At 40.8% G+C, this 144,179-nt stretch overlaps 2 protein-coding genes across 4 annotated transcripts in view; both read left to right on the forward strand.

Annotated features, from left to right (window-relative positions):
• The first annotated feature begins 27,322 nt into the window (after positions 1–27,322).
• Gucy1a1 (guanylate cyclase 1 soluble subunit alpha 1) lies at positions 27,323–87,923 on the forward strand. 3 transcript variants are annotated; one of them, XM_004655884.2, is made up of 9 exons: positions 27,323–27,589; positions 60,177–60,536; positions 65,591–65,652; positions 68,819–68,877; positions 70,107–70,816; positions 73,025–73,510; positions 77,674–77,817; positions 82,074–82,228; positions 86,513–87,923. In XM_004655884.2, the coding sequence occupies exons 2-9, from the start codon at positions 60,282–60,284 to the stop codon at positions 86,715–86,717; spliced, it is 2,076 nt and encodes a 691-aa protein (XP_004655941.2). In that variant the 5' UTR covers positions 27,323–27,589; positions 60,177–60,281; the 3' UTR covers positions 86,718–87,923. The 3 variants fall into 3 exon arrangements, with proteins under 3 accessions (XP_004655941.2, XP_044987503.1, XP_044987504.1); XM_045131568.1 differs by lacking the exon at positions 27,323–27,589 and adding an exon at positions 27,890–28,036; XM_045131569.1 differs by lacking the exon at positions 27,323–27,589 and adding an exon at positions 28,509–28,636.
• A 33,312-nt stretch (positions 87,924–121,235) lies between these two features.
• Gucy1b1 (guanylate cyclase 1 soluble subunit beta 1) overlaps positions 121,236–144,179 on the forward strand; it is a 50,162-nt gene continuing 27,218 nt past the window's right edge. Inside the window, exons 1-4 of the mRNA XM_045131439.1 lie at positions 121,236–121,353; positions 121,893–121,966; positions 136,716–136,816; positions 138,176–138,294. Coding sequence (XP_044987374.1) covers positions 121,351–121,353; positions 121,893–121,966; positions 136,716–136,816; positions 138,176–138,294 — 297 coding nt within the window. The 5' untranslated portion in view covers positions 121,236–121,350. The remainder of the gene's footprint in view (positions 121,354–121,892; positions 121,967–136,715; positions 136,817–138,175; positions 138,295–144,179) is intronic.

Consider the following 144,179-nt stretch of genomic DNA (forward strand, 5'->3'; position numbering starts at 1 on the left):
TTAATTGCTAAGTGTTTATTTATTTATTTTTGTTTTTTTGATGTAGGGTCTCACTCTGGCCCAGGCTGACTCTGAATTCACTCTGTAATCTCAGGCTGGCCTCGGACTTTTGACAATGCTTCTGCCTCTGCCCCCTGAGTGCTGGGACTGAAGCCATGTGCCACCACACCCAGGCTTTCTAAGTGTTTTTTGTTTTTTTTTTTTAATTATCAGTCCACTCATTTTACATACATTGTTAATCTGGGAAGGTAAGAGTAAGTTGCTTTTCAAAACTCATGGAAACTGTGTTCCCACTTCTGTGACTACAACTTATATATTTCATGTTTCTGCTCATCTTTCAGTGTTGCCTGTGTAAAGCTATAACAAACTGGATGTTTGTTATGCACTAATGTGGAAAATGATCATTATTCATCTAGAATACATCCCTTTACTCTCAGTGAAAGACGTTTTCCCCTTTTGATATGCTTTTAGACTCTTCCAAATGAAACTTCCTTAATTGCCTTGTAAAGTTGCGCTACCCAGCCGTGGAGATCACACAGATGTGTGTAGGGAAACAGCTAATGCAGATGTCCGATGTCGCTCTGAGAGAAGTGTCTTAATGACTACGAGAGAGAGAAGATTTTCTACAGAAAACAAGTTTCCAGGAAGCAGATGTTTCTTTTTGAAATGTTCCATTTGTTGGGCCAAAATTTATATCTGTAACGTTTTCAAGTAAAACTTTCAACCAACTAACTTTAGGCATCTTCATTCACCAGGAGAGGCCTGGCAGTGAATGGTCTCTGTGTTTAAGACCATGGTGGGTTGACATTGTACAGTGAACACACGTGCTGACTGGGGCTCTCCAGCCACTTTACTGGCATGCACAGAGCTGATGAGACAGCATGGATTAAGTTGTTAGCCTTAATGGGAAAAAAGTGCTAATATTTCATTCTATATAACGTGATGGTGTCTGATCTCAAATATAAAGTTTCTGCAGATAACCATTTGAGAAGACTAACACTGAAAGTGGGTTTATGTTCTTTAGCATACCATATGCCTCTCTGTAGAGAATTCACATTTAAAACTTGCCTTGAACTTCGGATGGTGATGCATGCCTTTAATCTAAGCGCTGGGGAGGCCAAGGTAGGAGAACCACTGTTGTGAGCTGGAGGACAGCCTGAGACTACATAGTGAAATCTAGGTCATCTTGGGCTAGAGTGAGAAAACAAGACCAACCAAAAAACACCCCCCCCCCCGCCGCAAAAAAAAAAAAAATTACCTAGTATGCTCTAGATAGCAAAATATTTTATGACTCCTTACAGAGGGACTGCTATGCAAACAGTGTCATTATTTAAGAGGCCATTAAAATTTGCTTAAGCAGAATTTATATATTTATTTAATTCTTTCTTCCTCCTTCTTTCTTTTTATTTGGTTTTTGTGTTTTGATTCTTCCATTGTCAAAGTTGGTCAAACAATCTGGCCTCTAGGGCAGCAGTTGAGTAGGGAGAACTGAAGAAAACTTCATGGTAGAAACTTTCATGACCCCCCAGAAAGCCTCCAACTCATGGGTTCGCTCTATATTTAGTAGCTGCACATTTCCCACAATAATTGAAATTTTGTGTGTCACAGTGTTGCGGCTCTGATGGACACCAGTGAACACATGAGTCCCATTTCCTATCTGTCTTGGGAAAAATGTATGTCTCGCCCCTTAGGACTAGCAGTCAAAGAGTTGATGGGTTCCAAATGAATTCTATAATATGCTATTAAGAATGCATTATAGGGCTGGAGAGATGGCTTAGTGGTTAAGCGCTTGCCTGTGAAACCTAAGGACTCTGGTTGAAAGGTCGATTTCCTAAGACCCATGTTAGCCACATGCACATGGGCGCATGCGTCTGGAGTTCGTTTGCAGTAGCTGGAAGCTCTGGCATGCCCATTCTCTCTCTCTCTCTCTGTCTCTCTCTCTCTTACTCTTAAATAAATAAATAAAAATGAACCAAAAACTATTTTTAAAAAAGAATGCAATATATAACCATAAATCTGGTGAAATGCAAGCACAGGGTAGCTATTCAAGCAAACAACCATTTGAGATCTAACGAAAAGTCTTAGTACATTTGCCTGGTAAAGATGAATTCACCATAAACAATAATTTGATTTCTTCTCAAATAAAACATCAAAAAGTAGTGTTTTCTTTGATAGCATACACACTAAAATTTTGTGCCCCCATTCTCTCCATCTGCCTCTCTCTCTCAAATAAATAAATTAATTAATGATAAAATTAACCTCCTGAATTGGCTCAGAGCTATCTGGAGTCTAATACTGATAAATCAGCAAGCAATGAACTACAATGAACATGTCATGTGATGCCTGGCATGATCTTCAGAGCCTCCGTGTGCAACTATGAGGCCACACTGTATGACATGTAAGTGTCATGTGTGACCGACACATCTGGGCTTGAGTAGTGTGCGGCCATGCTCAGAAACTCCCAGAGCTGCTAAATGGTGCCCTATTGACATATTAATTGATAGTTTTATCACTGAAAGAGTTTCTATGATCGTATGATTTTTTCACTCATATCTAACTTGATCCAAAATAAAATATTCATAAGTGTTAACAAAATATTTACCATGCCTAAGGTCTGCCTCATTCAAGGTGGTTGTACAAAGGGAGAGAGAAGGTCTAAATACTGTCGTATCAAGATTAGTGTTGAGATGTGTTTGAAATGTTACCTGTTTTCATAAAATACTCAAGCACATGATCTGCTTGGAAAAATAGGATTTGTCTCTCATTTGTACCAGCTGTTTTATTTTGTTTTTATTTATTTGCAAGTAAAGAGATAGAAAGAAAAGAGACAGATGGAGATAATGGGTATGCCAGGGCCTCCAGCCATTGTAAACAAATTCCGGATGCATGTACAGCTTTGTGCATCTGGCTTTAGGTGGGTACCAGGGAATTAAACCTGGGTCTCTAGGCTTTGCAGGCAAGTGCCTTAACCGGTGAGCCCTATTTCCAGCCCCCTGTACTCGTCTTTGAGGAAGAACATTTTCACTCTGGAGAGTAGATTCTACATTCAAGTACATATCAGCTAATCAGCATCCAGAAGTTTCTGTGAGAAAGGAACAACAACAACAAAAATACTGTGATACCCTGAGTCATAGGTGGCTGGCATGGTGATATGGCATTAACAGATGTCTTTGGCCTGATGACGTCCCCCGATAGCCACCTTTCACCGGCTCTTTCATGGTGTCACACGCGCTGTCTGGGCCACTTACCATGAACGAAGCCTAAAAGGGAGTGAATTCAGTATCAACATTCTGAATCTTGAGTGATCACATGAATTCTCTTTGCTTGTCCACTTAATAAAATGCTTAATGATTGCCAATAACTATGATATGGTCCTTATTCACAAATTGTTCAAGGAGTGAAGGCAGGTGTAAACAGAGATATAGAAGATATATCAAGGTTGTAGGATCCAGAATGTGTAGCATAATCCAGTCTTCCTGGGAGTATGGACATGGATAGGAGCACCTTTGCCCACGATGGGAAGTTGGAAAGAAGACTGGAGAACCTCAGCCTCACTCTTGCTCTCCCGAATCCCTGGAGATTTGGAAGAAGACCTCTCCATGAAGATCTGATAGGAGCTGGGCTGGGATTAGCCACCCCACTGCCTCCTATTGGGTTCCAGAGGTGTGGACAGGATAGAAGGGACTCTGTAATACTGTGCTTCTAATGGAAAACCATCATGCACTGGGCAAGGCTGCCCTCTTCCCTTGACAAGACCACGGTGTCTGTGCCTCATTCCCTTTTGGGTCCTCAGCACACTGTGCCATGTCACATATGGCTCCCTACAACCTTACTCCACCTGGGACCTTCCCTGAGCCCATCACCACCTCTTGCCTGCGTATATAATATTTGCTTTGGTATCTGTGTCTGAATTTCTTCTCCTGGAATATGCCACCACTTTAAGCCATATATTTAGCTATCTTCCTCCTAACTAACCTTGATTAATAAATTAAATACAAACTATTCAGATCCCTATTGCATTTCCTCCACCTGTCAAAGAAAGCATACTGTATTTTCTCAATATATATATATATATATATATATATATATATATATATATATATATATGCTGAGCAAATAAGTAAGTGTGCCCTTGTATTCACTGCAGCAAGAATTTCAAAATAGGAAGAGACTATTTGTTAGTTGTATTCTCTTCGTTCTCCTTGTGGTGATCCTGTGCACTGGTTGGGAATGCCTTTTTAATAGATACTTTAAAATATTTTAAATTATCTTAAGTTTATGTATATACCCTGCATGAAAGTATCTTTTGTTGTCATTTATCTTTGTGTGTGTGTGTGTGTGTGTGTGTGTGTGTGTGTGCCAGTGCATATATTTTACCCTAGAAGATAATTTTCTCAGTTAATGAACCAGTAGTGACTCTTCGCTCTCTAAGCAAAGTGCGCACACTGTTGGCATGCCCTTAGTTACACTAATGTCCTTCCTCAAGTTGGTGATCCCACTGCAACGTCCTTCTACCTGGCCCTCAGGCCACCCGGGCACCTCTTGGTTGTGAAAATCTTCTCTGGCTTTTGCTCACCTTCCCATTCTTTTTGTTTTGTTTTTGTTTTTCGAGGTAGGGTCTCACTCTAGCCCAGGCTGACCTGGAATTCACTATGCAGTCTCAGGGTGGCCTCGAATTCACGGCCATCCTCCTACCTCTGCCTCCCGAGTACTGGGATTAAAGGCGTGCGCCACCATGCCCGGCTCAGGCTCACCTTCCCATTCTTGAGGAGTCCTGGTGCATTGTTGACTGTCCCCCAATTTGAGTGTATGGGTGCACCTTGGCCTCCTGCCACTGCAAACGAACTCCAGATGTATATATCACTTTGCACATCTAATGGGGAATTGGACTTGGGCCATCAGATTTTATAAGTAAGCCCCTTTAACGACTGAGCCATCTCTTCAACCTAAAAGTTGTTGTTATTATGAAAGTCAGTATTGCATAAATTCTTCTCTAAAGTTGATATGATACTGAGCTACTGGTATGTTTTGTTAATGTGTATTCATTCCAGATTTTACTTAATAAGAGAAAATACATGGACAATGTACCTGTGAAGTTTTCTTTGACATACCACCTTGTTATTCTACTTTGGCAATGCACTCCACTTCTGAATTCCAAACGCAATCCATACCAACCATGTTAGACCTGCCACCTTGCACTTTAGCTCTGCAATCTCAAACACCCCAGGACAGATGATCTTTACTTCTTTTTTTTTTTTATGTGAGAGTGTCAGACACAGAGAAAGAGACAGAGTGAGAGAGACAGAGAGAGAGAGAGAATGGGCACGCCAGGGCCTCCAGCCACTGCAAACGAACTCCAGACGCGTGCGCCCCCTTGTGCATCTGGCTAATGTGGGTCCTGGGGAATCGAGCCTTGAACCAGGGTCCTTCGCTTTCACAGGCAAGCACTTAACTGCCAAGCGATCTCTCCAGCCCTGATCTTTACTTCTTGAGCACAAGACTTAAGGGACAGAAACTTTTTTAACCGACACTTTTTCATCTTTTCTGTTCTTTTGATTTATCTAACTTGGCAGATAGAAAATTTTTCTTCTGAGAAAGGAAAGACCTCTGAACCATGGGGCCTTGTAATGTGGGGCAGAGGGAATTTCTGTTATAAACAGAGGAAGTCAAGATGTTTCCTTTTTCCTAACTTCCAAGAAAATTATTACAGCTAGTATCTACTCCCACCTAGTAATAAAAGTAATTTAATACAAATAAAAAAAAATTCTCACAAGTTGGGACATTATGAACAAAGTCACAAAGTCACCGCCTCTTCCCCATAACTGATGGCCACCCCTACAATATACAACCCACAATCCCCAGCGAGGAGGGTCCTTTCGGAGGGGGAGGACAAGGAGGAGGTTAACGATGTTAACAACATGGCTGTTTACACAGTGAATATGTACATAACTAAAATTCTCATCACAGAAATTTGTTTCATTAGCCTCGAGATGTGGATGTTAAGAACAATCCTCATGAAATTGATATCATATGCTCTCATGCTTAATGGGGGCAAGAGCATTATTTTTTTCTGTTTTTCAAGGTAGGATCTCACTTTTTAGCTCAGGCTGACCTGGAATTCACTATGTAGTCTCAGGGTGGCCTTGAACTCATGGTGTTCCTCCAACCTCTACCTCCCAAGTGCTGGGATTAAAGGCTTGTGCCACCACACCAGGCTCTGGCAAGAGCATTTGAATTGTTACAGAGTCGACATTATTTCTGATATAAGAGTATGGTTACGGTTTTTAGAAGGGTACACTCATGTTTTGCAATGAACACTGGACAGTGAGTATTCACAAATGGACCAGAAAGAATTAAAGCCAAGCACTTTCATAGAATTTATAACTATATATGATTGAGTTTTCATATAAAATTTGTAGTCCCATAGCAAACATGTTTGATAGTGCAAGGGCCTGTTAAAAGTAATTGTCACTTTATAAATTTCCATAATTTATACATAGTTAATTTTGTGTGATATGAAAGTTTAAGCACATTGGTGTTATATGCTGATATTTAAAACTATGTTCAAAGTACATCCATGTTCAAACTGTTTTATTTTTTTCCTTAAAAAACACTTCTGTATACATTGAAGAAAAACATTCTAATCTTTGGCACTGATGATGGTGAATGTATTATAAACAAGACTTCTGCTTTCAGCTTTGATGTGTGCAGAGATCATGAAATTAGTCATTCCCATCATTTTATAGAAAGAAAATCTAAAAACTGGCATTTAATAACATTTTTACACCAATAAGACCTGGAGTCACATAGCAACCCCAATCATGGAATCACAACAGGTAGGGGACCCTGACATCCACAGCTAGGATCTACTAACGAGCCACAGAACCCACGTGACACAGACCCTCTTAAGAATATTTTGGTGGTAATTTTGTTGAACTCAGGATGCTGAGTGTGCAGGGGGTGATAATGAGAGGCTGTTAGTGACCAGTTTTATAAAGATGACCACACTTAAGTAATTTTGCCTTCAAGAGTGTCACCAGTGATCTCAGCACACCTGCACCCACAAGGGAGGTGAAGACATCAACCCTCTCAGAAGCTCTCTGTGAAGCTGCCAGGCCAGCTGACCCTGGTAAGTGCAGTACTGGACAATAACAGGCCCTGTGTCAAACCAGGGTTCCAGGTTATCTTTCCAACCACAGCAGTTGCCCACGGCAATTCCCATACAAATAAGTAAGACAGGAATATATCTGAATGTGGAGGTTGCTATTCAGTTGAGTTACACTATTCAAACACCTTACACATATTTCTCAGAAGTTGCATCACAAATGTCATTACAATAAAATATCACCCATTGATGAAATAGTATCTCAAATATGTTATATTAAAAAGCCCAGTGAAACATGATCTACTTTCAATATTTTTTTGGAAAGATAAAACACTAATAGTATGTGTTGGACAGTCTTGAACCCTTGACTTGAATTTCTAGAGAGCAATTTTTAGGGTTTACAATTTCAGGCAAGCAAATAATTAACTCCGAAGGTTACAAAAACTTCAAGTGCTTAATAATTTAATTATTCCTACTTCAAAAACCTATCATTTCCCTCTCAACAGTATCATTGAAAACAGACAGGGCATGCTCTGATGTTGTTTTGCTAAACAAAAGGTCAACTAAAGAATTCTTTGAAAGGACCACCTAGTTCAATGCCTACAACATCCAAATTCTAAGAGCAAAGTTTTCAGAAAAGGTCATAATGCTAGTGAGACATATATGCTAGGTAATGTTGCTACACATATAGACCTCTTTATTTAAAATCTCAGTCAAGCCGGGAGGGGTGGTGCACACCTTTAATCCCAGCACTTAAGAGGCAGAGGTTGGTGGATCACTATGAATTCGAGGCCATCAGGAGACTACATAGTGAATTCCAGGTCAGCCTGGACTAGAGTGAGACCCTACCTCAGAAAGCAAAACAAAACTAAAAATCAGTCAAAGTTAAATATGTGAGATATGAAGTCCATTGCTTCTAAAAACAAAATGATTTCCATACATGAAGAGCTTATTTTGAGATGGTCTATGTAAGACCTGTTTTGATCTCATGATATATGTAATTTATATAGATATGTCTTTGTTACTATATTTGGAGACACAATCTCACTATGTTGCCCAGGTTGGCCTCCAAATCAAACTCTTCCTACTTTACCTTCTGACTTCTAAGGTCACAGACATGTGCCGCCAAGCCAGGCTCAGAATGCCAATTCTGACATAAAAATATCTATAAACTCTTAGGTGATTTGTCACAGGTCCATTTGCAACCCTCCCAATAGCACATATGAATGTTTGAACTGACTGACAGTGTTGACTACAAGGGAAAACAAATAGGGTGGCTATCAATGTACTAGCCACTTGCTTTGAGCTCTAGTGGCCCGAACTTCCTGTGCAGACACTCTGGGGGGGGGGGGGTGTCAAAAATAAACAAAATGGGTGACCAGACCCTAGGGGTATGTTTCATCTGGGGCTGTGGTGGGAGAAGGTGTCTGTGGTCATCCCAGCTGGAAACCTGCAGTGCTGCATAGCGGCATCTTCTTTCCAAAGGGCACATCCCTTCCAGGTGGCAGGTCACTTTTAGGTGGCTGGTCACTCCCAGATTACCCCTCATTTCAATGCCTAGGACATTTTTCACACTATCCCCTGAATCTCTAGGACAGCCTCTCTCCATTCGTGTTCATGTGAGGTTTAAGCTCCATTACGGATGATTTCAGTACTGTCTTTGCTCCATCAATTCATGTACTAATTTTCTGGAAAATTCCTCACAGACATACCCCAGATATAATGTTTTACGAGATATATGGGCAACATTTATCCTAGTCATATTGATGCATAAAATAAACCAGCATACACTTATTGAAAGCTGATAAATTTATTTAAAATGGTAATACTCTGTAAGATGAACATTACTAGAAGACACTGACCTATTCAGGAAAAAAGATGAACTGAGTTAATAGGAAAAGACATAATATAGATTTTATTTCTGTTTTCTGTATAGAGCACAAAATGTCAGGATGATTTTTATAAAACCACAAATGCTAGAAATGACGGAATGGTTAAAATGTTTACAATTAGGATATAGTCCTAAAACTCTTCAACAAAATTTCTTACAAGATGAAGTTTCTATAGAAACTATGCAATCATTTCCCACTGTTCTGTGCTGTGTTGAATTTTGATTCTTCCAAAATATATCTTCTTGGAAGCTCAAAATGTGACCGTATTTGGACAAGGATCAAGGATCTCTGCAAGAGGGCAGGGACAGTTGGCCATGCATTCTCTGTGGCTTATAGAGACCAAATTTATCCTTCTTTATAAAGAATAAAAATAATTTAGAAATCCATGTCATGTCTTATATTTTTATTTCTGACTTGTGTTACAAACATCTAAAGAAAACATATCATCAAATATTAAGAGGTTCTTGATATTTGTTGAATTATTAAATATTAAAATGTAATTTCAGGTTTTGGACACAGTTGTATTTTTGTTGTTTTTAATTAGTTTTGTACTCAGTGAATACAGTCAAATTGTTACCATTGTTAGCTTCCTCCCTGCCCTCCCCTCCCTGCGGGGACCCTCCTCATTGGGGAATATGGGTCCTGTGTTTTGGAGTTTGCCATCAGTTATGCGTAGCAGGCAACGTCTCTGTGTATCATGAACCAACGTGTGGCTCTGACTTTCTTTCTGCCCCTTCTTCCGCAAGTTTCCCTGAGCCATGTTGGGTTCATTATAGGTCTGCTTCAGTGATGATGTCTTGGGAACCTCTATGACTCTGGATATCTGGTTTGAGTTGAGTGTTCTCTGTGTTGATCTCCTTCACCTTTGTGCTGGTACCAGGTTCTTCACGAAAGCAGCACTTTTGCTTATTTCCTCAATTACTCTTAGTTTCAATGGGGGCCCTTCTGAGGTATGATGGGCTGGTTGTCTCCTTAGGATCTGTGCCTATTTGACAAAGAGAAGCACATTCTCCAATGGAGAGTAAAGTTAGCACCAGATAAATGGGATAACCATTGTTTTTTAGAGAGAATTTAATAGGTGTAGGCCCTCTTATAGCCCATGATTGGTGGGAACTTGATAACGGAGAGCGGGTTCATTTTTGGATATGATTCTGACTTGTTTCCCATCTCCAGCTATGGGTTCCAATCCACTGAGCAGACTAGTTAGCCAAATCAAGAGCAATTGGTTTCCCACCATGGCTGTGTGCCACTATTGCACTTGTGTGGGCATCACATCAAGTTTTTTGCTGTTAAATATCTTAGACCACTAGTTGCTTGGACAGATACTGGTCATTTTCCCCCAGTTGCTCAAATAATACCTTCTGGCACTAGAGAGATAACTGTCTGGGGACTGACTCTCTTCCATATTCCTGCCATGTCACTCCATGCTACATGCCAACAGCATATGGTGTCTTCAGCAGTAGGGTCTTACCACTAACCTGTGGTGGGTCATCAACTGCTCTGACAGAAGTCTGTCTTCTTTTGGGAAACCTTGTAGGTCTCTCTGATCAACAGCTCATTGTAGATGATAGCCACATGCTGGTTCTGGAAGTTACAGGTCACCACCCACAAAGAGAAGGAAGAAAAGGATAAGTGATATAAAAGAAATAGAGAGAAGTGGGAGAAGAGGGAGAGAGAAACAGAAACAGAAAATTAAGGTCAGTCTTCATTGTTCCCTCTCCAAGGCCTTGTGATTCGAGTGTTCCCTCGAAGGGCCTTTCACCCACTCAGTCTGTCTTTTAAGATTTAGAATTGTATGGTATCATTGCTGTTTGGGTCCAGTTTTGTGACCCTCACCCTTAGCCCCTTCTCTCCCCACCCACCCTATTTTACAGTCCTTGAGATGCTTGTTGGTTATGTTGGCATCTTGGGTACATCAAGGTTAGGTGCTGTAGATGAGTGAGACTATGCGGCAATTATCTTTCTGTGATTGGGTGAGTTTACTGAGCATGATCTGTTCCACATTAGACCATTTTTCTTCAACTTTCACTGTGTTGTTTTCCCTTACTGCTGTGTATAATTCCGTTGTGTAGCTATACCACATCTTAGTTATCCATTCATCTAATGATGGACATCTGGGTTGATTCCAGCTCTTAGCTATTGTGAATTGAGCTGCTATAAACATGGCTGATCAAATGTCTTTGAACTGTGGCATGGAGCTTTTAGAATAAACGCCCAGTAAGGGAATAAGTGGGTCTGTTGGTAACTCTATAGTCAACTTTTTTAGGAGTTTCTATATTGCTTTCCAAAGTGCTTGTACCATCTCACATTCCCAGCAACAGTGGAGTTGTTGTTTTTGATAAGTCTCTTTCCTTTTCATTTTGCTTCTACTTGGTCCAATTACTTGGTTCCATTCTCAATGGCTTTTAAAGAAGCTTTTGTTTATTGTCTGTGTTTTCTTTGTTGGTGTTATGAGACAGTTTAATTTTACACTAAAAACTTTATTTTTTTGGTCTTAAACTATATCTTTTGACTTTAACCCACTATAAAGTATGTTGGCATTCTGAAATTTGGAGATGTAAGCCTCAGAAAATTTTGGCAAATATAATCCTGTCCTATATGCTTTAGACATTGCATTGCCCTCACCAGCCCATCTATTTGATACATACTGATATTGGGAACCCAATTCTATACTAGCTCCTGTAGGAGTTCAAAAATATTTCAACTGATCCAGACTTCAATTTCCTAGTCAATAACTTTGTCAGAGCAATTTATATTTTTGTTAATAAAATTCCTAGGCAGGCTTAAATTCTCAGTTCAAATATTTAAACTCATCAAAATTACTCATTACCCTCCATGTTTTCATAAAGAACAAAATGATCATAGGTCTGCTATATAACTTGCATTACTCTACTGTGATTATTTTCCACTTTACCTTTCTTCTTTTAGAATGTAAACTCTTAGACAACTGTGTCTAGGTTATGTATTTGTTTCTTTTAATGAACCCTAAGGAAAAAATAATAAAAAATCATTGAAGGTAAAATTAATAACATAATTCCCCTCATGAAAATATAGGACAAGTATTTAGATATATAAAATTAATGAATGAACAGGAAATATATTTGAACAAAATAATGTTCTGAACATTCTTGATTCCTACACTTACCTCATCCACCTAACCACACAATAAAAATAATTTGTAATAGAGCACTCTTTTCTCTCAGTTTCACCATCACCTTTCTTAAGTCATTCATTCTCTAACCTAATCTTTTTAAATTTCTTTCTTTCATTTTTTGTTGCTGTTGTTGTTGTTGTTGTTGTCTGTTTTGATGTAGGGTCTCACTGTAGCCCAGGCTGACCTGGAATTCACTATGTAGTCTCAGGGTGGCCTCGAACTCATGGTGATCCTCCTACCTCTGCCTCCCGAGTGCTGTGATTAGAGGTGTGAGCCACCATGCCTGGCTCTCCAACCTACTCTTATTCTCATACTATCTCCTCATTCTCTACATTTATGGTAAATTAGCTCAAGCCTAGTGAATTTATATATACCTTCATTATTTGCAATAATTGACTTCTCCAGCCTTGTTATTTTATCTGATTATCTATACTCAGCTTAGAGCCATTCCTGTCTCTGTCTATACTACTTTTAGTGATGTAAACAGAAGGCATGGATATGAAGGCTCCCAGAATCCATTCCCTAATAAAGACTTGGATTTAAATTCTGAATTCACATGAGATTTGGTTGTCAGAGCATAGAGGGAAGAAGCACCATTCTCTCTGGTGACAGCAGTGACCTGCAGAGACAAAGGGACTATCTCTAACCCATCCTGTAGTCTCATGCAATCAATGTTATTTTCCTCTCATTTGTACATTCCTCCTCCAGGATTTTCAATAGTTTGTTAACACCCCATTCTGTTTGGAATCTATAAAGTAAAATGTTTCTGAAGAAAAAAAGCAATCTGATGAGTGGTTATAACAAAATTTAAATAGCTTATAACTCAGAGACAAACAAATAACAAGACACAGTTGGCTGAACAGCTGAAGTTCCCTCCACTCCCCCCCATTTTTTGCCAGACTTCCACAGTCATCCCTACTCACACACATGTTATTATTTGACATTGCATGTGTTGTATTTTTATTTTTGTTGTTATTGTTGTCTATCATGTCATACTGGAATTATCATGCCCATAATGACAGGGACCCTTTTCCAATCATTCTTCTTTCTAGACCAGTACCTGGGATACAATTGTTACTCATTTTTTTAAAAGTGAGTAATTAAGCCGGGCGTGGTGGTGCACGCCTTTAATCCCAGCACTCGGGAGGCAGAGGTAGGAGGATCGCCAAGAGTTCAAGGCCATCCTGAGACTACATAGTGAATTCCAGGTCAGCCTGAGCCAGAGTGAGACCCTACCTCAAAAAAAAAAAAAAATAAAATAAAATAAAATAAAAATAAAAAATAAAAGTGAGTAATTAATTAACAAGCCATAGAGAGTTATTTTCCTTCTCTTTGTCAGTGAATAAATGAGAAAAGAAAGGTCCTGAACATGGAAAAGAAAAACAAAACAGACCATGCATGCTGTCATTCTAAATGTACTCAATTTACTTCATGAGACCTTCAGCCCTGTCCATTGTCCAATGAGTTCCCCATGATGTAAATCCTCCTGGCTGAATTGAAGGGACCATCAGCCCCAAAATGAGAAAACTGAGTAATACTTTCTGTCATTACATTCTTTTTAAATATCCTCACATCTTGAGCTCCTTTTTAAAGAATATATGTATATACATATTTACTTATTTGGAGAGAGAAAGGCAGATAGAAAGAGAGAGAATGGGGACGCCAATGCCTCTAGCCACTACAAACAAACTTCAGAGGCATGTGGCAACCTTGTGCATTTGGCTTATGTGGGCACTGGGGAATTGAAACTGGATCCTTAGGCTTCATGGGCAGGCACCTTAACCAGTAAGCCCTCTGTAGTTCCTTTTAAACTTAATGTAATCTCAATACTGAGATGCATAATTTTGATATCTCAGGTAAATTTTCTCAACATGCCAAGATTTTACATGATTGAAATTGTGCCCTTGAAGTAAGTATTGGGACACTTGTTCCTCCCTGTGCCTCTTTCTAACCTCACGTGCTCTACGTGCAGACAAAACAGTCAAGTGACCATGGATTGAAACCCCAGAAGCTGAAGGACAAAAGTGCTGATCTAAGTGGGTTAGTCATTTTTTTTTTTTTTTTGTCATTTTTACAAAATGCCAGTGACAACAACATAAAGGAGAAAGGATTTAGCTTGGCTTTTGGTTTCAGTCCAAGGTCAGCTGGTTCTATTTCTTAGAACCTGGAGTGAAGCCACATAGCACGGCAGTAAGACATAGTGGAGTGGAAGAGGGTGCTTGCCTCATTGTTGCTGGGAAGCAGAGGGAGAGGGAGAGAGAGCTTGAGAGCTGGGGCCAGGAGAAGATACACTCTTCACAGGTGTGTCCTCAGTGACCTACTTCTGCCAACTAGACCCTGACTTCTGCAGTCCCTTAAGCTATGAAAGCACCCCTGTGCTCACCTATCTATGAGGTCAATGTTGTCATGGACCAATCAGTCACATCTTAAAAGGGCAATACCAGTGGACCAATCCTTCCACATACGACCCTTTCTGTGTGAATACTGGGAGGGGGGGCGTGCATCTCATCTCCACAGCCTAGTGTTCTGTTCAGGAACTCGTCAGTGCAATTCTGACCAGCAAGTAATTTCAATTTTGTGGACCTTGGAGCTCTGCTCTTTAATGGATTTAGCACTGTTTTCTACCATGTGTGGCATGCTTCTTTCCCTTGTGGACCTAATGACCTTCTTATTACAAGTTTCTTTTCCTGGGCTCCATCAGCAGAGACTATTTGGGGCTTATCTCTAAATTCCCTCATGAGGATTAGTGTTTGCTTGGGCTCTGCTCCTGAGATGTTCTCAACTTAAAAATAAGGGATCTGTCTGGAGGCTTTCAATCTACAGAATTAGCATTCATTTCCAATCCCAACTGATAGACATACAGACCTGTGATTAGAAACTCTCAAGACTGCATTGTTTTCTCCCCTCCACCATTGTCCCTTCTGAGAAATCCACTCATAGATAAGGTATTCTGTGCAAAAATCCTTTCCCCACCACCCCATCCCACAAGGTTTCTACTAATGCCCTGTTCTTTCCATACAGAAGTGCCTACTTTTATCTTCTGTCTCTCCTGGCCAATACCTAGGCCTTAGCCAAGCACACATTCATGCACGCAAACACATTGGCTTGAAAGAAATGGCCACTAAGAATGCTTGCTCAACAATAGCGCCCTCTTTATTCACTGATCCTAGTTTTAACAAGCTGCGTTTAATAGACACTCAGCCAAGTTATGCCTTCACAGCATGTGTAAATTTTCACCTGAGCTTCTTAGGTATTTAGTTCTGGAAGGTTTATCTACACATAGTGCTGTGAAGTAGAAACCCACTGCATTCACTTTAAAATCAGACCAAAATAGACTACTCTAAGAAGCAATAAAGGAAGAGATTTGGTAAGACACTATTTCCCTTAGGTAATATTTTCAACTGTTTAAACAAAGTATTTCATAAATATGAGAGTAGCAGCCATAAATGTCATTTTCACAAAATGAGATTTCAACAAGTCTGCCTCTGCACAATTTGCCTTTTCTTTATGTCAAAACAATTCCCTTTCCTTTGAAGCTTGAATCACTTTTATTTTTTTTTTTTAATTGTGGCTCAGGATGTGCCTTTTGGCCCTCTCTGAAGAGAATATCACTTGAAGTCGATGAATCTTCTTGGATCCTTCTGCAGTTCTGAGATCTATGTTCTTCTTTCTCCCCGAGGAAGAAGTCTGTGTGGAGTATGCTTAGCAGTGGAGATAAAGAAAGCACCCTGACTCCTGAGGGCAAGGATGGAGCAAAGGCACTATCAACATCCACACAGAGATGCTTACGAAAATTCCTCATCAGCTCCTTGCTACAAGACATCCCCAGCAGGTGAATACCTTGCAGATGAACACTGAACTGGAGAATTGAATGAATGTGTTGTTTTCCTCACTGCTGCATTTTACAGCTTCACCAGTATTATGTAAGTATGAATAGGTATAAATAGTTAGAAAATAGTTTTCCCCACTTCAACATTAAAACAGGAGAAGACCATTTACTGCCTGATACTTGCTTTCATCTTTTTCAAATCATACTTTGGGGCTGGCAAGATTGCTTAGTGGTTAAGGCATTTGCCTACAAAGCTGAAGAACTCAAGTTTGAAACTCCAGGTGCCCACAATACAGACGCAGAGTGACACAAGCGCACAAAGTCACACATGACCACGAGGAGGCACACATGTCTGGAGTTTGCTCGCAGTGGCTGAAGGCCCTTCTCTTTCCCTTTCTCTGACTTTCTCTCTCACTCAAAAAAAATAATAATTTAAAAAATTCATCTTTGGTCTGGAGGGATGGCTTAGCAGTTAAAGCATTTGTCTGCAAAGCCGAAGGACTGTGGTTGGATTCCCCAAGTTCCATGTAAGCCAGATGCACAAGTGGGCACATGTGTCTGGAGTTCATTTGCAGGGGCTCAAGGCCCTGGTCCACCCATTCTCTCTCTTTATTTCTCTCTCTCTCCTTCTTTCTCTGTCAAATAAATAAATAATATTTTTTTAAAAAAAAAATCATCCTTTGAAAGTACAAACTAGCCTTTCCACATAGATGGCTCTCTCTGCCAGGAAGTACAGATCCTGTTACTCTGGAATATTTATTAAAGTTTAAGAAATGGGAATATAGCTCAGTTATGAAGCATTTACCTAGAGAAATATACAAGACTTTCAGTTCAATGCTCAGAAACTAAAATCTCGCTCTTTCTCCATACACACACACACACACACACACACACATATACACACACACACTGTGTGTGTGTATGTCTGTGTGTGTGTATGTGTGTGTGTGTGTGTGTATGTGTATGTATATGTATGTTTTGGAAAGAGAGAGTTGCTCAGAGGCCTCCTGTGAGGGACTTGTTAGATTAGATAACGGAGGTGGTGAGGTATGCCTTGGATGTGGACAGCACCGTCTCCATTGGCAGGGGATCATCAGCCAAATGCTGAGAGGAGAGCAGACATTCCTGGATCTCTGCTGCCTGACTTCAGATGCCAGGCCACCAGCTGCCTCAAGCTCCTGCCCCTATACCCATGCCTTGCCCAGCTTGATGGACTGTAACCTCGACTGTAAACAGAAATAAATAAACCCTTTCTGCCTTAAATTGCTTCTTATCATGTATTTAGACACAACCATAAGAAATGTAAATAATACAACTTCTGTCTTCCTTCCTTCCCTCCTTTCCTCTTCCTCTCTATCCATCCCTCTATTCTTTCCTTCCTTCCTTCCTCCTTTCCACTAAATGAACACACACTGTCTGTGTTATACAATTTTCCATAACTATAATTAGCAGTAAGTTGATATGACCAACTTATAAAAGAGAAAAGGGGGGCTGGAGAGATGGCTTACTGTTAAGGTATTTGCCTGCGAAGTCTAAGGACCCAGGTTCAATTCCCCAGTACTCAAATAAGCCAGATATTCAAGTTGGCTCATGCATCTGGAGTTCATTTGCAGTGGCTGGAGGGCCAGGCGTGCCTATTCATTCCTTCTCTTTCTCTGTTTGTCTATCTATCTATCTATCTATCTATCTATCTATCTATCTATCTATCCATCCATCCATCCATCCATCCATCCATCCATCCATCCATCTATATATTATCTATGTATGTATCTATTTATTTATCTATCTTTCTTTCCTTCTATCTCTCTATCTCTTTCTTGCTCACAAATAAATAATTAAAATAAAATAGATCTGGGCTGGAGAGATGGCTTAGCGGTTAAGCGCTCGCCTGTGAAGCCTAAGGACCCCGGTTCGAGGCTCGGTTCCCCAGGTCCCATGTTAGCCAGATGCACAAGGGGGCGCACGCGTCTGGAGTTCGTTTGCAGAGGCTGGAAGCCCTGGCGCACCCATTCTCTCTCTCTCTCCTTCTATCTGTCTTTCTCTCTGTCTCTGTCGCTCTCAAATAAACAAATAAAATATTTTAAAAAATAAAATAAAATAAAATAAATCTGTTTATAAAAGAGAAACAGTTTCCATTGGCTCAGCTTTGGGGGTTGCTCATGCTGGTTTTCCAGTTCAACATCACTGGAGCACAGGACAGAGAACAACTGGCTACGTCATAACCAGTATGTCAAAGTGAGAGAGGCAGCGACTCATTTTCCAAATTGTCCCCTTTATGGGCACACTCCCTGTGGCCTGAAGATTTCCAACTAGGGTCCACCTCTTGTAGATTTCACCACCTCCCAACAGTGTCACACTGGGGCCCAAGTCTTTACATGTGGAACTTTACACATGGAACACATGTAGATTATCCAGAGAGAAACAATACCCTGGGTCAGTTAACCATTCCATTAGCCAACTGAGTTATTGGAACTTACCTTCTACATCAATCACTTGATAAGTTATAACTAATGTCATGCAATGAAATCAAGAAAACAGAAACAGGTGGATGTGCTGGAGTTGAAACTCCTTGCCGATGTGTAATACCATGACTTTTCATGGTGTATGGCTGGCCTCCTCAAGAAACAGTTTTCCCACCTTGAAAGCTATAGTGCTTCTGGATGGGATCCTCCATCATCAGATGGTCTGCAGATGCTTGTTAAGATGAAGATTTCTGGAGTCCATCAGTTATGTAAGAAGACAATTTAGCAGGGCCTGGCCTGGAGAACTTTATTCTGAAAGAAAAAAAAAAAAATCACAGACACTTTTCAGCATGACAAACCTGATTAATCTCCCGGGGCTATGAGCCAAGTCTCAAGAATTTGAGGCTTCATTTTACTATGGGCTTTGCTGTAGGATTTGGGGAAACATAATCTCCCCATATGTCGATTTGTTCAGACATTACATCATAATAACACTTATACCAGAAGGAGTTTAGGACAAATAAATATTGTAATATGTGAAAAAGGCTTAAGGAGTGCCTAGCCCTGTTAACAGCCTACAATATTAGTTACAATGATTCTCTCCCAACAATTAAGATGTTAGAACCACAACAAAGAACACCCTGGTCTATCTTTTTGCTGATCTCTTTGCTGGAAGTTGGCACTTTTTTTTTTTTTTTATTTAGAAAATAGAAAATTCAGAGACTGCGAATGAAGCTAGGTGGTCAAATACTTGTCTAGCATGCACAGGCTCTACGGTTAATCTCCAACATCACAACAAATGAATACAGTAAGATAAGGCACATAAGGAAAAACAAGATGGAGGGATGGAAAGAAAGAAGGTGTGAGGAATAGAGAAAGAAATGGGAAGGGGAAGGAAAGAATACTGTAAATTCCAAACTTCATAAACTCTGTTTTAAAGTGGCTAGTCATATAATTCTGTAGATCCTAGACATAAAATTATACAACTAGGGCAAAGGGATCAAAGCTAGAAAAGAAAGAATGTTGTTGAAAAATAGAATAAAAAGAAATAATGTTGAACTAATTTAAATTAAGGACCAATTATACCTTCCCATGGAATTAAAAAAGGAGACATGTTCTTATTTTTCTTAACTGTTATTTTAAAACAGTCAACTTTTACTTGAAAAAGATATCTTATATTGAAATATTCTGAGTAATGTAAGTTTCCAAATTTTGATTATATAGTCTCAACACGTTCTTCCTCCACTATATGTCAGTGTGTTCACTCTGTGTGGTGGCTTGTGTGTAAACTGCATGATAGCCTCAGCTATTTTTTATTAAGCTTCCTATTGAGTCATCAGCAGGCATAAGCCTGGTGGAGGAGGTACATCTCTGGGCAGATCTTGAGTCCAGACCTAGGCAGGTGTGACAAGCTAGTTCTTACTTGTTGGTACTGGCCATTGCTTCTCTGCCGTGGGTGGGTGATGAAGTGAGCTCACTTCTTCATCCATGATAAAACTTCCCCTGGAATCTAAGTCTGAAATAAATCCTTTCTTTCCATAAGATGCTTCTGGGCAGGTGTTTTTCCAGCAACGAGAAAAAATCAGTGCTGAGAAGTGAGATCCTTTCTGGAATGAGTCTGGCTATAGGGCTCTTGGTCCTTTGGAATAGTTTGCTTGTGCGAAGAATTTGAAAGGATTTGGTACTTTGTACTTGAGAAGGCTTTGATGAGTTTCCCTCAGGGCAGTCTTCCTATTGTCCCAGTACAGAGAAGTTGGCTCATTTGTAGTAGAGATAAATTCTTTAACAATTTAAGCTGCAGTGGCTGTAGTTTCTGGGACTGGGTCTTCAAATTTGCTTACTTTACTTTCTGTGTCAAATCACATTTTCATATCATTCAGTATAGGTCTGTGTCAAAGCAGTAGAGAGAACCCAAACCATACAATGTATGTTTTCGGTCTTAAAATTTCTCCCCAAAACACATTAGCCCATTACTTTAAAACATTTTTAAATAATATTATTTATTTATTTGAGAGTGTATATGGGTGTGCCAGGGTCTTTTGTCATTGCAAAAGAATTCCAGATGTGTGCACCACATTGTGAATTTGGCTTTATGTGGTACTGGGGGATTAAATTTAGGCTGGCAGGTTTTGCAAGCTAATTTCTTTAGCTGCAGAGCTATTTTCCCATCTTGCCCATTATTTTTGAGGTCCATTTCACTGACGTGTGCAGGACATGGGTAGAATGACTCTGGATACTCCATCAGACTATCACACAAACTGCCTCCTGCCCAGTTCCCAAAAAAGTCCTTTTTATCCCCTTTAAAACTTTGTGCTGAGGCTCCAACATTTCTTTTGGCTATCTGATCTTCCAAACCCTCACCAGAATGGTCCACCCATCTCTGCTTATGGAATTATAATACTCCCTTAACCAAAATTCCAAACCATTTCCTATTCATTCAGAAAACCCACTACAATATGTTAGAAACCATATGGTCCGGCTTATCATACCAACAGTACCATGTCTAGGTACCAATTTTCTGTCTAGGTTACTTTATTGTTGCTGGGACAAAAGAAAAAAAATACTGATGAGAAGAAGGTTAGGGAAGGAAAAGATTTTGTTTCTGGTTTACAGTTTTGGGGGATGTTCCATCATGGTTGAGTAAAGCATGGTAGCAAGAGGAATCCAGACTCATATCTTCAGATCAGCAGGGAAGAAGAGAGAGAGAGAGGGAACCATACCCAGGGTTAAACTATGAAACCTCTATGCCCTACCCTAATGGTGTACTTCTTTCAACAAGGCTCTACCTGCTAAAGATGTCCCCAAGCTTCCTGAAGAGGGCCATTAACTGGGGATTAAGTATTCAAAGTAATCAGCCCATGGGAGATGTATTATATTCAAACTACCATGTTCCACCTCCCACCCTTATAGATTCATGACCACCTCATGACACAAAATGCACTCAGTCCAGCTTTACAGGTCCCCACAGTCTCTGCCAGGCCAAACACTGTTCAAAAGCCCAGTTTTCAGTCTCATCTTACACTCAAGGACAAATCTTAACTGTGATCCCCTGTAAAGTCAAAGGGAAATTTGCATATTTCCAACACAGAAAGACATGGAATAAATATTCCTATTCTGATGGGGGCATAGCAAGAAAGACTGAATCAATATAAGATGCAAACACAGTAGGAGAAATACTGAGTTCTGCAGCTCCATGTTTGGGATCTGGGACTGAAGATGAAATAATGTGCACTCCAAAAAGCTTAGGTAGCTCTACCCTTCGAGCTCTGCAGCCTGTAATATACATATCCTTTCTCATGGGCCACAGCAACTCTGATCATATAGCTCTCCTGGGCTTTGGTATCTCCAACATTCTGGGTTTTCCACTGGAACTTGGGGTTTCTCTTCACAGTTTTATGCAGTGGCCTCTTAGGGTTTCTTGCAGGGAGTCTGTCCCTGTCATACGTTGCCTGGCCAATGTGGCTATCTGGGACAGCAGTGCTACATTCCATGAACCCCTCAACTTCGTGCTTCGCCATGTCTCCAAAACCAGTGCTGCGTGGACGACGCTGCAAAGTTCTGTAGTCTGGCCTTGGACCTCTGTCTGCTGATTATGGGGGCCAGGGGGCTCCCTTCAGGCCTTTCCCTTTCAAACGAACTTGTATTTTCACAAGCTGAAAGCTTCAGTGGCTGGTTATTTTGTTTTGTTTTGTTTTGTTTTTCTCAGTTCATCTTTCCTATTGTTGCAGTGGAAAGAAATAAGCTTCTCTTTAATGATATTAATTTCTTTAAGGATTACACCCTGGGGCTGGAGAGATGGTTTAGTGGTTAAGGTGTTTTCCTACAAAACTAAAGAATCTGGGTTTCATTCCCCAGGACCCACATAACCCAGATGCACAACAGGGAGCATGCATCTGGAGCTTTTTTGCAGTGGTTGGAAGTCCTACCACGCCCATTCTCTTTCTCCCTCTATCTACCCCTTTATCTCTCTCTCTCTCTCTCAAATAAATAAATAAAGATAAAGTTTTTTTGTTGTTGTTTTTTGTTGTTGTTTTTGTTTTTAAGAGTTACACCCTGATTAGCTCTTATCTACTTGAGTGGAACACTGAACTTTCTCAAATTTCTTTCCTTTCCAAACCATTATTTTAAAAATATTTTTCTATTCTGTGCATGGCTCTCTTTCATTGTAGGTCTTAATATAAGCAGTCTTTAAGAATAATACCTCAACCACTGGAGATATTACTCAATAGTTAAAGCACTTGCCCGTGAAGCCTAACACCTGGGTTTGATTGCCCAGGCCCCACATAAAGCCAGATGCACAACATGGCATACTGCGTCTGGAGTTTGTTTTCCGTGGCTAGAGGCCCTGTGTGCCCATTCTCTCTCTCTCTCTCACACACACACATAAATAAACAAAATATTTTTTTTTAAAATGCTTCACACTGTCATTTTGTTTTTAAATTTCCTCTGCCAAATAAATTATTTTAGTACCTTGCATTTAACCTCTCTTAAAGTATAATGCAGCCAGTTTCTTTGTCATCATTTCACATGAACTGCCTCTAGCCAGATTTCTGATAGAGACCTTGTTGCTCTGTGTAGTTTGAATATGGTATTGTAATGGTATGGCCCCATAGACTAAGGTGTATTTTTAAAATTGAGCTTGCAACTTTGGCCCCTGGTAGGAACATTTCTGCTATTAGAGGTCGGGGGTGGCGGGGGAGTTGTTACTGCAGGTGGATCTGATTCAAGCCCAAAGGTATGAAAAGAGCTGTCTGAGCTCCAGGCTTGTGTTTGCTGTTCATGGTTATTTGCTTGTGGCCATTATTTCTCTCTATTTGGATGAATAGAATTTAGCAGTTTCTTCTGCCATGGATGGACCCTGTGCTGGATATCAGCTTAAAACGAACCCATTCCTCCCATAGATGGTGTCTGGTTAAATATTTATCCCAGCAACGTGGAGCTGACTCTGACAGCCTCTGAACCTCATGAGCTGAGCCTCCACCGCTCCTGTTTCTCTTAGCAAGCTGCTCTTCCACATCAGCACATTAAGCCATGCAGAATGAAGCTTTGAGGGCCAATCTCAGAATCGTAAGGCTTCTTCAGGTCAAAGCTCCAGACTTTTCTATCTTCCTTTCACAAACCAGTTCTAAAGGGTTAAGAAGCCCATGTTCAGATCTACCATACCAATGATGTAACTCCTCGGTACCAATTTTCTGTGTCAGTTACTTTCACATTGCTGTGAGCAAATACCCATCAGCTTCAAAAGGAAAGGGTTTGTTTTCAGCTTACAGTTCCAGGAGGAAGTGTCATGTTGGGAAATGGTAGATAAGTAATAGCAGAATCAGGGGTTTGCAATCAGAAATAAAAGAGTGAAAAGGAAGTGGCCTCAGGCCCAAAACCTCAAGTCTGGCCAACAGCAACCCATTTTCTCCATCTACGTTCACCCTGTAAAAGTTTCACTACCTTTTCGAGCAGTTCTACCAGATTGGGATCATGTGTTTAAACACATAAGCCTATGGGGTGTTTAGGGAGATGGGATTTTATATTTAAACCACAGCACTCTTCCATCTGTGTCCTTATTCTCTCTGTCTCTTTCTTTGGCTTTTTGAGGTAGAGTCTTGCTCTAGTCCAGGCTGATGCAGCCTCATGGTGATCTTGAACTCCTACTTTTGCCTCCGGAATGCTGGGATTAAAGGTGTGAGCCACCACGCCTGGCAATTCTCCTTTTTGACAGGTTCTGAGAATGACCATGTGAGCATATTTAAAGAGCTACCATCCATCCACTACCCCACGTATCCCTAAGAAGCACCATACTTTTGACAAAATATACAAGAGAAAATTTTTGTCACCACCAGAATCAATTTCAAGTTCCAAATTCTTCATGAATATTTATGCCAAGAAAAGAAGTCTATAAACCTCAACTTCATATGCTCTACATTTTGTAAGTTTCACATTCCCAAAATACATTTGGAGGACTAGCATGGGCTTAATTCTTTCCAGTTACAGTGTAAAATTTGTTTAAATAGGTATAGTAAAGTGAATTAATTAAAAGTAATGTTATAAAATACTGAGGATCGAATAATAAAGAGGTAGAGTGTATTCTTACCTCATTTGGGTTTGATGAGTTATCTTGACGTGATCACTCAGTGGTTTGCTTACTAAAAATGATTCTTTCTTCTCTAATATTTATGGATATAAAAATAATCATATTCAATTCTTTATTTTATTTGAGTAGATATAATGATAACAAAGAAAACTAAAAAAAGAGTATTTCTAAAAAGTATCTTGGACTTAATATTCACACATCTCATTTTTTTGTTGTTGTTTTTTAAACTTTAACATGCTTGAATTTATTTAGACCAGTGTGACCCAAACTTTGACCTGTACAGGCATTACCTAAGGATTTAATGAAATGAATGTTTTGGTCCAGTTGGTTGGAGGTGGGGCCTGAGGTTCCTAAAAGACGATACTTATGTTGCTGTCACCGCAGCAGAAACCACACCTTGGATAACAGATTTGGACCCAACACTCTTTGTCATCATCATTTTATGGGAAAGGGTAAAAATGATGAACATTTTAATATTTTGGTACTATGTTCAATTGTAGGAAAATATTTTGAGAAGAAATACAAACCTCTTGGACTTTTTTTATTCCAGTGGAAATTTGGTTGTGGTGGGTTGCTTTACACTGAATATCCATCCTTGTTAGCATTTTTATTAAGCTGTCACAGTAACTTTCCTATTTCCAACAACACAGAGACCAGGGGCTTTAACGTATGTGGTATCCTATCCATAAGAGATAATGGCCCTGGAAGATGTTGGGAATTTCAGGTACCTCTTATCCACTCAACAGTCAATTAATTGAATCCATATCGTAAGCCCAAGTGTACTGCTAAGCACTTAGTCTGTGGAGATTATTTTTTGTACTCTCAAGACCTTTTAGTTCTCACAGTACTTACAAAGGGATTTAGCGTGATATGAAATTTGACGATGAGAAACCTACGTGGTGAAGCGAGAAGACGTGTTTGAGAACAAAAGGAGTATTGACAGGAGTAACGTCAACATGGGGAGATAGCACCTTACATGAAGGACCACTTCACAGCCGAAAACAGGGGAACCAGGGCATTGGACTCAACCGATCACCACCAAACCTCCCTATATTTTCCTTCATGGACCTTTAACTCCTAAGCAGTGATGTCAGCTCCTGATGTCTGGATATCAACACCACACCTTGCTTGTGCTGCTGGTGGTGGCATTTATCCGGGTGGGCTTGGCAAAGAGGGGCAGCTGCTTCTGCCATTACGGAACTTGCCTTGGATCTGCAAGTCTGAAATAACTGCCATTCTTCCCATCACCTGTGTCTTCTTTGGGGTTCATCCCAGCATGGAACTGACTGCAACAGTGACTCTCCTAATTCTGCTCCACTCTCCTCCCATCCTTTCCCTGCTCTGATTCTGGCTGATGTCTGCCGCATAGAAGCTGAGGCTGAGACATTTGCACATATGTCTGAATGGTCCCAGAGTCAATGGCAGGTCTAGAAGCTGACAGAGGATATTGTCATGAGTCAATTGTGAAAGACTTGCTGGAGCTGAAGGATCCCAAAGGGCATAGGGAGTAATTGTGATTTCATAGTGAAAAATGACTTCACACATACCACCATGGAAAGTTCTACCACTCCTCGACATAGGCCCCAAGAACTCTACACTGTGCTACGGAGATTCTTGCTCCTCCATAGTCATTGCTGCTCTGGTTCACAAGTGCTTGGAGATGAAATCAGCATAGATGACCATCGAGTGATGAATGGATAGTGGCAATGTGGTACATAAACACAATGGAGCAAAGAACAAGTAAAATAAGAAATTTTCTGGAAAAAAAAAAAGGGTGGATCAGGAAAATATTATACTAAGTGAGGTAACCTCATGTTCTCTCTACGTGGATCCTACCCTCAAATTTTAGATTACTATACGAGTTGGGTTAGTCGTAGTGGAGACCAGGAAGCTAGACTAGAGACATAAGAGAGGGAAGAAAGTGGAGCGCGAAGAGCAGAGGGAAGCGTGTGTGTAAGCAGAAGGAGGGGCTGGGGAATGGGTGAGGGTGATAGAAGTGAGATCAGCGGAAGGGTGTGGAGGAGGAGACGTGGTGGGAGAAGGGTTAATCAAAAGTAAAGATGTAGGCTGGACATACAGCTTAGTGGTTAAGGATTTTGCCTGAGAAGCCTAAGGACCCAAGTTCCATTTCCCACCAGCCACTTCAGCCAGATGTACAAGGGTGGTACATGCGTCTGGAGTTCTTTTGCAATGGCTGAAGGCCCTGACATGCCCATTTCTTCTTCTACCTGTGCCTCTTTCTCTCACTCAAATACATATACAAAATATTGAAGAGAAAAACTAAAGATGCTGTGAATAAGCCACACGGAAATCAACTTGTTAGCTAACTTAAATAAAATATGCTTTTTAAGGCGAGAAAATCAAAGAAAAAGCACAACTTTTTAATTTTAGAAAGGCGACTTTTAACTCACTAATATCAGAACAAGGGGTGTGTGCGTGTACTGAACCAAACTATTCAAAACAAATTCGGTTTGGGTGACCATAGAAAGAACTTGGCAAGTGAGTTGGCTTCAAACCTGAAAATCTGGTCAAGACAGAGAAAGACAGAGAGAGAGAGAGAGAGAGAGAGAGAGAGAGAGAGAGAGAGAGAGAGAGAGAGAGAGAGGAGAGAGAGAGAGAGAGAGGAGAGAGAGAGGAAGGAGAGGGAGGAGGGAACCACATTCCAGCAAGCATGTCTGGAGCTTTTAATTATGGAAAACTACAATATTGCCAGACCAGTGTGTACTGGAGAAAACCTTTTCCTGTTTTTAACTATCCCAAATTTTCCCAGCGTCCTCTTCTTCATCCCTTCCCAAGGTGTCTGTGGGCCCCTGTTATTTCAAGGATGGCTTGGATTGGGCGGCCACTGAGAACAGAACCCGGTTCCCCATCCTGAGTCTGGGAAGAGAGTGGGTGGGACTCCACCGCCAGTTCCCACAAGTCCTGCTTGAACACACGGCTCCTTCTCCTCCCCGCGCGCGCGCGCGAACGGACCCCGAGGCGCAGAGCCCCGCCGGGGGACAGACACCTGCGAGCCCGGGGCGCCCCAGCCTCGCCCAGGGGCCTGGCCTGCTCACACTATGGTGGGTTCGGGCTGTTACTTTCTTTTCTGGTGGTTGGGGCAGAGAAAAGGAAGGGGCAGGAGAGGTCTGGAAAAAAAAAAAATAAATAAACAAATTGTGTGCTACAGAGAAAGGAAGTGTACGGGTGTTCTGGGGTCATCAGCTGGAAAGACCTGGTGACGGACAGAAGCAAGACGGGATTATTTTGCAGCGACCGGGGCCATCGGGAGCGCGGTAGGTCGGTCGTCTCCTGCCCCGCCTGTTGAGCGGAGTGGCGGACCGGGAGCGCGGAGCGGCGGCGGGTGCCCCGGTGCGCTCGCGCCGGGACCGACAGACAGGTGCCACCGCTGGGTCACCTCTCCCGCCCACCGGCTGACGCCCTCCAGTCTTCGCAGTGCGGCTCTGCGCGGGGATCTCAGCCGGCGCTGGAGGTTGGGGAAGGCGCGCCGAGGTCTGGGAAGCCACCGAGTAAGTGGTCGCGGCTTTGTGCCCTGGGGAGGTTGCGCTCTCCAGAGTAATCGACCCTTGGCCGGGGCGGGGGGCGGGGGGGTAGAGATGGGGGAGGCTGCCGGGTGTCCTCCCCCTTCCTCTCCCGGAAAGCTCTCCCCGCGCTTTGCCCAATCCAGAGCAAGCGGGGACCAGGTTCCCACGCTGGAGAGAGATGGAGAGGGGGACGCCGGGGAGGCAGCTCGGGGACCCTGGGGACCTGCGGCGCGGGAGGGAGGAGCAGGGACTCTTGAGATCAAGGTCATCTAAGCCCCGAGCCACGCATCCCAGCCTCCAGCTCGGCCCAGCATCGCGGCCTCCCGCGTCCCCCGCCTGGACCTTACAGCCCTCGGTGTGCAGCTGAGCACCCTTCTTTGCTCATTCAGTAGGCTGCCCCAGTGGTTAAGCGGTGCGCCCTCCTCCAGCGCTAAATGCCTGGGTGGGTGCGGAACATGCCCAGAGCTAGCAGCCTGCAAACTTGCAGGGAGCTGAGGGGCCTCGCCAAAGTGTGCCAGTGTGTCCCAGCGCACGGGAGAGTGTGGCTGCTTGGTTGTCATTATGACAGAGGCACTTTGGAAGGTGGTAAGAAGGGGTCACCACAAACTCCTAGGCCTGTGTGCGTGGGCACCCCGTCCCTGGGTCCACAGAGCTGTCTCTCAGTGTTTTTTTGTGTGGGGGTGGGGAGGCGGATTGCCTGACCATGTTGTCATGTGATTCCAGGCCATGCATTTCTTTAGTCCTTCTGTTACTTTCTCACTTTGGTGGCTTCTTCATTTTGCGTTTGATAAACAGTTTACATCTGAAGGAAGCCAGAGGACTGTGCAGCTTCTGGAAGCCACTGGTGCTGGGGCGCCTGGTTCTCAGCTTCCTGAAACCACCCTGGGTTTCAAGGAGGATGAATCTCTTTCATTGGAACTTCTTTACAACACACATCTACAGTTGCTTTCTTAAGATCATTTCTCCAGCAAGGACTGATGTCTATTTACTAGCATCGGGCCTGATAGGAATACAGCCAACCGTCCTGTTAGGTGCATAAATATTGGAACTCTTAATGATAAATTCAGTTTTAGATGTTATTTTACAGTGTAGTAAAATGTGTTGCTTTTCATATATATATATATATATATATATGTGTGTGTGTGTGTGTGTGTGTGTGTGTGTACATGATCTTAAGGAATGATCACTTCAGGCACTGTTATGAGGAGTGCTGCTAATCCATGGTAGTAACAGTATAACAACAGCAAAATGTCTAGAATTCTAAAGCACAGCTTAATTTGCTGGAAGTCATAAATGCCGTATTGCCCCAGCGGAGGGTGTCTGTGAAGTTTCTACCTTATTCCGTGACTCGCTGATTGGTTCTGAAGATGTTTTATGGGTTTCTGTCATCCCAGATGTTGTACTTAGACGAATGAGTTTTCTCATGTTTAGTAAAATAGAAGATATCTGTGACCCAAAAGAAAGCCAAGATGCACAGTGTTTTCAAACGTGGAAGCCAACACACTACCTAGTCTAGAAAGAGAGTAATCATTTCTACCAGGAAGGCTTACCGTGTGTGTGACAAGTTTCTGTATTTTAAAGGCCAGTGAGGGTATGGAGAAAGAGGGCCCCTTACAGACTGCTGGTGAGGATATAAACTGTTGCAGCCATTAGGGAAGTCAGTAGGGAGATTTCAAAAGTCTAAAAATAGGACAGCCATATGATCCAGCTATTTAACCCCTGGGTGCATGCCTGAAGGGTTCTGTCAGCAAACCACAGAGAGACTTGCACATCCATGGTTGTTGCTACACTGTTCACAGTAGCCAAGGTGTGGAGCCAGCCTCGATGTCTGTCCATAACAGAATGGATAAGGGAAGTGTGAGACATACTAACAAGGGAATTTTAATCAGCCCTACATAAAAATGAAATCTTAACATTTGCAGGAAAAATGGAACCAAAGATCATCATGTTAAGCAGAAGAAGCCAAACTCAGAAAGACAAGCGTCGCACATCAAATATCTTCCCTCATGTGCAGAATCTGGCTTTTACATCCATACATATGTGTGATATAAAAGCAGAAGCAGAGACAACTTGGGGTGGGAGAAAGAGATTTCCAAGGAAAGGGAAAGCGGGAAGGGGGAGGCAAGTAAGGACAAAATATACTGATATATATGTAGGAAATTAAAATGTCACCATGAAACACACTCCTTTGTATGCTAATTAAAGATTTATGTAAAAGAGCAAAACAGTCTCATTAGTACGATACCAAGTATAGCAAGTATAGTTCTGTGAAGTTTACTTAGTAGGCTTGTGATGGATAGAAGGGGCTTGTGACGGATAGATGGGACTTATGCTTCTTCTTGTACTGCCAGGTCTTCCGGGCACAGGACAGGAAGTAGAAATGCTTTCCTCTACTTGAAATGCAACTGAAATATGCACTACTTGTAAATGACATGGTGCTTTATAGTATGGTTAATATAATAGCTCTATACAGACCCTATGTGTAGATGTCCATACCAAACAAGAAAACCATACAAGAAGAATTAATTCCTTTATTTAAATCTGTTAGATACTAGAGAGGATGTATCTAGGGAGGAGAATCATGACTTTATTTACTGGTTAGCTTAAGATATTTTAAGTTATGTAGCCCAAAGTCCTTAGTTAACCTTTCTCAAAACTCAACTTAGGAATGAATCCTCACAAATATGAGCACTGAAAAGATAAATTAATATTTAGATTTAAAAGCCAAACATGCTATTGATGGGAAAAAAAATGCTGGAAGTGGTGATTCAGGACTTTTGATGTCTGACTTCTTTGGGAGTTGCTTGGCTTTATTTATATAGGATATTCAACTTTTACGAGACTCTTTCGTAGCATAGATCATAAACATTCAGCCAGGCAAACTTTCTTAAACATTTCTGCTTACTACATTTTTTTTTGCATATTTGCAGAAAGAGTAATGTTCTTTCAGTAAAGCATCAGTTAGCTGAAATTACAGTTTTCTGGATGGGCCATCTTGATCTATCTTGATCGATTTTCTGTGACGTGCCTGCGCAGTTCTTAGCACTGCCGCCATCTTGCCCTGCTGTGAGAAGAGGTGCTGATGATCATCTTTCGTTCCTTTTCTTCATGAATCAGTTTACTTGGGTGTAAACCAATCGGTTGACTTGAGGCTTGGGTAATTAATTTCTTGGTTATCCTGAGTCATATCTGAATCTTTCATTTTCTCACAAAACATTTTAGAAATCCCTTGCCTATACTTTCCTCTTCCTTGAGTCTAGGTCAGCAGACGACTTCATCTTGTGATACCCTGAGGCCTATGGATAATAAACGGAATTATTTGGGAGGAACTTTGGGGACCAGGTACTCCTTTCATCCCACAGTATAAGAGAACATTACTTAAAAAAACAAAATCAAAACACTGAGCTCTTGCTGTGCTTGTATTACTAACTTTAATTACCTCCCATTCTTTCTGGCCATAATTAATCTTCTACTAAAACAAACCTTTTTTTTTTTTTTTTTTCCATGAAATCAAAGCCGATTTTAATAGACTCATCTACCCACTCCTCAGTCTCCCCACAGTAAAGATTAGGGAGAAGTCACCATCAGACAGCAGTTTTAGGATTAAACACCAGGAAATGGAGACCGCCTCACTCACACGTGCTGGAATTCTTTGCCTATGGCCAGCCTACTTTCACATTCCTTTCCCTGCTGTCACATGACCTTGAGGTACCTGTCGAAATGTCTGCTTCTCTGCCAATCTCAGCTTTCCTTGAGGGGCTCCATTCTTGGATTCATAGCCCTTCAGTGTCTACGCAGACGATGCCTAATGAGCTAGGTAGTGTGGTCATCAGACTGTGCCAGGTGCCATGGGGTATTTTGTTCAGGAATGCCATGCAGCCTTTAGTGTTTGTTTTGGGAGGACTTACTTGGAGGGTTGGGGACTTGCCCACCCAGGGGCCCATCTCTGTTCTTCTCTCACAGTCTTTGTTGCCTGTAAAGACCTGTTTGGAAACTGCTGTTTCTGTCCTCCATCACACTTTCCTTCAGTGTACAGCCCTCACTGTGGTTACTGTCTCTCCAACACATTATCAGCGTGTTGATCTGGTGAGCATTCTTTCTTAAAGTCTACAACAGCCGAGGCTTTGTGAGCCACCCTATCCTCTGCCTGCCTCCTACGGGGCTTTGTTCCACATCTCTTAACTGAGTTTCCTAGACATGGCTTTACTTTGACCTGATCTGTTTCTGCAGGGACCTTCAAGGACTCACCTATCTCTAGGCCTGCCCAAAGGAAAAATCAGAGCCCTATCTTCTTTTTCTCAATGCAACACTGTTATCCTTCTAATAATTTCAGTAATTTATAGCCATCTGACACTTGATGCTTTCATCTTTTGTCTCCTGACACTTGGCTTTTTTTTTTTTTTTCTCATGGTTTCCCATTTCTAATCCATCCATCTTGGACAGTAATTTCAACTCTGGCCCAGCTCCCTCTTCTCTTGTGCAATCGGCTTCCCAGTCTATACATAGGATACCTGAACCACTTCCTTGCTGCTGGTACAGCTGGGCAGAGTAATGCAATTGTTTCCTTGGGTCAACTCTTTAATTTTGTATGTAAAAAATATATTTATTGAGACTCAGAAGTATTCATTTGTCTCTTTTCCAGTTGCATGGAACCACAGAAGAGCCGAGTGTTGTTGACATAGTCCATATTGTTTGCAAAGCTGAAAATAATTGCGATCTAGTTTTACTAAGACAAATTTCTGGATCCTCATTTTAGAACTTTCAGTTGACCCATTCTAGTTACAGCCTAAGGACTGCTTCCGGGGCTCATGAAGTACATTTTTTTTTTTCTTTCTCCCTTGGTTCATGCTGCACCAAATCCTTCAATACAACAATTTTCAAATCTACTCACATTGAGGACTTAAGAATTGTCACTCTCAGGCTGCGGAGATGGCTTAGTGACTAAGGAGAAGCCTAAGGACTCGTATTCGACTCTCCAGGTCCCACATAAGCCAGATGTACAGTGATTCAAGCGAACAGTTCACATATGCGCACAAGGGGATGCACACATCTGGATTTCAATTGCATTGGCTAGAGGACCTGGTGCACCAATTCTTTCACTCACATAGAAAAAAAGAAATTAAAAAAAAAAGAATTGTCACTATCAACAGTTGCCCATACTTACCAAGTCAAATTAGGGGGATAAATATCAACTCTGGTAAATTATTTAAGACTCATCTGGAATATAGCATGTATTGCTTTGGACAATTTGGAGTAAAAAGGGTATTTTCTTACATTGAACAATACATTATTGTTTCAAAAACTGTTTTCTCTCTGTTTCCTTTTGTTCCCCCTTTGAGTACCTAAGTACAATTCTTCCACACATAACAACTCTTGAAGATTCTAAGATAATGTATTTTTTCACCTCATCCTTACTTGGTATGGGATGAGAGCTTACTGTCACAGAGTTTCTTCTGGGGATGAATTCTTGATTGTGTTAAGTATCGTCCTCAGAGCTCACGTATCAAGGATGTCGTGGTGTAGTTGGGTTCACTGGATTGTCTGTGCTGTATGCCCACAGTCAGTCAACCCCTCCCACTTTCTGTTCTCTATCACTCTCTCTCTCCTACTTTCTTTGTTCTTGCCCTTTTTTGTACTACAGTATTTATTTTTACATCTCTTTTGCATATTCTTCTGCAACTTTATGTTTGGATACCTGATTTAGGGTCTCACTTGCAGCCCAGGCTAGCCTAAAATTTGCACCTAGTCCAGGTTGGCCTTGAACTTGCCATCCTCCTGCCCTCAATCTCTTGAGTGCTAGGATTATAGATCTCTGCCACCACACCTGTCTTAATTTGGGGCTTAAAATACTTATTGCAAATAAATTTAATATTTCTTTTAGCTATTGCTCCAGAAGGTCAAGATCTTCTTAAATTCTTTTTTATTTCTTTTTTTGTTTATTTTTATTATTTGAGAGCGACAGAGAGAGAGAGAGAGAGAGAATGAATGGGCACACCAGGGCTTCCAGCCACTACAAACGAACTCCAGACATGCGCACCCCCTTGTGCATCTGGCTAATGTGGGTCCTGGGGAATCGAGCCTCGAACCGGGGTCCTTAGGTTTCACAGGAGAGCATTTAACCTCTAAGCCATCTCTCCAGCCCTCTTTTTTATTTTAATCTCATAATTCAGGTGAACCATTTCCCACTGCACAGAGGCACTAATGGATGCCATCTGGTATGTTACTAAAAGCTTCATCCAAGGAATTGCACAGCACTGAACTGGAAGAACTTTTGGAATGGTTTGATACCTTTGCTTGCTTCTTCCGGCTTCAGGATAGTCTGTTTATCAGTGCTCTTATAAGGCTGCCCTGCAGTTATATAGTCACGTACCTCTCTCTTTCTTGGGGTTTACATTCCTTGTGAGACCCAGATGTTCACTGTGACAGACAGACCGGGGGAGAGCCCTTGCTGGAATGTTTCCACTTTCTGCTGATCAGATATTGGGCAACTACTAAAACCCAAAAGATAGATTGTCTCCTGTTGATCTGTTCCTCTGACCACTCCTGGCTTTTCTGTAACACTTCTTATTTTCAATGTTCACAGAGTATAATTGTAAAAAAATCTTTATGGAATGGTGCCTCGACTCAGTGTTAAACTCTGAGTTACAATCTGGGGAATTCACACTCCCTGTTTTGAAAATTGAGGCATTGGCTGGATAACTTCTCCGTTAACCCTTCTCCTTACCATGTTTTTCTTTCCTTCCCTCCCTCCATCCTTCCCTCCTTCGCATCCCCCATCCCTTTTTCCCACCTTTCCTTCCACCTGTCTTTGTTGAGGCAGAGCTTGCTATGCAGTCCAGGCTGGCTGAGACTTTTTAGTCTCTAACTCCAGCTTCCTGAGTGTTGCACTTACAAGCCTGTTCCGCCACTACCAGCTATTACAGCATTTTAAGAGAAAACTTCAATAATCCATGACCTTGTCCATAATTTCTTTCAGTACTTTGTAATTGACATTTCACTATTCATGAATTTAAATGCATTTTAATATTATCATATAGCCTGGGCCATATATTTGTGTTTGTTTTTTTTTTTTAATTTTGGTCTTTCTTTTATCAGAATAAGTATGACTTTGGGGAGCAGAGAGGAAGCCATGTGTAGACCAGCACAGCTATGTGATTAGGTTCTGCCATTTGAACTCCTTTACCTCCCAGCAGGCAGAATGCTTTCCCCACATCTAATAAAAATGCCATTTTTTACTGCTTTATTGAGCAATCATAACAGGAAGAAAAAGGACATTCTTTGTTTTTATAATTTTTAAAAGCTCCATCTTTTTTTGTGGTTGGTAATTCACAATGCTCTTTTGAGAGGAGTCACTCTTTTGTGCTTGTCTCAATAAAGTCCATTACAGACTTTGCCTGTCTCTGGGGAAGGTTCTACAAGGTGGATGGCACAGTCACCGGCTTGAAGGAATTTAAATGCCTGCACGTGGCAGCTAACAAAAGAAAAAAAAAATTAGTCTCCGAATTATACATGTCAGCCCCGAACGATCAGTGTGATATGTATGTGACAGTTTTAATGGGCTCTAAAGAATGGGGAAGAAGGGAGATGGTTCTTCAGGGTGGAAAAAATAGAGGGAAGTGTGCCAGAGGTGATCTAGGACTTAGATGAACTTAGGTGAGCTTTTAAAACAAGGCCTGGGTGTTGAGCTCACAGCACTGGCAGGGCTTCCATGGGAGAGCAGGCAGAGGATGAGGCATGAGCAGGTGGGGAGTGACCAAGTTATGAGGCAGAAAGTGCTGTGCAGAGACCTTGTGTGCTTGGAAATTTTCTCTCCCATACTCTCACTTTCCTCTTTCCTTTCCTTTCCTTTCCTTTCCTTTCCTTTCCTTTCCTTTCCTTTCCTTTCCTTTCCTTTCCTTTCCTTTCCTTTCCTTTCCTTTCTTTCTTTATTTTTTTCTTTTTCTTCACTCTCCCTCCCTTCCTCTCCCACATATTTTCTTTCTTTTCCTTCCTTCCTTCCCTCCCCCTCTCTTTTCCTTCCCTCCCCCTCTCTTTTCCTTCCTTCCTCCTCTCTTTTGTTTTCTTTCTTTCTTCATCCTTCCCTCCCTGCTCTTTCCTTCCTTCCTTCCTTCCTTCCTTCCTTCCTTCCTTCCTTCCTTCCTTCCTTCCTTCCTTCTTCCCTCCATCTCTCTCTCTCTTTCTTTCTCTCTTTCTTTCTCTCTTTCTTTCTTTCTTTCTTTCTTTCTTTCTTTATTTCTTTCTTTCTTTTCCTTCTTTCTCCCTCCCTCCTCCTTTCTATCTCTACCTTCCTTTCTTGTTTCCTTTCTTTTCCTTCCTCCCTCCTCCTCATCCTCTCTTTTTCCCCATTTCTTTCCCTCCCTCCCCCTCTCTATTTTTCTTTCTTTTCTTTTAGTTCCTTCATTCTTTCTTTCTTTCACCAGGATCAGATTCTTGGTATGTTGCCCCAATAGGCCTGGCCCAGGCTCACACCACACTCCACCGTTAGCTTCTACAGTAGCTACAGTTCAGGTGTGCACCCTGCCAAGCTTCCACACCGCTGTGTGTCTTGTTCTAGCCTCTCCTTTTATACATGAGGAGGTCCACACCTGCTTACACTGTGTATTGTTGCAACATCAGCTCTCCTTAGAAACTCTCTCTGAACTTCCAGTTCTGAAATGAATACTTACTGTGTATTTGCACAACACCCCATACCTTCCTCATCACATTTCAATTCTAAATTGTAACTGTGTGCAGAGTCTTCTGTTTCTCCTTAGGGATTCTTTGTAGGACATGGTACCATTTTGGTCCAATTCCCCAATTGGCACAGAAACTCAGGATAAGTGCTGGGTATTTTATGAGTACACACAGAGGAAAGTGTGTGTTATGAAATAAGCCTGCTTGGGGCAAAGATCTTGGAGAATACTGGCACAAGACATTAAAGATAAAAAGGGATTGTGTTGCAGCAAAAAAGTGATGGAGAGATAAACATTTGCTTTATTAGAGCATATGGAACCATGTTATGCTTTATTTTGAGGATAGAGGAAGGTATAAGTTATATACATTTGTTTTCATTAGGCTAGAAAACCAATTCAAACCATTCAGAGTCTGATAGGCATTTCTGGGAATGGATAGGAATTTGTTTGCTATTTTGACCACATGTTTCAGTACATTCACCCTGTTGAAAGAAATTATCATAGACTGCTAGGTTTATGGACAACAAAGAAGAATACATCATGGCTTTCGAGGTTAGGGAGTCTAAGACCAAGACAGGGTGAGACTCAGTTTCCATTGAAGACCTGCCAACAAATATATGAGGACTGACCACGTTCCACATAGTAGAAAGTAATTTTTTTCTTGGGTTTCTCTGGTGAACTCATTAAACTTGTTCATGAGGGCTCTTCTCCCAAAAGTCCTATGTCTGACTATGATCACATTGGAGATTGGATTTTGATGTTAAAAACTTGGTAGATGGGGATGCAAACATTATATGGCATTGTGAGGTAAGCATCCATGTGACTTTAATTCTGCAGGATTTTACCAGAGAAGTTTGTTTTACTGATATAAGCACATAAATACACAGTGTAATCATTGGCTGCACTCTCAAATGTCCATCACTTTCAATCTTCAATGGTGCTCTGGTATAAGAAATTGAATGATTTGTGGTTCATATCACAATAGCTTTCTTACTCACAATTTAGCTGCCTGTGGTTTCAATTTTTTGCTATCAACAGTAGTCTGAAATTATTAAATGAAAAATTCTAGAAATAAACAATTATTAAATTTTAAATAAATCTATCAGCAATGTGTTGTTATAATACAAGGTTGTTAATCTCTTTCCATGCCTAATTGATAAACTGAACTTTGCCAAGTGTGTATATACATAAGAAAAATAATGTAGTGTGTTCTGGGTTTGATACTACTGTGTTTTCAGAGCCTGAGAAATGTCTTGGATACTTCTCCATAGCTAAAGGAGACAAGAGTGTTAACAAAAGACATCTCTGAATGTGGAATTCCAATCTTTCATTAGCTTGGGTAAAGTATTACTTAGGTCTGGGTCAGCATAAAACATAATCTAGGTGGCAGTAGGCATAAATTATTTGTAAGGTTAAAAATGTGACATAGAAGTAGATTAGGATGAGCACAATAAAATTGTAAGTACTGGAGATTTAAAACCTCATACATGTGATATATATATATACACACACACACACACACACACACAAGAGTAGAATAGGTACTTACTAGGTTGCCTAGGCATGCTCACTATCCAGGCCAGCCTGGGCTGGCCTTGTACATTCTACCCTCAGACTTCTGTCCTCCAAGTGGGATTCCGGGCATGCACAAAGACACCTAGCTTAAAATAAGACATTCTCACACTGGTTTGGCACTATATATTTGTAAAAGTTATTAGCGAAAGGCAGCATTGCAAGTGACAATTAGGATAAGATTCCATGTCTTAAATGTTTTAAAATATGTGCAGTCACATGATAAGTAACTTTCATCTTTGTCCATCTGTACCCCCAAGTAATAATTTAATGTGACATAGCATCTATTTGCAGATATCTTTTCCCTGATGGCTGGCACAGATGGATTCTGGATTTCTTACTATGATGCCTTATGCTCAGTTCATTTGGCAGCAGCAGAAAGGAGTGGCGTGGTACTTCCTGACACAGTGTGCTTTATCTGGGAAAGCAGATGCCCTAACAACCTAACTGAAGCTGATGCTTTCTCCTTCCCTCACTTTCCCACCTCCCAGGGAGGCTATGGACTCATTTTGACTTAGGCTGCTGACCATCATCAGTCTTCTTGCTGGTTTGGTCAACAGCAAGAAAACCATATGTGATGGGCATTCCCAGTGCAGTCTCCACACTAGCTTCCATGTCACTGCTCCTGCTAGAAGCCTGAGCTCCTTTGCGTTTGGATTGTTTCTAGGATTCCATGGATAACTTTTTCATCCCTGCAACCTAGTTTATCTTGTTTAAGTCAAACAAAAGAAAAATGAGCTAAGGGACTTACATGTAACAGTGGGAGTAGAAATAAAGAGCTCTTGTGGTCAGTCTAGTTAACTACACAGAAAATTAGTGCTTGGCTGTAACTACATTAACTGTCCTCGATAAATGATAGTTGACTCAGTGAAAACAAACCTCAACAACTTTTGTCTGTATTACATGTTAAAAACCCTGTTAAGGGGCATGTGACACACCTGATATTGTAGTCACCTTCACATCACTAGGACACAACACCCAACCAAAAGCAGGTGATGGAAGGGAAGGTTTTATTTTGGCTTACAGTCTCCAGGGGAAGCTCCATGATGGCAGGGAAAGATGGTACAGCAGAGGCTTGATCTCACTCCCTGCTGGCAGGTGGGAAATGGCAGCAAGAGAGTGAGGCAAACTGGCAAGACTTCTAAGATCCCTTCCAGCCGCACACCTCCTCCAGCCAAGCTCCACCTCCAAAACTGCCACTAGCTAGGGGCTGAAAATTCAAAGCTCAGGAATTTTGGGAGACACCTGATTCAAACCACCATACCTGCTCTTGACTTCCGGTTGCTAATTTGATAGCCATGCCTCCTCCTTGTTCTGCTCTTTCTCTTCAAAACATCATTACTAACAATTGCCATAGCTGAGTTCATTTCTACATTCTTGGTTTTTGTTTGTTTGTTTCCATAGTTTTGTCTTTTATACATGTCTCATTTTTTTCTCCAGGAATGTGTATTCTTGATTCCTCCGCTTTCCTGCACCTATTTATTCTGTAATACTCAAGTTGAGAAAGCATTTAACAAAGGATAGGGCAGAATTCTATGATGAGTGAGCTGGCAATATAGGCTGTTCCTGGAGTGCTTCCTTGGCATGCAGAAGCCCTGGGTGTGATCCAAGTACTGCATAAAATCAGGTATGGTGGTGCACACTTGTAATTCAGGTATAGATGGTGGAAGCAGGAGAATCTCACATTGAAGCTTGACCTTGGCTACATCATAAGTACTCAGGCTTACCTTTGCTACAGAAGACCTTGTTTCAAAACAGAAATTAAGATGGGATTATGTGATGTAGTCCATAGCATCCAGAAAATATAAATTTTAAAGTGGAAAGAGCCAGGATGTGTGAGGAGGATGGTTTAGACCCAGAATTATTGTGGCACTTACAGAAATGCCATGGAAGAGCTGTGCTGGCCTAGGCATCAGTGAGATATTATTTAGAGACTAGATTTCTTTTTTAAAATATTAGATTTATTTTTATTTATTTGAGACAGAGAGAGAAAGAGAGAGAGAGAGAGAGAGAGAGAGAGAGAGAGAGAAAAGGAGAGATTGAATGAGAATAGGCATGCCAGGGCTTCTAACTACTGCAAATGAACTCCAGATGCATGAGCCACCATGTGCCAGATGGCTTACGTGGGATGAGAGAATGGAATGTGGGTCCTTAGGCTTCTTCAGTGTGCGCGTTAACCGCCAAGCCTTCTCCCCAGCTCCAGAACCTAGAATTCCTAAGAAATCACGTCACATTTGATAAAATGATTCAGTTTGGGAGCTAGAGAGATATCTCAGTGGTTAAAACAGCTTGTTTCACAAGCCTGACAATTGGATCTGGAGCCCACATAAAGCCAGAAGCAAGTGGCCCATGTGTCTCTAATCCCAGTGCATCTATGGCAATGGGAGTCAGGGCCAAGGGCATCCTGAAGCTCACAGGTCAGCTAGCTTGTCATCTGCCGTGGCAAAATAAGAGAGAACCTTTCTCAAATAAGGTCTGAGGCCATGACCAAACACCTCAAGGTTGTCCTGTAACCACTGCAAGCCAAGCCCACAGTGGTATGAGTGTACTCATGCACACACCATACACACGTAAATATACACAAACAAGAGAATCCATAATCTTCATCTTACTATTTGAAATAACAAAAGGCATTATCTGTTCAGTATTGAAGAAATTCAGGTTGGTTTGTTGGGAGTAAATGAAAAAAAAAAAAGCTTTAATGTGAAAAAGTTTAGTACATATTGTCAGACATTGTCAGTATTTCTGTATATAATGCCAAAATTGAGAAGTGATAATTTCTTTAAGCTTAATTTGCAGTGTTGGATATGAAGTTATCCTTCCTTCTACCACCTTCTTTCCATGGGTGTTTCATGTGTGTGTTGTCCATCATGCTCATGCCATATGCTGGTCATTTGGAAATAATACAGCAATGCAACTTACAAATCTTTCACATGGTGACATAGTTCCTTATTCAGCACTAGCGTTGTATTAGTTAACGTCCGCACTGTCTTGTGAGGAACTTGAAGTATTACGAAGTCATCTGTCTCATCACGGCAGGTGTAGATGCTGCAAGTACAGGTTGATGAAGCTTTTCCTCTTTTAATTACAGTCCTCAGTTATAACATGTGCAGGCTCCCTTACATTAAATAAATATTAAACACTAATATCTTAAGTTAAAAAATTACTTTCATCAAAGCTAAAATAATTTATTACTGAAGGTGCAGTAGTCCTTGGGTTTACATATGAGTATAAGAAAAATAACTTCAGGGGCTGGAGAAATGGCTTGGTGGTTAAGGCACTTACCTGCACAGCCAAAGGACCCAGGTTCAATTCCCCAGGACCCATTAAGCCAGGAAGGACAAGGAGGTGCACACACCTGGAGTTTATTTGCAGTGGCTGGAGGCCCTGGCATGCCCATTTTCTCTCTCTCTCTCTGTCTCTCTCTCCTTATTTCACTCTCTCTCTTTTGCAAATAAATAAAGAAAAGTAAAATATAAAAAAGAAAAATTATTTCAAAATTCTCCTGTTAAAAGAGCAGTGTGACATTGGAGAGAGTGCTTAGTGGTTAAGGCGTTTTCCTGTGAAGCCAGAGGATCCAGGTCCAATTCCCCAGGACCCACATAAGCCAGATGCACAAGGGTCACATGCATCTGGAGTTCGTTTGCAGTGGCTCCAGGCCATGTAGTGCCAATTCTCTGTCTGTCTGTCTATCTCTCCTGCTTCCTGCTTGCAAATAAATAAATAAAAAATTTAAAAAATATATAAAAAAAAACAGTGTGATTAGAGATTAAAGAAAATGTAATGTGAGCTAGGAAGAAGTGAAGTTCTGGGGGCAACCTTGTAGTAACCTCTTTAAATGTACCTTTATTGGCTAAACTTTCTGTCTTAGGAAGTCTTACACAATTGCAATTGACTTTGGAATGAATAGGCCCTGCAAAACTTCCCTGAAGTCTGCTGGAATGAGAGGGAAATGGCACATATTATAAAGGTATTGTAAGGAACATGGTTTTGACCTGGAAGTCTCTCACAAGGTTTAAGACAACTCCAGTGCTTCCAGAAGGTGGCCGGAAAGATGCTGATTGGGAGAAACTTGTGTTTCCAGCAAGGTGAACGTAAAAGAGCTATAATAATCTTCAAATCTAGTAATGATCAATTGCATTTATTAAACACTTACTATGTTGCAAGCACTGATACAATGTTACTGCCATCAGGAAACCCTTAGATAAGGGTTCTTGACCTCATTGTTTTACTGATGAGGAAATGGAGGCACCGAGCAGGCCAGTAGCTCTCCTGCCTGGGCTACTCTGAATTAGAGGTGGACCAGGGTTTGCAGCCATGCTGGACAGTCCTTTAAATTATTATGAAGAACAACTCTTTTTGCTCATATGCAAATATTTCTGCTACATGGTAAATAAGCTACATTTTGCATATGAATGAAATCGTCTAGATTCTATCACATGTGACTTATAATTAGTTGTAAAGGATCTATGAATTTTGAAATGCATACATAAGAAAGGAATAAAAATCTTTTGCGTTTTTATAAATATTCATTCAAAATAAATAATCATAATATTCCCACTCTCTTTATTGCCTTTTAGGCTTTTTAAAAAGTTAAGGAAACATTTGCATTTCTCAGCGACTGTCTTGAATCTTGCTGCAGATTTGTTGGTTGTTGTGTTGTGTTGTTTTGCTTTTATTTGAGAGAGTTTTATCATGTCACCCACCCTGGCATGGAAGTCTTCATCCCCCTGCCTCAGCCTTGAGTACCAGGGTTATAGACATATCACAAACTTATTCACTATTCAAGCATATTTTGTTGAATATAGAATTTAAAGTATTACAGGATATGATAGGGTATTATAGAATATAGAATTTAGGATATTATTTAGGGTATTTTTTTTTTTCTGTTAGACTTTAAATGGTTATGAGCTGTTTCTAGTCACCACTTCTTTTCCTGCCTGGGTTCTGGTTTCTTTCTTGAGCAACACGAGGAAGACTAGATGCAGGTAGGAATTATGTGTACAATACCATGCGCACACATGCACACACTCAGGAAGCAGGCTTGCAGGACCCGTCCATCGAGAACTGAGTAGCTTTGTCACTACTTTACAAAGATTTAATTGACCAGGTTTTGCATGTTTTGAGAGTAGGGAAAGGACTCTCTTTTCCCCAAGGTGTCGAGTTTGACACATCTCTATGTGCTCCCTTGACACATAGCCAGCTTTGGAGTCTCCAGGGAGTCCTCTCTTCAGGTAGCAGGCTCGGCCCTCGGAGATCTTGCCTTGCTGGGCTGTCGATCAGCTGCCACTGCCTGCTCTTGCTGAGCCTTTGGGCACCACAGTGATGCCTCTCCTTTGGCTCTGCTCACAGCCTGCAGAAAGCCACTGCTTGGCCTCCAAAGAACCTTCCTAGCACACATCGGTCTCCTGCCCTTAATGAAGCCAGCAGGAAATTATAGGCATGTGAGTGAGCCTCCCCAGACTCTCACTTCACATTCTGGACACCTGCAGAACCGAAAGTTAAGTTGTCACGTGGCTTCCTTCCCTTTGCCCTCGTCTGTGCGCACGTCTTGCCCCCCTCTGCTTCCTCCCTGACGACCGTAGATATCAGCTTCATGACTCCTTGTACTTCTCAGAATTTGGAATTTAGCTCAGAATTCTCTGAAGTTTTATCTTTCTGAGGTCTTTTTTTTGTCAATAGCGGGTTAATATAAAGCTTATGAATAACAATGAGTTGCACATGCGTATAGTTAAACAAGATTTTTCCAGGTACTTGTGAAATCAAGAAAATAAATACTTCTATTACTTTCAATGTTTTCTTGGCTTCCTTTCCAATCCATCCCTCCTCACTCTCTCTCCCCAGGTAGCCGCTGTTTTGTTATATGTCATGTGGATTTGTATTTATCTTCCATATTTTATATAAAAGCAATTTTGTACTTCTTTCCTCACGTGGTTAGTTTCATTCACTCAGTATAATGGTATTGAAATTCATTTTGTTTCATATGTCTGCTGAGTAATACTTCTTTTCATGCATGGCTATACAGAATTTTCTTTGCGGACTTGTATGGTGATAGACATGTATAATTTCAGTTTCTGAGTCTTACAAATAAAATTGACATTGAAACTTCCATATAAATCTGTATTTGAATATATGTTGATGATACTCTTGAGTAAACATGTTAAAATTGAATAGCTTTATCATATGGTCAGCAATCTTTTACATTTTGCTTTCCAGAGTCCTAGTACTGTTGAACCTTCAATATGTGAGGATTCCAGTTGGTACATATTGTCAAATGCTTTCTTTTATTTTCAAACTGCAGCTGGGCCTGATGACACAGGCCTTTTACTGTCAGCTATGTGGGAAGCTGAGATAGGAAGATCACAAGTTCAAAGTCGGCCTGGGCTACAAAGTCAGTTCAAGGCCAGCTTGGGTACCTTAGTAAGATGCCATCTCAAAATAATAGTAAAAGGAATAGCCGCAACAACCACAATGATGACAGAGGACAAAGGCGATAGCCCAGTGGTACAACCTCACGTAGCATGTGTAAGGCCTGGGCTTGGATTCCCAGTACCACAAAACAAAGACAAACAAATCCCTTGAATTTAGACATTGTACTGGGGTTTTGCCTAATTAATGATATTGTACATATCAAACAAAGTTGTTTGCTGATCATAAATCTTTACTGATGTGTCTGGCCACATTGCTTTCCCTCTTTTAAAATAGACTGTCAGTTTTCTTCCTGAGCTATAACCCTTTGTAAACCTTGATCCCACTCCTGTTGGTATCTGTGTGGCATATGTTTTCTCTAAGTGGGACCTGTTGATTTGTTTACTTAACAGTGTCTTTCAAAGAACACAAGTGTTGTTTGATCTTGACTTTGGTTCTGATGAAGTGATATTTCATACATTTTTCTTTCCTTTTTTAATTTAGATTTGTGTGTGTGTGTATGCATGTGTGTGTAAGTGTGGATGTGCCAGGGTCTCTTGATACTGCAAACACATACCTTTCCAGCTTTATATGGTGGCTGAAGAATTGAACCTGGGTTGGCAGGTTTTGCAAGCAAGCATCATATGCACTAAGTATCGCCCCAGCCCCTCATGCACTTTCTCTTCTTGGGCATCTTTGCCTCATTCATAGTCCTAATGCATTTATTCTGTTTTCTTCTAGTAGATTTTATGATTTTAACTTGTTCATTTAAGTTTCTGATGCATTGAAATTAATTTGGGGACATGACGTACAATATTAATAAAAGTTCATTATTTCCAGATAGATATCTAGCTGTCCCACTGTCATTTACTAGGACACGTTACATTCTGTTTGATCTGGAAACTTGGTAAAAATATACTTGCCAACCTCTTTTAGCCTGTATTCCCCTGATTCCATTGCTTTCAGACAGATATCAGACACAGACGTTCTTTTCTACCCTCCCTTCCTCTTCTTATATCTCCTCTCCCATCACACCTCTACTCTCTTCCCTCCCTTCCCCCTTTCCTCCCCTTCCCTTCCTCTTCTTTCTTTTCTTTCCTTTCCTGAAACAGACTATTGCTCTGCTGTCTAGACTGGTTCAGCCTCCAAGTGAGCCCCACTTCAGTCTCTAGAATACCTGTAGATAGAGAGATGTACCATTGTCCCAGATTCCTGATGACTCTAGCCTAATGAGACTGAAAACAATGAGTCTCTAACTATCTGTAAGGATTTTAAAATTATATTTTATTCATTTATGAGAGAGAGAGGGAGGGAGGGAGAAAATGAGCATGACAGGGCTTCTAGCCACTGCAAATGAACTCCAGATGCATGTGCAACCTTATGCATCTGGCTTATGTATGTACTGGGGAATCGAACCTGGGTCCTTAGGTTTCACAGGCAAAATCCTTAATCATGAAGCCATCTCTCCAGCACCTCCCCGAATCTGTAAGGCTTTAGTATTGTTGGCATCCTTCACATTGGTGTGTCCATTCTGTGTCTTCTAGTTAATCTTAGTGTCGGTTGGTCAATTTGCTTATGAAGACCTAATTGGCTTTTTGTTTGGGATTTCATTGCTATAGACAAGGAAAGCTGGCTGGTTAACAATGTTAAACATGGTATGTTTCTCTGAATATTGTAGATTTTCTTAGTAATTCTCATCAAAATTTGTACAGTTTGGTATAACCAACTCTCTAAATGATTTCTTCCCAAGAACTTTCTATTTGTTGACATTTTTGTAGATACTCTATAAAAATAATCAAACACAATATCTGCAGTTAATACCTAGATTGCCATGAAATTTTGTAGATTAGCCTTATGTCCTGAAATCTTACCACATCTACTTGCTGGTTTTAGGTTTTGTTGTGAATTTCCTTTGGGAATTTCAATTAGACAATTTATATGCATAAAACAAATAGGCAATAACTTTTAATTTGTGTTTTTCTACTTCTTAACTTGTTTCAATTGCCCAATGTATTTACTTCAGTATTCATTAGAAGTGGTGAGAAGGAGGCATTCTTGCTTTGTTCTTGGTAATAGTAGAACAATTAAGTGTTTCACCATGAAATATGATTTTAGCTATAGATTTATCATTATTATTTTATTTTTGAAAGAAAGACAGAGAAAAGGATGAAGAGAGAGAGATGTAGAGAGAGAGGGAGAGAAAGAATGGGTGCATCGGAGCCTTTCAACCACAGTGAACAAATGCCAGACACTGTGCCCCCTTGTGCACATGTACGACATTGCACATTTGAATCACTATGCATCTGGGTATGTGGGACCTGGAGTTTCAAACATGCATTCTTAGGCTTCGCAGGCAAGTTTCTTAATGGCTAAGCCATCTCTCCAGCACTAGCTGTAATTTTTGTAGATTTTGTAGATTATTCCTTATGTGCTTTTTTTTGGCTTGTCTCTTTGTTAAGGGCAAAGTGAGTATCTGGATTTTCCCCCCAACCTTTCTAGGGTTTAAAAGTTTGTTACAGACATTGTTGAAGCTAATTTTGTACACTGTGTAGCAATTATTTTCATTTGAAAAAATCTACCACTGTAAATAAATAATGCAAGCGAGATCTACTGTCCTGGAAATCATAAATTTTGAATTTGCCATTTGGTCATAACAGACTCTCCTCTTGATGGTTTTCCCACCACCATTGACTTCCTGGCTCCTCATTTCTTTTCACTCTGCCCTATTTTTGTTATTAGAGTCTCTCTTTTAGCTTCGTGCATTTCTTTCCAATCTAAAACTTAATTGTAGTTTTCTTAGGCTCCCTTCCCTCTTGCAGAATACATCTCTTTTTTGAACATGCCTGCTCTTTTGTGTGCATTCTTGTCATACTTTTCTAATGGGTTCTTCTGTGCCTTAAACATAACATCCGTCTTTCAATGCTTAAACACACATTTTCCCTGGAGTTCTAAATTTGGCCATCTTCTCTCTCTGTATGTAGCACTTTGACCTTGAATTAAGCCCGATTTCAGTAGCTTCCTTTAGGGGAAGGGCCACAGTGAATGCATGTAGTCTGTTCTATCCCTGATTTGAAGAACCCCATATAAATGCTTATCTACTTAGATGTCCGTCTAACAGTTGAAACCCACGTAAGCAAAGCACAACTCCACACCCACTTGGACCCGTCCCTGTCCTGCTTCCACCTCCTTCTATTAATGTCATTGTTGTCTTTCCAGACAGAAACCCAAGTCACTGTGCTCCTTAGATCTGGTCAGCTGCAGTCTCAGGCCGACTTTCAGTTCACAGTTATCTGCAGCACCCACCCTTCCCTGCCTCTTTCCCGCCACTTCCTTTATTCCTGCACTGTCTGGAGAATTCTCCCTCAATGACATGCCTTTTGTTCATGTCTTTTGTCCATATCTTAGTCACTTTCACCAATAAAGTCAAATTCTGCATGTCCTGGAAGGCTTTCCCGCTCAACGTCCTGCTGCTGCTGCTCAAAAATGATGACATCCAGAGTGAGACTGCTCTCTCTATGCCTGCTCCTTCTCCACCTTTTACTCTTGCCTGCTCAGAAAATTCAGTGTCAGGCCGAGGAGATGGCTCAGGGGTAAAGGCACCTGCTTACAAGGCCTGGTGGCCTGGGTTTGATTCTCAAGTACCCACATAAAACCAGATGTCCAAAGTGCTGCATGCCTCTAGGTCCATTTGCAGAGGCAGGAGGCCCTGGTGTGTCCTTATACATACGTGCTCTTTCTCTGCACTCTTTTAAATGAGTAAATGAAAATATTTTAGAAAACACAAAAAGTTATTTTCAAACTTTTAAGAAAATTTTTTTTCTAACTTCAGTAACTTTGATTGAATGACAAATTTATCATAATTCATTTTTGACCTTGTTTCCAAGAAGCAATATATATATTTATTGGCTCTCAGGTACCTGAATTTTACTCATCCTTTATAGGGTTTCTTGACTGTATTTTGTCCTGTATACTTAATAGTTTAATATTAATTTAGCTTATTAACATTAATATATTTGTTGAATGTTCAGTGGGGCCTGTTACTGTACCGACCATTGGTCACAAAGCATTAAACTGTAGGGAACACGTGATTTGTCCCATAAATGATGACACAGCTCACTGGGAAAGATGATGGGGAATTAATTACACAGGCTTTGATGACTTCAGTGATGATATAGGATCTTACTGAAATTCATAAACTTGTGTGTGGAGTGAGATTTCATCTTTGCAAAAAGCCAATAAAATTAAATTAAAAAAAAATAAAACAAACAAACCTACTGGTAATAAAAAAAAATAGATCCAGAAAATATATAGGAAAACTAATTTTTTCTTTTTGTCATGTGAAAAATGTTTTGTCTTTACATACTAATTAATGATCTATGTGGAGTAAAGGGGAAAGGTTGAATGCATTTTGTACTGTTTTAGGCTGGTCTCCTCTTTGTGCTTATACAAGATGACTGGAGCCAGTTCTTCTATCCTTCAGTTTGAGCTGAAGATAACTTAATAGTTTTTCCAAGATTGGATGAACTGTTGTTTAGATAAAGGGAGAAAACATACCTATCTCGTCGTGAAGTGATAAATATGGGATGATGAGTTACAAGCTTATGCAGAAAATCTGTTTGAATAGTAAAAAAAAAAAAAAATGATTAAAGACATCTTCTTTAGAAACTATTAAAGATAACAAGAAAATAAAATTCTAGAAAAAAAAAATCACACACAGATTGTCTAGCATTGAGAGATATACAGATAAAACGTAAATCTCGGGTTGGAATGAGATGCAACATTTATCCAAATTCTGAAAGCTTGCTACATATAGAACTCAGAAGGGCTGAGGACCACGGTTGCATTATCCTCTGATAGAGTGCGTGCCCACTGCATGTGAGGCCTTGGGCTTGAGCCCAAGCACTCAATGAATGAATGAATGAGTCAATAAGTTTAAGTTTTTCTGAAGCAGTCAACGCAGGGGTGGGTATCTACGGAGGGAGGAGCACTTCTCTGCATTTCCGTGGAGGATGTTGTCAGGGCGTTCTCTCTGAGCTCTAACCCTGATGAGCTGTGGGGTTTGTGTCACCCCTAACCTCTGGACTCCCGTCACATGTGAGCGGAAGGCATGGCAGCTGATGACCCCTAACCTCTACTCTAGTTCCCAACTTGGGTTTTGCAAATGCTTGCATTTTTTTCTTTGCTTGGCTTTTATGTAAGATACACTGATAGAAAAGAAAAAAATGTGGTTTACTGTGAAAAGGGCAGATTTCTTTCAACTTTCCTTATTTTGAATTAATGAGAGGGCAGAAAGGATTTGAAAATAGGGCTGTGGTGTTGGATATAGTGGGGAAAGACTCATTCTTTCTCAACATGTTCTTTGCTAGCATCTAAATATATATGTTAAGTACATGTTCAGAAGCCAAAACAGCATTTTTGGTCAATAATTTTATCTGTACTGATCACTACATAAATGCTCAGAAGGAACTGAATGTTTGCTGGGGTTCGCTGTGTGTCTCTTGCCAGCCTGGTCCCAGCATGGGCCAGAAAACTCCTTTCAGTGTCCCAGTGACAAAAGGTCATTCATGTCACTTAAAAAAATATTCTTATTTATTTGAGAGAGATGTAGAGAGAAAGAGGCAGACGCACAGAGAGAGTGAATCAAAGTGAAATGCATCAGTCAGATCAAGTGCTTAATAAGCATTTGTTTTCATTTTAATTTCAGCTCATTCATTTCAGTTTCATTAGGTGGTATTATGAATATCACAAGCACAGAGCACTGGGAAATGCATACTTGCTAAGTCAGCCTTTTTGCATATCTTGCCATTTGAGTCAAGTATTGTTGAGGTTGGTGATCCTTTGGATGTGAGAGGAGATAGGCCTTATGTGCTACAAAAATACTTACTAAAAATTTAAAAAATGGGGAGTAAATATTTCAGATGAAACTTCAGAAAATCTATGAGAATAAAAGCAATAACAATTCTAAGAGTCATATAATGTTAGTTAAAATGAAAGGTAAGTTTTACAGCTGAAGAGATAGCTTAGTGGTTAAGGCATTTGCCTGTAAAGCCAAAGGACCTCGGTTCCATTCCCCACGTAAGCCAGATGCACAAGATGGCACATGCATCTGGAGTTCATTTTCAATGGCTGAAAGCCCTGGTGCACCTATTCTCTCTCCTCTCTCTCTCTCTTTCTCTTAGACTCTTTCCATCTCTCAAATAATAAAAATATTTTTAAAAAGAAAGGTAAATTGTAATGACAGCTGTCCTACAGTGATCAGAGACTTTGACTTCAAGGAAAAGACATGTAAGTGGCTTGATAGAAAGAAATGGTAAAACAAGCGTGGTGCTGGCTGAGTGTGAAGACTGGAGGGAAGCTAGGTCGCGGTACTCTGCAGTGAATTCCGGGTCAACCTGAGCTAGAGTGAGACCCTACCTCAATAAACCAAAAAACAAACAACAACAACAACAAAACCAAGAGCTCTGGTCAGTTTCAGTTATGGGGAAGGTGAACGGTGATGCTTGACTGCCACTCATACTGACCGTTTACCTGTGCTTACATTCAGGAAGTCTACGTTAAAGGTGTCAGCACCAAAATATGTAATGAGAATTGTTAGGAGCATTAGGAAATTACTATGTATGTTTCAGAAATAAAATACCAGTAAGTTTGTCCTATTTCCTCATGAGTCTTAGGACTCACCTGAAGTGACAATGATAGTTAATTCATAGAAGTGTTAAATATATAGATATATATTCAAATTTCCATTATTATTACAATAGACAGTTTTTAAAGTATATATGTGTACATGTATATTTGGGATATGGGTTTTGCTATTTAGTTATGTAATATTCTTCAAATATTTGCTAGCAAGGCTGAGAAACAGAATGATAACTAAGAAATTGTGGACCATTCCTTTAATTTTTCAAAGTGTTTTATTTATTTACAAGAAAGTGTGTGTGTGAGAGAGAGTTGTTGAGTATGGGCATAGCAGAGCCTCTTATCTCTGCAAACAAGTCAAAACACTTCTGTACTTTTATGGGACTAACTGTATGTGGATATGTGGATACTGGGGAAATGAACACAGGCCATCAGGCTTTGAATGTAACTGCCTTTAATGGCTGAGCCATCTTTCTAGCCTCTTATCTTTTTTTTTAAACTTTTATTTATTTGGGAGAGAGGGATAGACAGACAGAGAGCATGGGCACATCAGGGCCTCTAGCCGCTGCAAACAAACTCCAGACGCATCAGCCTTACATGGGTCCTGGGGAATCAAACCTGGGTCTTTAGGCTTCACACACAAGCACTTTATCTGCTAAGCCACCCTTCTAGACTCCCTCTCATCTAACTTTTAATAAAGGATTAATTGGGGGGCTGAGAGATGACAAGTTAGTAAAGTCCTTGCTCCCATAAGCAAGAAGACCTGACTTGTGATACCCAGCTCTTGTAGAAACACGGGCCAGGTAAGGTATCCCTCCAGCAATTGAAAGGTGGAGTCAGCCATCCCTGAGCATTCTGCTTATTGGTCTAGGTGAATCAGGGAGCTCCAGGTTCAAAAAATTAATTGTATCTTAGTAAATAAAGTAGAGAGAAACAAGGAAGTCACTCAGTGTCAACCTCTTCCAAACCCGTGTGCATATTCATGCACCCACACCTATGCCCAGAAGTACCCCCACGCAGTAACAGACATGTATATGTGCAAACAGATCACATAGACATATACTCAGCCCAAATTAATGTTTATCAAATGCCTTTGTGTCTGATGCTATAACTTTAACAGGGCCACTGCGGCCAGTGGGGAGGACACCTGTTGTACTGGGAATGAGGTATAATAATGCTTTGAGATTTCCCTCTTTATGTTTTCAGAGACCTACTGGTATCATCTGCTTACTTGCCTAAATTTAAGATGAATTTTCTCTGCTCTCAAAAAAAAAAAAATACATTGAGGCAGCTTCTACTTGCATACAGAGATAGTTTATTAGGAAAAGATATACTCCGTCTGCTTACATAAATTAGATTCACCTTTTCTGTGTCTTAGCTTTTTTAAAAAGATGGGATATTAGTCCCTTCAAAATGATTCTTTTCTTTTTTATTTTTTGAGACACAGTCTCACTAAGTAACCAAACCTTGCATTGATGTAATGCCCCTGCCTCAGCCTCCTAAATGTTGAAATCACATCTTGGATAAGAATAAAAAGGAAAAGATTTTGCTAGGAGATTTGAACTTCCACAAGATGTTATAGAACATAACCCTGCCAATCTGGGAGTAGTGATAATTAGACAACTAAAGCCATTGATAGTGTCTTAATTACTATTTTTGTTGTCTTCCATGGTCCCTAAAATCATTCTTTGGCTCTTGTTTTGAGGGTAAAGTCATAGGATTTTGCCCTCCCTGTGCTTTGACATTCATATTTATCCAGCCAGTAACCAAAGGCTCAGGATTGGCCCCCTATCTTGCTTCTAGAGTCCCCTTTTCACCCCCAGGGGTGTCATTAAGCCCAAGCCAAGAGTGCAGTCTGTCTGCCTCTGCCTCTGCTCCTTGTGCATCTCAGAACAGCTTTTAGGTGAGCACTACATCGTCCTCATTCTTGCCTTTCTTTCACTTGTGACATGGTTACAGAGCTCTGTGGAAATCTGACCTCTGTGTATTTGTCCTTGCACAACATCACCTCTCACCACCCCCCCCAGACCTACTTTGGGTATCCTAGAATTATTTCAGTTCCTTAAATATATCTTGGTTCTTCTTGATCTTCAACCATTCACATTGTCTGGATTTCTCTTCTGGGCAAAGTTGGATCCTTGTTTGCATTCCTAGAATACCATGTGTTCCCCCTAGTCATAATCCTTACTAGAAATGAGGTCTTAGAAGCAATTCTTTATTTTCCTGTCAAGATAAACATCTCATGAGAACAGGAGACATTTTTGTGATGGTTCATTTTCGTTATCAACATGAGAGGATTTAGAATCACCATGGAAATGCATGTGTCTGTGACGGTGATCCAGAAAGGTTTAATTGGACAGAAGAGACCCACTCTGAAAGTGGGCAGTGTCATCCCATGGACTGAGACCTCAGACTGGATAAAAATGAGAAAGTTAGCTGAGCTCTGCCATTCATCTCTCTGCTTCCTGACTTGGAAACAGCATGACCAGTGAACTCATGTTCTAACCACCCTGCCTTCCTTGCCCTGATAGATTGTTTCCTAAAGTGTGAGCCAAAATAAACCCTTCCTCCCTTAAGTTGCTTCTTGTCAGGTATTTGGCCATAGCTATGAGAAATGTAATACATACACCATTAGATATGACTAGGGTACTGTGTGTAGAAGGATGTGTGGAGGATGGCAGGACATCTGTAAATGTTTGTGGAAGAGATTAAGAATAAGTGAACCGGGGCTGGAGTGATAGCTTAGTGGTTAAGGCATTTGCTTGCAAATCCAAAGGATCCAGGTTGGATTCCCCAGAACCCAAGTTAGCCATATGCACATGTATCTGGAATTTGTTTGCAGTGGCTGGAGGCCCTGGCATACCCATTTTCTTTCTCTCTTTCCCTCCTCTTTCTCTTTCAAATAAATAAATAAATAAATAAAACATATTTTTTTTATAAAGAATAAATGAATTAGAAGGAAATCCAGTGATTTCAAAGACTCTATGGGGCCATTAAGAGTATAAAAGGAAAAATGTGAATGAATAAAGAACTCAAGGCTGTTAGAAACAAAGATTCTCAATCTTTGAATTTTAAACATCATGGAATCGAACAATGGGGTTTCAACCACATATTAGAAACAAAGCTGGATAGATGTGAATTTATCAATACAGTCCATAGATTTGAACTTCCAAGAAGTGTGGGAATAAGCAGATAATGGTCATTTACAGGATAAATGCAGAAAGGCAGCATGGATCTTGTTACCTTCTCTGTGGCCGTGAATTTTGTTCTGCAGAGCCTTGGCCATGTTCATGCGTTTTTCTACATCAGTGTTCATGCGTAGTATATCACAATAAAAGTTCAACATCTACTGCTAAGTTAAAAGAAACTCACTGTGAAAGAAAGATTTATGGGATTCTATTTTGATACTTTTCAATAACTGAGGAAAGAAAGCCTTTCAGGATGTCCACCTGAAAACCCATCAGTTCTCTATACTTGTGTTTATGAAAAGGGGCTGGTTCATTTTGTCCTGGATGATAAACATTGTAAACTTATCAAGGCGTCTTGATGTCCCATGCTTTCCTCCTTTTCACTACACTTAAAAATCTTGAATTGGGCTGGAGAGATAGCTTGGAAGTTAAGGTGTTTGCCTGTGAAGCCAAAGTAGCCTGGTTCGATTCCCCAGCATCCACATAAAGCAGATGCACAAGATGGCACACGTGTCTAAAGTTTATAGTAGCTTAATTCCCTGGCACACCCATTTTTTTTCTCTCTCTCTCTCTTATATCTTTCTCTCAAAGAAATAAAATAAACATTTAGAAAAATCTTGAATTTAAGCTTTAATGACAAACACCTAAATTTCTTTTGTCACAGACACTGGAAGGCTCGGCCCTAGGTCTGATGTTAGACATTAGGAACGACCACTTGCTCTCTCAATGGAGAGTAGATCCTTAGGCCCTCTTATCCCATCCCTCATGTTTTCTAATTTTGACATCTACTTTTTAAGGCCTGCTGTTTAAAAAAAAATCACTTGGTGTCAGGGAGCATCTAAGAAGTACTTTCCTCAGGTCTATATGACCTTGCTACATGCAATAAACAAAGCATTTATCTATGATTAAATGTGAGAGTTAAAGATGGAGCATGCCCTCACTAACAATAAAATACCAAGATTATTAATATAAGGCCACTGATGGGGACATTATCCTCACCACAAAGTTATTCACTCACTAGTAACATGAGAAAACAGTTAGTGTTTTTGGAAGGTATTTTAATCATCAACTTCAGGGATAGCAAGCACCTCTCAAAGTTCTGAGAAATTATTATCCCACCACTTGCCAAAGCTTTGTCACTGACTTATTATGTTAATGTATTTGCTCACCCTCAACGTGTTACTAACATTTCTCATGTCATCCCTGTACTGACTTTATCAACTGAGTGCACATGGCTGCTGACATTGTGTACACAGATCACCACAAGTTTAGTGGAAGCATGTGCACTGCATCCCTGGAAAAGACAAGAGAAACAGAGGTGTCAAGTGTGCTGGCCCTGTGTGCTTCTGTTTCCTGGGGCAGTTAGGCCCGCTGCAGACAAAGAATGACAGTTACTTTGTTTATATCTTTCTGACTTAATGAGACTAAACACTTAACTGATCTTTAATAACTTATTCACATTGCTGTTTTTAAGTTGATTTGAAAAAAAATAAAACTATATGAGGAATTTTTTCTGTAATGTGGAGTCCTGTGCAGTTCAGGAAAGGAAGAGTTTCAAGAAATGTTTACAGGTTACGCATTTCTGGCTATATAGCCAGACACACTAGGAAGGTGAGCATTATTGTGTATGAAGAAGATTGATGTGCAAACATCAAGTTCAATGAAAGGATCTATTGTAAACATTTATGCTGTATCTCTGAATGCAATACAAAAAGTCCAATATGTACTAGAAAACCTGTTTGGTTTTATTTTTGAGGTAGGGTCTTTCTCTAGCCCAGGCTGATCTGGAATTTACTATATAGTCTCAGACTGGCCTTGAACTCACAGTGATCCTTCTACCTCTGCCTTCCTACTGGTAGGGTTAAAGGTATACACCAGCACACCTATAGAAAAACTTTTGTTAGGAAGCACTGTTATAGTTCTGTCAGATTCATCCACTGATCTGTTTTTCAATGCCTTCCTTTTCATTTTTTGAGTACCCTTTTTATCATACCTCTATCATAAGGTAGTTGAAATTTTGAAATTCAGTTAGGAATTTTTTTCTGAAAGTAATATGAAAGAGTGGTATTATTATTTTATAAATAAATAAGATTACTACTGTCCTTTTTAAGTCATATAGAACTGTTTTCTATGGGTGGGGACGTAGCTAAGTGGTAGAGCCCTTGCCTAGCATGTGCAAAACCCCAAGTTCCATCTTCAGCACCAAAATCAACTATATCTCAAACTGAAATCATATATAGTGCTATTTTTAGCGAGAGAAGGAGAAGGAAGAAAAATGACAAAGAAAGTGTGGTCTTAAGATCAGAGTTTCATTTCAATTTAAAAGATTCAATGAACTATAAGTAAGTGTCATCAAAGTGTGGCATGATTTTGCAAGTAAGGTTTTATTAGAATGCACGAATGCTTGACCTGAAGCTGCTTTCACGGTGCAAATGCAGGATTGAGTAGGTTCAGGTTGTACCTTATTCCATGCAATGCTGAAAGCATTTCCTGCTTTTAGCAGGCAATGATTACTAATCATAGATTTCAACCATAAATCAGAATGGAAGTTAATCATAAAAATAATAATAGTGCATGCATTTCCATACAAGAAGCAACTTAAGGAAGGAAGTTTATTTAGGATTGCAGTTTCAGGGATGATGGTGGGATGGTCAGTAGAGCAGGGGTGTGAGATAGCTGCCCGCATTGGGTCCACAGCCAGGAAGCAGAGAGCGACAAACGTTGGTGCTCAGCTAGAATTCTTGATATGAACTCTAGGACCACAACCTTCCTTTTCATTTCATAGAATGGTGCCACACACACCTGTGGTGGCTCTTCCTACCTCACTGAACCAAACCTAGATGATTCCTCAAAACTATGCCAGAGATTGTTAGCTATGTCGATTCTAGATCCTGCCAACTTGACAACCATGATTAACTTTGAGGTAGTAGTAGATACGTTGAGTAATAGAAAAAATAAAAAAATGAGAAGTACCAAGGAGACTCATAACTCATGAAAGCAGAAAAACAGAGGCTGCTGAGAGCACAGCACTAAGAAGACCTGTAGCCTGTCCTCCAAGGCTCAAGGAACATTGTGTGAGAGGGAGAAAGCAAGACTGTAAGAGCCAAGGGCGAGATGGTGTATGGTGAGGCATCGTTCCCCAGCATCACCGACACTGATGGGTGCGTTCATGACCCCACAGTGATTACTGACAACCCCAGTGAGGAGGACCCTTAGTGAAATGGGGCCAGAGAAGAGGAAACAAGAGTGTAACCTGATGGGGATATGACCAATATTCCATATGTTCATACAGCATAGATCACGGTTAAAGAAACTGAAACATGAGATGTGGATTTTTAAAGAATTGAGTCTAAAAAGAAACACTGGTCAACGCCTTGGGTTATGATGTCTTTGGGGAACCTACATAACTACTCCCCATATAATTATGTACCAGTCACTTGTAGAGGTTATGGGCCCAAGAGCTTCAGTTGTTTTTTGGGTGAGTGTGTTTCTGCTTCTGAGTAGATAGGATCCTGCTTCATGCATTGCCAAAGGTTCATAAACTACATGTGATCACAGATTTAGGTTATAAGTAACAGGCCCTTCTGGAAGCTTCCGGCAGCCTCATACTCTCCCACATACCTAATGTCTCCTGACAGCCCAGGTTTTCAATGTTGAGTTATCTTCCTTATTTCCCTCCCATCAGGAGAGGAGCCATGCATTGTTCTAGACCCATTAGGTAACTTACTTGTGACAAGCTACAGGCTGCTGCTTACACACACTGGTAGCATATTAAGGACACTGAGGCACATAGAAAAGAACAAAAGGAGCTGGGTTTGGTGGCACAGGCTTTTAATCCCAGCACCACTCAGGAGGCAGAGATGGACGGCTGTGAGTTCAAGGCCACCCTGAAAAAAAAAAAAAGAAAAAGATCCCAGTTTCCCAGTTCTAAAGAAGACTATAGCTTGGACAATTGAGACGCAACCAGCCAATAAATATGGCAGTCATATCTTGGCCAATTTTTAATATAAACATGTCAGACATTTTCTAAATTGAGCTTAGTTTAGCTTATGAACTAAGCTTGCTTGGAGAGAGTTTAGGGTAATAGAAAACACTGTGGCGTGGGAGGCGGATGGCCCTGTAGCTGAGCTCTGCGACTGTGACTTTCCACATTTCAAAGGAGGGAAAATGTCCTGAGGGGAGAGTGATTCCAGGGTCCTGGGGTTGCCGTGAAGACTGTAATGGAAGTTCCCAGCACTGCGTTCAGAACGCGGCCGGGAAGTAGTCAACATGTGTTTTCTCCAATCTTAACATGTATTTTGATTTCCAAACGTGGAAAATACCAGTGACTAATACCTAGCAAAGCATAGGCTATGAATTATGTGACAATTGACACCCATGATGTCATCAACAACAAAAACAGAAGGGGAAATACATGAAGGGAATGTAGGTATAAGATTTCAGTGGTGACTGTCCCTGATTTTCCTCAGTGCTGACTGTATATTTGTATCTACAGATCCTGGCAAATACCATGATGCCATCTTTGAAATAAGTTAATTCTATGTAAAACTATTTTAGTATTTATAATAATAAATATTTTCTGCATTCACCATTTCCATTGACTTTTTTTTTTTTTTTTCATTTAAAAGTCTGTGTTGGGGCTGGAGAGATGGCGCAGAGGTTAAGGCACTAGGCTACAAAGCCTAACAACCTGGGATTTACTCCTCAGCACCCATGTGAAGTAAGATCCACAAAGTGGTGCATGTATCTGGAGTTTGTTTGCAGTGTCTAGAGACCGTGGTATATCCATTCTCTCTTTCCCCATCTCTCTGTCACACTCCTTGCAAATAAATAAATAATTTCAGTATAAGAAATATAAAAATATATACCCGGACATAATTATATGCATTAGGTATTTTTGGTGAACATAGGCACATACTATTCTTTTCCTAAAAACATTTTTATTTATATATTTTCAAGCAGAGAGATAGATAGAGAGGGAGAGGGAGAGAGAGAGAGTATGCATTCACTAGGGCTTCTCATCACTGCAAACAAACTCCAGATGCCTGCACCACTTTGCATCCAGCTTTACATGAGTACTGGAGAATTGAACCCAGGCTGTTAGGCTTTTCAAGCAAGCGCCTTAACCACTGACCCATCTCTCCAGGCCTGGTATGTACTATTCTGATACTTAGAAAGAGTACATGAGGATATGTCGTAGTACTGGTATTGGCAAAGTAGGGATAGTTTGGGTTTTTTCCATGGAGTTCCACTCAAGTGGAGTCAAACTGGAACAAGTGGGTTGTTATAAGGGAACTGAATCATTTGAAGTGCAATTTGAATATAATAGCTAACGAAGGCTAGGCCCTATTTAGTGGTATGGCAAGAGCATGGGTGGCATCATTCAGTTTGCCTTGAAACTCTAGGAGGCAGCATTATCATGTCCATTTTACTGATAAAAAAAGCAGCGATTAACATTTTTACTAATGACTATTTTTACCGCTGCAATATACTGAAACGTGAATATATAAAAGATCTTTCTAGATGTTGTGCTTATCTGATAACTGGCATGTCCTTGCAACTTTCTTTGCCACTCTTACCTGGTCTTTTCCTGTCCTCACAAGGGTGTCCTCACCTCTCTCTTCTCTGTGTTCCTTCTGCTACCCATAGACAAGCCAGCCACCAGGGTCCTAGACTGGAAAGCCGTGGCTTCTGTCAACCCCACCTCAGAGCTGCGTTGTCAGGAGGAGACTGGAGCAGAGCAAGGATATCGCCATGTTTTGCACGAAGCTCAAGGATCTGAAGATCACAGGGGAGTGTCCTTTCTCCTTGCTGGCCTCAGGTCAGGTTCCCAAAGAGCCAGTGGAGGATGTGGCAGGAAGTTCAGAGAGCTGCAAGGCCACTCTGACCATCTGCGAGGACGTTCCTGAGAAGAACGTCCAAGGAAACCTTCCTCAAAGGAAGACCAGCCGCAGCAGGGTCTACCTGCATACTTTGGCAGAAAGTATTTGCAAACTGATTTTCCCGGAGGTGAGTGCTTCCTATTTAGAAACATTAGTTGTATCTTGGAATTGTAAGAGTAATGATAATAATAAAAAATTTAAGAAAAAATGCCTAGATGTATGGCTTCTCACTTTCAAGGACATAATTAATGCAATATTTCCTTGAAACATATGGGAGCATTCTTTTTAAATTCACATATTCTGAACTCTTATGATATTTTAAAATTTGGGTTTTATTTAAAAGCATGTTACAACTCTGGTCAAATTCATGCCTTTTGAGCAACTATCTCACTCACCCCTTAGCTTCCTTAATGTGTAAGATGGGAATGACATCACAGCCTGCCTCCCAAAGTTTCAGTGCATACCAAATGACATGATCCATGCTCCTGTCAAACCATTAAGGGCCAGCTATTGTTTGCTATGGTATGAAAATCACATTTCAGGGCTAGAGAGATGGCTTAGCAGTTGGGTTGCTTACCTGAGAAGCCTAGGGACCCATGTTTGATCTCTCTCCAGATCCCATGTAAGCCAGATGCACCAAAGGTGATGCCAAGTGCAAGGTCACACATGCCATGCCCACTAGGTGGTGCAAGGATCTGGAGTTTGATTGCAGTGACTGAGGCCCTGGCATGCCAATTCTCTCTTTCTCTATAAAAATAATATAGATTTGAATTAAAAATCACATTCTTCAAAGGCTGATCATATGTCACTGTCAGTTTGCATAGATGTGAAGAAAATACCTTTCCTTGTTGACTCTGATGATAAAGACTGTTGAAAGCAGCCTTGACCCATCCCCAGGCCTGGGCCCATTACCACCAATATTTGCAAGGTGTTAGCTTAGGGATACCTCTGGGCATGGATTGAATTGAGCAGCATGAAATCATTTTGAAATCTGGAGCCCCTTCAATTTTCCATTCTCAAAAGGAATCTGGTACTGGAGCCCATATCGACAGAAGTGGGGTGCTTTAGAAGTGGAGGGGTATGTAGAGGGCCCGCCATGCCTAGCGGGCTGTAAAGAGCCCTTGAAACTCCAGCTGTTCCTCTTACTCTGTTTCCTATATACTCGATGGCTTGTAAGCTTAGACTTGAAATAACCAGACTTTGCCGGGCTCCTCTCCGGGCAGGTAGTGCTGAGGGAAGGACCAGGCCTGCTGGTTCCTCCCTAGGGGTTGAAGGAGGAAAATAAGCGTAAGACGACTCAGAAACCTCTCCCCGCCACCGGAGAGAAACCACACTGAGTCGGGGGTCTTTTCGAAGCAGGAACATACAGGAACTCACAGAAAAAATCTCGCTTTGCTATGAGTAGTTGCCTATATCATGTTGGGGATGAAGGCGGGGATTTTAGGACAAGGAGGTGGGGGGAGAGGTAAGGGCCAACAGTAAACTGTAAGTATTGAAATGGTAATTACAACTCCTGCGCGGAAGTAGCAGGCCAGAAGCCATTAGGCATCTTGCTGAGTCTTGGCTGGCCAGAGACAGGTCGCCAAACTTTAGCTAGGCTCAGGAAGCTCCACTAGGTCTCACGCCTTGGCCTGTCAGAGCCCAACAATTCTTGAGATATTCACAAACTGTGAATTTTTAGTTGATATGAAATTATCCACCTGAACCCAGATTTTTTTTAAGACTGAAAGGAATTAAAAAAAAAAAAAAAAGTCTTGCCTCCTCTGGTCTCGTAAGGTAAGCAAAGTGAGATAGCTTGATCAAAATTACAAGGCTTTCAGTGGGGAGAACAATACTGCTTTCAACAACCAAGGTGGGAGTGACAGAAATAGGAGACCAAAGAGAGGCTTGAAGGAAGGGTAAAATAGAATTAGCAGAGGTGAATCACACCATTGCAAATATGAGCTCAGCATATCGCATCTTAGGGACCTTTGAGATGGACATACTCTTTTTGTTGATATTCTCATTTTGTTTGTTTACAAGTTTTCTAGAGGCTACGTGCCTCTCTTAATAGCTTATGGAGCTCCTTTAAGAATGTTAGTTAGGGGCTGGAGAGATGGCTTAGCAGTTAGGAGCTTGCCTGTGAAGCCTAAGGACTCCGGTTCGAGGTTCGATTCCCCAGGTCCCACGTTAGCCAGATGCACAAGGAGGCGCATCTGGAGTTCATTTGCAGAGGCTGGAAGCCCTGGTGCGCCCATTCTCTCTCTCTCCCTCTATCTGTCTTTCTCTCTGTGTCTGTCGCTCTCAAATAAATAAATTAATTAATTAATTAAAAAAAAAAAGAATGTTAGTTAGGATTCCTTATCAGGCAGCTCACAGCTTCTAATTTCTTCAGTGTTGGTTACTGGTGAGTTATTGTGGTTTTCTGATGGTGTCACGCTTCCTGGACTCACGTCCTTCTGCTTTTATGTGTATGTGTGGAAGAAGGAGACAGATCTCCAGCCTTCATGTGTGTGCTTTGATGTTGGAGATGCGTTTGCACTTGGCCCAGCCAGAGGTTCTGGGAGCCTCTAAGAGCTTTCCTATGTCTACACACTTACCATTTCTCTCCCTCTATCCTGAAGAGGAAGCCCCAGGGTGGAATCTCTTCTCACAACCTGGAAGACACATGCAGTCTATAGCAAATGGCTACGTTTGCTCTCTAAAGCGTGCGCTGACATGCAAAGATGCAGTACCAACTGTAGATTATAGTCTAGCTTATTTAAGATGAGATGCGCTTTTTGCTCACCCTCATAAGAGTGATCATCAACACTGACCGCAGTGTCATGCATCAGGACTGACGGCCCTCTGCGAATTCTACTGGGGAGAAGTACTATGACACTCTGCTACAACTGAAGCCATTTGTGTTGTGGGACATGTCCCAGGGTTGACTGTATTTGAAATGCATAGTAATAAAATTGATCTAAATCACTTCATTAGCCGTGGTTGATATATTTAGTGCTTGGTCTACCAAGTTTCCATTCTATCAATGATCCAAAGGAAAGGACTTAAAATGTCATGACATCATAGTTTTTATTTAATATAATCAAATTTAACTCTGCCTTCATGATTTCAGGAAATGTGGCAGGTATTAAAATTCATTGGCCTCGGCAAATTTGTAGTGGGAGTTGTCACCCCAGAAAATGGAACATCTGAGGTAAAGAGAATGTTACCTTCTCGATTACATAGTGAACACTTACCACTTAAATTTGAATAAGGCCCCTAAAGTCAGACCACATGCTTAAAGCACAAGGGAATACCCATGTGATGGAGAAATTGGTTTCATTAACCATTCATTGTTCCTACTGTGATAATCATTCTTCCTTCCCTCTTCATAGGCATTGTTCTTCTTCCACAAGCTCTTCATGCAATGTCTTTTGGTTTTCTTTTTCTTTTTATTAACATACAAAGGATTTGGAGGTGTTCCCCTCCCCCTTCATCCCTGTCCCACTCCTCTCTCTGGTTTTCCCCCACTGTAGCCTTCTAGCTGCTTTCATGTCACAGGTGTTTTTATGACCTCCCCACCATGTTATCATCACTTCATGGTTCCCTTCTCGTGGTTTATCGAGTTTCATAGCCTGTACTCACTCTCACATCCCCTTATCCACATGCATACAAATATTAAAAGCAAAGAACTACCTATGAGAGAGAACTTATGTTTTATTTTTTTAATTCTGATCTTCTGTTACTTCCCAGCATAATTGTAATGACTAGCTAATAAACATGTGGAACATATGAACAATGGAATTTTATTCAGCTGTGAAGCAAAATTAATCTGGGCTGGGGGTATTACTCAGAGGTTAAAAGCCCTGGTTTGCAAAACCTGCCAACCCAGGTTCAATTCTCTACTGCCCACAGAAAGCCAGATGCAAAAAGTGGTACATGCATCTGACATTTGTTTGCTATGGCAAAAGATTCTGGTGGTGCATGCATCCTCCTCTGTCAAATAAATAAATAAATAAGTGGAAAGAAAATTGGCATGTAATGGTTGAAACTGGCATCATGTCATTGAGCACTGGCCACCATTGTAGCAGATCAGAATCTATTGCTGAACTGAATCAGCTGAATTGGACATACCTAAATAACTTACCCCTAGTTCAAGAGCTAGGGAGAGAATGAGAATCTGAAAATATCAGGTAGATGTAAATATGTTCTATAATATTTGCCTTCAATAACAAAGAGAAATAGTAGTATAATTAATCCCTGTGAATTCAAGAAAAATATTGGTCTAGAAAAACATTAAGAACTTCAGAAAAGGGCTAGAGAGATGTCTTAGTGGTTAAGTGCTTGCCTGTGAAGCCTAAGGACCCTGGTTCAAGGCTCAATTCCCCAGTACCCATGTAAGCCAGATGCACAAGGTGACACATGCATCTGGAGTTCATTTGCAGTGGTTGGAGGCCCTGGCACACCCATTCTCTCTTTTTCTTTCTGCCTCTTTCTCTGTTTGTCTGTCAGTCTGTCTGTCACTCTCAAATAAGTAGAAATAAACAAAAATACAAAAAAAAATTAAAGAACTTCAGAAAAGTGTAAAAGCAGCTGAAATTATGATGCATCCATACGCCATAAAATTCATCAAATTTCAGAGTGTTCACAGAGAAAGTGAGAAAGTGAGAGAGAGAGAGAGAGAGAGAGAGAGAGAGAGAGGGAGAGAGAGAGAGAGGGAGGAACAGGGAGAGAAGAGGGAATGGTATGCCAGGACCTTCAGCTACTGAAAATGAACTCCAGAATCATGTGCCACCTTGTGCATCTGGCTTACGTGGATCCTGGGGAATTGAATCTAGGTCCTTTGGCTTTGCAGACAACTGCCTGAACCATTAAACAATCTCTCAAGACACATTGTAAATAAACAATGTTGGTTAGAGAATTAATTCAGGTGATTAAAAAGGAAGAAATAGAGTACTATGGGAATTTTAGATTATAACATATGAAGTGTGAGTATGATGTCTCAATCCCTAAAGTGGAGGGGGCAGAGTTTGTGAAAAGAGCAGGTGTCTGGTTTGAGCAATGCTGGCTAGGGGAAGTGACTTCATGATACCTGCATTTCAGAAGACCTGGAGATCTCAGATTCCAAGAAGCAAGTCCACTACAACTTACTGTGTCAGTATTTCTGTTGGATCAGAAGAAACTTAAGGAAATGCTTCAAACATTTCTTTTCATTTACAGTTTGAACGACTGAATCTTGCCCTCCAGAGAACATTGGCAAAGCATCAAATAAAGGAAAGCAGGTGAGTCCAACCACTTCACTTTCATAAATCCCACCACAACCACTATTCTTATGAAAATACCAGTACTTCCATGTAAAGACATTGGTTGGATCCTTGTGGAATGCCTGGAACAGAGCAAAACATGATCATTGCTACTAACTTGAAAGTAAGTGCATTTACCTTTCACATGTGACAGGTGACTAAACTCCGACGTGTGCTTGATGTTTAGGACATTACACCTGCACAGGAAAGGGCAGAGCTGAGGTCTCTTTAGAGCACGAGAACAAAGCATGACTTTCTCCAGAGCTCATGATTCTGCCCATGAGGCTGTACACTGCTACATGGCTAATGTTTTCATGTGAAGGGCTAATGGCTAAGCTGGCATCAGGTAAGGCAAGAGCTCCCCAGGCATCAGAACAGCCATCTTGTCTGAAAGATGCTGCCAACCAGGGACTCACTGGGCACCCACACCTGACACACACATACACACACACACCCCTCAGCATGATAAAGTGTTATTTAGCAGCTGCCCCAGGAGCATGGGTATTCAGGAGGAGAGAGGAGGAACTCCAGGGTCTCGGGGATGGGGGCAGAAATGTTTGATTAATCTGGAACACTTCTATGTTCTCATAACCAGATTGATCAATTGCACTGGTGAATATTTGTTCTGTTTATACTTTTCTTAAACTATGCTTTAAAATCTTAAATGGCATAAAATGGCTTCAGAAGGGATGTAGTGTGTGGTGACTAAAAACAAATGTACTGCTTTATATGGTTAACATTTAAACTATAACATCACACATTTGCTTCTGGTGGATAAATTGACCCTTATTTGAATTCCCTGAAATTTTAGTTTTAAGAAATACTCAACTTGTGAAGGCTAGAATAGATTCCTGAGCTCAAATTTACAGAATAGAGCATTGGGTTGTGCAAACCAATAACAGCCTCAGCACAATTTACAAACACCTTCATCAGTCCCCTCCCAATCTCTGGGTAATCAGTTGGACCTGGGGATTATGTATGCTGCTGAATTTTCCTCACTGACTAACTGCTCTCAGACTGCATGCACGCAGCAGGACCAAGCCACGACGGGGGCAGGACTGGCCCAGAAGGAGAGTGTGACACGGTGTATGACAGAAGCTTTGTTTACAGGACAGACACGGCAAAGCATTCCAGACGTCTCTGACCTCAGTTCTCAGGCAGGCTGATAAGATAGCTATAAGTCATTCTTGCTGTGCTACTGGGTCTGTCTCCTCAAGTCCTTGGCAGCGGCTCCCTCAGAAGTTATCCTGAGGGCTGTGTGTTCTGCCGTAATCCTGCTGCCATGGCACACATCTATTCCCAGAGGAGCGTCTCTCAAAAGAAATCTCAAAACTGAAACAAACAGCAATCTTTTCATTTGAAAATCCTGAAAATAAAAGTCATCATTTTCTTGAAGAAAAGAGGTGGTTATGGTTTTCAATGATGACTCCCGAGTGGCTGATGGAAGACTCTTAATCTTGTCTGTGGATAGGCTGTGGCTATTCTCTTGGCTTTGTATAGTTCTTGGGTGTCCTATGTTTGTCTGTCCCTCACGTGCTCACTGGCATCTCAGCTACCCTTTCTGCTGTCCTCAGGCTGCCAGCACATAAACTATCAGTTTTATTTGCTGCTTTCTATCTTCTGGGACCTGAAAAACAGACAAAAAATCCAGGACTACTTAAAATATTAAAATCAGCACACTTCCCTTGAATGAAAACTGGGGCTTCCCTCCCCTGGCCAGTATAGTCATCCACTTCTGTCTAGATGCTCAGAGAGGAGCTTGAACTGCCTGGGATCTTTAGTTCCCATCTTGGTGTGTATGTGTATGATGAACTCATGGCTGGTGTGTGTGTGTGTGTGTGTGTGTGTGTGTGTGTGTGTGTGTGTGCCATAGGTTTGCTGGCCACATGCAAGTACTTCTGACTATAATTTTTGGAATGAGGAAGCTCTGCTCTGTTCATATCTGACAGCCTGAGTACCCAGGACTGGCAGCATTAGAGCAAGGAGGCCTGATCGCATTTGTCAGATAAAAGTAGAAGCAGCTTAAATGAGAAATGTAGCAAATCTAAAGATTGATTAAGGTAGTGAAATACTGAATGAAGGATTTTGGAATCTTCCAATGCAAATCAGATATAATACCATATTATGATTCTTAATCTACTTAGGTAAAATATTTCTACCAAGTACTTTAAGTATGTATAAACTTCTTACTTTTCTGTTCCAAAGAGGTATACTGATAATTTTTCCTCTTTGAAATATTTCTTTCTGAAAAGTTTGTACATTTTCCATGTTTCATTAGATGTTATTTAGAATATATATTATATTATGTAATATATATTTGTAAATTTGGTTCATCTATGGTAAATTGAACTGCAAAGGGATCCTTGGGAAGTTTGGAAAACTTGACCATCATCAGTTGTGATCATGAAGGGTTATCCAAAACCAACTAGACAAACAGGAATAAAAGAAAGTTACCAACTTCAGTTTAGTAACTAGAAATTATTAAAACCTTCTGTGGGTCATTGTATATGTGTAGGCTTTCCTATCAACTCCTGTATGGTCATGACTGATGAGAGAATAGATATGGACATGTCACCAGTTTGTGTACAAGGTCAGGGATCAAGGCTATTGGGACACTATCTGAGGTAAATCTATGTCTCTATGTAAACATATAGCTTCCTAAGCTCAACAGCAAGAGATCCTATGTTTCAGCTTTAGAAAAATAGGGTTAAAAAGAATGCAGTGATGCTTAAACATGGAATATACTGCAGGTGGATTTACTTTGCTTTTGTTGAATGATCACAACCATCCTGAGGATTTATTATCATCACTTTTATCCCAAATCCTGCCATTACACTCCACCCTTTTCCCGACAACATCCCCCCCACCCCAATCAGCAGGTATTTCTAGTTCCCTAACAATGGAGATCCATTCTCTTTAGTTATTGGTCTATGTAAAGTGAACCTCCAAAGCACCTTTGCGTGTAGTTAGGATTTTCTCACCTTGTTTGGGCCTGGACAATTCGCTGCTTCTTCCACGTATAGTTTCAAATCCAGAAATGATTTGAGAAAGTGATCTTTGGACACTCTTGATGTAGCTTATAAATAACCTGAAATTTCAGCATTCATTTATCAGCTTATAATTTAAGATACTGAATTATTTCCAGGAAATCTTTGGAGAGAGAAGACTTCGAAAAAATAATTGCAGACCAAGCAGTTGCAGCAGGTAATGGAATTAAGTATATGTGATTAGGAGCCACATGTCTTTTCTGTGAAGCCAACATGTCTCCCCAAATACTCATATTTATGTCAGTGCCTCTCTTATGAACCATTTGAGCTATGTACTGTGTTGGTGCAGAGTAACCCTTTCTTATACTGCATCTTTTATGTGGCTCAAAAGTTTCCTCTTCTTATCATGTTTATTGGTTGAGATGTAGATAAGGCTAGATGGGATGGTGACTCAGACATTCTCAGTCTTTGGTCTTAAACCAAACTATGTCTTCCTCATCTGTCCATGAAAACACTGCTCAACAAGGTATAAACATTTTTCAAGGTCAAAGGCAATCATGGGAAAAGTAGGCTAGCAGAGTTCTCACATTAACAATGAGCTCTGGGGAGAAAATAAGATGAGTGACTGCTGTAGAACTCTTTTCCAAATTGAAGTATGCAGACCAAGTGATTACACAGTGTTAGAGAGAAAGTACCAGTTGTTAGGAATTATAACAATAACAATGACTAGTTTATATTGAGCCCTTCTTAGGAGCCAGGCACTACTCTAAACATAATTCTCACACATCACAGAGGTGCCTTGAAGAGGGCAGCATTATTTTCCCCTGCACTACAAGAGAAAAATGTAGTTCGCAGACTGAAAAGAAGAAAGGGAACTTTGGGAAGGAAATGTTGAATGGGAACAATGAAATTTTATGTGAATATCCAAATAACAAGGAGAAACATCCCTGAAATTTTCTCAGACAAAATTGAATTTCATGCCCAGTGATTTTAACTTAATTTCAGGTGTGATACTTAACACAGTTCCACACTGTCTGGATGGAGGGATAGAAGTCAGACAAGCTTTGACAGAAATGCACTTCATCCTGATAGAGATATGCTAAATTGCTCATGTTTTATTTAGGGACTGGTTGTTTGCTTGTTTGGGTCAGAGTCTCACTGTACTCAAGGCTGACCTGGAGCTCACTATAGCCAGGATGGACTTGAATGCATGGCAATCCTCTTACCTCAGCCTCTCAAGTGCTAGAATTAAAGGCATGCACCATCATGTACAGCTTGTATAGGGGATTTATATAAGATTTATCAGAATTCTGAAACATCATCCATGTCAACAGTTTGAATATGAGCATTTGATTTGGGTTGAAACACATAAACTATATCCCGGATGCAGGTAAGGGTCCAACCCAGGGTTTGGAGTTGACAAAATCCCTGTTGGGTATATTTCAGGAGTCCCCATGGAGGAGGTCAAAGACACCCTTGGTGAGGAGCTTTTCAAAATCTGCTATGAGGAAGATGAGCGCATCCTGGGCGTGGTTGGAGGTACCCTGAAGGACTTTCTGAACAGTTTCAGCACCCTTCTGAAACAGAGCAGCCACTGTCAAGAGGCGGAGAGGAAGGGTAGGCTAGAAGATGCCTCCATCCTGTGCCTTGACCAAGACCACGACTTCTTAAATGTTTACTACTTTTTCCCCAAGAGAACCACCGCCCTGGTCCTCCCTGGCATCATTAAGGCAGCTGCCCATATACTGTATGAAAGCCAAGTGGAGGTGTCCTTAATGCCTCCCTGCTTCCGCAGCGACTGCCCGGAGTTTGTCAACCAGCCCTACCTGCTCTACTCTGTGCACGTGAAAAGCACTAAACCTTCATTGTCCCCAGGCAAGCCCCAGTCCTCCCTGGTGATCCCCACATCACTCTTCTGTAAGACCTTCCCGTTCCACTTCATGTTCGACAGAGACCTGACCATCCTGCAGCTGGGCAACGGTCTCAGAAGGCTGGTGAACAAGAGGGACCTTCAAGGGAAGCCGAACTTTGAAGAGTTCTTCGAAATCCTGACTCCAAAAATTAACCAGACCTATAGCGGGATAATGACAATGTTGAATATGCAATTTGTCATCCGAGTGAAAAGATGGGACAACTCCGTGAAGAAGTCTTCAAGGGTAAGAAAAACAGTAATGTCATCTTTAAAAGTACAGCAGTGATTCAAGGCTTCAGGGCCAGAAACCAGGTGACAAATTTGTATATACCACATCAAGTTATTTTATGACATGTGTGTGTTTAAACCACTGAAGGAATTTAAAATACTTCCTTCATTCATTCACTTGCCTATTCCATTCATTACTTCACACATACTTATTGAATGGAATTTGGGTTTTAAAATCCTAATGGAGGGCTGGAGAGACAGCTTAGTTGGTAAAGTGCTAGCTTATTATTCAGGAAGCTTTGGACTAGATCCCTAAGTCCTCAGAAACTGGGTGCAATTCCATATGCACGTGGGAAGTGGTGGCAGGAAGATGGAAGTTCAATGTTATCCTAAGCTATATAGCCAGTTGAAGGTCAGCCTGGGCTACATGAGGCCCTATTTTAAAAAAAAAGTTTCAAAAATCTAGTAGTGTTTTTGAAAACTAAATTAGAAGATATTAAATGAATAACAACAACAACAAAAAAGTTCAAACTATTATCAGATAGCTTAATTTGTTTGAATAATAATGAATATTGTTTCAGGAAAAATAAACCAAAAACTGCATGTTATAAGAGGCAGCAAAATGGACTTTATTCAATGTAATAGAGAAGTAATAAATTTGGTTTATTGATATGGAATGCACATGTTCTGCCATCTCATGAAAAAGGACTTCACGGGCTGGAGAGATGGCATAGCGGTTAAGCGCTTGCCTGTGAAGCCTAAGGACCTCGGTTCGAGGCTCGGTTCCCCAGGTCCCACGTTAGCCAGATGCACAAGGGGGCGCACGCGTCTGGAGTTCGTTTACAGAGGCTGGAAGCCCTGGCTCACCCATTCTCTCTCTCTCCCTCTATCTGCCTTTCTCTCTGTGTCTGTCGCTCTCAAATAAATAAATAAAAATTTAAAAAAAAAAAAAAAGAAAAAGGACTTCACTAACTAGTAGGTCTAAAGAATGAACGTTGTGAATTCATATTTGGCATTGAGAGCAAAACTTAATAAGAGGCCTTAGAACCACCGTTACTCAAAATGGAAGCAGCTATTTTCTTAGTTTTACCATAGAAAAGCTTATCTAGATCCTTAAACATGGTTACTACTCAAAGATAGCCATTGCAACAAAATACCAAAATTATGACTTGCATGTATGTTTACTTGCAGAAAAAAAATATATATTAGCTTCAGACTGTGGCCATACTTGTCCACGGTTGGGTCCAGGTGTGCTTTAGCACTTGGAGGGTGGGGAGGTGGGCACAGCAGTGCATGGCAGGGGTACACTTTGTTCATCTCGTGTCCTGTTCAAGCACATTGGGACAGCTCTTGACTCTGCTGCTGTGGACACACATGTGTATAATAGTCTACTTGTGTGCAAGCAAATCTCGTGAAACAGAATGATCACCTGAAACCCCAAGTCTCTGGAGGCACCCTGGGGACAGTTCACTTTTTCCCCTGAATGGCTTATTTCTTCTGCTTGTATAGTGAAGGGCAGGTTTTGTTAGGTGTTTAAAGCAAAAGTGAAGACAAAGCTATTTTACTGGGAGTGTCTGGAGAAAGAATGACTTTCAAATGATTGATCTGATGGTTTAACTCAGGAGAGAGAAATGTCTGTACTTATTTAGAGGCCTTTAAACCTTCATACTTTCTAGGTACAACAATTAACTCATGGATAAGAGACAAAGAGAAGCTTGCTAAAATAGAAGAGACAAAGGAATAAAAGAAAGATAGAGAATGAAGAAAAGGAAGGAAGAAGGAAAAAAGAAATAAGGGGAGGAAAGGATAGAGGGAAGAGACTAGCTCCTTATAAATACCACAAAGTATGCAAAAGGAGAAGTCCAGATTAAATTAATGAAAATACTTAAAAAATGTAGCAATAAAATCCTGCTGCCTTGTGAGACTTTGAAGGCAGAATGTTTACATTGTTTCTGGCAAATTATAATTTCTCTGTAGCAAATGTTCTGATATTCTTCAAATGCCTACGTGCATTTTAGGACTTAAAGCAAGCGGAGAGTATGAAAAAAAAAAGGTATATTGTTCTTTTATAGCAAACTGGAAATCAAACTGAGTTCAAACACAAAGAGATTTATTTTCTCCATATCTGCTTCCTCTCCTTTGGTGTCGGGAAGGTGAGGGAACTTGACTCAACCACACACAGTAACTGGTTCCACATAGTAACTGGTTCCCCTTTGCCCTACAGGTTATGGATCTCAAAGGCCAAATGATCTACATTGTTGAGTCCAGTGCGGTCCTGTTCTTGGGGTCACCCTGTGTGGACAGACTGGAAGATTTTACAGGACGTGGGCTCTATCTGTCTGACATCCCAATCCATAACGCCCTGAGGGATGTGGTCTTGATAGGGGAGCAAGCAAGGGCTCAGGATGGCCTGAAGAAGAGGCTGGGGAAGCTGAAGGCCACGCTAGAGCATGCCCACCAAGCCCTGGAGGAGGAGAAGAAGAAGACCGTGGACCTTCTCTGCTCTATCTTTCCCTGTGAGGTGGCCCAGCAGCTCTGGCAAGGGCAAGTGGTCCAAGCCAAGAAGTTCAATAATGTCACCATGCTCTTCTCAGACATTGTGGGCTTCACGGCCATCTGCTCCCACTGCTCGCCCCTTCAGGTCATCACCATGCTCAATGCCCTCTACACACGCTTTGACCGGCAGTGTGGCGAGCTGGACGTCTACAAGGTAGGGACCACAGGACAGTGATGGTGCCACGGGCAGAAGTCACCTTGGGGAACGACGTGAATTGCAGTGTTAATGGCAAGCTTTCTCCGCTGGGATCATGCAGGTTATAGCTAGGAAACAGGCATTGGGTATTAATTATGGGGGTGTCCTTCTGCCAGAAATAGCTCAAGTTTCGCTCAGAAACAGAGCAAATTATTCCAGGAAAGGTATGCCATATTGTCTTGTCAAAAGAGGAGCATGGAGTGGAGAGAGCACAGTGTGAATGGAGGACCTGTGGAAAGGTAGAGAGTAGCCTTCGAGGATAAGGCACAACACCATGGGCGTGGTGGTACATGAGCTACTTAAAGGTATGACTCACGTGGGGGAAATTTATCCTGTGTGCCTTTATAAGTAATGAAAAAATGAGGATTATAAAAAGCATCCTTAAGTAGTTAAACTCAATGCTGAGTTATGTGATACATTTCACAGACAGTGATAGGGACATCAAAATAACCTGCTAGATCCTTTTTTTACAGCATGGCTAAAAGCAGACACAGAGAGTACAAGAGTCCTTCCTACAAATCCTGCCCACTGGGCCCTTCTTCCTTTGGAACTGAACACATGCATTACCTTTCTCATTTCTGAAAGAAAGATAATATCCACCCATAGAGTTGACTAGGGTGAATAACACAATGCGTCCTACATACTCTGTGAACAGGATTGTAATGAAATTAGTGGTAGGTGATGTTGTAGACTAGGTTTCTGGGATTTATTGACATTCAAACAGATATCTTTCTAAGCATTAAAGATGCAGGTGGACTTTTCTGTCCTAGACACCTAATATGGTAATAATATTAATTTTTTTTTTAATTTTAGGAAGAGGGAGAGAAAATAATGTTTGAGTTCTGTCTGCTTCTTTAAAATGGAAAGGCTTTACTTATGTAAATGATTTTGTGTCCCTTTAGCCAGTGGCATTTAGAATGAAGCCCTCGTCATTTTTGACTTAAATCATCTATTTAACTTGTCACATAGAAATCTGGTATTCTAGAACTTGGCCCAACATGAAATGAAAAAAAAAAATTATTGAGGAAATAGCAAATATGATTTATGGGAATACATAAACCCTTGCCTTGTTTCCTTGGAGATGCTAGAAGCAGAAACCTTCCCTTTTGAAATTTCTAACAGGAAATTCCAGACAGAGCCATAATTCTTAAGGAGGGGAAAAAAAAAGTCCATGTTGAATTACAGATAAAACAATTGGCACCAGTTAGGTTAAGTTTGATGGCCTCTTATGGAATTTACTGTTTATTTCTAATAGTTTTCTCTCTTGAGAATGGTTCTGGCCTCAAAATTGTGAGAAGGAAGTCTTTTTTTTTTTTTTTCATTGCAAATTGTTGTGATAGCTGGCAGAGTTTGCCTTCTTCCATCTTACAAGTTATGAGTACCATATCAACAACGTGGAAACCATGCTCCTTCCAAACAAGGACTGTAGCTTTAGAGTCCCCTGAGTAATTAATCCAGATGTAGCTACCTCTTACCATCCCCTCTCTTATATCACACATTGGGTGTGAAAACACCCTTTGATCACTGAAAATAAAGGAGAAGTGGTGTTAGCCATGGGATACTTTTAGTATTTACAATGTAAATATTTGTATTTACAATTTAGCATGTATAATGTAAATCCAAACAAGTTCTTAAGAGTATTCAACCTTATTTGTTAGAAGAGCTGGTTAAGCCAGGGCTTTATTTGATTTCAGTATTTTGATTTTTGTTTCCTGTTCATTTCTGTATTCCCTTATTGTTTTAGTAGATTGCTTTACTCATTATCCAGAATTTGTGTACATGAGTGGGCAATGAAGAATACAGAAAAGGGGAAACACAATCTCTGAGAGAAGAGTTTACATGTGAGGTGGGGGAGAAGAGTGGGAATAAGTACCTGATTTCTATATGATGTGATGGCTGGTACAAAAAGGACCGTGTTCAGGAAGAACAGGCACTGAGCTCAGAGTGTAGGTGGGCAGCCATAATCTTAAATTGTGTGTGCTGATCCACATTTGTATGAGCACTTCTTATTAACTCATTCCTGAAGAAAGCATTATAGGAAAATTTTGCTACCTGTTCAGTCATTACTGGACAGTTAATGTGATGGAAACCTCAGAGCACTGACAGTGTAGTGGGGGAGGCACAGAGCCGTGGAGGACGTTTAAAGTTTTCCTGTTAGTGCATTGTTAAGAAGAAGAGATAACGCATGTTAAGTGGCGGCGGTGGGGGGGGGGGTGCGATGCTGAGGATAAAACGCATCTCATTGCAGAGGTACTTCAAACAAACCTTTCTAATAAGGCGATGCTTTACACAGAGAGAAAGGAGAAAGATGTGAAGGAACAGATAGATAGATGCCTACAGTTTATTGCAAGCAAATAAACAATTTATGAGTTCATGCTTTGTATGTTTAAGAGATGACAGGAGCCCAGAGACATTGGAACAACAGCATGTGTGTGAAACAGAATCAGACGATAAAGCCAGGGCTGAGATAAAGGCGTTGTAGCGGGGCGTAAAAGGTGTGGGTTTAATTCCCTGGTACCCATGTAAGCCAGAGGCACCACAGAGTGGCACATGCATCGGAAAATTGTTTGTAGAAGCAGGAGGCCCATACTCCCTATCTCTCTCATAAATAATTTTTTAGATGGAAGACTATAAAGTTGGAGTTAGGGCTGGAGAGATGGCTTAGCGGTTAAGCGCTTGCCTGTGAAGCCTAAGGACCCCGGTTCGAGGCTCAGTTCCCCAGGTCCCACGTTAGCCAGATGCACAAGGGGGCGCATGCATCTGGAGTTCGTTTGCAGAGGCTGGAAGCCCTGGTGCACCCATTCTCTCTCTCTCCCTCTATCTGTCTTTCTCTCTGTGTCTGTCGCTCTCAAGTAAATAAATAAAAATTAAAAAAAAAAAAGTTGGAGTTAGCAGAAAGACAGGGTAAGGAACATCTGGAGGCATGATTATCAGTTTAGCATTTCCTCTGGGAATGGCAAGTTATCAAAGGTAATTATTAAAGTTCTGCCCTTCCTTTTGCTGTTCATTTCCTCTCTGTATCCCTTTATAATAGAGTCCTGGAATAAGAATATATGTTATAATATGCTATAATAAATAGAGGAAAGAAAACACAACTCTTACAATTACTCATGGATCATAACGAAATGGACTTACAGGTGCATTTAGTTTTCTGTAGCGGGTACCACAAAGGAAAAACAAGTTACTGGTAGGGACAGAAATAAAGAAAATGATGCTTCCACATGTGGAATATAAATAACAGCTTTATTTCCAACAGTTTTCAAAGTAATATTGTTATTTATTTATTTATTATTATTATTTTGTTTTTTTGAGGTAGGGTATCTCGCTCTAGCCCAGGATGACCTGGAATTCAATCACTCTGTGGTCTCAGGGTGGCCAGGCACTCATGCCATCCTCTTACCTCTACCTCTGCTGGGATTAAAGGCATGTACCACCACACCCAGCTCTATTGTTTTTAATCTCCCAACTTGACAACTTGATTTCTGTCCTACTCTGGATGATTAATATCCACACAGACACAATAAACTGCTGAGGTTCCCAGAAGTCCTTTAGAAAAGCATCTCTGTCTTACTTTAATGACCATTAGTGCCTTTGTTTTACATCAAACATTTTTGTTACATTCATGACGTTCATTGAGGGGTGACTTCATACAAAGCATGATTTTATGATACTTAAATGATCTCAGTATCAAAAGTCATGCATCTAAAATATACCATTTGTTTATATTAAAGCTATTCTCTAATCTGGGCATAGTGGTACATGCCTTTAATTCCAGCACTCGGGAGGCAGAGATAGGAGGTAGGAGGATCACCCTAACTCAACCCCCTGCCAAAAAAATGCTATTCTCTATAGTTAAAAGAGGATAACCTGAACAGGGAATTGATGGCAAGTTTAATGTAGAGGATAACTGGCCCCCATGTTACCTCCGTGTATTGCTGTGAGTTCAGAGGTCTGCAACATGGGAAGTTCCTGGGAGCAGACATTACTGGGGAGGCTATCTCACTTGTCCTGACTCTCCCAGGGCCTGAGCCCTGTATAATCCTTAATGTCTACTACTGTGCTATTTGTGGTGGGTCTTCCTGAGCTTGAGATGACACCATTAAAAAACCTATTCTGCCTAGGTGGAGACCATTGGTGATGCTTACTGCGTCGCAGGGGGCCTACACAGGGAGAGCGACACCCATGCTGTCCAGATAGCACTGATGGCCCTGAAGATGATGGAGCTCTCTGATGAAGTCATGTCTCCCCACGGAGAACCGATCAAGGTAAAGCAGATGACAGATCATGCCGGAGCACATGCTTGTCACGTGATCACCCAAAGCCTTCTGTGGGGCTGGAGACATAGCTTAGTGGGTAAAACCCTTGCTGTGCAAGCTTGAGGACTTGAACTAGGAATTCCATCTAAAATCAAGTGTTGGTAATGCACCTGGCATCCCAGCACTGGGGAAGTAGAGACAGAAAGATCTGTAGAGCTTGCTGGCTAGCTAGTCTAGCCATGTCCGTGAGCTCTAGATGCTGTGCATGATACTGTTTCATAAACTAAGATGAGTGGGCTGGAGAGATGGCTCAGTGGTTAAAGGTGCTGCTTGCAAAGCCTGACTACATATGTTCAATTCTGCAGTACCCATGTAAAGCCAGATGCACAAGAGGGAATATGCAACAGGAGGCCTTTTCATGCCAACACTCACATCTCTCGGCCTTTCTCTCATTCTCTCTTTATCTGTCTGTCTCTCATTCTCTTTCAAGTGAATAAGTAAATACATTTAAAAAGAAAACTAAGACGGAGAGTGCCTGGGGATACACCAACATTGCTCTTTTACTCACACAAGTACACATGTACCTGCACACACATGAAAATCCACTCACATACAAAAAGGCATGCATACACATGTACATACCCACCCCATACACATACCCATGCAAAAGTATCTAGTATGTTAGTCAGGTTTTCTTGTGAAGAGCAAAATCTTTTCAAAGTTATTTAAGCAGGAAGAAATTTATGAGCCGGGCGTGGTGGTGCACATCTTTAATCCCAGCACTCAGGAGGCAGAGGTAGGAGGATCACCATGAATTCAAGGCCACCCTGAGACTACATAGTGAATTCCAGGTCAGCCTGGGCTAGAGTGAGACTCTACCTCCAAACATAAAAAGAAAAAAAAGAGGGCTGGAGAGATGGTGTAGTGGTTAAGCGCTTGCCTGTGAAGCCTAAGGACCCCGGTTCGAGGCTCGGTTCCCCAGGTCCCACGTTAGCCAGATGCACAAGAGGGCGCACGCGTCTGGAGTTCGTTTGCAGAGGCTGGAAGCCCTGGCGCGCCCATTCTCTCTCTCTCCCTCTACCTGTCTTTCTCTCTGTGTCTGTCGCTTTCAAGTAAATAAATAAATAATTAAAAAAAAAGAAAAAAAAGAAATTTATAATAAGCTATGAAATGGCTTGCATGTCATTTAGATGATTGGGGCAACCATTTGTTTATAAATTTGGCTTTCAAAAAAATGGTCCCAAAAGATACACAGCGAGCCATGGCTTTATCCCTGGTCTTGAGGCTGAGGTCAGAGCTGCTCTACCATAGCCAAGGCAGGCAGTGACAGTGCTCAGACAACTGCCTTCCTCTACTGCTGGTTACAGGAAGATACTTTACCTTTTCTCATTTGAATCAGCAAGATGGGAATCAGACTTCATGACTGGCACAATACGTGTGACCAGAATTGACTCTCTGCTAACATGGCATTGAAATCTCAAAGGCCCACCACAACTGTGCTCATAGAAAAAAAGACCAAGTCTTTGGGGAAAGACCACCTTCCAAGTCTCGTGCAGTTGATGTAGTCATAAGATTAACCCCGAGTAAGAACATTTAGAACCTTCCAGACCTTTTGGAATTTGTTGCATTTAGTTTCTAGCAACTTCAGGAGTGCATATTACCTTAGAATGTTGACTACAAACCCAGAAATATTTCCCAGGCATATAATATTGTAAGCATTTCAGGTGCCAGAGGTCCCAGAATAATGTATATTTGCAGAAGTGAGAATTAATAACCATGATTTTTTTGCTATTTTATAAATGTGTAGTTTAAGTTATTGCCTTTGGGAGAATTATTTATAGCTAGCTTAAGAGGTAGTAAGCTGGCTAACAAAACGTTAGCTTTAGTGACCTGTGAATTGAGATGTTCATGCACTTTGGGGAAAACATCTTGGCAGTTTTAACAAACCCATCATGCAGTGAAATTGAAATAATTTTTTAAAACTATCTTCTTTTCTTTCTTTCACTCTGAAGTTTTGTCCAAGGTTGTTACATGTGCGTGTCAGTCACTTACTTTCCCACTAGTGTTCTCATTCCCTTCCAGCCACGCAGGCTTAGGAAATTGCTAGTGTTATAAAGACAGGACCTAAGGCTTGATTGATCACATACACACTCACACAAACAAAGGGGGAAGCAAACTTTAGGGACCCCTTCAGGTACTGCTTGTTGATCCTAAGACGGAGGAGGAGCAAATATCTATGCCAAAAATGATCTTGGAACAGAAGGCTTCTAGGAATTTCCCATTCAAGATTTCCTTGGGAAATAGAATTCTCTTTGGCTTTCATTATTTCTCAACAGAAGTCTTTCTTTGAGTGAAAACAAATGCTTAGGGGGCCAATTTCCTAATTTACAATGTAGCTGCTTTTATTTGAAATTGTTGCAGAGCTGATGATTTGACACCTTAAAACCAGAAAATTCTGGGGCTGGAGAGATGGCTTAGCGGTTAAGCGCTTGCCTGTGAAGCCTAAGGACTCCCGGTTCGAGGCTCGGTTCCCCAGGTACCACGTTAGCCAGATGCACAAGGGGGCGCACACGTCTGGAGTTCGTTTGCAGAGGCTGGAAGCCCTGGCGCGCCCATTCTCTCTCTCTCCCTCTATCTGTCTTTCTCTCTGTGTCTGTCGCTCTCAAATAAATAAAAATTAAAATTAAAAAAAAACATTAAAAAAAAACCCAGAAAATTCTGGACATTTCTAGCAAAGACATAAAGTTAGCTGTAACTATAAGTTAAAAAAAAAAAAAGAAAAAACAAAAAAACACCTGATTCCTAAATGACATCTAAGTTATTTAGCCCACGGCCTTACTTTAAAGCACATCATCAACCTAATAAAAACTTTCTTCACGTGGGTAACTAGACATAGAATCTGAAACCAATAAACATGGTTTGTTGTAATTTACAGTCTATTAACTTGTTTGTTGCAACAGGACTCTAAGCATGCCTGCATCCTCTCAGATTATCCAATAATTAGATCTTGGCTGCTGCCATATGAAAGTGTGCCATCCCAAGGTCCCTTTAGCAGTAACTCCCAAGCTTTTACCACAACATACCCCAGGATGCCTCTTAAATCTAGGCATGACCCAAGTTTCATATTGCCTGCATCTGAACTTGAGTTCAGTGTGTAGATCTCATAGACTGCAATCCCTGGGGTCTTGGACACAGCCACACTGATTTTCCTTTGCCTCTGCCTTTTCTGCTTAAATATTGCAATTTCCTTTCCTTGGCTCCTAATCTTTTGAATAAGAGAACAATGTTTGGCATAAAGTTATTTTAAAGCAAATGTCTTTTCAACACCCTATTTTTATTTTTGGAATCAGTGCTTGCTTGGCCTCAAACTCCTGCCTCCTGAATAGCTAGGACTACAAGTGAAGGTCACTGTGCCTAATTTAAAAGAGGGGGGACTGGAGGGATGGTCTAATGGTTAGGGCATTTGCCTGCAAAGCCAAAGGACCCAGGTTCAATTCCCCAGGACCCACATGAGCTAGATGCACAAGGAGTGCATGCATTTGGAATTTGTTTGCAGTGGCTGGAGGCCATGGCATGCCCAGTCTCTCTTTCTCTCTTCCTCTCTCTCTCTCTCCTCCCTCTTTTTATCTCTAAAATAAATAAATAAATAAATAAATTATATATATATATATATATATATATATATATATATATACACACACACACACACAGACACACACACACACAAACACACACACACACATATACACACACACACACACACACACACACACACACACACACACACATATATATATATATATATATTTAGAAAACAAACAAACAAATAGACATTTTAGATTGTGAATACTACCTTTATTTGCCCTGGCCTATCACTGCGTTGAAAAGTACTTGCTCGGGACCAGAAATGACGTATTTCTTATTGCTGGGCAGAGCAGGTTCATGGGAGAAGCTTGTAGATTCCCAGTTATTTTGTCACGGTGCTCACGAGAAGCGTGAGTGCACGTCTGACACAGGTGTTGAAGAGGGGCGAAAGAAATGAACCCGAACATGTAACGGCAGAGTGACGAGGTGTGGCCATGACCCGGCCCTGGCCATGTCCCTTTGCATGGGCAGCTAAGGGAAGCTGAGTGGAGTTTTTGAGGGAAGGAGAGTTGTGGTTTGAGTTACTGGTGGATATGTTTAAATGGTACACTGGAATGAGAGGTGCCCATGGAAAGCGGTTTGCCAGTGACCCCCGAACCTTGCGTTACTTTTGCTTTCAGATGCGGATTGGGTTGCACTCTGGGTCAGTGTTTGCTGGAGTGGTTGGAGTGAAAATGCCCCGTTACTGTCTCTTTGGAAACAACGTCACTCTGGCTAACAAGTTTGAGTCCTGCAGTGTGCCACGGAAAATCAACGTCAGCCCAACAACTTACAGGTACTAGTTCATTAAGACCTTAAAAAGGATGATTTTCCATTTCTATAGAATGGCTTTTTATTTCCTGTTGCTTTGATCCATTTTCTTTACCTACTGCTCAGGTAATCTTATAAATAAATGAAAATCAATAACATCATCCTCACATTAACTTGCTTTAAAATATTCCATTCTCTTCATGGAATATTTGCAGTAGAATATACTAATTCTTAACATCTTCATTTAACATTAAAATGTTTCACTATTAGGTTTTATGGAGTTAGCATTGGTATAAGACATTGTGGTATTGCTAAGCTACACAGTTTTAACACTAGCTACTCAAATGCAGAGAAATTATAGCAATGACTTATGGGGGGCGTACCTCATAGCCAAGTTGTACTCAGGGTCCCTCAGACAACAACACTTATGACCAGTTAGCTGCACATTCATATGTTCCTAAGACACCCTCAAGTCAAACAGTCATCTAGTCCTTTCTACTCCAGCAAGAGCTACACTTTTCCTCAGAGTTTAGTTATGAACAATATAAATCAGGACAATCCAAGTGAAGAGGCAGGTAGAGCGAGATCTGGGTAGATCTGGAATGCAGATCTCCCATGATCCCTCCCATGAGATCCCAGGGACATACCATCTATCTGCTCTGCCAGTGGATCCATAATGAAGAAACTATGTGGCTTCAAGGCTTTCTGTCTGAATTCCTTTCTGTAGATAGAATGGATTGGCTCACTAGCTTGGTACTAGAACTCAGTTCCCAATGATCCTTCCTTTTCCCCTTCCCCAATTCATTTTAGCCCAAAATTCAACCCTGCCTTTACCTGGTTAATTTTCTGGAGTCCTGGCCCCATTCTGAGTTGCCACATTAGCATAAACTCAGGTGCAGTCTAAAGGCTTCCTGAACAGCGAAGGACAGTTCATTAGCTGGGAAGGTTCCTCTCACCCTGCAACCGAGAACAAGGGCCACATTCCTCATGATAAAACAACAGGAAAACGGGAGGGATTTCAGTGAGGAACACTATCAGATCGTTAGAGAAACTTCACTACGTGAAGTCGTGTGGATGAGCAGCAAATGTTGACAGAATCATATAGAAGCCACGGTCAACAAGCGCCCTGCTCTGGGTCTGGTGGCCTGGGCATGTAATCCCAGCTACTCCAGAGGCTGACACAAAAGGACTCAAAGTTGGAGGCTAGCCAGGGGTACAGAGTGATGCCCAAGCTAGTCCAGGCAGGTTATTTAAAGCGCATCTCAAAACAAAAAGTCAAAAGAGGGCCGGAGATATATGTATCTCAGTGGTACAGTGCTCAGCCCCCATACGTGAGACCCTTCTAGGTTTAATCCCTTGTATAGCACAAAAGAAAAAAGAAAGGTAAGATCCTCTTCTTCTGTCTACTTGACAAGCAGAGGGCAACCTAAATCAGTTACATCCTCCACTGTGGCATGATTTTTCCATGTTTAATAAGAAAATAAGTCATTTAATAACGATTTATCTGTCCTATGTATGTTGTGTCCATACACACACACACATGCATGTTTTCTTTAATCTGTATAGATTTACTTTAATCTGTATAGATGCTAATTAACACCCAGCAGACATCTCCCTGTCTCAGAGCATTTGCCCCCCCACACACACACCCTGGAAGCCCTAACAGTGTTTAATTTCCAGTTAAAAGCCTAGCTTCCATTTCACATTAAGCGCTGAGCGATGGGTGACAGCTGTCCTGTCCTCATGCTGAATCAACACTGTGGCCCCAGTCCCCTGTCTCTGCCTTTTGCCCCTGCCGCACTGGGTCAGCTACCCTACCCTGCTCAAAGAACTTTGCTACTTCCTGCCACCTTCTTGAGAACTTTGCTAATTGAAAACAACTGTTTTCTGTTTGTGATTCCCTTTCTCTTGGATGGAATGTTTACTCTCTAGAGAGTTCCAGTATATCTTATAATTTAATCTCTCGAAAACACAGCCCTTGCTTATTTCCAAATCAGTCTCCTGTCATGATCTTACACTTCGGCTCCTTCATGCAGCACAACTCAGAGGCGTTCTGTAAACTCACCTTCACTGTTCTTTCCAGCGCCTTCTGACTGGGCCTTTATGGCACTCCATCAGCCTTGGCCCCTTCCTCGTCACTAGAACATCCTTGTCCAGGGCATCAGTGCTTCTTGCTGCTACGGAGCTTAGCTCTCTCTTCTCCCTTGCTTACCAGCAGGCCAGCAGGGCGACAGGCGGATGAGCAGAGCTGAGCAGGCCGTCCTGACCACAGTCTGTGTGGGGGCTTTCTGAGGCCACATCTTGCTGTTTTCTTTTGGTCCAGGCTACACTGGCCCACTGCCTCTGGCCTGTTCTCCTTCTCTCATCTTGGGGTGTCATTCCATCACTGTGTTTTTCTTCACTCTGGTGTCTGATCTTGTATGAATCACTGTTTTACCAGCTGCTGGGGCTGGTGCATGAAATCCCAGCCCCTCTCCTCTTGAACCTCATCAGAGAAGATCTCTTGAGCCCAGGTTGAGCAGCATAACAACCACCACAAAAAGATTAAATACAATTTTCAAATGAACTTTCAAGGCTCTAATGGTTTTTGAACATTTAGCCTATTCAATAATTCTCCACACAGCTCCAGATCATACATTAACATTTCATATTTCCTCTTGGGTGACTCATGAATAATTAAATTATCTTGACTGATTTACCATTTACCATAACCTGAAGAAATCTACCTCCTACCCAGCCCACATTCATTAGTAATAATATTGCAGTGACCCACAGGTCATGGATGGTGGCATACGCTTGGAATATTGTCACTTGGGAACGTGGGAGGGTGAGGCAGGCAGAGAAGGAATTCAGGCCAGCATTGCTACATGACACCATAACCCTCCCATAATCTTCTGTTAGCACCTATCTTCCTTACAACTCACCTCAAGTACAGTTTCATCTTGGATACAACTTCTCCTGCTTCCTATTTGCAGTAGTACAGTGCTTTATAAATATTAGTCATCGAAAAACATCGATGGTCCTGATGAGAGCACAAGTAATATTACCATTGATATTGGTAAAAGTTAGCAGAATATCACACATTGTGTTCTACTCAGATTCAATTCAACTGGATTTCTATCCAGTTTGTTTGTTCAGTATATAAAAGAGCATCAGTGTACCGAATCTAATTTAGAACCATCATTTTATTTCATTTAGAAAAGATACCACAGACTGGTAAATAGAAGAAGACCATGATCTAGTTGGACAAAAAATGATATTTTTTTTAATGTACGAGTTGGTTGAAAGCCCAGAACTATTCAGTACTTTTCATCCATGGCCTAAAGGGTTGATTATGGAGAATGATAATGAAAGAAACAAATGGGAAAATGAGGCAGCAAATTATCCAGTAACATTTGAATTTAAAATGAATTTAGCACAATGGACATGTTATAAGTAACAAGACAACAGTTGACTTTAAAAAGGCAAAGTGTTGTAAATGCATACCAAATAATAATGTTGATATGTGCAATTAAAGCTCATTTAAGCCAAGCTAATCAGAAATTCATCAAAATTCTATTCATATATTCAAAGAGTTATTTTCACACCATTTATATCACGGCACCTTTCTTTCACAACATTTTGCCCTTGATTTCTTTGCAATAGTATCTATGTAACTAATAGATTGAAAAATAGATATTGTCTTATTGTTTTCAACTTAGGAAATTGTTTTCATTAGCATTAAAATGATGTGTGGGGGCTGGAGAGATGGCTTAACAGTTAAGACACTTGCCTGCAAAGCCAAAGGGCCTTAGTTTGATTCCCTAGGACCCAATGAAGCCAGATGCACAAGGTGGTGCATGCATCTGGAGTTCATTTGCAGTAGTTGTAGACCCTGGCAAACCCATTCTCCTTCTCCTTTCTCTCTCTGCCTCTCTCTCAAATAAATAAATAAATAAAAATGTTTAAAAAATAAAAATAAATAAATAAATTGTTGTTTGTATGTCTGTGTACTTGCTAATATTAGGACTTAATGTAATTTTGCGTTTTTAAATTCCATTATGTATATATAAATCATATATTCAAAAATATTTTTAAATAATTATTTATTTCTATCTGGAGTAAAATATATTAGTTTTTATACCTTTGATTGTAAATTTCATTTTTGATTGTATTTTTTTGTGGAGATATCTATTCACAACATATGATTCCTTCAATCTCACGTGAAATCACTAGTTTAGTATTATTCATTGAGTTATATTGTGTTTTCTTCAACCGTCAAACATTTATGTCAGTATAAAGTGTTAATGTCTTTATTTACTCTTTCCAGATTACTCAAAGACTGCCCGGGGTTTGTGTTTACACCTCGGTCAAGGGAAGAACTTCCACCCAACTTCCCCAGTGAAATTCCAGGAATCTGTCATTTCCTGGATGCCTATCATCAACAAGGAACAAATTCCAAGCCATGGTTCCAAAAGAAAGATGTGGAAGATGGCAATGCCAACTTTTTAGGCAAAGCCTCAGGAGTAGACTAGTCAAGCCTGTGCTTGTTCGTTTGGTGTTAGGGTTGGACTCCTTTGTGGATGTCACGAACCTGTGAGAACACTTTAGGATTCCAGGAGACGATAAAGCAGTATTAAAAACCCCAGAGGATAAATCCTAGTCTGCACTCTTCTCATGTAACATGTCAAAAATGTACTCCAGTACTTTAACTTTTGTATTAAAAAATAAATGAATAGAAAACAAACCTTTTGAGGGCATACATCTGTTCTGTAACAATCACCACCAATACTCAATCGAGCATGAAATAGACACAACAGGCCATTGTAGTCAAGTTGAACTGTGTAGTGTGATGTAGCTATCAGCATCCTCCACCCTGGTGCAATGCCAATGTAACTAAAGGGTGCTTGTGATAGTGTCGTCTTAAAGATGCTTTGAGTAGAAATGACAGTGATTAATAATTCTTTACTTTCCACCTCTGCACTGGATTATATTTTCTCATTTAACTGCTATCATGTATAACAAAATAGGCTGGTATATTTTCAGTTGTAATTTCATTGTTGGCTTTTCTTTCTTTTCTTTATGTTTTTGATTTTAGGAGATAAGCAATTAGGGGTAAGATGAAACATGGCATAAAATAGTTCTGGAAATTTCAAGTACATTCTCAGCTTTTGAAGTGAAAATATTCTCATTAATGCAATATCTCATGTAATGCATATTTTCTTTTTTGATATTTGTTATTTCTGATTCTATTTGTGAGAAAGGCTATTTTAATTTGAATTAGCAATTTAATTCCTATGAATTCATAGGAATAAGTGCCATAATAGCAAATTTTTCAAGATATAAAAGGCTTACAGCCTAAGTTAAATGCAATAATATTCGAATTTAACTAATGTAACTAAGACTGAGTAAATGGGATTTCAGTGACCACCTGAGGATTTCCTATAAAGTACAGTAGTAAAGTGCTCACACACATGCATACACATGTGAGATAATCCCCCATTATCATGTTAAGCCATATGAACTCCTAATGAGAAAGTTGAAGTCCAGAAATGGAAAATAAGACTTTATCTTGATTGATAGCTCATTTTTCTTAGGTATTTGTGATGTGATTTGTGATGTGTGTGTCTGTGTACTAAGACTGAAGTTTTGTATTGTTAGGAATACAATCTGTGAATTTAAAGTAACTTGATATTTTCACAAAATGCCACTAGCAACAATAAAGAACAATAATGCTGTGATTTCATTGCGGAGATTTCTTAAAAAAATGTTTCTGGAATGTCAACTAACCCCCTTTCCCTCCTTTTACACCTGCACCTGTCTATTCCTCTCCTTTCTTTCCCTCTACCCTTTTCATTCCTCCCCTTTTCTCATGTCCCTTTGTGTATGTGTGTATAGAGACCAGAGCTTTATACATGATGCATGTTAGGCAACACCTTGGTCCTAGGGTTACAACTTTTAGTTTTAATGATACCAGTTTAATTTCACTGGTAAAATAAAAATTCTACATCATTTGGTTTGAGAAAAATATATGATTTTTATTATTTTTTCTTTGTTAGTTATGTACATACTCAGTGTACAAACAGCACATGTTGGTTTTATTGTTAGCTTTCTCCTTGTCCTCCTCCCTCCTAACAGACACTCCCTGTTGGGGATTGTAAGTTGTGCATTGTGAGGGTAGCTATCACTTATGGGGAAGAGGCAATGTCTCTGTGCATAATGCCCCAATATGTAGCTCTGTCTTTCTGGTCCCTCTTCCATGATTTCCCCTGAGCCATGGTAGGTTCGTTTTAGGTCTATTCCAGTGATGAGGTCTTGGGAACCTTTGTGTCTCTGGATATCTGGCTTGATAGGAGTTGAATGTTCCCTGTGTCTCTCTCCTTCACCCTTGTGCTGATTCCAGGTTCACCAAGAAATTAGCACTCTTGTTCATTTCCCCAATTCCTCTATGGTTTCAGCTGGGGCCCTGGTGAGGTGCGATGGGTTGATTCCCTCCTCAGATACTGCATCTATCTGAAAAAGAGAAGCAGATTCTCCAGTGTAGAGTGAAGTCAGCACTGGATAAATGGGATAACCACTATTATTTGAGAGAGAATTTAATAGATGTAGGCCCTCGTATAGCCCAAGGTTGGTGGCAGGTTGATATTGGAGAGAAAACTCAATTTTTAGATATGAATCTGACTTGTTTTCTAGTTCTAGCTTTGGGTTCTGTTCCACTGAGCAGATCCATTATCCAATTCAAGAGCAGTTGGTTACCCACCATGGCTGTGTGCCACTATTGCACATCACATCAGGTTGTTTGCTGCTGAGTAGCTTTGACCATGAGTTGCTTGGGCAGATGTTGGCCACTTTCCCCCAGTTGCTCATGTAGCACCTTCTGGCACTAAACAAGCTAACTGTCTGGGGACTGACACGCTTCCAGATTCCAACCCAGTCTCTCCATATTCTGTATCACAGTATATGGTGTCTTCAGCAGTAGGGTCTTACCATTAACCTTTGGTGAGTAATCAAGTGCCCTGACAGAAGTCTATCTTCTTTTGGGAAACCTTGTAGGTTTCTCTGATCAATAGCTCATTGTGGATGTTCACTGCATCCTGGTACTGGGAGTTACAGGGCAGCACCAAGGGAAAAGAATGAAGAAATAGATAGGTATTGTAAAATATAAATAGAGGAGAGAGAGACAGAGAGGAACAAGAGAAAATTAAAGTTAGTTTTCATCATACCCTCTCCAGGGCCCTTTGATTCAGGTGTTCTCTCTAAGGAACTGATGGACTTTCAAACTTTTAGTCTGTCTTTCAGAACATAGGATTTTTAAGAGAATGACTTTCAAAGAAGAGAAACAAAGTACACTATAGTTTTAAAGTCAGCGTTAACAGTGCCACGCACACTGACTTATATGAGGTTCTGAAAAGTAGCTCAATATAAAAATTGTTCAACTATCTCCATTAGTCCCCAGGCTAGTTTAGCTCCTCAGGAAAAGTGTCATCACCAGTCAGCTACTTGGATTCAAAGAGTATGACTGTAAATACTATGATGATTTCCATTTAGGGAGTGATACCTATATTTTCAAAAGCCTGGCTGTGTATCATCAAACCCTGTTGTTAGAGAGTACCACAGGCCTTGGGAAAGTGAATTTACAATCTCATAATGATAACCAGTTCAATAAATATCCATTAACATAGTTGTTGCAGTCAGGTTCGTATTGCTTGCAGAAAACACCCAACCAAGAACAGCTTTTGGGAATGAAAGGGTTTATTTTGGCATATAGACTGGAGGAGAAGCTCCATGAAGGCAGGGGAAAATGAGTTAGAATTCAATTGATATTTTCTGAAGTGATCACTCAAGCTGTTATAAAATGTAATCCTGGGATTTAATTTCAGGGTTGGAGTTGTAGCTCAGTGGTGGCTTGCCTAGCATGTAAGAGATTTTGCAGAGGAGGAAGCTGAACCCAACAAACCCCAAATGTGACTAATTGCTTCATTACCAAGACGCACTGGCTTTCATAGCCGTCTTCTTCCCCTTCTTTCCATTGCATTGCTGAGCACAATGTAGCCCAAGCAATGCAATGGAAAGAAAAAAACAAAACAAAACAGATATCTTCCATGTGCATTTGTTATTTGACCACACTCACCTGCACCGTATGTGGGCACACCTGGAGCAAAGTGACAAAGTGTGTATAATGTACGTAAGAGGCTGTAAAGGAGCTGTGTGTACTTCTCTATAACTTTTCTATCATGTTGGCATTTCATCTAAATAAGCCTGTCAAGAATACATTTTCCCAGAGACATTGTCTGCGATAGATTCCTTGAAAGCCAGAGAAACATTCACATTGCAGTTTTAAAATCAGTATTAGCAAAACCATCATTATGTTATCCTTTCATTTGAGGCACCTTACAAGTAGCTCAATATAAAGTTATTTAGCTGGCTCCAATGATGCCCAAGACAGTGAGCTTGTGGTGGCATCAGAACCTGCCTCTGAAATCCATTAATTATGGAAAAAGGAAATTAAAAAAAAATAGAAGAAAAAGAAGCAGTGCAACAGTGTTAAAGCTAGGAGACAAGCACCACCCCAAGAAGGAGGGCAGATTGCACATATTTTTTAAAGGGAAGTTCAGAAAATGAACAGATGAGAATGAATTGCATTCCAACCTTTACATTTTTTAACAGTTGTAGCAGACATCCATATCTTAAGGGAAAACACTTCAAAGATATTTTGTCCAAAGTACCATCAGAAAGCTGGTCTCTACTACTAGAACTGCATATGACAGATGGACTCTAACATTGGAATTGCATGTGAGAGCTGGTCTCTAACACTTAGAATTGCATATAAAAGCTGGTCTCTAAAACTAGTATTGCAGAAGAGTCTCAGGTCTACTTGTACACCTGTTCCTTTGGAATGGAGCAAAGAAGAGACTCTTCTAGCCTTGTACCTAACCTTTCTTTCAAATTACTTCTAATATTGTTTGCGCCTGCCCAGACCTGGGTATGATTATTTTAAAAGCATAGAATGTAGTGAGATGCTCTAAAGTGGGTCCAGCAAATGAAAGAGAAGCATGAATAGCAATGTCTGCTTCAGACATCCGTGAGCATAGAGCTTGGGCCCAGAAGATTACCTGGGTGTGAAACCTTCCAATGTGTGCATACTTGCAAAGCCCCAAAGGAGCCAATGGTTTAAATTCTTCCTTTAATGTCTTTGGTCTTGTTTTGTTCAGTTTACTTGCTTATTTATTTATTTATTTATTTATTTATTTATTTATTTATTTTTGAGTCAGGGTTCCTCTATAGCCCAGGTAGTCCCAGAACTCACTTTGTAGCTCAAGGCTGGTGTTGAATTCACAGTGATCCCTTCTTACCTCAGCCTCCTGAGTGCTGGGATTATTTTGTCTTCCATTGACACATGTATTCAAATCTTTGTGAAAGGAGCTGCTATTGTCCCAAAAAAGTATGCTTAACCTGTACATATCAATATTTTAAAAAAAATCAAAGAAGTATTTTTTAAACATATTAATTGGAGGCTGGAGAGATGGCTCAGCAGTTAAAGACACTTGCTTACAAAGCCTTATAAACACAAGGTTCAGTTCCCCAGTACCAACTTAAGGCCAGATGCACATCATGGCTCATGCCTTTGGAGTTCTTTGCAATAGCAAGAGGCCCTGACACACCCACTCTTTCTCTCTGTCCCTCTCCCTCAAATACATAACTAAAAAATATGTTAGCTGGGTAGCTTGATAGATAATGCATTAGTAAGTATAACCTTTTCAATACTTTGATACATACCTCAGATAATTAGTGAAGGGGAATAGTTTATTTTTGCCCATAATTTGTACCACAATTCAGCCCATGATTCCCCGCTGGAAGAAATAGTGCATTGTTGGTAAAGGCAAACATTCACTCCTTGGATGAGATGTGAAAGGGACAAAGAGGAAAGGGCTGGGGTCCTGGTGTCCCCTACAAAACCTTGCTCTGGTCCTGCCTCTCAAAGTTTCACTCCCTGCCAACAGCAGCAGGCTGGACACCAAGACTTCAACATGTGGCCCTTTTTGGAACATTGAATATAAAAATTACTGCAAAACTTTGACTTTCACTGAATGTACCCATGCCCTTTCATCTTAATTCGCCCATGACATAGTGCACTGGGCCATGGAGAAAGAGGTAAAGGGGGCAGGGATGAGAACGTGGCACTTAGAAGGGGTGCATAGGCCATCATTACCATCTGCCTCAAGACAGAATCCCCACGCTGCCAGGATGAAGTTTCACTCCCTTCTCACACAGACCAGCCGCAGGGACAGCTTGCTCTACTGAGCAAGGAACAACCACCACAGCACAAGGACAACAGCTCATTTTCCTTAAGTGTTTATAGCGTTGTAATGTGCACTCTGCTGGGAGACTTTTCCGGCCTTGGGAAGTCTCTGTGTCCTTCAGAATGAAGGGAAGAAGTCAGTGCATCTTGGTAATGAAGCAATTCGTCACGTTTGGGGTTGGTCGGGTTCAGCTTCCTCCTCTGCTGTTCTCAGGAAGTCGACTTCTAGGTTTGGATGAAGTGTGTCTCGCTTTTCAATGTTTCTTTTCTTGTCCTAATGATATGCACATATTTGGTATTCTGCTGTGAAGCTGCTACAAGCCTTGCATTTCCTCCTCTGCATTTCCCTCTATGCAGCCTTGTTCCTGCACACACCTGAATCTCTTGTGACAAACACACACACAATCTGCACATATTTCTGTCCAAAATTATCTTTACCTTCTTGTTTATGCTCAATTCTTTCAATAGTGAATGCCTGGAAAAATACCAGGCATTCATAAATGCATGGATTTTTTTTTTTTTTTTTTTTTTTTTAATTTTTATTAACATTTTCCATGATTATAAAATATATCCCATGGTAATTCCCTCCCTCCCCACCCCCACACTTTCCCGTTTGAAATTCCATTCTCAATCATATTACCTCCCCATTACAATCATTGTAATTACATATATACAATATCAACCTATTAAGTATCCTCCTCCCTTCCTTTCTCCACCCTTTATGTCTCCTTTTCAACTTACTGGCCTCTGCTACTAAGTATTTTCATTCTCACACAGAAGCCCAGTCATCTGTAGCTAGGATCCCCATATGAGGGAGAACATGTGGCGCTTGGCTTTCTGGGCCTGAGTTACCTGACTTAGTATAATACTTTCCAGGTCCATCCATTTTTCTGCAAATTTCATAACTTCATTTTTCTTTACCGCTGAGTAGAACTCCATTGTATAAATGTACCACATCTTCATTATCCACTCATCTGTTGAGGGACATCTAGGCTGGTTCCATTTCCCAGCTATTATAAATTGAGCAGCAATAAACATGGTTGAGCATGTACTTCTAAGGAAATGAGATGAATCCTTTGGATATATGCCTAGGAGTGCTATAGCTGGGTCATATGGTAGATCAATCTCTAGCTGCTTTAGGAACCTCCACACTGTTTTCCACAATGGCTGGACCAGATTGCATTCCCACCAGCAGTGCAGAAGGGTTCCTTTTTTTCCACATCCCCGCCAACATTTATGATCATTTGTTTTCATGATGGTGGCCAATCTGACAGGAGTGAGATGGAATCTCAATGTAGTTTTAATCTGCATTTCCCTGATGACTAGTGACGTAGAACATTTTTTTAGGTGCTTATATGCCATTCGTATTTCTTCCTTTGAGAACTCTCTATTTAGCTCCTTAGCCCATTTTTTGATTGGCCTGTTTGATTCCTTATTAGATATCTTTTTGAGTTCTTTGTATATCCTAGATATTAATCCTTTATCAGATATATAGCTGGCGAAGATTTTTTCCCATTCTGTAGGTTGCCTCTTTGCTTTTTTCACTGTGTCCTTTGCGGTGCAAAATCTTTGTAATTTCATTAGGTCCCAGTGGTTAATCTGTGGTTTTATTGCCTGAGCAATTGGGGTTGTATTTAGAAAGTCTTTGCCAAGACCAATATGTTGGAGGGTTTCCCCAACTTTTTCCTCTAGCAGTTTCAAAGTTTCCGGTCTGATGTTAAGGTCTTTAATCCATTTGGACTTAATTCTTGTGCATGGCGAGAGAGAAGAATCTATTTTCATCCTTCTGCAGATATTTATCCAGTTTTCAAAACACCATTTGCTGAAGAGGCTGTCTCTTCTCCAATGAGTATTTTTGGCATTTTTATCGAATATCAGGTGGCTATAGCTACTTGGGCTTACATCTGGGTCCTCTATTCTGTTCCACTGATCTACATGTCTGTTTTTGTGCCAGTACCATGCTGTTTTTGTTACTATGGCTCTGTAGTATAGGTTAAAATCAGGTATGGTGATACCACCAGCCTCTTTTTTGTTGCTCAGTATTATTTTAGATATTCGAGGTTTTTTATGATTCCAAATGAATTTTTGGATTGTTTTTTCTATTTCCATGAAGAAAGCCTTTGGAATTTTGATAGGGATTGCATTAAATGTGTAGATTGCTTTAGGTAAGATTGCCATTTTCACTATATTGATTCTTCCAAGCCAGGAACAAGGGATGTTTCTCCACTTTCTAGTGTCTTCTGCAATTTCTCGCTTGAGTGTCTTAAAGTTCTCATTGTATAGATTCTTTACTTCCTTAGTTAGGTTTATTCCAAGGTATTTTATTTTTTTTGATGCAATTGTGAATGGGAGTGATTCTCTGATTTCATCCTCTGTGTGTTTGTTGTTAGCATATATGAAGGCTACTGATTTCTGTGTATTTATTTTGTATCCTGCTACATTGCTGTAGGTTTTGATTAGCTCTAACAGCTTGCTAGTAGAGTCTTTAGGGTCCTTTATGTATAGAATCATGTCATCTGCAAATAATGATAGCTTGATTTCTTCCTTTCCAATTTGTATCCCTTTTATGTGTGTCTCTTGCCTTATTGCTATGGCTAAGACTTCCAAAACTATATTAAATAGAAGTGGAGACAGTGGACACCCTTGTCTTGTTCCTGATTTTAGTGGAAAAGCTTCCAGTTTTTCCCCATTTAGTAATATGTTGGCTGTAGGCTTGTCATAAATAGCCTTTATTATATTGAGATATGTTCCTTCTATTCCCAGTCTCTGTAGGACTTTTATCATGAAGGGATGTTGGATTTTGTCAAATGCTTTCTCTGCATCTAATGAGATGATCATGTGATTTTTGTCCTTCAACCCATTTATGTAATGTATTACATTTATAGATTTGCGTATGTTGAACCATCCCTGCATCTCTGGGATAAAGCCTACTTGGTCAGGGTGAATGATCTTTTTGATATACTCTTGTATTCTGTTTGCCAATATTTTGTTGAGAATTTTTGCATCTATGTTCATGAGGGAGATTGGTCTGTAATTTTCTTTTTTTGTTCTATCTTTGCCTGGTTTTGGTATCAGGGTGATGCTGGCCTCATAGAAGGAGTTTGGTAGGATTCCTTCTTTTTCTATTTCCTGGAAAAGCTTAAGAAGCAATGGTGTTAGCTCTTCCTTAAAAGTCTGGTAAAATTCAGCAGTGAATCCATCCGGGCCTGGGCTTTTTTTAGTTGGGAGATTATTGATAACTGCTCGGATCTCCATGTTTGTTATAGGTCTATTTAAGTGATTAATCTCATTTTGATTTAATTTAGGTAGGTCATATAGATCAAGGAAATCATCCATTTCTTTCAGATTTTCATACTTGGTGGAGTATATGCTTTTATAGTATGTCCCTATAATTTTTTGAATTTCTCTGGAATCTGTTGTGATGTTACCTTGTTCATCTCTGATTTTATTAATTTGTGTCTCTTCTCTCTTTCTTTTGGTCAGATTTGCTAAGGGTTTATCAATCTTGTTTATCCTTTCAAAGAACCAACTCTTTGTTTCATTAATTCTTTGGATTGTTCTTTTTGTTTCTATTTCATTAATTTCTGCCCTAATCTTTATTATTTCTTCCCGTCTACTACTTTTTGGTTTGCCTTGTTCTTCTTTTTCCAAGGCTTTAAGACGAAGCATTAGGTCGTTTATTTGCGACCTTTCTAATTTCTTAATATAGGCACTTAAGGCTATAAATTTACCTCTTAGAACTGCCTTCATTGTGTCCCAGAGATTTTGGTATGTTGTGTTCTCATTATCATTTGACTCTATAAATTTTTTGATTTCCTTTTTGATTTCTTCATTGACCCACTCATCATTTAGTAGTGTATTGTTTAGCTTCCATGATTTTGTGTATGCTCTATAGCCTTTCTTGCTACTGATTTGTAGTTTAATTCCATTGTGGTCAGATAGAATGCAAGGAATTATTTCAATTTTCCTGAATTTGTTAAGATTTGCTTTGTGTCCTAATATATGGTCTATTTTAGAGAATGTTCCATGTGCTGCTGAAAAGAATGTATATTCTGCAGCCTTTGGATGAAATGTCCTGTATATATCTGTTAGGTCCATATCTTCTATGACCTCATTTAGTCCAGATGCCTCTCTGTTTATTCTTTCCCTGGATGACCTGTCAATTGATGAGAGTGGGGTGTTAAAGTCACCCACCACCACCGTGTTTGGTGTTATCTGTGACCTTAGTTCTAATAGTGTTTGTTTGACGAATTTGGGAGCCCCCATGTTAGGTGCATATATGTTTAGGATTGTAATGTCCTCCTGTTGGAGTGTGCCCTTAATCAATATAAAGTGACCTTCCTTATCTTTTTTGACTAACTTCGGACTAAAGTCCACCCTGTCTGATATTAGGATAGCAACCCCTGCTTGTTTTCTAGGCCCATTTGCTTGAAACACCGTCTTCCAACCTTTCACCCTAAGATAATGTCTATCCTTTGTAGAAAGGTGAGTTTCTTGAAGACAACAAATTGTAGGATCCTGCTTTTTAACCCAGTCTGCAAATCTATGTCTTTTCGTTGGGGCATTGAGACCGTTGATATTAAGAGATATTATTGAAATGTGTGTATTTATGTTTGCCATTTTTGTGTGTGTGTGTGTGTGTTACTGGTTCTACCTGTGCTCTCTTCTGTTAACTGGTATTTGAGTATGGCTGGTTTTTTCTAGGTTCCTTATATGTGTGCTTTTCCTTTTGTTCAGCATGGAGGATTCTATCAAGTATTTTCTGTAGAGCTGGTTTTGTCTTCAGATATTCCTTTAACCTGCTTTTGTCATGGAATGTCTTTATTTCTCCATCTATTTGGATGGATAACTTTGCAGGATAAAGTAACCTTGGTTGACAGTTGTTATCTTTCAGAACTTGGAATATATCACTCCAGGCCCTTCTGGCTTTAAAAGTTTGTGTTGAATAATCTGCTGTAATCCTGATGGGCTTGCTTTTGTAGGTAACTTGATTTTTCTCTCTAACTGCTTTCAATATTTTTTCTTTGGTTTGTGTGTTTGGAAGTTTGAGTATAATGTGGCGAGGAGAGTTTCTTTCTGGGTTTTGTCTGGCTGGGGTTCTAAAGGCTTCCTGTATCTGTATTGGCACCTCTTTCCCAATTTGGGGAAAATTTTCCTCTATGATTTTGTTGAAGATGCCTACTATGCCTCTGGAGTGGAATTCTTCTCCTTCTACTATGCCCTGAATTCTTATATTGGATCTTTTCATAGTGTCCCGAATATCTTGAAATTCCCACTCATACTTTTCTATAAGTTTGTTTTTCTCTTTGTTGGACTGCATTAGGTCTGCCACCTGATCTTCTAGCTTAGATATTCTGTCCTCTCCCTCATCCATCCTACTGGTGAGATTTTCTACAGAGTTTTTTATTTCATTAACTGTGTTCTTCATTGCTAGTAATTCTGACTGGTTTTTCTTTATTATTTCTATTTCTCTATTTATGTCTTGTATTGCCTTCTTTATTTCATTAAATTGGTGTCCTGCCTCTTCTTTGATTCCTTTGATTTCCTCTTTGATTTCCTCTTTGATTTCTTCTTTGATTGTTTTCATGTGTTCTTTGACCTCTTTGAACATATTTATAATTATTCTTTTGAACTCTTTCTCAGGCATTTTCTCTAACTCTTTCTCACTGGAGGACATTTCTGATGCATTAATACTTTTAGGTAGATTTATATCGTCTTGCTTTTTAGTGTTTCTTGTGTTATAATGTATATATTTTTGCATCTTGGATTAAGTTAATGCTTGGATTTTCTAGCTAGCTGTGTATTCTTAGCTGTATCAATTGATTTGGTGTAAAATATTTTCAGGGTAGGACCTTAAGGTATTAGGTGTGGCTCTTAAGACTCTCAGAGTATCTACAAAGATGTTCTTAGGGGTTGAGTTTCCCTGCTATAGGAGTATTCAAGCAGGCTGAGTGGAATAATATACTGGTAGATTCTAAAATTTAGCTAAACACTGTACCCATTCCATCAAAAACAGCCCCGAGTATGTATGCAAGAGTAGTTATTATAATGACCAGATCCTCTATCAACAAAGAGGTTTAGATTTCTGGTCTGTTGAGGTATCCAAGTCAGCTTGTGACCAGGTGAGACCCTTCCCTGGTGCAATCCCAGTTACCTTGGGTGATTGTGGTCTCAGTCAAGTTGCTGCCTGGGTCGTCGGGTTGCTGTTCTGATTTCTGGAGCTGGGCACTTGCTTTTCCTACGGGGCAAACTGAGTCGCTGCCGCCGCCTCTGCAGCTGTTGTAGATGTCACCGCCGGAGCCCCCACCACTGCTGAAGCTGCCGTTGTCGTGTCCACCGCTGCTGCTCACCCCGAAGCCGCTGCTCTCCTGGGTCCGCTGCTGCTGGGGCCACTGGTACCGGTGCTGGAGCCGCTGAAGTTGCTGCCAAATTCTGCTCCTGCTTGGGTCCCGCCGTCAGCCCAAGTTGGCGTGGCCGGGTCCCGGGCCGCTGCTGTGTTCGCTGGAGCTGGGTTCAGGCGGCAGGGGAGGGGAGGGAGCCGCGGCTGTTCTGGTTGTATCGTGTGCTTTTACCTCGCGGTCTGCTCCTCCCTCCGTTGCTCACTGCCGCTCTCCCCTCACGTTTCCCGAGTTGCGGAGAGCGCGGTGTGAGGGGAAATTCCCGCACCTGGCTTGTCCTGCGGCTCGAGCCAAGAGTCCGGCGGTTTTCTGCCGCTCCGCGGTTGCGGCGGGTAGCTGAGCCGCCCCGGGCCGCTGTTCCCGCCTGTGCAGGCTCCGGATGCTCTATAACTCTTCCACTTCTCCGCTGCCGCCTCAACTTCCTATACACCTCACTTTTTAGTAAAAGTGTGTATTTTGCTGAGTTTTTTTTGGTCTCCCCCCCCAGGCTATTTTGGCGTGGTACCTACGCCGCCATCTTAACCGGAAGTCCCTGCATGGATTTTTAATTTAGCAAAATTAACAAAAGGAAGAACATGATATTCTCAAAGGCATGGTTACTATCGACATAGACTTATTGTCATTACAAAAAAAAACATAAGCTTCATGAAATTTTGTGTCTTGAACTTAAATGCTGGGAGTATAAAGCAAGCTACAATTTAAATGAAATGCAGGACTTAATTTCAGATATGGTGGAGAAAGATTTTAGAGAAAGTGTGTCTGGCTTTTGAGCTTCTTTTCTTTTTTTTTTTATTCTAAGTATACACTGTCAAGAAGTGAAACTACAAGTAAACTGGCCAAGTTGTGAAGAAAAATTGATTGGCACAAAACTACTGCATGATGCCCAAGTCCTGAAAGATCAGCTACAATGTGTGTTGGCTTAGAAAACGCTGCCAGGCTCTTCTTTATTGCAGAAAAGAACTATGATGTTTCATGACAGTAAACCAAGACAAAACAAAGCAAAACAAAAGTGGTGCTGTTATGGAAACTTGACAGACCTATGTGTTGAGCGAAAGAGGACCTGGTAGAACAGGAACAACAGTTAAGCTCTCTGGGAGGTTATGGTGATCATAGCTGTGGGATTCCGCACCTTTATAAACACAAATATTCCAGTAACACGAGGCTCAGGGGCTCTTTAATCATAGCAGCTGCCTTTCTTCCTGAATGTATTGTATTGTGTCAAGGAGATGAGTAGAAATATGTCAGCATTAGGAAAATCATTGTTCCTTCACCTTGTTTCACATGAAAATTTTTACATATCTTGTAAACCTAGGAATCTGGAATTTACTTATTTGAAACACTGTGCTCCAAACTTTTGAGTTCTTGCATTATATGTTTTCATTACAAATACCCACTCATTTATACATACAGTGAGGCACGATCAATGTCCGTACTATGAAGTTGCACAGCTTATTTTTTAATTACCCAGTGGAAAATAAGCATAAATAGAAGTGAAAGCTTTCCTCGCCTACCTAAGTGAAGCTTTGTATTTTACTTTAGAAACTGCTACAATTGAAAAGCAGGTCTTATTTTTTATTGACTTATTTTAATTGGAAAACAAGAAAACAGATATAATCTAGCAAACCTCCAAACATGTGCATACATTCTCAGGTCCCAAGACACATATGCTTCTAAAACTTGAGTGACTCCCTAAAATCTATTCCTAGACTAAAGTAAATGTGTAATTGTCACTAATGCTCGAAATGTAAATGCAATGAGTAACAGACTAAACTCTACGAATTTTGAATTAGACAAATTCAGTTTTGAGTTCTGATAAATAATGAGAATCGGTTTTGTGTTCCTGCTATTTCAAATAATTTGTGGTGCTTCCTGTACAGACAACTAAAGTCTCCATTTCAGTAAATATTTCACACATATCTCCACATATTTCTCTAGGCTTTTGGTAAAGTCACAGGGCTATGTGAGCTCCATTTTTTCCCAACTAATTTAAGCAGTTCTTTGAAATTTAAGTTAAGAATTTTCTTCTTTATAAGGAATGATAGTTATTGAATTTTGTATCAAAGCCCACTTGGTACAAACAACACTCATTTCAATATTAGTTTCACAGTTTGTTTAAATCACACATTTATTTTGAGATCTGATTTTGGCAGCATCGCAAAGCATATCAAAATGTTACTCTATGTCTTAAAAGTCTGGTAGATATTACTGCCACATAAATACTGCAATAAAAGTGTTTAAATAAACTAGTCTTAAAATTTAAGATGAATTCTATTTAAAATAGAAAAATGAGTCATGAGGTCAAGCATAAGCAGAATTGTTCCCAGTTGCACAACTAGGTTTGTTCTGATGGAGATCCTGCTGCCACAGATGGATGTGGAAAGTCCAGTGCCAAAGTGGACTGGCAATGGCCAGGGTTGCAGACAAGTCAATGAACCCCAAACCCCTTCTTAGATAGATGTTCTTAAGTAACTGTTTAGGTTTTCCAAGTGTGGCAGTCAATAGCACAAGCTAGGGAGTCAGTTTGCTCCCATTGCTCTCTTCCTGGACACAGCAATCCACCAATCTCTTATATCTCATAGAGAAAATAAATAGACAGCTGGTTGTCTTAATTCTGCATTATCTTTTTGTAAGGGCATTTGAGGACTCGAACCTGAGCCATTAACCTTTATAAGCAAGCTCTTTTAACCTTCACAGAGCCATCTCTCCAGCCCTCAAGGATGTTTACAAGGAAGCACACGTAACAAGGCATAAATGGAGTGCCCCTGCAGTGCTGGCTGCCCATGATGAAAGACGTGCGTCCCCAGACCCCGTGTTTCTCTCTCACACCCCCCCACTACACCAGCAGATGACACCTGTTCTTTTAGCCTGCCCTGTGGAAATTGAGGCCAAGGAAATCAGTGTAAGCTTACACCAATATATAGTCTCTCTGGTGTTGTGAAGTCTTCTGTAAATAACCACAAAACTGTGACAGTCTAAGTCAATAACCAGTAAAATCCAGGAGCTTCTGCCATGCCTGTCAGTTCTGCTGATGATCAAAGGATGCAACTGAAAACCGTGCTTGCTGGAAGAGAGGAGATTGATTGTCTGCTGGGCTGGGAAAGGAGCTTGAAGGAAAAGCTGATAGAAGTCAGTAGAAAATACAGCAACCAAATCTATATTCAGTCAGGTAACATGTTCTCCTCCATCTTGCTGCCTATATTGTGGGATTCTTCCCACCATTGTGGGTAAGGTATGGTGGCAGGAGCTTGTCACTTTGAATCTACCATGAGGAAGCAGAATGGTTGGTTTTCAGTTGTATCTCCCTCTCCCTCTCTTTCTTTCTTTGTCTTTTAAATATACAGTGCAGGACTCCAACGTATAGAATGGTGCCATTCACATTTAAGTTTGGATTTTAATTTACCTAATCTAGAAGACCAGTTGAATGTGTCCAGAGATTTGTTTCTATGGTGATCGTAAATCCTATCAAATTGACATCCTGTGATTAACCATCACATATCTATTTGTGATAAACATGATGATTTGATATGCGTGCATGTGCTGTGGAAAGGGTAAGTGAAGATAATTATTATGCCCATGATCTGAAACACATTATTCTTTGGTGATAAGAAGAGTAAAACTCTCATCCTGAAGTTTGCAAGTATAAAGCACACAGTTATTCCCTTCACTGTATGTAGGATACATCTCCTGGGCTTGAGCATCTGGTATAACTGAAAATGCTACATTCTTGGACCAACACAGTTTATACCTTTACATTGAAGACAAAAGCATGTCTACATGCACTAGGAAGAAAGCCAGGAGTATCATTAAAACTTGGCTGGTTCAGCTGAGGTATGCACAAGGGCATGGATGTGTCTCCTTCTAACAGACTGTCCATTTTCCTCCGACACCTTTACATTTCTATCTTCACTCTGTCAGATCCTCTTGTCCTGTCTCTCAGAGGATTTTTAGTAGCCCGGCCTTATAGTTCCTCATTACAATCATCTGGACGGATCTGCATGCGACATTCTAGGCTTTTAGTACCCAACTTTTCCAAATTCTTCCAACATTTTCCCCAACATCCCATTCAGCCATTTGGAGATACAGGTACACTCACAGCTCCACAAACAGGAGCCAGTTTTCTAGGTCTGTTTTCTCTTGCAGCAACAAGTGAATAAACGAGGTTCAATTAGCTCAGTTTTGGAAGCTAAAAGTGGGAAGGGCATAGTTCCTGCTATGCTGAGAAGCCGTGCAGGACAGCAGGATCCTGTGCTATAGCAAGAGATCACACCAAAAGTCAGAAAGCCAGAACTGGATGGGTTCAGCCTTGTTGTTTTTGCAGCAGCCTCTTCTCAGGATCAGAGTGCTGTGAAAACTATGTAAACCTCCTAGGGCAGCATCCTCGATAGCCCATACCCCGTAGATTTCCCACCAGGAGATTTTTACCTCTTAAGGGTCTACTACCTCTCACATCACCACACTGAGAGGAAAATTAAATAATTAGACAAAAAGCTCATAAGAGAAATCCTAAACTGATTTCTGTCTGCTTACTTCACACGTCCACTCTGCCATCTGCAGCTGCTGCCACACAGCTGGAATTAGGTGTGCGCCGAGTTCAAGCCCAGACCCTTCCACATGCTGAGCCCTGGTGTGCTGGTTCCTCCTGGATTCAGCCCTGAACCCAAAATAAAAAGCCTTGCTGCTCACAAAGGCATTTTTTTTTTTCTGTTAGGGGGGTCCTCTTCTTTTTTCTGGCTCTGGGATGTTCATCTCCCAGCATCTGAAGTTTCTGCCACTAGTGAGATTTTGTCCTTCCCACCCTTAGCAGGGAAAGGACATTGTTGTTTTGCCCCAGGCCTGTGGATTTTGACTTGGGCCCTTAAACCCCATGGATGTCTCATTCCTCACCCTTGGTTTGTGAGATTTTCTTTCTCCACCCATGTAATGGTTTACACAAAATCATCCTTCCTAGGTTGTTTCCTTGATTACTTGTTGAAATAGGCATGACTTCAGGTATGGTATTTGTGATAGACCCCAAATAAAAATAAAACCCTGCCGGGCATGGTGGCACACACCTTTAATCCCAGCACTTGGGAAGCAGAGGTAGGAGGATTGCTGTGAGTTTGAGGCCACTCTGGGACTACATAGTGAATTCCAAGCCAGCCTGGGTTAGAGTGAGACCATACATTAAAAAAACAAAAAATAAATAAATTAAATTAAAAAATAAAAATAATAATAACTAACTAACTAACTAAATAAATAAATAAATAAATAAAGCCCTGTTACTGCACTGAGGCCCAAGTCTTCAACACATGGGCCTTTAGGGACAAACTGAACCATTCATCAAGTATCTAGATTAACTTTTCCACTTTGGCCAGACGTGACATTCCCTTCAGCCTTGAGCATGGCTGACTACGGAGCCTCTAACACATCCCTTGAGAGGAACATCTGTGGTGATCATCATTCATCAAGACCCCAGCCAGTGTGGCAGATTAGAGTGGAATGTCTTCAAAGTCAAGGTGGTGCCTTTGACCCATGGGGGAAAAAAAAATAATGTTGTCTCTCTTAAATCCTGGTGGTGCCATGTAGTCTTTCTGTTTCTGTCTATGCTCTGTTAGCCTAGACTAAATATGATGCCTCTCTCACTACGTGGGATGCTAGGGAGAAACTGGAGTTATTAAGGAAATTGACACAAGTTTTGCTACCAATACTGACTGAGCATGAACCCGTCGGCAAACATTGTCTGGGTCTTGTACTGTCCATTACTTCAGCTCTGTACATAAAGTTTTGGGTTTTTTTTTTAGCTTAGACCCATCTGCAACCCAGGAAGTGATGGAACACAGAGTGGGCGACAATGAAGAAGCTTGATGAGGTGACACATGCTGCCCTCCACAGGGAGTCCTTAAAATTCTACTCCCCCTCCTGAATTACAGAAACCATTCCTGTGCTGCTGGCACGTTTCTGTCACTGGGTGAATCCAAAGTCTAGAACCGGTTAACTCCATGGAAAAGAAACACACGTGAGGTGAGCACCCCAAAAGAGCCCCTCTGTTACACACCTATGTGGTTTTCAAGTGGGGGCAATATCAGGGCAGCATCCCTTTCTTTCAGGTGTGGACAAGGGGTACCATCTGTTTTGGCTTCAGGGTGGCCTGAGCAGGGCCTGCGGGGTTCACCCCTTCCCTCTCCTCTGCTTCATGGCGGGTGAAGTTGGCCCTGCAGCCTGGCGCCTTCCCACCCAGCCAACTGCACATGGTGCAGAGAACTCAGCATGAAGAGCAGGAATGTGGCCAAGCAGTTGCTAAGAGAATCTCGTGCCTGCCAGAGTTTATAATAGGCTATAGACATAGAAGCCTGATAGAATCTCATAGAGAGCTCTCTGCACACTGAGTATCATTTACTTTCCAACGGTAGTCACATAGGAGAGGAGGGCCCAGGTGGGAAGTGCTAGGCTTCACCTGCAAATCAGACAGTGGGCCTTTAAATGTGATTCATCGGTGGGGGAGAGGCAGGCCTGTTGAAGGGGCAGATCCCTTACAAACAGCCACACATCTAGCAATGAAATCTAGGTTTGGATCCTAGGAGCCTGTCCTTAAACAGATTCTCCGAGAGACGATTGTCAGAGTCTTCCACCCCAAGAGTCTGCTGCCATCTCTCTCATAAGTCTGGGTACTCTTCTGACAGTGGTCTCTGTTTGCTTCTCACCTTTCTCTAAATATGTGGGCTCTTCAGAGACATTTCAGTCACTCCCTGCTTCCTGGACCAGGAGCACATTAAGGCTCCATCTTGCTTAGTCCTCTCCTAGAGTCAGTAGATAGGTTAGAGTAATGATAAGCATGGTTCAACGTCATGAGAATAGAGTAGAAAGGACAGATACGCCCTAAATGCCCAGGGTGTGTATAGGGAGGCTAAGAGACAAAAGACAAACTGCAGGAATGGTAGACGTGGGATCTAGAAAAGGCAATCATTTGACTCATAGGGGTTCTCTGCATTTATACTAAACTGCATAATCAATAATCATCAGTGCCATATGTGACAAGTAACAGTTTTGAATTCCATTCACAGGTTTGTCATGGAAATGTGACTCATCTCTCGATCTCCATCCCTACCCTAGAGATGAGTAGCTACGTATGATTCTCCCTCTCTTGCACCTCCCCCCCCCCCCGTTGGCTTTTTCTCAAACATTATTCTCAACTCACAGGATGGCTTACTTTTGGTACATTAGCGATGTTCAAATGTAATGGGAAAAATAACGAGGGATACTGGGGAATGCAACACAGATTCTGATGATAGTAGGAGATGGTTGCCAAGAAAACAACTTTAACCCATACACAACACTAATGGTGACAGTGGTAGAACCAGGTTTTTCTGGAACCCAATGGTACTGTACTTACTAGGTACTGTGCAACTAGCAAAAGTACCCACTAAGTACTGTAGTCTCTAGGAACTGTACCTACCAACAAAATAAACAAGCAAACAAACAAAAAAGCAAAGTTAGTTTTCAAATGTCCCAAATAAAAAGATAATTGATAAGCCTTGTTAACTGCTTGTAAAATACCACCTCCAAAAATCTTCATACGTTCACAACATGACACTCTGACCAAATTCTCTTTTCTTTTATGCCACCTATCACCTAGGAAGTGACCAGAATTCACACATAGTTCATGCGTGTCTGGCTTTGGGTTTCCCTTATGATTTTGTAAGCTGACCAATATTTATTAGTAAGTTTTAAAAATATTTTTAAATTTTATTTATTTATTTGAGAGAGAGAGAGGGGCAGAAAGATAGAGAGGAAAGGAGAGGGAGAGAGGAAGAATGGTTGTGCTAAGACCTCCAGCCACTGCATACAAACTCCTGATACGGGCACCATCTTGTTCATCTAGCTTACATGGGTACTGGGGAATTGAACCTGGGTCCTTAGTCTTCACAGGCAAACACCTTAACCACTAAACCATACTTCCAGCTTCATGAGTAAGTTTTTGAAGAAGATATATATTTCTGTTTCATCAGCCATATCTGGTTTCTGTTGTTTGTAACAAGAAATGTGGTGGAGAAACCAGTCTCTGGCAGCCCTGTGGAAACACACCCACATGTTTTTTTAAAGGTGCCCCTCTGTGGGAGGAGAAGCCTATCTCAAACATAAAACTATATCAGCCTGATCATCTCCTCAGCAAAGCACAACCAGTAAAACAAGAGAATAGCCATTTAACCACACCATCCTAAGAGGTGCAGAGCAAGATTCTACCACCATGGGTATCTCTGAAAGATTTGCATGGAAATGTAACTTGGAGATGAGTCGCATTTGCTTGAACTTCTGTCACAAACTCCCATAGACTGAGTGGTTGAAGTAACAGGCATTTCTCACCATTCTGGAGGATGGGCTCAAAGATCATGGGTGTAGGGCTGGAGAGATGGCTTAGCGGTTAAGGTGTTTACCTGCAGAGCCAAAGGACCTCAGTTCGATTCTCCAGGAACCACATAAGCCAGATGAACAAGGTGACATGTGTGTCTGGAGTTCGTTTGCAGTGGCTAGAGGCCCTGGCATGCCTGTTTTCTATCTCTCTCTCCTTCTTTCTCTCTCATAAATAAATTATATCATCTATATCTATATCTATATCTATCTATATCTATATCTATATTTTTTAAGGCCATGGTGTTAACAGATTCACTGATCAGTGTGGGGCCTCTTCATGGGTCCTCACACTATGAGGAGAAAACCATGTCTCTCTTACAGATACACTAGTTCCACCCTACAGGACCCATCTCCATGTCTTCATCTACCAGCATTGCTACTTCTGCTTCCTTGACTTTGAAATGAGGACCTTTGTAATAAAATCGAGTCCATTCAAGGAATCCAGAACATTTTCATCAAATCAATGTCCTTGACTTAGTCATATTTTCAATGTCAGGTAAAATGTGTACAGGCTCTGGAGATTAGGATATGGATACCTTCTTGGGGAGGGAAGTTTTATTCTGTCCCCCTCAGCATGATGTTCATAGCTCAGTATTCCTTAACTTAATTCAATCTACTATGCTATTTCTTCATATGGGGAAAACAAACAAAACAAAATTTGTCTCACCTGTCAGCTTTTCCTTGGATCAGACAGATGAAACCACAAATCTTCACTGCATAGCAGAGAAGTAGAGCTATATTGTCTTTGAAAAAAATTGCTAATGTTGGGCTGGAGGGATGGCTTAGTAGATAAGGCGTTTGCCTGCAAAGCCAAAGGACCCAGGTTTGATGCCCCAGGACCCATGTTAGTCAGATGCACAAGGGTCTCAAGTGTCTGGAGTTCATGTTCAGTGGCTGGAGGGCCTTGGAGGGCCTGGTGTGCCCATTCTCTCTCTTTCACCTCTCTTTCTCTGTCAAATAAAAACATAAAATTATTTTTTAAATATCGCTAATGTTATATAGACCTTTCTTTCTTTTTCATTAGTCTCCTTGTAACGAAAATGAAAGTAACAGGTTTCAAAGAAAAGGGAAATAAAAGCAGTCTGATGAACTGAATGAGCGTGATTTTGGAAGACAGAAAATGGAAGGCACAGCCCAGGATGGGTGGCTTTTATTCTCTTGGAATAAAAGAATCAAACACATCTGGGACAACTTTGTTCTGTTGACTTTGGATCCTGTCTGTTGCACTGGAGTGAAAATGAAGAAAAGAAGGATAATGCTGGTTTATGACCTCTCTGATGCCAGTAAGGGATGGAAGCGAGTTATTTTAACTCAAACACAACACATGTGAAAGGTGACTATTTGTGTTTTCAATAAACATGTTGCTTAAATGGATTATAGAACTTGCATTTGATGAGAGCTCACCTTGTGCCAAGCACTGGGTATCCTTTACAAATATTGTCACATTTAATACCCAGCATGGTGCTATTTTTAGGAGAAGATGCTGAGACTGAGAGAGATTCAATAATTTGTTCACCATTTCGCCAGAGGTCAGGGGTTCTAGGAATACCATTTTCATATCTCCTTCACGGCATGTTCTTACCTAAAGAATGTTTAAAAGTCAATTAGTTCAGTAAATTGTACAATAAAGTAGCAAAGCACATGTGCACTGAACCATACAGACTACCTTCATACATGCGAAAGCATTTCAAGAGCACCATGGAAAGAATAGAGAGTTCTCACATTAGCAGGGTCATGCTGTGATTCGCAGGGAATTCGTCTCATTTGCATAGCCATCAAGCTGCATATAATTTCCTTCTGAGTTCTTTCTACTCTTGCAGACACTGTGCCAAGCAAACAGTACAGGTAATTACCTTCACGTGCAAAGGACAAGTGTGCCCGGAGGGAAGAGCTGAGTGCTTCATAGTAGGTCACTCAATGTCTTCGTTAGTGTACCCAGCTCTCACTCCCCTGGGCACCAGACATCCACTTATAAAAACAACACATACCTGCTAGAAAGTCAGGTGGAAATGTGTCCGTGTACCCTGCTAGGATTGTTTAGACGCAACCTCTGTGTGGTTTCTTTTCTTTTTAAACTGTTCATTCCGGTGGAACAAATGACTTTCACACTTGAATCTTTTCAATAGGGTATTGATGTTTGGTCAGGTGAGGAGCTCTGAATCTGGCCAAACCAGTTTTGAATCTTTTGTTTCTGTCCTGTGGTTTCACGTACTTTGGCATGTGGGAGACAATCATGGGAAGACACTGAAGAATTCTAAATGACATTTTGTGTGTGTGTGTGTGTCTAGCAGGTATTCTATGCAATTACTTCAAATCAATGGACACCCTAAGGCTTATTCCCATCAGCAGAAGTTGGCTTCTCATTGATGTCACTGCTAGAGAAACCACTCAGGGAAAAGCTCCATGTGCTATGTGAAGGGATTAATGGACAATGTTTTTCCTTTACATTCTTAGGAGAGTCATAATATAATTGTATGTTCTAGTTAGAGCGGAATTGTGAGGGTTTATCTTGTCGTGTGTGTGTGTGTGTGTGTGTGTGTGTGTGTGTGTGTGTGCGTGTGTGATGCGTGCATGTATGCAAGTTCATGGGCAGGTGACATGTGCCGGGGCTGGGGACTGTGTGAACATAGAGAGGCTCGAGGCCAAGTCTGGCATCCTCTTCAGTTGCTTTCTTCATTATTTTTTGAGACAGGGTTCTCACCGAATTTAGAACTAACCCATTTGGCTAGATCAGATAGCCAGTAAACCCCTGGGATCCGCCTCTCTCTGCCTCCCCAGTTCTGGATTGCAAGCGTTCACTAGCATGCCTGACATTGTCACATGGTGCTGGGACTGGATTGCACCTCCTGTTGTTTGTATGAGGAGAATTTTATCCAGTGAGCCATCGCAGCCCCAGAATTGTGGTGTCGCTTTGTAATGTTTGTGTTTTATTTATTTTTATAGGGAGGAGGGCGGGAATGAACTGTCACAGCCTCTTGCCAGTACGGGTGAACTCCAGACACATGTGCCACTTTGTGCATCTGGCTTTACATAAGTACCAAGGAATGGACTCCTGGTCTGTCAGCTTGGCAAGCATGTTTAACTTGTGAGCATCTCCCCAGCCTCTCTCTCTCTCTCTCTTTCTCTAGGTATGTGTGTGTGTGTGTGTGTATGTGCGTGTGTGTGTTAAAAAGAACAACAGAAGAGGAATCTGAGTATAAATGTAGGAAATAAATTTCCCAGCAGATTTTCACTTGTTATTCAGTGACTCTGAAGGAAAGAATTAGTTACTGGAACTTAACATGTGATAAAGACTTATTCAGGACTACTGTGATAAATCCAGGGACCAGAGAAATGGTGCCTTGCTATAGAGGAGAGAGATTGGGCTGGACTCCAAATGAAGCATGAACAATTTCTGATTTTTTGGGTTTTCGAGGTAGTGTCTCACTGTAGCCCAGGCTGACCTGGAATTCAGTATGGAGTCTCAGGGTAGCCTCAAACTCATAGCAATCCTCCTTCCTCTACCTCCAGCGTGCCGGGATTAAAGATGTGTGCCACCACACCCTGCTGGCAATTTCAAGCCAAGGAAAACCAGGCATGGTGGTGCACGCCTTTAATCCCAGAATTTGGGAGGCTGAGTCAGTAAGATTGCCATGAGTTCAAGGCCACCTTGAGCCTCCATAGTGAAGTCAAAGTCAGCCTGGGCTACCTCTAGAAACAAACAAACAAGCAAATAAAATGTTCTGAGCTTAAGCCAAGGAAAGATGTGAGGAAACATGGTTGAAAAATACTGCGATAAAAGTGTCAGGGCTGAGAACTGTGGCTAAACTGACCTAACAAGGTTTCTACTCAAGACAGGCCAGATGATCAGACATTGTCTGGAGGGTGGTAGAGACTGACCTGGTCAGATATAAAGGGACAGCCAATTGAGAGCAGAGACCTCCTAAACTACTTATTGGTGGTTTTTTGTTTTTTGTTTTTGTTTTTAAACTGGATTTTACCCAGATGGACTCATTAGAAGATTCGGGAAACTTCTTTTCTCAAGTTTGGCCAAGGAAAGAATGATTGTCTGCCTCTGTGAGCCCATTAACAGTTACTAATTCCATACAATCAGGAAAGGGGTTGTGAGTTACCTAATCCTTAAGCAATCTGTCAAGCATGGTATTTCATCTGATTCTCACAGTTACTTTGATAAAGAAGGTGGCCAGTTAGCTATTGCCATTAAAATGGGAAGATCCAGGCTGACTACTAGCCAACAAAGTAACAAGTCTGATATTTCAGTCATATTTTAGCTTTTTCATTACAAATTTGCTAGCAGTGGACCCATTAGATTTCTACAAGGTAGACAAAGGACTTTGTCTCACTGAGGGTTGAACTAAAAAGCAACAATGATATCCATTACCTCAAGATAATATTAGATAAGTCTTGTGCAACTAATGACTGTCAGATGCTGCTTTATTTATTTTCATATTTTTAAATGATGACAGTCGTGTTCACTTTTGAGTTTCTGGCACTAAACACCCAACCAAGTCTAGCTTGTGGGAGGAAAGGTTGATTTTAGCTTACAGACTCAAGGGGGAAGCTCCAGGATAGTAGGAGAAAACAATGGCGTGATCGGAGGGTGGACATCACCTCCCAGCCAATGTAAAGTGGACAACAGCAATAGGAGAATGTGCCAAACACTGGCAAGGGGAATCTGGCTATAACACTCATGAGCCCCTCCCCCCACCAACAATACACTGCTTCCAGGAGGCTCCAGCTCCCAAATAGCCATCAGCTGAGCACCTAGTATTCAGATTCTTTTCAAACACAGAAGAGTTTATGGGTATCAACTAAAACAAACCACCAGAGTGATGGTTCAGTTTTCATACATGTACATAATGTATCTACTTCCATTTTTTTCCTTTTGTTCCCTTCCCCCTTCTACTGTTCCCCTTCTCTTTCACAACTTCCCCTCTTATTTTGATGTCCTTTCTTATTTTCTTGGCCCTGTGCATAATCCATGATGACATCTTGATGGGTCCAATATTGTGACTCATGTGAAGGAAGCATCTGCCACTGTGAGGTCCTGAATGTGAAAGCCACTTCGTGTTTAGGGGGCAGCACTGCCAATCCCTCCTCTCCATCCTTCAGTTCTTACAGTCTTTTTTGTTATTATTATTAGTTATGTACACAGTGTGTAAATAGCCATGTTGGTACCATCATTAGCCTCCTCCCTGTCCTCCCCCCTTCCCAGGGACCCCCCTCATTGGGGAATGTGTGTCATGCATTGTGGGGGTAGCCGTCAGTTATGGGGAAGAGATAATGTTGCTGTGCATAATGTCTCAACTTGTCTCTAACAATCTGTCCAGCCCCTCTTTGCAAATTTCCCTAAGCTATGATGGGTGAATTTTAGGTCTGTTTCAGTGATGAGGTCTTGGGAGCCTCTGTGTCTCTGGATCGCTGGTTTGGTAGGAGCCGAGTGTTCTCTGTGTCTCTCTCCTTCACCCTTGTGCTGGTACCAGGTTTGCCAAGAAAGCAGCACTCTTGCTCATTTCCCCAATTACTCTAGTGTTTCAGCCGGGGCCCTGGTGAGGTGCAATAGGCTGATTCTCTCCTCAGGATCTGCATCCATCTTTCCTTCATCCTGAGGTGAGCATGGTTAAGTGGACACCATCTTGACCAGAAGTCTGGTTCTTACATTCTTCTGCTGCCTCTTCCACAATACTCCCTGAGCCTTGGAGGAAGCAACAGTAGCCTCGCTTAGTGCTGCACCCTCAAAAGCTGTAAACTCTGATGAGTTCTGGGTCTCCCCCGCAGTCACCACCATATGCAAAAGTGACGGAGTGGTATTAGTCTATGCACATAAACGTGAATACTTAGAAGGCAATTTTATTGGCAAAACATATTTAAGCTCGTCAAACAACAGTAGCAGCTTCTCCCTAGGGACCATGCTTTAGCCATCCATAGGCTTTGGGTTGTGTTTTATTAAGGCATGAATTCCCTCCCATGGAGGGGGCTTCAAATCCAGTCTGAGAGCAATTGGTTATTCCCATAACATGCTCATTACTATCTACCAGTGGGCACATATTGCCGGGCTGACCAGTTGTGTTATCTGCAGGGTCCACTGCAGGGTAGGATTACTGATGTCGTCTTTGCCCACAATCCTGCACGGCATTGCCCAGCACTGTGACATCTAGTTAGCAGGGAGGAGGCTTCCAGCTCGGCCCCAGATTGATTTCTCAGTACCTGAAGCATGTGGCGCTTCTAGCAATCTACTAGTTCTTTTGGGCAACCAGGAGCAAGAGGCTTTCTTGTTTTGAGGGCCTCAGGGACCTACCAGACACAAAAACTCACCGGGAAGCCTCTCAGCCCCGGCACTAGGGTCATCTTGTAGCCGACTACTGCTTCTGAGGATAGCATTATCAATCCCTTCTGGGTACATCTGCATAAATTCTTTTTAATTAAAAAAAGTCTGAGGGATGGAGAGATGGCTAAGCAGTTAATGTGCTTGCCTAAGAAGCCAAAGGACCTCAGTTTGATTCCCCAGGGCCCAAGTAAGCCAGATGCACAAGGTGGCACATGCATTTGGAGTTCATTTGCAGTGGCTGGAAACCTTGGTATACCCATTCTCTCTCTCACTCTGCCTCTCTCCCTCTCTCAAATAAATAAATTAAAAAAATTATCTGACAAAGAAGGAGATTTCCATATGGTTTATTCATAACAACTTGAACTTGGGTTCATATTCCCTATTCTTAGTTTTGCTTAACCCCTACCCCAAGCCCCAAACCTGCTTACACTATTCAACTCCAGTATTTTATACTCTCCTCCTAAACACACACACACACACACACACACACACACACACACACACACGGTATTCCTTCTCCTTAAAACCCTCCACTAAGGAGGTCTCCCCTGTGGAATGGAGGCAGGGAAGAGGGAAATGATGGAACCAACACATGATCTGTACCTACAAAATATATTAATAATAGTGACATTAATAAGAACAACAATCGTCTTCTTCATGGCACCTTCCTGGCTTCCTGGAATCTATGTCTGACTCTTACTCCAACTTAAATACAATGTTTTCCCTTTGCTTTTTTTTTTTTTTGGTAGGGTCTTGCTCTAGCCCAGGTTGACCTGGAGTTCACTATGGAGTCTCAGGTTGGCCTTGAACTCACAGCTTCCTAAGTGCTGGGATCAAAGCCATGTGCCACCATGGCCGGCTTACATACAAATTTAAAAAATCACAAGGCCACTCACTGCTTTGAGCATCATGTATTCGTTAAGACACTTGTTGCCCACAAGCAAAGGGAGGTGTCAGCACCATTTTTTCAGTACTGGAGCTAATTCACCTGCAATTTTCACAAGCAGCATTAATTTCACGTTATTTAAAAGTAAAAAAGGTAAGATGTAATTCATAGCAGATATGTAAGTAGAGGGGGAAGAATCTTGGGGGTGAAGTGGTTTAAGGGGGTCAGGGGAGGAGATGGAGGAGATGAGAGTTCATCAAAATTGAAGATTTTACGAATTTGCCATATGGAACCCTATGTCTTTGTTAACTAATAACATTACTATGTGTTGAGTAACTTGGCCAACATCATCATTTTATGGAAAGGTGAAAACCAAGCAGCCAAATTAAACAATCTGTCCAGTTACCTATTGCAGTGTGCTATAACCACAGCTAAGTTTGCTCAGTTAAGAAAAGTTTTGAAAAAAGGTTTAAGAGTGGAAAACTTATGAAGTACATGGTAGACCACAAAAGAATCAAGATAAATATCAAAAATTTCTTAAATATTGGCAACTTTAAAAATATGCTTCTTGAACTGGGGCTGCAGCTCAGTGGTATGCACAAGGTATGCCTAGCATGCACAAGGTTCTGGATTCCAACTCACACATGAAAAAAAAACTGCCAGGCATGGTGATGCATGCCTTTAATCCTAGCACTTGTGAGGGCAGGAGGATTGCTATGGGTTCTAGGCCACCCTGAGACTACATAGTGAATTCTAGGTCAGTCTGAGCTAGAGGGAGACCTTACCTTAAAAAAAAGAAAAAAAAAAGAAAGAAAGAAAAAAGAAATGGTGAAAACAAGCATATCTTTCTTCTCTAGCAATTTAACACTTGGTGTGTCCTTGAGCGCTGAGGGGTGAAGGGCCGTGTGTCGATGTCATATCTGGAGGCTCCGAGAGCTTGGTGCAGACCCTGTGTTGCACGTGGCACAGTCTAACCGTGACACCAAAGAACCATTTATTTGGTTGTAGGTTGATGGAAATCTCATCATCTGCCGGTGTTTCTGGAGACAATTCATTATTTCACTCTCTAGCTTTGGCTAAGATTTTAATTGTTCATTACTGCCCAACAGCTGAGGAACAGTGAGGTGTTTCCATGGGCCTTGGATGCATCTTGGTGGGAAAGTGCTATTCAGTATTTGTAATGCCTTGAGTTCAAGCGCCGGAATATGCACAAATGGCCTCTTGATATAGGAGGTTTGACTAAGTGATGCTGTAAGTACTTTTCAATGCTTGAAACAGGAACTTCATAGACATAATTATGTCATATATATATATATATATGACATAATTATGTCATATATATATATATATATATATATATATATATTTTTAAATCAAATTTGAGTGGAGAGATGGTTCAGATGTTTGGTGTGCTTTCTGTGCAAGCATGAGGGCCAGACAGGGCCTGAGACTGCCTGAGTGTGAATCTCCAGATCCCATGTAAACAACTATGCATGATCTTATGCTCCTCTGAGCCCAGCTAGACAGGAGGTAATCACAGTCCCACAGGGGGCCACACACCCAAGAACCATACTAACCATCAAGCTCTGGAAACAGCCGAAAGGGCCATGGGCTCCAAAACCAACTCTAGGAGAGAGGTGATGGAAGGGGACCCCTGTTGTTTCACCTTGGCCACCCCAGGAGAGCTATCCCCACTGCAGGTTAGTGAGGTGCATACACATGCGTATGCCACACAAAATGCCACCCACAGCATGCATGTGCAGGCTCGCGCACACACGCACGTGCACACACACACACACAGAAGCAAAAAAACAAAAGAACTCGGGTAATTACTTGCAGTTATGTAGAATTTTGACTAAGAAGAGTTAGTGCTTGCATCATTTAATTTAATACTGGAAACATAACAGTAGAGACACTGGAGCCCTATCTAGTGTCATGAATTTTAAAAAATAAAGCATATTTTATTTAATTCTGTGCATTCCAAATGTAAATAAAAGTGGTGAACTGATTTAACTGAATGATTTTTATCATTAGAACAACGATAATAACCATCATACTTAATTCTTTTAAATTTCTTTTCATATGCACGTGTGCACTTGCCTAGAAAGTGCAAGGTTTTGGGTTTAATCCTCAATGCTAAAAAAAAAAGAAAGAAAAAAATAGAAAATGTATAATAATAATTTTTGCTTTTTTACAAAAACATTTTATTTTTGTAATTTTTATTGCTTTTTTATATTTTTAATTTTTTTACTGACAACTTTCATAATTATAGACAAAAAGCATGGTGATTCCCTCCCTTCCCCCACTTTTCCCTTTCCCTTTGAAACTCCACTCTCCATCAGACTCCCTCCTCCCTCAATCAGTCTTTCTGTTATTTTATTATCATCATCTTTTCCTCCTGTTCTGAGTATATTGTGTAGGTAGTGTCAGGCACTGTGAGGTCATGGATATCCAGGCCATTTTGTGTCTGGAGGAGTACGTTGTAAGGAGTCCTACCCTTTCTTTAGCTCTTACATTCTTTCTGCCACCTCTTCCACAATGGAACTTGAGCCATGGAAGATGTGATTGAGATATTTCAGTGATGACCCCCTCTGTCACTTCTTCTCAGCACCATGCTGACTTCTGAGTCATCTCAAGTTCACCACTATCTGAAAAGAGAAGCTTCTCTAACCCAAAGTAAGAGTAGAATTAATATATGCATATGAACATTAAGGTAAGTGCATACCGGGCACTTTGGTGAGCATAGTATATACATTTAACCAGACACCAGCAGAAGTTATACTCTTGGGCTCATGACTACCCCTGCTGTAGGTTTGAAGAATCAGACATGTATTCCATCTCATGGAGCAGGCCTCTAGTTCAATTAAAGAGTGGTTGGTTTTCCCCATAACAGATATGCCACTATCGCACCTGTTGGTTCATTTGGCCTGGATGGCCAAATATAAGGCTTGCACTGTCATCCATGGTTGAATTTCTCCACTAGTGATTTCTCTCTCTCCCATTGAACTGCATGCAGTGTAGCTTTTTCCCACTGTCAGCTGGTCCATATGGAAGAAATTTTCAGCTCAGCTCCAGCAGGATTTCTCAGTGACCTTGCAGTCCATGTATGTGGAGTATTCATTTATTTGCTGGGGGGGGGGGGAGGGAGGGAGGGAGAGAGGAAGAGAGAAAGGGAATGACAAAGAGAATAAATGGGCATGCAATGGCCTCTAGTTGCTGAAGATGAACTCCAAATGCATGCACCACTTGGTGCATCTGGCTTTATGTGGGCACTGGGGAATTGAACCCAGGTTGTCAGGCTTTGCAAATAAGTGCCTCCAACTGAAAAGCCATCACTTCAGCCCCAATAATAACCTTTTACACGTAACCAATATGGATTTATTCTACAGTAAGAAGGAAATCTGAATGTCTTTTCTTTAAGAATCTAAATTAATGAATTTCCCTTTTATGAAGAAACTGTCATTTTGTATGTTTATTTCTCTGTTTACTCTCAGTTCTTTGCTGTGTGTACAGAGTGACATTTGCATCATTTGCAAGCGTTGTGAATATTGTGTCTCATCAGGAACTGAAGGAATTCACACTAATCAGGACAACCTGGAGCTATGCCACTATAAAACCATGTGAATGGAAAACACTGTATAAAGTGTTTTACTGAAATTAAAGAATGCTTTGCTCTGAGAGATGATCCAGGATGGAAGCACTAATTCCATGACAGAACAGAAGACACAAAATACCAAACTCTTCAGCCTGCATGTACAGGCTTATGAACATCCCCAGCAGATGGCTTCTTGTTATCATATTGATGGGCAAAGCCTTGGATACACTTATCCCAGTATTTTCAATATTGAACTTGCCCAAATGATTCATTTTTATTATCTGAGCAAGTGAATCATTTCAACTGACATTTCTGAAAGTCATATATTGACTTTCATCAGTTTGTTTTTCATTCATTAGACTGATCTTCAAATATTTAGCATTGACTTTGGGACTGGCAAAGCCATGCCCCAATTTCTTCCTTTTCCTCTTGAAGGATTCTCCTGAGCTTTCAGACTTACAGAGGACAATGCAAAGCATTGTTTTCGGGAAGGTGACATAAGCCATTTCATGGTTTATATAGTAGAGAAATACTCCTTGATCAACAGAGGAGACAATGAAGATGGTGTTTGCAGAAGTGTGACCCTCCCATCCCCCCGTGTGACTTCTTAGGACTCTCAGAAGCTCTTCTCGCCCTCGAATTCCTATGTGGTAGCTTGTGGTTTGCAGAAGATAATTGCCTCTGGGTTCAGAGTGAGCACATGACAATTAAAAAAGAAAACAGGGCTGGAGAGATGACTTTGTGGTTAAGGTTGTTACCTGAAAATCCTAAGGACCCAGGTTCAGCTTCCTAGTGCCCATGTAAAGCCAGATGTGCATGGTAGTGCATGTGTTTGGTGTTTGTATGCAGTGGCTAAGGGCTCGGCAGTGCCCATTCTCTCTCTCTTTCAAATAAATAAATAAATAAATAAAATATTTTTTTAAAAAAGAAAACAGAGTAACCTAAGTACAAATGAAATATGTGTTGGAAAATTGGCAAGAAGTTCAAAAATTATTAGACAAATGAAGAATGAGGTGAAAGTTTGAATGAGAGAGAGAGAGAGAGAGAGAGATCATTCTTCACTTCTCTCTTTTTTTTTTTTTTCCAGGTGAACTTTCTACATTTATTGTGCTTAAAAATAATTTTCTCTCATTTGTTGCCTGGGAAGACTCTAGCATGGAAGATGTCACGGCACATCAGACTGACAGACAGTGTAGGTGTGCTGAGGTTCACAGAAGAACAAATAAAGACCGGCTTTAAGCAAGACTTTCAATCAAACAGTTAAAAAGAAATATTGTGGAACCAAAAGATTAAAAGGCTACAGAAGGCAAAGTAAACATTTTTGCCAATCAACAGTGGCTCTGTCTACACTGCCCTGAGTGTCCCTCAGGGCAGGCTTGGGGCAGCAGTCATGCTCTTTGACCCACACAGTACATTATTCTATACAGTACCCTGTTATATATAAACAGTTACAAATTAAGGATGATTCCACTCATGTATCTTTTGCTTACCTTATAATAATATATCTTTCTTTATCACTAAGTATATAATCTCTCTCATGCCTTGTCATGGCTGCATGATATACCCTTTTTTTGAGGTAGGGTCTCACTCTAGCCCAGGCTGACCTTGAATTCATTATGTAATCTTAGGGTGGCCTCAAACTCATGGCAATCCTACCTCTGCCTTCCAAGTTCTGGGATTAAAGGCATGTGCCCCCCCATCTGGCTTGATAGATATACCTTCTTAATAATTAAAACTACAGGTTGATATTAAATAATGCCTTCCTGTTTTACTAGTTGTATAAAGATGATCTATTATGTCACTCATTACTTGATCATAGCATCCTTGATGGAAATGTTATGTTTCTTTCTTTCTTTCCTTTTTTGCTGTTTCCTATATAATTTCTGTATCAACTACTCTTTATTCTGTGGGTGCTGTTAGCAATGCAATTTTATTGTTTTGACATTTTCTGTAACTATATGGAGACATTATCACAGAAAAAAAAAAAGTTCTCAGATTAAAATGCCACCCTGATCTCTCAGATCCACAAGAGATTGGTGGTGGCACAGCAGCCTTAGAGAAGGATCCATGCAGCTCATCCTCCAAAGTGCTGGTTTCTCAATATTTTCTCCTTGCTCTGAGGCTCAGATCAATAAATACCCCCATTAAAAATAGTTAATTCATGTTTCACCTTTGATAACAAGAACCATGGCCAGCTCTAGGGAGTTAGGCCACTCTAGAATAAGGACTCAAGGAATAGTATATGTGTTCAGGAAGAAGATCCGATTATAGCCGGACCCTGTGTAACTTGCAAATGGACAGATATGGTTTTAACATCTAACTCACAGTCAGGGTTCACAAAAAGAGGTACCTCTCCATTCCCCCAAAGGGCTCATGTATCCTGGCTCATTCTACAGTTGATGTCACCATTTTGGAAAGTTCCAGAAAATTAAGGAGTTGAGACTTAATCTGGAGAAAATAGGTCATTAGAGATATCCAGTGTCCTTGGGAGATGTGCCATGTCGGTTTCTGTTTCCTGTCTATTATGAAGTGGCCTTTTTTCCCCACCCCAACTCATTTAAGATACAAGAGGCATTTTGTCAATGAGAAAAATTCCAATACTTACCAAGGTACTCTTGTGTTATGGAACATTATCGGTCTTTAAATTCGTCTCGGTGTGACTAAAAGTAAAATGTGTTTAATTCGGTCCCAAACTTGAGCGTTGTAGCCAGAACGGTTATGAGACTAGGCCGCAAAGGAAACAGCTATCTTCCAGACTGTAACCAACAGCGAGGATGCTGACCACAACCGGGGGCTTACTCCTTTAACGGACCAGGTGCTGTGACATTGTAGGTACCCCTCCCCACTCACACACCCCTGTGCGGGCAGCCCTCTGGAGGGGAATGCATCTAGCAGGGTCACAGGTGTCTTCTTCACTCGCAAGCCAAGGGCAGCAGGCGCTTCCTCGCCATGGACGTGGCCTCAAATGAAGGCCTGGTTACACCAGACAGGGGTGGGAAGATGCTCGGAGCGCAGTAGCATCCGAATTCCCTCCCTTGTCGCTGATTGGCTGAGGTCTTCGGAGCCGAGACCGGCCTCCCGCGGCTCGCCTCTCCATTGGCTGAGGGGACGTGGCAATCAGAGCTGGCTCCGGCTGATGCCTTCGCTCTAACTCCGAGCTGCGGCCGCAGCCGGGCTGCGCCTCCGCCGCCGCTGCAGTCGCTGCCGGGGTCCCTTCGGCTGAGCCTCTGCGTGGAGGCTGCCCCCCCACCCGGGGCTGCGGGCTCAGACACCATGGTGAGTGCTTTCTACCCGGTCCGAGGGATCCCCGCACCTAGGTCGGGCCGACCTTGGACTGGCTGACGCACGCAGCCTGGGGAGCCCAGGGGCGCTGGATGGGCGCAGGAGGGAGCAGCAGCGCTGATGGTGGTTGGCATCCGGGAGGGGAGGTGGGGCACCACACGGACGTTCGGTGACTTGCTTCCCAAGGGGGTCTTCACCGCGATATCTCAGTTCCTGCAGGCCGGGCAGTGTGGCAAGCTGGGTTCTGGGGCAGAGGGAGGCTCTGGGTGCATGACCTGGTGTTGCCCCCAGTGCCCAGCTTGGCTCTGAGCGTTGACAGGTGAGCCCGGGGGGAGCGGGGAGAAGATGGCGTGGGGGTGGAGCGAGTGGTGCAGAATGCGATGGGCACTGCGCTCTGCCCCTGTGAGCCACGGGTACCCCGGGCAGCGCAGCCGGAGGGCGGAGAGCAGAGCGAGGGGAGCGGGATGAGCCAGGATGCAGGAGAGCGGCTCCCCAAGGGTCCTTGACGCCCGCTTCTCTCCCTGCTCCGGCAGTACGGATTCGTGAACCATGCCCTGGAGCTGCTGGTGATCCGCAACTACGGCCCCGAAGTGTGGGAAGACATCAAGTAAGTGACCCCCTGGGCCAGCAGGGCGGCCTCTGGCGCTGCTCCCGCGGCGCGCTCCCTCCGCGGCTCCGGGAAGGCCCCCGCGCGCGCGCATCCTCCGCCCGCCGCCGCCCGCCGCTCGGCAGCCCCGCCGCAGCTGCGCTCCCACGCTCCCTAGCCCGGACCTGGAGGGGAGGGGCGGACGGGGCGGGGCCGCAGGGTGAGGGCCTTGCAAAGGAGACCTCTCGGGGTCACTGAGGCCTTCCCCCCCAAAGGGTCTGAGCGTGGGAACGCTCTTGCCAGAGCTCTGCGGCTCGGCTCCCAGGCCAGACAGGGAGGGCTGGTCAGCTCCCACGCATTGGGTGGGGGGACGGGAGGGGGGTATTTCACTGGCCTTTGAGGTTTCTGCCACCAGAGACAGAAACCAAAAAGACCTGGGTTCCTTCAAGATTTACACATTGTGGTGCACATAACATATTTAAGTCTATTTGGTATGCTAACGCATTCAGAGACTGTTTCTCAAGCAAGTCATCAAATGCATTCTGAAATAAATTGAAAATAGGATGTTTTCCCTTTATTTTCCCCCAAATCATACTTGTTTTCGTTTCTACTGGCAGATCTAGCAGGGTTTAGACTCAGCAGAGCTTTGAGCCGAATGCTCAGAGAGGATCAGCAATAGTACATTCACCTGGTAATTTATATTGCCCCTCATGTATCTGTCTTGAGCTTTTCTGGGGGCTGGGTAGGTGGGGAGAGTACTGAGGATTGAATCCAGTGCCTTGAGCATAATGATAACGCTTTCTGTCACTGAGCTACATTGGAGGCCCTTATTTTTTTGTTTGTTTGTTTTTTGAGACAGGGTCTCACTATGTATCACAGGATCGCCTTAAATGCCAGATGTGTCCCAGGCTGGCCTGGAACTAGCAATCCCCCTGTGTCCTTCTTAGTATTGGCGAGTCTCATGCTGCCATTGCAAGCTGAACATTTCCAGCTAACAAAGTTAGGTTCCTGCCTCTCCATTGCTGGCAACAGCAACTATACCAAAATCGTAGTTAAGGATTTTCAATCCAGAGCTACAGCTGAGCTATCATACTCTAACGGGAGAGGGGATGCCCAGGGTTACCCGGGTGATCAGATTGAGCACTTTGTCTTTCTGTCTTCTGGTTTCCTGTCCTCACTGACGTTGTTCTGTTATCACAAGTGGCTGATGACACCTTGCTTTTTCTTTGTTTTGTTTTGGTTTTTTTCCAAGCATATTGTTTCTTGAAGGTCATTTCAAACAGGCTGTATGACGCCTGTTTGATGGTGGATTTTGATAGTTATCTCTTTCCATGGAAATGATGAAGACGATAAATTAAGCATTAGCAATGCAGCATCTCCTACCTTTGGCTCTGTGTGTTTGAACACTTTCATTTAATAATTCATTTCCCCTAAATCGCTTATGTTCTCCACAGGGCACATCTTCATGCTATACAGAAAAGTCAAGACTTGGAAATGATTTTATTATATCCAGTGAGGAGCCTGCAATTAAAATTTACTTTGATACTATAAATTTCCTTCACCCCCATTAATGCTTTCCTAGCTTCTATTTTCCATGTAGACTTTTACAGGAAAGACAGACACTAAGAAAAGACTATAGGCAGAGTGGATTACCTATAGGATCACATTTAATATAATTTCTTTGTGAAATGGTGAAATCAACTCACACATTGCCAGTGTTATTTTTTCCCATCTTTAAAACTGGAGATAATCAAATACCTGTTGGCTATACTGTAACAATGAATATACTTAGAATTTCAAGAGCATATTTAAAGACATGTCTTGCCATTAGCAATTTAGGTTTAAGTTTTGAATGTATAAATGACAAGCATATTTCATAGAGAAATATACCAGAAGTATGTTATAAATTAAATTATCAAGAAATTTTTTTTTGTTGTTGTTGTTTTTGTTTTTTTGTGGTAGGGTCTCACTCTGGCTCAGGCTGACCTGGAATTCACTATGTAGTCTCAGGGTGGCCTTGAACTCTTGGCAATCCTCCTACCTCTGCCTCCTGAGTGCTGGGATTAAATGCATGTGCCACCACGCCTGGCTCAAGAAATTTTTTTTATATTGACTATATTTCTTCAGAGGAGGTAAAAACCCCCAAACTAAACTCATAGTTACATTGAAAAGAACGGTGAAATCATGTCAAAATTTGCTACTCATAATAATAATTTTTTTTTAAATTTTTACTTAGATATTAATATATCCTTTAAATCCAATCTATCTGTTTTTCCTTTACTTTTGTCCTCCTCTTCTTCTTTTGGAGGTTTTGAGACAGAGTTTTGTCATGTTTGTGGTCTTGGGTGGCCCCAAACTTTCCATGTAGTTCAGGCTGGCTTCCAACGCAGAGAACTTCCCACCTTTGCTCTTGGCAGGGGCTCCGTGTGCACACCACTCCAGCAACCTGTCCAGTTGGCATGTCAGCAGTGAGGATCAGTGCTGTGCAGCTGTTCAGTTAATAACTCCAATCATCCAAAACATTATTTTTTATAAGAAACATATCATTTGGATATTTTTCCCTGTAAAATGAGCTCAAGGATTTCACCTTAAGAAGAAAGTACTGCTGGTTGGGCTAGTGGTGGCAATTCAGAAGCTACTCTTGACTCTTTCTTTAAGGAAACAAGCTTTTGGGGTTGGGGTGGGGGCACAGTATGTGTGGAAGATCTTGGCCTGGCTCTGGCCATCACAGGATTAAGGCTTCTTCTTGTTCAACAATCCAGTGATTGCTCAAGGTCTCCTCAGCGCACTATAGAGCTCAGGCATTATAACAGCCAAATATTGCAGCCACAACCCTGACCCTCCCTCCTCCCTCTCCCATTCCCAGAGAAACATGAATGTAGACCTCGGTCAATGACAATTTTGGTTTTAACTTTCTATGAAAAATTTGATCTATGAGATTTTTTTTCATTGACTCAATAAATACTAAACTCTATCTTACATCTAAATGAATGTTTATATATCAGATGTTATATAAAACCTTTTTTTTTTTTTTTTTGGTTTGGTAGGAAATGACCATCCATCCTTCATGAGAAAGGAGGCCAAATGCTTAATGACAAATAAAGCTCTGAGTAACAGATTCCAGGCATAAGATTTAGGGGGATAAGAGCCAAAAAAATGCTTCCTGGTAAACTCAATATCCACTTATCCTCTTACCAGCAATATAACCATTTCCCAAGAACTTCATCTTCCTTTTATAACAGAAAGAAAAATCCCCCTATGCTAAGGCCAGGTAAAATTTTCTTAAAGGGCCAGTAAATGTTTTAGGTGTCTGCGGGCTAAGTAAAACTTGAGGTCATATTATCTACATAGCTATCAAATGTAACCATGTAAAACTTCGAACTCCATTATTAGCTCCCAGACCAGAAAGCAAGCAGAGGGCTAAGTTCATCTGGGTGTCATTTATCTACCTCTGGTATATACCACAACCAAGGTGAGAAAGCAAGGAAACTCTGACTCTACCCGAAATCTTACTTTAAAATGTAATTCTAATTGTAGATTTCCTTTTGATTTTCAGGTATCCCCTTAGAGAAGACAAGGTTCCTAAATGATGTGAAATAATCATCCATTTGCAAAATGTACAAAGTGAAAATTATGCATTTTACTTAAAAAAATTTGTTCATTTTTATTTATTTGAGAGTAACAGACAGAGAGAGAAAGAGGGAGAGAGGGAGAGAGAAAATGGGCATGCCAGGGCCTCCATCCACTGCAAACTAACTCCAGATGTGTGCGCCCCCTTGTGCATCTGGCTAACGTGGGTCCTGGGGAGTTGAGCCTCGAACCAGGGTCCTGAGGCTTCACAGGCAAGCACTTAACCACTAAGCCATCTCTCCAGCCAAAATTATGCATTTTAAATGATGTATCACTTGATATATCCTTGGCCCTGGCCAGGTCCTGTCATCGAGCTCGATTTCAGGTGTTCTAGCTTCCCTAGAACATACATGGATTCTAAAGATGGATTCCAGCGGTTGAAAATTCTTGAATGCTTAAAAATCTCCTAAAGACAATTAAAGGCTGGGGATGTAGCTCAGTGGGAGAGCCCTTGCTTAGCTTATGCGAGGCCGATCCAGAGTACCTACACGGCAACACAAGCCACACTCCTGTGAAATCTTCATTATGTGCTTATAGTTTAAAAGGCCACGGGCAGCTTTTGAATGCTGAAATGCTACACACAGTATTGATTAGCTCTTCCGTAGTATTTTGAAGAGATCAGTGCTAAATAGCTGGGTCATTTTGGCATGAAGCTGTAAATTCAATGATAATGTACAACATAATGAATGTGTTAGTTGATGGTCACTGCTGTCAGTTCCTGTGGAAGGTTGTCAGTCATCACCTCTGGGTGCAGAGCACATCTGTTTGGCATGTTTTCTTTTATGTGTGTGCATGTGTGTGTGTGTGTGTGAGTTCTTGAGAAGGGGCCGGCATACTTCTGTATCCATTGAATCATTTACTTCTTTCTTCATTGTTAAGCTTATCTTTAATGAGCATAGTTTCGTCTTTCAGTCACTGAGGACTGAAAAGCAAATGATGTCATCCTTGCCTTGAAAATGTCTAGAGATATTAGGATATTTTTAGTCTAAGAGTTTGTTTTAAACTTCCCAGGCTTTACCTCACATTTGTTAACAGCTTGATGATTAAATAGCCAGCACTGATCTTCTATTTATGAAAGTATTGTCGAGCTGAGTTTGGTTTTCCTGAATGAGAATTAGGGTTTATATAGCACTCAGTTATACACTGCCATGGACTAGTTTAGACCATATGGTCTGACTTTCTTAAACTTACCAAGTCTCAGTTGCATGAGGAAAAAAGAAATAGAAGCTACTTCACTAGGCTGTTACCATGCATTGAATATAGTCTGGAAAATGTGTAACATAATTCTTAAATAGCTCAAGCTAATGTTAGCTCTTATTTTTTCCATTTCATTAAAAAAAAATCAGTTTTTCAGTTTTCTTCCTCAACTCACCTGAGAGATATGAAGCTGATTTTCAATAATTTAATCATGTTAGTAGCCCGGGTCTGGGCATGTGTATGAGTGGTAGAGAGCGTAGTAGAGAGCTTGCTTAGCGTGTGAGAAGTCCTGCGTTGTGGTCCCAACACTGAATTGTGGTAAGAGTAGAATATTGTGTCTCCATATTACAGCAGTCTTCAAGGGTCTCATCAATCCAGTTAAGTTCTAGGTGCAGTTTTATTCTCCTTTATCATCCCAGGCACCTGGTTGGTAGCAGGGCATTGGTTTAGCATGTGTCCTGGAGCCTTTCATCTACTGACTGTCCTACCTTGTCCTTCTCCACAGCCCCTGGCTGGATTCAGTGTCTTCTTTGTCCTGTAGATCACAGGAAGTAGACTGTTTTCCACTTACACTATATTCTTCAAACCACTTTTCTGCCACAATTCTTTTCTTCATTGTTTTTCTTTTTGGGTTTTAAATGCACGTTTTAATATTCAGTTTATATAAACAAATTAGAGCAAGGAAAACACTACATCATAATGTTTTTCCTTAGTTTAATCACATTTTCACATTTGGGCAGGAATGAATTAAATTTCTATGAGTGCTCTAGCAAGAATAAACCTGTGTCTTTTATGATAGTATTACACTTTATATATTAGAAAACCATTTAAAATGTTGGTCTTTTCCTCTCTGTGTTTTCAGTTGAGTGCTCTAACATCTATTTTAAATAGTAAATTACTCTCTGGCTCAACATTTTTGTTATTGTTGTCATTTTTCTCCACAACCAAGTCGAATTTCCAAGAAAATCGGTGATTATATATGAAAGGATTATAGACAGAAAGGTGAAAAGTCAGACCTCTAGCTCTCCACCTCTCCAGCACCAGAGTTAATGCTTATTTTAAGATATAATTTAGAGTGAAGAGTTAAAATCTAAATTAGAATTAAACCATATCCATTTTCTCAACAGAAACTTCCTCAGAAAGAAATAATTCCAGATATAGAGTCAAATATTTAGTGAGCCAGGTTATTGGCACTAGGACCTTTGTCTATAGAAATATAAAGAGTTCCAGTGAGGTGAGCAACAATGAGAAAGGAAGCATTAGTTATAAACTCAGCAGTGTTGGCAGTAATGAAGGCGGAGTAGATATCTGAGCATGAATCCCACCTGACATGCCAGCAAGCATTTGACACTGGGCACCTTTGAACCTGGGTCATGGGTCATGTTGGAGGAGCAATCTTCAGTAGCCCCCTCCCACCCTCAGAAATCAAGGTTGACCTTGGGCTCTTCATTTCCTTCTGTTTTTCGTGTGTGTGTGTGTGTGTGTGTGTGTGTGTGTGTGTGTGTGTAATGCTTCTTGAGTGACCTGGAATTCCACGTGTAGCCTCATGGTGGCTTCAAACTCACTGTGATCCTCCTACCTCTGCCTCCCAAGTGCTGGGACTAAAGTCATGTGCCGCCATGCCCAGCTCTTTTTTCTTTTTTCTCCCTTTGGTTACGTTTTTCCTGTTTTATGAATTTAAAAAAGTATATAGGATGGCATTATTTAATTTGGTATGTAAAAGAAGGAATCTTTGCACATTACAGTGATTCCCAGACAAGATATCAGAAAACCTGTGCTTTCACTTTGAATGTGTCCGGATGTGGTGAGGACACACTTTTAACTAGACAGGGGTGTTGTCTGTAAGAGCGACGTCCTTTCCATTGCTTGTTTTTTTTTTTTTTTTTTTTTTCCTTTTCCTTCAGAATCGGGACTCTGACAAATGTTTCTCTTCAACATGTTGGAAAGCAATTCTTGGGGGTTGATGTTGAGCAGGATCAGGCTTAGGGAACTGAGCATTAGGAAGAATCTCGCTGGTGCACTTCACAGGCAGCAGCCGCGTGGTTGTGAGCTCTTGCAGCTTTTATTCACATCTTTGCTTGCTTGTAGTTAAATAAGAAGGGGTGGGGGAAAGGGGTCTCTACTGCTTGTGTCTAGAAAATGGAGGGCGCTGTGGTCCACAAATGATGTCAAGAGACAGTGAGAGCCAAGAGAAAGCAGGGCAAAATTCTGAAGGTTTTATAATAATTCTTCATCACAGTGTTATTTATCCCATTAAAATTGTGTGGTTTACTTGCCATTTGTTGTTTCAACTGCTTCTTTGTTGAAATTACTTGTGGTTAATATTCAGTTTACCCTGATCTTGGAGACACTTTGGTCCGCAGATCCCACTTGCCCTGCCCGTGCCGGGGTCAGTGGTCACTCTACAGTGCCTTCATGATAGTTTTAGTTGTGTCCAGAAATGAGTGTGTCCAGAATTTGGTCCCTTTCTTATCTCCCGTCTGTGTCTTGTAAACACCCACCTTTCATCCTTGAGATTGAACAGCACGTGCTGCTGAAGTGAGCCATCCCTGGCGCTCAACATTACCACTTCCTGGAAGAGTTTTAGTTACGTGTTTGTTCTCTGACTAACGCCTGACCTGCCTCACTAGACTGCAGGCACATCAACTGTCTCCAGGGGATAGCCTAATGAAGTGTTTACTTCCTTCCCTGTCTCTCTCTTCAACTCTTTATTAATATTATATGTATGCATACTTATATATAAGTGAATTTTTTTCCTATACATTTATGGTTTCAAAAGAATAGAATGCACACATATAATCATCCAAGACTCATTTCTGCAATCATAATTTATGATGACAGCTTTACTCCTACTTAATAAACTTGATTGAAATAAGCATTTTCCCTCCAGATTTATTGAGATATACTTAATAAAAAACTGTATATATTAGCCAGGTGTGGCAGCACATGCCTTTAATCCCAGCACTCAGGAGGCAGAGGTAGGAGGATCACCCTGAGTTCAAGGCCACCCTAAGACTACATAGTGAATTTAAGGTCAGCCTAGGCCAGAGTGAGACCCTACTTTGAAAAACAAACAAACAAAAACTGTATATATTTAATGTACACAACTTGTTGTTTTCATGCGTGTATGCATTGCCAAGTCGTCCCCATGATTGACATATCTATCACCTTTCATGGTTACTCCTTTTTTTTTGCATGGAAAAAACATAAGATGCACCATTTAGGTAAATTTCAAGTATATATTACATTGTTATTAACTAAAATACTATTACAGAGAATGGACCCCTCATATCAGAGAGGCACAAAGTATGGAAGTGAATGACACCATTCTTCTTTGCTGTTTCAACTGGCTATTGTAGATCAATTTAATTTTGTATATCAAAAGACAGTTACCATGCTGGATTCTGTGTAAAGGCATTGTCATAGGCTGTAGATAAATGTCTTTAACATTGAGATTGAGGGCACAGAATTTCTTTCTCTGTGTGATATGCTTTCATTTGTAATAGACAGCTGCCATATGGTTCTGCATTGTCTTAATACTCTGTACTTATTAACTCACTTAATCCCCACAATCGCTACAGGAAATAGATTCATTCTTTATTCTCAAACCATAGATCTCTTCATAATCAGAGTATGGGTTGGACACAGGCTGGTGGTTATTCCACTGTGGTCATTCCATCATCTAAACTTACTCTCCTTCCCAGAACCAGCCAATTTATCATGGTCACTACCAATCTACATTGTGTTAGTACTGCATGCATTGTTTTTTTTTTTTTTTTTTAATTTTCTGGAATATTCTGCCACTTGCCCAGTTGTCTTTATTGTATTTAAATGTGATTATTGATATACTAACCAGCACACCTATGGAAGAAAATTGGAGCCTCTAAAAGTTTGAACAAGTGATTCATTTTGAGAGGAACTGTGACCCAGTATGCATACATTGTCTGTTTAATGGAGCTACACAAAGGGCCCTTTTGGAAACCTCAGTGGGTGTTTTTTTTTTTTTTTTTTTTTTCCAGAATTGCCATTACTATGAATGGTCTTCCATGATAGGTTGATCTCAGACAGAACAAATATGAAATAATATAGCAAGGGTGATGCCACATTGGCTAAAACTAAGTCCAAATGTCACTCATGAGAGCATGAGTAGCTGACATGTTGACTTACAGGATTGTCCTTTGCCAGTGCTCAGAAGGTCCAAACCAAAACCCACTTCTGGATATGAGGACTGTAGCTCTCCCTCAGCATCTCTCTCAGGCAGGGCACTCTTGACCCTCAGGATTCCTAAAATCCATACATCTGGATGATGAAAACATTCTAGACCTTCTTCTCAGCCATGGGCATAAAAACAGTATGGTTCCAAGGTTCAGATGTTGGTTACTGTTATCATCTGTCATTTAGAATGGGGCACTTGGACTTTTATAATACCTGGGTACAATGAGGCATTTACAGTACTCTTCCAGATCTATAATAAAAACCATACCTGCGTTTGCTGTGATGAAACTACATTGTCTGCCAGGAGTGGTGGCGCACGCCTTTCATCCCAGCACTCTCAGGAGGCAGAGGTAGGAGGAGCACAGTGAGACTACATTACATAGTGAAATCCAGGGCAGCCTGAGCTAGAGTGAGACCTTACCTAGAAAAAACAAAAAACAAAAACGACAACAACAAAAACAACTTACTAGATCAGAATCCCTCAAGGATATTGAGGTGAACCCAGCCATGTGATGTGTGTTCACCTTTTCGGCCTGAGTACAGACTTCTTTCTGTCAGGAATTCGTTCTATAGTACGTTGTCCCCAGGGTGTCCTTTGTAGGACACACTTGTTTTGTGCTGCATTGGAAGCACTGCTGCCTTACGTGGAGTCCATTTGCTGGCAGAGTGCACAGTAGCAGCAGCCTGTGGCCAAGATGAGTTCATTCTTTCTGTGTTCACATCTGGAAATTCAGGACCATCTCCTTAAGTCAGGAATTGTGGGGAATTTTGTTTAGACATTCTGGACAAACTGTGTTCTAGCTTTTTTAAAAAAAAATCATACAAAATGTTCTTAATTTGTATGATTTTTAAAAAGCTAGAACAAAGTTTGATTTTAATTTGGAGACAAGATGGATTTTCATCTGTAACATTTGATTGCTTATTTTTTAAAAAAATATTTTGTTTTTATTTATTTATTTGATAGAAAGACAGGAAGAGAGAGAGAGAGAGAGAGAGAGAGAGAGAGAGAATGGCCTCCAGCCATTGTGCATCTGGTTTACCTGAGTCCTGGGGAATCAAACCAAGGTTCTTTGGCCTTGCAGGCAAGTGCCTTAACTGCTAAACCATCTTTCCAGCCCTGATTGCTTATTTTTTAATTAAAAATATTTTGTTTATTTATATAAGAGAGATAAAGAGGAAGAGAGAGACAGAGAAAGAGAGAATGGACACTCCAGGGCCTGCAGCCATGGCAAATGAACTCCAGATGCAAGCATCACATTGTGCATTGGGCTTATGTGTATCCTGGGGAAATCAATCCTAGGTCCTTTGGCTTTTCAGGCAAACACCTTAACTAGTCTGATTGCTTACAGTGGGATGTGGAAATTTAAGGGATAATAGATTTAAATAATTCAATTTTTTTATTTTAAAATATTCAGACATGTATTTGATGCATGCTTATTTCAGTTACTTGGATTGGCATTAGTGCTTAATAAACAAAATGAAACAAAAAGCAAGTTCTAACTCACAAAACATTATTCCTCCTTCACCTCTACTCTCTTTTCTAGACTGCTTTAGCTAGCAGCATTGATCATTTCATGACATACCATGACATTTTATTATACACTGCATTACTTATTGCCTGTTTCTTCCAGCTACCAAACAAGTCCAGTGAGCTCAAGTATCTATCTTTTCTTTTACTGACATGCCAAAAGTGCTTTGAAAAGGGCCTGGAACATGACATATTTCCAAATGTTTTTGGTAAAACTTCCTGAGTGAAAAATAATGAAAACAAAGGGGAAAAAGGGATGAGCAATTTGATTTCCAAAGTCTTTCTGATGGATGTAAGTAAGTCCTAAGTGTTCATGAGTAGCAGTTCTGTGGAATTCAGCCTAACACTTCTATCTGTGAGGAGATGTGACTTCCTGCCCAGCTGCTAATTGTTACTTTGGCCTCCTGCTGGGAACATGTTGGGAGATATTTTTAGGAAGGAAATTTTAAGAGATAAAGGAGCTTCTTTCAGTAAGAGATAGGGAGGGCCAGAAAGAGAGTGGGGAGAATGTTTGGCTCCTGGCTAGGGAATTTCTCTGAAAATCAAAGTGTCTGCTTTTTTACAAAGGGCTGGTGGCCTCTGTGTCTCATTTATTTAAAGGTCACTGTGGATGGCATGTGTGTTTCAAAGACGTTGAGGTTAACGCAAAGTTATGTGACTTGCTTTTTATTTCAGTTGGATATAAAGAATAGAATATGGTGAACTGGTTTATATTTAAATGTACCTTGTGTGTTTGTGTGTGTGTATTTTGTGTAGTTGACAGAGAAAGACTTGAGTTCTTACAGGGGCTTGAGATCTTTGGCAAATGAAATAAGGCACCATTACACGCGCGCGTGCACACACACACATATGTACTATATGTATATGTATGTGTATATATATATATATATATATATATATATATATATATATGTATGTGTGTATATGTATATGTATATGTATATGTATATGTATATGTATATGGTATATATATATCGCTGGGTATTAGTTTCTATTCTTAGGGCTCACAGTTGGAGAACATAGGCCATCATTGTGGGGAAGGCATGGTGGCAGGATATATAAGAAGCTCATCATACTGTATCCACAGTTAAGAAACAGAGAGGTAAATTTCAGACACAATTACCTTTCTCCTTTCAGACTGGAACCCAAGCTCATTGAATGGTGCTACCTGCAGTTAGGGTGGGTCTTCCCTTCTTAAAAAACATAATCTAAAATGTCCTTTACAGAATTTTCCCAGAGATTTTTCTCTTACGTAATAACACATCCAGTCAAAGTGACCATTGAGAGTAACATCATGAGCTCTGTAATTGAGAATAGAGCCCTGTGTAGCTCTAGTAATATGTATGCCATGTAAGTGGTTCAGAATGTAATTTGAATAATTTCATGTCATTTCCATTGGGCAAGCTGAGTTACATTCTGGCTCCCACTTTAGAAAAGACAGATTCTAAAGCCCAAATTGTGTACAGTTTCCCCAGATTTACTCAGCTAGGAAATTCTCGGCTCTCAAACTCAAATCCTTATGCTTACTAAAACCATTTTCTAGTTTCAGTGCTCTTGGTACTGGGCATGAATTGCAAGGCTTTGTGCATGCAATGCAAGCTGTCTTCTGAGCTCCATCCCCAGATCTGCATAACTATAGCAAAACCATATAAATGACATGCTCTGAAATGTGTCTCTAGGATATCTTCACACTGGGAAGGTGGCACAAGGAATGCCAGCATTTGCCAGCTTTTCCTCACAGCAGGAACAGTAGCAGTCAGCACATCATTCTGAGAGTGTCTGTGGCCTGCCTTGAAGGTTTTTTTTTTTTTTTAATTAATTGTGTGAACTTCATGAATAAATTGCATATTGGTCATATTCCCATCATTCTCTTTGTTCTCTTTTGCCCATATCTATTCCTTTGAGGGCCCTACTCCATGGGGTTATCAGTATTCTTTGTGCAGTCCTGAATGCATCAGTCAGTCTTGGGGGGGAGGGGAAGGAGAGGACAGTGCCTCAGGATTCTCCTCCCCACCCAGCGGCTCTCACAGTCATTCCACCCCCTTTTCTTCAATGTTCTCTGAGCCTTAAGGGCACGTTAGAAGGCTTGCTTAGTGTTGAGCTCTCTGCAACCTCTGATTTTCTGCTTTAATGAGTTTTTAAATATATTGTTTATTTATTTGAGAGAGAAAAAGAGAGAGAATGGGGATATGAGGGCCTCATACCATTGCAAACAAACTCCAAATGCATGCACCACTTTGTGCACCTACCGGGGAATTGAAGCTTGCTCATCAGACCTTGCAAGCAAGTACTTTCAACCACTGAGCCATCCATCCCTACAGTCCCTTTGATGAGCTTTGAGTCTCCTCAGTGTCTACTGCTATCTCCCTGTAGGCGGTTCTCAGGCTAGCCGTGAAGGCAACTTTCATATTTAATCTGCGTCTTTCTCTAATATATCCTTGGCCCTCTGCCTTGAAGTTTTATGCAGCCATTTAGAGGGGCTGGGCTGAGCCAGAGGCAGCTTTCCCACTTCCATATAAATTTTACATCAGGAAAGATACTTGCCAGCAGCCCATCTCTACCCAGCAGTATTTGAACAATGACTTTTCCTTCCCCTTCCAACACTTGTTTGAGAAAAGCCATCCAAATCCTATCAAAATAAATGTATTTATAGAATCATGATGATTGTGAAAAATGGAAACTGTGATCTCCACTCACTGACTGTGTATGTTTTGAACTACTGTATTTAATAAGTGGAGGATATATTATATTGAAGACTTTATCAGACCACTTGGCACTTCAAACTTCATATGTTTAGAATGTAACTCTAAACTCCAGTCCCCCTCAAGCAGACCTTCCCCGGATAGATGCTAATGACAAACCTTCCACATGCTCCTCCCAGAAACCTCAGTGTCATCCCTGAGACTTCTCTCTGGCCCACACTGGTCAGGACTGTGTCAGTCATGTTGAATTTACCCACAACATTCTTCTGGAGGGATGCACTACTCACAATGTCTGTCCTTCATCTGCTCTGAATTCTCTCATAGGTTTTTCACCTGAATATGGGCAGGAAGTCCCTTGTGAGCCTCCACTCACATCCACACCTTTGGTCCACTCAGTGCAGAGCCAGGCCAAGAAGTCCCTTCCTCTGAGCTCAGAGCTTGGGTCACCCCACTGCTCACTTTACAGATGCCCAAAGCCTTCATCTCTTCACTCTCTGTCACTGTACCTTGTGTCTAGTCAGGCCCAAACACTAAGGCCTTGGCACCACCTGGCACATTGCCTTACCATCACACAACCGTGTTCTCATTTCTTGCCACATTGACCACTGGTGTTTCTCTAGCATACGACTATTCCCACCTAGCTTTCCCCAGAGTGAACTTCCTCTGTTGCTCCTGACACACAGATTTCATTTGGGTCCACTGCTCCCCTTGTTCACACTCTCCTTGCTGTTGTGCCTTTACTGGCCCACTTTGTACTCTGTTCTATTTTCTTGGTTTTTTTTTTTAAATATTTTATTTATTTATTTGAGTTAGAGAAGAAGAGAGAGAGAGAGAGAGAGAGAGAGAGAGAGAATATGAATGGGCATGCCAGAGCCTTCAGCCACTACAAACAAACTCCAGATGCATGTGCCCACTTGTGCATCTGGCTTACATGGGTCTTGGAGAATTGAACTGGGATCCTTTGGCTTTTCAGGCAAATGCCTTAACTGCTAAGTTATCTCTCCAGCCCTTTTTTTGTTGTTAAATGTTATATTTATTTATTTTCTTGTTTTTATTTTATGTACTACATGCACATTTTATGCCTTCTCTGTCTCTCCTAGAATACATGTGTTGCATGAGAACAAATTTGCTTCACTAAAATTGTTTTCCCAGTGCTCAGAGCCATGCCTGGAAGATACAGAGATGCAAGAAATATGGGCTATTTCCAGCAAGTAGAGTTACTACGCGATTATTTTGGTGTTGGGCATGGCATTAGGCATTATAGTACTCTCAGTTATGCAAAACTATAGTTGAATATATCATGCTAATTTTGGTGAGATAGATGTGATAATTTCTGCTTAATCATCAGGCTTCCAGGTAGATGATATTGATGCCATTTTGCCTCAACAAATCACATTTCATGTATAGAACCATTGTTTGTACACTCATGGGAATCACAGCTATAGCTGCCATTTTATTTCAGCTTCACAGCCCATCACTCTCTCGTTTTGTCTTCCAGAAAAGAGGCACAGTTAGATGAAGAAGGACAGTTTCTTGTCAGAATAATATATGATGATTCCAAAACTTATGATCTGGTGGCTGCTGCAAGCAAGGTCCTCAGTACGTTGGATCCAGCTTTCTTTCTTTGGCTCAGTTATACCAGGAACCCCAAGGATCATGTGTACCAAGATGATATAGTACATGGTTGTACAAGTGGTGTGCCACATAATCCTAGATGAAGACATGTATATAAGATGCCTTTTTCAAGCTCTTGAGAAATGGAAAAGGGAACATGGGTTATGTGGCCTGCTTACAGAGAGCAGTGTACTGGGAAAGAAAGTTGTTGGTACTTCAGTCATAATAACTATAGTTATGGTATCAGAAGTATAGTAATTATTATGGTGATTATAATAATTACACAATAATTATTTGCAGAAAGCATTATCTTGGAATATATTTTGCAATCATAAGTTATGTTAACCATTAGCAAAAGACAGGAAGTTAATAGGCAAATGAAATTCCCTGATAGGATTCACTGCTGAACTGAAAATCAGTAGAAAGCTCTTCATGGAGAACAATTACTCTCAATGTTATTTATGATGTCCATAGTGCTGACTTTACACAGGAATTAAGGTTTGCATGGAATAGAACGACCCTTCTAATACCACTCAGCAGAATTTAAGAATTGGAAACAAAATGGTCAAATAATTAATGAAAAGAAAATTGTATTATTTCAATGATAATATGAAGTAAACAAATAGGAAGTAAATTTTTAATGTGAATTTGGAAGTTTGTAAAATAAAATATCTAGGGTTGTCATAAGAAGATAAGAGAGAAATAAAACACATTTTAAAACTAATGAGAGATTGAGATGACTTTTTGGAGAATGATTTTATGTCATCAAAATCTTTGAAAACTGTTCCAACTCTTAAGTAGTCTATGTATATGCGCTTTTGTGTCAGAATATTTATATTATCAAAAAGTAAAGTCTATATGTTAATAAGAAAAGATAGGCTGAGTAAATTATTGCATCAATATTTTATATATGAGAGCCATTAAAGTGTAAATATGTATTTAAATTTTAGGGATACTAGGGTATGTATGCAATCAAGTAATTAAGTATGTATATGTAATGAAACTTATCTGCAAAAAAACCAAGTAATATTCATCCTTGCAAAACTGTTTTCAGAAGAAATAGAATGTTACATATGTGCTATAAACTGTCAAATATAAATTGGTGCATATGGTGAGAAAATGGTCACATTGCCAATAATAGATAAAATGATGGTGATGTGTTAGTATCTTTCTTCTCATATTCCCATATTTTTTGTGCTAGTTAGTCTATGTTCACATTGTACAAAAACTGTGGATATTTTAAACCATTTTAGTACACAGTTATCTTTATTCTTGTCATTAACAGTGCTTTACCTATAAAAGGATTGATTTGTTGTTGTTTTTCCCACTTATCCTATAACACAGATCTCAATGCTGGAGAAATCCTCCAAATGTTTGGGAAGATGTTTTTCGTCTTTTGTCAGGAATCTGGCTATGATACCATCTTGCGTGTCTTGGGATCTAATGTGAGAGAATTTCTGCAGGTAAGCAATTTGAGGTTCTAAGGTTCGTAAACACAGGTTCTGGAAAACTTCTTCTCTTCAGCCAGCTGGATAAGAGAGTCTTGAAATTGTAGTGGTCTTTGTGAAATACAATTAGATTTACTTGATGGTCATGCAATATATCAACACTTTTCATCAGAAAATTTCTCAATTCCTAGTTATTGACACTATATACAAATTAGCAATTAATATCATCATTAAAAATTCCACAGGACATATTATGATCTGCTTAACTGCTTGTTTAAATTTTTAAACTATTTTTTTTCTTTATTTGTAAACAGAGAGAAAAAGACAGAGAGAATGGGCATGACAGGCTTCTAGCCACTACACATGAACTGTAGATGCATGTGCCACTTTGTGAATCTGGCTTTACATTGGCACTGCAAGCAGGTACCTTAACCACTAAGCAGTCTCTTCAGCCCTTTAATGCTTGTTTTACTAGAACTCATCATTTAGAAAAAACAACCAAGGTTTTCAAGTATACTACCAGAAGTATTTAATACCATTCATTGCCTTAGAGTTACATACTAGTCTACCCCAGAAAGCAAGATAGGAAACCCCCCAAAGCCAGTTTCAGGTGAGAAAATCAATAATGCCATCAAAAACCTTTGCCTTACAGTCTTTTTAAAATTACCTTAAAAGTTTTTATTACTAAATTACCCCTTAGCTGTGATGCTATTTTTGGATGGACTATTTTAAGCCTTAATATACATGCGACCCTCTGGTTGAAATGTGCAAACGCTGGAAATTATGTTGCTGTTTGCAAAGAATATTCCTAACCAGCTGCTAAGAGCAGCCAGATCTTGCTGGAAAATGATGTCAGTGCAGTACCAGCTGAACTGAAGCCCAGTTCTGTGGGAATGTAAACTACTTTAAGGCCAGCTGCATTATTGATTTAACAGCCAAAATAAGAACTTTGGTGTTTAATCAAAATGTCTGTTGTTTACATAGGGACATTTTTCTTATAAACTTAAAACAGCATTAAATCAGGATGGACACTGGTTTGCAGACTCCTGCCGTGGATTTACTTAAATAATGGTATCAAAAATATGAGAAGAAAAGAATGGGAAACCAAAGAAAGAAAGCTACCATTTCCAAATGGAATAGATGCAAAGAGACCTTAAGTAAATTAGACTTGGTGATATATCTTTATCTACATATCTATATATCTCTATACTTATTTCTATCTCTCCCTATATACATATCTCTATTATCTGTCTATATAATGCAAATTATGGATATAATGTAAACATACACACATATCATATACATATATATATATATTCATTCATACATACATATATATATATATATATATATATATATAGAGAGAGAGAGAGAGAGAGAGAGAGAGAGAGAGAGAGAGAGAGGCTTTTTTGTAGCAGTTACTTTCTTATTGCTGTGACAAAATACCAGAAGAGAAGCAGTTTAGGAAAAGGTTACTTTGGATGAAAGTTTCAAGGTGAAATCTGTATCACAGAAAGGAATGCATGGCAGGAGCAGACAGCCAGCGTCACATCATCACATCAACAGGGAGAAAGAGAACAGCAGGGGCTGAGTATGACAAGTGGTGAAGGACTACACCAGACTGAGGCCACCCTTCGGGATCCCCCTTTCTCCTGCAAAGTTTCACTGGTAAAAGGCTCCTTCCACAGCCTTCCAAAATGGTGCTGCCAACTGAGAGTTAGGGATTCAAACATAAGATATTTTACATTCAAGCCACCACAATACTTTTAAAAGTATTTGAGGGATTTTAGAGTTTTAAATACATCATCTATTTTCTTATAAATACTTTCTGATGATCACTTTATTGGTGAGGTTTTAATTTCTAGTTGTTTTCTCTTTGTTTCAATGACACTGTCCACAGAAAACAAGAATTTGCATGGTTTTACTAATGATTTTTTTTACCTGCACTCACATCAGTAAAACAATAAATCTGATTTAAAAGACAAACTAACAAATTTGTCACAACATAGACGTCAGGGCAAAAAAATGGTGTGGCCAGGACTCGCTGCGTTCTGGAAGTGCCTGTTCAGCAGCCACGACACTAGTCAGTCATACCTCTTACCACGCGAAATGCAACGGACTTCAGTGAACAGATTTCAAAGTCAGCCAAACGAATTTAAAATATCTCATTTATAATTTTTCTGTTAAATTTTAGTTGGCATATCTTAAACGATATACAATTTCATTTTGTTCCTTGGCAGAAAAGTGTGAAAAATGGGGAAACTCCAAATTATGGATATTACAGTGTTTCATTAATATTATTTAATTTTTCAACAGTTCAATTTTCTCTTCTTTTTGGTTTTAATATCTAGTTCAATAAAAAATTGAAGGTGTTAAAGACCTGCTTTACTCAAAGTAGATTTTTTTTTTTGCTTAGTCTAACTAAAGATAAATTAAATGTATCTTTTTCTGTTTACAGAATTATAAAATGAAGTATTGATTTTCATAAATCATTTAAAGTTCTTAGTTTACATATAACAATTAAAGTCTTAGTTTGTCATACATTAATTAGTACATTTACAATGTATATCCACCATCCACTACAGAGTAAGACAAAGTGGACTTTTTTTCAAGAGATTTCAAATTTATTTGTTTCTTTGTACCACCTTATTTTCATACATCACCAAATCTTTTAACTATATTGACTAAATATGAACTCAGGCACTTATTCCCATTTCCTAGAAACTTCTTTGGGAGAGTTTACTATTATCAAGAGATTGGACAGTTACCCTACCTCATTGTGTGACATCTCCGAAGATTTTTCTAAAATGCAACTATATCTCGTATAATTTTATTTTTAAAACCTTTAGGTATTCTCCATTGCTCATGGGAAATGTCAAATACTTAAAAGACAACAGAAACAACCTCCGTCCCCTAAGGGTCCCTGTTAATCTGTCCATCAGTGTGGCCAAAGCTGACTTCTTCAACACCTAAATCTTCCTTGTGCCCTCTATCCTCTGGGCACTGGGGCATGATGTTCCCTCTGCCTGGAACATGGCCATGCTGCTTCGCACATCTGTAAATCCTACTCGACCTCCAGGTGTAATCGCTTCTTCCAGAAAGATCACACCCCTCTCTCCAAACTCTACCCCTCCTGTGGTGGGGTAACTGGCTTTTCTCACGCTCTTGTAGTAGGCTGCTTTTCCCACCACCATTGAGATGCCCCTCACCCGAAGTCATTCTACCTCAGCATTTCCATTTCTTGTTTATTCTAGTGGAATGTAGACTCCAGAGGGCCAGAGACCCGACCACCTTGATGATCATGTGTGATGGATGCATTTTGTGTATTTGGAAATGCATTTCCAAACCTATTCAACAATACCTCAGTATGAACAAGAGACTTCAAGACAAAGCCCCACTGTCATCTCAAAGGAAATAAAAGGAAACAAGACACTTTATTCTGAGAGAAATATGAGGGACCTTCTCATAGGGATATGGATTCAGGTTGCCTGAATAACAAGTTTCAATATGGAAATGGTTTGGGTACAGATGTATATTGGTCAAAGAGTAAAAGGTGGTCATAAATCAAGGCATTTTCCAAACACATTAGTGAGGGCATGATGAAATTAAGGAAAACTATTCTCGGTTTTAGATACTGCCCAATAACATTCTTAACTTGGGTTGTGAAAGTGAGTGGTAAGGCTAATAATGCATTCTAAAGTTTAACCTGGTAGTCAAAGGATGTTCGGTCAGATCTGCTAGAAGATAATATATTTGCAGCTGAAATCCAAACACAAGAGATGACTGGTTCATGCTCTAGGTGTACGGTTTTGTCTGTTTCATCACATCAAACGTGGATTAGAACACATTGCCTTCAGAGGTTGGGAAAGTGGATCGGGGGGATGGATAGATCACTTGCTGTGCACAAGCATGAGGCCCTGATTTTGGATCTCTAGAACCTACATAAATGCTTGGCAGACACAATGGCCTGGTGTAATCCCAGCACTTCAAGGTGGGGAGTAGACTCACCAGAGTGGCAAGCTCTGGGTTCAGTGAGAGACCTTGTTTCAATAAACAAGATGGGAAATGGTTGAGAAACACACCCACCATCCACTTTGGTCCTCCACAAAGAACCGTGTGCACACCTAGAGAGCACGCACACATGAACATATATACAAGTAAAAATAAAAAGACTTTTCAAAACTTGATACAACATAGCTTATGAAACCATTAGTTTTAAGTGATGGAGTTAGTTAATTGTGGAGTGTTTATATTTTGTTGTTGTTGTTTTCAAGTATCGTCTCACTCTAGGTCAGGCTGACCTGGATTTCACTCTGTAGTGTCAGGGTGGCCTTGAACTCTTGGTGATCCTCCCACCTCGGCCTCCCAAGTGATGGGATTAGAGGTGTGTGCCACAACACTCGGGTAGTGTTTGTAATTTTAACACTTAACTTTTTTATTGTGTTTCTTTATATAATTGTATACTCTAGAACACAGAGTGCAGATAGTATTTCTAGATGAGTTATAAAGAGATGGTTTGGCAGTTAAGGTGCTTATCTGTGAAGCTAAGGACCCAGGTTTGAATTCCAAGTAAAGGCAGAAGCATATGGTGGTATATGAATTGAGTTCATTTTCAGTGGTTAGAGGTCCTGGCATATCCATTATCTCTTTTCTCTCTCTCTCAAATAAATAAGTAAAAATTTAAAAAATTAAAAATATATTTTATCCTCATAGTTTATCATTTTTCCTTCTTTTTTATTCATTATATACACAGTGTATATAGTCATGTTGGTAACATCATTAGCCTCCTCCTCCCTCCACAGGGACCCTCCTCATTGTGGAATATGGGTTGTGCATTGTGGGGTTAGCCATCATTTCTAGCAGTAAACACTAACTTTCCCTCTTCCTTTAAAATACTTTTACCTAATATCAAAATTGTGACCCTGCTTAATCAATTTCTATTATGATTCCCAGTTTAATTTTATTTTTTTGCATTAAAACCAATTTAAGAATCTAACACAAAGTGGCTATCATCCCCCAAATGGGCACAGTAATAAACCATAAGAAATATTTTTATAGGAAGCCTTTAGAAACATTATTCTTCTCTAGGGATTGCATAGTTTGGAACTGATTTTTCTTTACTCTTCTGTGAAACCATTCACTTGTGAGCTCTTGATAAAAGCCATATTTGGAATTTATTCCTTCATTAATAATTGAAAAAATGTTTTATCAGAAAATATTCTTAGTTGATTCTTAATCTGATGGTTGATTTACATATACTTACCTGTAGAAATATTGTTGGAAAGACATGGGCATATTTTAGCAAGATTTCTTCTGTATTTACCTACTTTCTTTTTTCTTCTTAAACTGGGAATAGTTCATATCTCTGCTATGTATTTTTTAACTTTCTTTTTTCTCCTTTTATTCTTTATTAATTATGTACATGCTCAGTTTGTAAGCAGCCATATTGGTATCATCGTTAGCTTCCTATCTGTCCTTCCCCCTTCAAAGGGATCCTATTCATTAGGGATTGTGGCTCATGTATTATGGGGTAGCCAGGGTAGCCATCAGATATAGGAAAGAGGCAACGTCTCTGTGCTTAGCATCCCAACTTATGGCTCTAACAATCTTTCCACCCCTCTTGAGCGAATTTCCTTGAGCCATGTTGGGTTTGTTTTAAGTCTGCTTCAGCAATGAGATCTTGGGAGCCTCTGTGTCTCTGGATCTCTGGTTTGGGAGGAGTTAAATGTTCTCTGTGCCCATCTCCTTTATCATTGTGCTGGCACCAGGTTCACCAAGAAAACAGCACTCTTGCTCATTTCCCCAATTACTCTATGATTTCAGCTGGGCCCCTGGTGAGGTGCGATGGGCTGAATCTCTCCTCAGGTTCTGGGTCTGTCTGAAAAAGAGAATCAGATTCT

Source organism: Jaculus jaculus, chromosome 12 (assembly GCF_020740685.1).
Source record: "Jaculus jaculus isolate mJacJac1 chromosome 12, mJacJac1.mat.Y.cur, whole genome shotgun sequence".
Classification (NCBI taxonomy): domain Eukaryota; kingdom Metazoa; phylum Chordata; class Mammalia; order Rodentia; family Dipodidae; genus Jaculus; species Jaculus jaculus.

Bases quoted from the DNA above. Each gene is read 5' to 3' on its own strand.
- Gucy1a1 (XM_004655884.2), top strand. From the start codon at position 60,282: ATGTTTTGCACGAAGCTCAAGGATCTGAAGATCACAGGGGAGTGTCCT. The intron at 68,878-70,106 runs GTAATGGAATTA...GGTATATTTCAG, and splicing joins AGACCAAGCAGTTGCAGCAG to GAGTCCCCATGGAGGAGGTC. The intron at 73,511-77,673 runs GTAGGGACCACA...TATTCTGCCTAG, and splicing joins GCGAGCTGGACGTCTACAAG to GTGGAGACCATTGGTGATGC.